Below are 144,179 nucleotides of genomic sequence, written 5' to 3' on the forward strand. Positions count from 1 at the left end.
AAAAATTACTGGTTTGTCATCAAAATTGAACTTGACCTACCATTTATCGGTTAAACATGAGTCGCAAAAATATTTGAATTCATTTCTTTCATGAGAAAGTGTCTGTACACCATATAATTGGCAAATTCCAAGTTGAAATGCGGCATAACTTCACCAAATATTGGTTTGTTTGACCTGTATTTATGGTGTAAAAACGAGTACTAAAAATATTTATATCTGTCCATCCTTTAATGAGTTATTGTCTTGATGAAAGCGACCGACATACCAACAATCTCGATCACTCCTATTTACCCCCTAAGTCCGTTTAGTGGGGGTATAAAAATGCTAAAATATAAAGTATTATGTAATACATCGATTTTTTTTAAACCAAGAGCAAACGGAATTGGCAGAACTCCAGGCATCTCAGTCGCTTATATCCAGAGTAATGGAACTTACTACAGATGTGCATACTATCTATATAAACAAGTATACCAAGTTTCACGGCAATAAACAAGTTTTCGAAATCTGGCCAACATGATTTCGTTATTACATTTATGGCAACAACTCTGTCCATTGCCAATGCCAAGGATATAAAATTACTTGACCGTAAATAAGTTTACTGACCAGGGCCAATATTCAGAGTCTGAGTTTGACATTCAAGACTCAAATCTGTAAGTTATTGTAAATTTGTTGTGAAATTCCTCATACATTAAAGCAACTTGTTGTACAAATAGGCACACATCTTTTGTCAAAAATAATTACATAAAAAGTATTTTGAAACATTGATGAATTCACTTTCCTGAGCCAAGATGCGCTTTTTCAGAACAAATGCGCAAACAATGCAGGAAAATAGGCTTATAAATAAAAGTACAGTAAATATGCAATTTTAAGCGCATTTTGGTAAAAAGAGTAATTTTTAGAAGGGCGAGTCCCAAACTAGGCTCCATTATTACGAACAGTCTCAAGTCATAGTCAAGACTCAGAAAAGCATTTGTATGAAATAACTAAGAATCATATCTTAACCAGACCTGTCACAGAGATAGCGTGCTTGACTATAACCAGTGTGTGTATACCACGTGATAAATTGCGTCATAATTGCTACTTCGGAAGGCAATAGTTTCTAATGAAGACTTTAAACAAAGATTACTTCACTATTTCTCCACCATTTTTAATGAAAATTAGCGCAGTCTATGCCGTTTACGGAGCCCCATCTTCGGTCTTTTTTCCAGAGTTTGATTGGGGGTTTAGGTTGTTAAAACACTTCGACAAACCTTTTCACATTACGGCCGTCTGCCAGAGCACTGTCAAAACATTATTTTGGAAGCAAGTGTGTCGAAGTGTTTGATAAAAATAATTACCTTATCAAACTTCGGTAATAAAACGAAGGTGGGGCTCTTTAAGCGGCATAGACTGCCCTTTGTTTTATTTACAATAGTGTGGTAAAGGAAAAGTTATCTTTGATTTAAGTCTTTATTTTAAGCCTTCCGACGTAGCATATATGACGTAATATATCACGTAGTATACACACACTGATAACGCCGCTTTTGAGTTTAAGGACTGCAAAGTTTTAATGAAACATGCATCGATCACTGCAAAATTAGATTAAATGCAAAAAAATGGGCAATATTTCCATTATATGCCAGATAAAGTTACCATACTTGATTGTTTAAAGTGTCAATGCAATACATCATGTAGTTGCTGAGTTATCGACTTATATGTGCGTACATGTAAAACCTTAACCAGAATTTCTAAGTCAAATAATACATTATATGCATGATGGTGTTTTTTAACTTATGTTTCAATGCAATACATTATGTATTCGCTGAGGTATTGCCTTATCAAAATGTGGTACCATGCAAACCCTTAACCAGAATCTCAAAGTCCAATAATAAAGGGCCATTATTTGCAAAATAGAATTATCTTACTTGGTTATTCAAGTAGGTTGGATAGTTGGGTACCATTGTATAAAGACTCAATGCAATACATCAAGGAGTTGCTGAGATTTCAGCCAATGTGTGCATACTTGCAAAACCTTCACCAGAATTTCTGTGTTCAACGATAAATGGCAATTCTTTGCATTAAATGCATGATAGAGTTATCTAACTTGATTAATTTAGTATGTTGGATAGTTCGGAACACGTGTCTATGTTTCAATGCAATTCATGTATGTATTGACTTAAATGTGGTTAGATGCAAACGTTAACCAATAATAGTGTATTTCGTAAGGAAGAAGGACATAAGTTTTTATATTTAATGTAGTAATGCATAAACTTTTAATTCAGCATTCTCTTCCTGCGATATATGTTAATGCGACAGTTGCTCACGATTTGGATTAATTCGATTTTATTCAAGGTTCGTTCTTTTTAAAGAATTTATATCGATTTAATACTGTTTGTTATGAAGGATGCCCAATGGTGTTGATAAAAAGTATAATTGCTAATATTACGAGTTCTGTGATATAGTTACTATAAACTAATGCGCTGCATCAACAGATTTCAATCATTATTACCGGGAACGTAATAGTTCAATATTACTAACTACGATAAGTCAGATATCCAGGAGTGAAAGTGAAACGTTTTTCTTACGTTAATTTAACCTAAGTATTTTACCCATTTTATAAACCAAGCAATAATGCTGCAGCTGACAATGTATTAATATATACAGAAACATAATCAATAATAGTGTGTCTAGTATAATGTCAAAATACAGATATGATGCCCAAATTGGAGAGTGACTGTATTGTTTGATTGTGAAACCCCTGTTGAATAATGATTTCATCTGTAAATGGAGATAAACAACATACTTTACTGCACCATTTATGCGAGTACATATTTAAAACTCTACAAGATTTATGAGTGCCAATATAACATTATTAGTATAGATAAAAAACCATCAAAAGTATTTTCACATTTCTAGATGAAAATAATGCTAGCGCAGAATAATACAACATACAAGATTAATGGTTATTTGATACCAAAAGTAAATGAACAATTATTTGTAAAAATATCTGCAAAAAAGAGTGAGAATATAGGTTTATAATTATATAGGTATTTATTCGAGATATAACAGTGACACATTATAATGCACACTGCACAGGCATATAAAGCAAGAGCCAGTTTCTTTAACTTTAGTTTCATGTTTAAATGTAACAGCATGAAATAAACAATATAAAGACAAAAGCGATTATAATGATCATATCAAAAGTTTGAGGCTGACTAATAGTAGGAATTTGATAATTGTATGGAATACACCAATTGTCTTTAGATGTACAGTAGATCATATAGCATCAACTGCAATGGAAAATTGATGGTACGAAATTATCTTCTTAGGAGTATTTGCTTTATACTGAAACTACTATAGTATACAGGTTCAACAGCAACTTCATCTCAGTTAAACTGCCGACAAACTGAAAACATATCTAAAATAGAGTATTTGAATTTAACATTAAAATCATGATTTATAAATTTTAACAATGATAATAAACTGATTTCTTATATTAATTTATTTTTTAAACTTTAGTGAATTTATGTTTGTTAATGGAGGATATAACATGATATAAGAAAACTCAATAGTAAATTCATGAAACACGTTTTCTGATATTGATAAAAACGAGCCATGGCGATTTACCTTAGTTACCCTAATTAAGTTAAATGTACTGCTTAGCCTGAAATACTTGCATGTTTATACCGCTGGAACATGGCGACTCATATTAATATATTTTGTTTACACATATTTACATTTAATTGCATTTGGTATAATCTTTTCTATCAAGAGATACATGTTTTACTTACATTTGCTTTATGACTTAGAATTTACACAGACATATATGTACATTCACATTCATATGATTTTAAACCTTCAATTACCAATAATTTATCATGAAACAGACAAGCCATTAATAACTGCATTGATACAGCCTCTGCATATGTCCCTATGTTATTGTAGATGGTTGTGACTAATTTCCTGAAATAAACAAAAAATTGTTGTGAAGTGGTACTTTTGTTTCATAATTAAACTGTCTTGCAGCAAAACCTTCATCATGATTATTTTATTATATTATATAGTATGTATGATGTATCTTAAAGTGACTCGCTCATGGTTTGTAAAATGCACCTTTTTTAATTACGAAATAAAGTGTGGCAAATCATGAAAAATGTTAAAACAAAAATACCAAAAGATGGAACCCTTCAGCAATTGTTGATGTTTGGTGAAATATCGTCTTTGAAGACCACGTAAGCGTTTATAAAGCGATTCAAATTTAATTACGGTTGTGGTGTTGCTTGATAGGTTGATTGACATTATCACGTGATGTTATCCATGTATCCTTAATAAGTCAATATATCCACCCTTTTTTAAAGTCCCGGTGGCCGTGTGGACTTGCCGGCTGTTTTCTTATTTTTTCCTGACTTTACCGGCGTGGGTTCGAACCCCACTAAAATCAAAATACTGCTATAAGCTTTACTGGATTTATTTATGCAATTTCGATATCTTACAGTAAAATTTATAAAATAAGTGTTTTCAGATGCATTACCAGGAAAACTAATTTTTGGTCCAAAACATGAGCGAGTCACTTGAACATAAAATGCATTAGGCATAATTTTAAACCAACACTAGGGTTAGGCACCAACTGCTTTTGATTTGGATTTCGTTTGACGAAAACGGATGTGTCGCCAGTTTTGAGCACCCACCATAATCAGACCATTACAATTCCAATTGTAATGTAAGATGGGAAAAATTTGTTGTTAAAAGGAAACTTCGTCTGATAATTATTACCCTTATCTAAGATTTTATTATTACTTAGAGACCATATATTCCTTTCTCGGAAACCCTTGCCGGATGGCGGTATGGGATTCAGGACAAGGCCATTCTTTTACCAGCACCGATTGCTGTCCTTTAAAGTCCCCACAGAGCTTCAGCAACCAATCTGGTTAAAGAAATAAACAATAAATGTGTGACTGTATCTTTACCAAGAGGTCACGTGGAAAATTCTCGTGGCCCCTCACATGGACACATGGCCAGATATTTTTGCCGCGAAATGGTTTTATTACTATTTATTCTAGTTTTAAAATATGTCTTATAAATACGGCGGAGTCAAAACCTATCTATAGCAGGAACTGTACACACGTATTACTTGAGTGAACCGTTGACATGAAAATTAAGTTATAAAATCAGTTCGGTCTCTAAATGGTGGGTGCCAAATGCGTGTCCCCTTACGTAGGTAACTCTTTTTAAAAAATCAATAAGCAGTCAACCATTTACTAGCAGTCTTAACGCCAACATTCAATAAAGTAACATTTTTGAACTTAATTCATATTGCATGTACCAAATTAAGAGAAGTTCTCAGACACTGAGTGTTTTCAAGATGCCTTTTTAAATTGTTCAGATTAACACTCACTCGCTTTTGATTTTTATTCCTGATTCTGTGGTTCAAGCACTTGCACAAAACGGGTAGCAAAAAAACGTGTATCACCGGGAAATGAATATCGATAGAACATAAGGTCGCTAGTGAGTAATGTTCAAATATCAGAAAGGCGTGATTTGATAAAAAATAAAATTCATACGAATTCATTTCAGTTTAATTCACCGTGAAAAAACTTGTTATTTTTTTGCGACTTACAACCACACTTGTGTTATGGGGTTCAATTGACTTCATCTGTCACAGTGGTGAAATGCGGATCAACATATAAATCTAATTCAATAAATATACATTTAATGTGTCATATATTGATACATATGCAGCTTGTATTAAAAGTATGTATTTTCGTTTCAATTTACTAAAAGTGACGATGCAAAACGATATACGTATATCCGGTATGTCCTAAGTCCCTTATATACATGAACCTTAAAATGACTTCGAGCCCCCATTAAATTTGTCCATTCTGTTGATATATATACTTCAATGTCTAGTCGAACAGTAAATACTTTAACTATAAGTAATATTTGCTTCTGCTTAACGTATTCGATTTATTCGAGATAAAATGTGCAATATGTAAAAAGTTAATTGGTCGTCTGGGCAAGGACTAATCACATTTTAGTGTTAAATATACATTGAAATAGTTTTACGAAACGCTTCAACGAAAGCAAAGAAAACACTTTCGTAAATGATGCAAGTTTGATTAATCTTAATTCAAACCTTCTCTGAACGAGAAAAACAGCGGCATGAGACGCCATTGAGCCACACAATAAGCCGTTTTGAGTTAAATTATTCAAAATACTCAAGTAAAACACATGCAAACTTCGCTTTACTTTAATTTTATCTTGACTTCGTTTCCAACATCTTAGTTCTTTTAAAAGTCAATGTTTTACACAGTATGGCCCCAAAATATAGTATACATGAAATTACATGAACCAGCTTTTCAAACGGTTTGTGGATGTCGTATTTAGCCCACACTGTTTTGCATACTTATCTACCATTGATTCTCCTTGACCTATTCCTCTATTTGTTTCTGTTGCAGTGCGGATAAAGAGTGCGGATACAAACATAATGATATTCCACATATTAGTTTTGTTTTGCATAACTCGATCATATATTTCTGGTATGTACACGTTTTATTTTATTATATAATAATGTTTTTTTTAATGGTATATATTTTTTCATTGAGTGAAAAACGAATGCCAAAGAAACTGATTTTATCATTTCTATTTATTATCGTTCAGTGACTGTAACAATAAACGGGACGGAGGTTGACTGCAGCCTAAGGTGTGCCTGTTGTAAGGGTGGAGAAGCACGGTGCTTCTCTAAGGTGATATATGTAGACGATTTCTGTCATGATGGCTGCGTTGATACCATATTTGGTTACAAGTGCAAAAATAAATGTCCCGTCCAATGCTATACATGCGACCAATATAACGGATCAATATGCACAACGTGTAACGACACGCATTATGAGGTAAATAGTAACTGTAAGAAGACATGCTCAGTCGGTTGTAGTGATGGGACTTGTAATAAAACGGATGGAACTTGTAGTCCATGCGCAGACAATTTCGAAGGGAACAAATGTGAAACATGCATACATGGAAAATATGGTATAACTTGCTCACAAAACTGCACGCATCAAAATTGCCGTTGTACATTGAAAGACGGATGTGATTCTTGTAAGGCAGGATTCTACAAAAAGGGGACTTTCTGTCAAACAGCTTGTTCTACCGGATGTATGAATGGCACGTGTAATGACAATGGAAGTTGCCAGTGTAGTAAACAGTTTACTCCTGGCTCGTCTTGCACGGAATGTATAACTGGATATTATGGAATTGAGTGCAGAACAAAATGCCCAAGCGGATGCAGTGGTGGAGTGTGTATGCGAAATGGTACCTGCAGGAATTGCTTGGCTGGAAATTACGGAGAACAATGCGACAATACGTGCTATTTTGGATGCACTGATCAAGGTTGTATGAGAAATGGAACATGCAATGAATGTGTTACCGGTTACTTTGGGGAATACTGCAACAAAAGTTGTTCTGTTGGATGCAGTAATGGAACATGTATGAGAAATGGAATTTGCAATGCATGTGATACTAAATACTATGGAGAACAATGCAACACTACGTGCTCTGTAGGATGCAGTGGTGGAATTTGCATGAGAGATGGATCGTGTGAATGCACGCAAGGTTTTAACGGTTCAAAATGCGAAATGTGTATAGGAGGAACATACGGGAACTATTGTCAACATAATTGTAGTAGAGGTTGTTTAGCATTGAATTGTGAGAGGTATAACGGGTTCTGTGATTGCCAGTCTAATTTTACCGGAGGTAAATGTGACCAGTGCGAAGAAGGATTTTACGGACATTCTTGTATTCTACGTTGCTCTGATAAGTGTGTAGGCAGGATATGTTCAATGTCCGATGGTAAATGTACTAACGGTTGTAAGGATGGATATTATCCAGACGATTCCGGAAGTTGCATTTCCTGCGAAATAAGATACAAAGATAAAGACTGTAGCTACGAATACACAGGTGAGAATCAACACTACTCATTGAAATAATAGCCCAGGTTTTTATGTTTTGTTTTTGTTATTATGTGTATTATTGAGCTTTTTCATATTTAATTTTATTGAAATTCGTGTTTTCAGCACGTGTTTTGAGATTATTTATATTCTGGTTCTGTTTCATTAACGCAGTGTTTTGCGCTAGTTAATGTTTTACCTGATGTAAAGAAAATTGATATATTTAAAAGATACATATTTATTGATTTAGTTAAAAAGCAGTCCGTAGAAGCTGAGACGCCTGTAGGAGCTATTGCGGGGGGAATAGGTGGTGGTGTTGTAATCATTTGCATTATTTCAATATTACTTCTTCGTCAAAGGTATGCACGTTTTAATTTTGCTCATCATTAAGTTGTTGCTGTGTTTTGTATCGTTTTGTAGTATGGTGTTACATTTTGTATGACTTCCTTATTTCCTGTTTCTACATAATGTGTGCTCGAAACAATTCAATATCATAATGGCCACTTAATAATTTAGCTCTACATGGATTTATGAGCTTTTCAGAAGACTTATCCTCTTAAACCATAACATAATTTCAACCAACCTTGACATGAACAATCGTTGGTTTGACTTCTATAATCGTTATTATTTAATATACAACACTGGTTTTCATGACTACGGAAAGTACACTCGTTTTGTAAAAAAAACAGCGGAACGAAAATCGTAATCATTCGTTCAAAACCATTGCCGGTCAAGTCCAGCTTATTTTTATTAATTGGCGCAGTGAAATTGTCAACTCTTGACGTATTTGTTTATATACATTTGTCATTTAAGCAGACTCAAACTTATATACCTAGCGTTCACAGGAAAAAAAGTTGTCGCAGATGCAATTTTTAAGTTCAAATACTGTCAAGGGTAATTTCCCCTCTATGAATGTTTTGGATACCTTCTTTACTGTCAGTCAACAGGCAGCATAAGGTTATGTATTTTCAATTAACATTTATTTCAACAGTGATTCACATCCACATATATTTAAAGCACTTGCATTATGTCATGTTCAGCTATAACTCAAATTAGCAATATATGCTCATTATGGCCATTTCGTTTACAGAATTATTCGCATGTTTGCCTTGAAAAGACTCGGAAGAAATTCTCAGACCACCTCAGAAGTCATTCGTACCGAAGAATTGAACACAAAATGTAAATTGCCTTGTATTGCATTGCGTGCTTGCGTGCGTACGTGCGTGTTTGAGTGTGTGTGTTTTCTGTGCGTGTGTTTACTGTGCGTGTGTGCGTGTGTGTGTGCATGTGAGTGAGTGTGTATGCTTTTAATATGTGTATGTCAGTTTGTCTGTCGGATTACGTGTAAGGATAGATGGATATTTGGATGAATGTTACAAACTTTGTACAAAACAAGTCTTCTTGGGGTTACCTATTAGTTTATTATTATTATTTGTTATGCCCCCACAAAGTGGCGGCATATAGGGTTGCCCTTGTCCGTAAGTACGTCTGTCTGTCTGTCCGTACGTACGTACGTACGTGCCGAAGATTGTTTCCGATCTAATTCTTGAAAACCGTTTGTCCAATCCTCACCAAACTTTAAACACATGTTTGTGACCATAATATCTTGATCAAGTTCGATAGTCATGGAAATCGCTTTAGTCATTTAGGAGTTACGGCCCTTTTTGCCAAAAATACTTCAAAAATATATGTTTCCAATCTAATTCTTGAAAAGTATGTGTCCAATCCTCACCAAACTTTACATACATGATTGTGACCATAATATCTTGATCAAGTTCGATAGCCATGGAAATCGCTTTTGTCATTTAGGAGTTACGGCCCTTTATTTGCAAAAAAAGACTTGAAAAATACGTCCCGAAGATTGTTTCCGATCTAATTCTTGAAAACTGTTTGTCCAATCCTCACCAAACTTTAAACACATGTTTGTGACCATAATATCTTGATCAAGTTCGATAGTCATGGAAATCGCTTTAGTCATTTAGGAGTTACGGCCCTTTTTTGCCAAAAATACTTCAAAAATCATTATGGCTTATTTTCTGTGACAAAAAAACCGAAGTGGGGGCATCCGTGTCCTATGGACACATTTCTAGTTTTATTATTGAGTTTCCTCAAGTTAATGCATACTCTGATAAAATTTACCATTTACGTTTTTACTTTATTCGGGATTGTTGGGATAAGAGTGTGGTTGTACACACAAACTACACCGGTAAAAAGAAAACCACACCTTACCCGTGTTGTATTCATAGTTCCTTTTCACCGTAACCTTCATTTTTCAAGATCATAGAAGTTCAAGGAATTGGATCTGGCATTTGCCCACTAGCAGTATGTATAGATTATGTATTTACGGTTATTACAGATACAGATGTCATTCACGAAGAAGAAAACACTACGGAATACATCAATAACTCGGTCGCTCTGCAGAAGCCTAAAATTTCTGTTGATTCCCTTGAGCACTATATTGATTCATTGACAGAAGATGGTACAAGAGCCGTATTTGATGTAAGTGTTCTGACACTACATCTATGTTGAAAAATAGCCTAAATGGCACACTAAGACATTTTATCACGGAATATGCTTTCCAAGAGTTTAAGCCCCCAGTAGACTCGTGTTCCAGTGAACAGTCTAACTGACCGCTCAAATCCGATTATTTATCGGTAAAGCCATTTTAAGGAGGGTGTGGTTTGTTTGTGCTGTTTTTATTTGAGTGATGGCGTAAGTTTGTTTTTAGCGTTAGTATATTTTCGACTACTTGCCTTGTCCCTGCAATTTTCATTGTATTATTAAAATATGGTTATCAATTTATTATTATCTCCGTTTAAAAAAGATATTGCCTTAAAAGGGCACACTATTTAATTTCTTGAATGCATTATGATTATAAAATTTTACTCATTTGACTCTTTAGATCAAATCAGAAGTAAAACAACATATGATTTGTATACAGTTTAAAAAATAATATCTTGATAATATTTTGTTCTAATTAATAGCTATGCGGCCTAAATATTCCCACTTAAAAGCGTCAAAATATCGCTAACATTATCTATCTGTAAACAAAACGTATGCGTGTCGTTTTGTTTTGATATTTACAGTCAAATGATTGAAGCATGATAATGCATTAAAATTAAAACAAATATGTTTTGCATAACCTATATTGTTCCACTTTAAAACGAGTTTTGGCAAATTCATTTAAATCCAGAATGCTTTTTCTGATTTGAATCGATCCTTCAATAAACGTAGAAACACACTATCATTAGGCCTTGTATTTGATTTAGGTGGAAGTCATTGGGATTGAAAAATGGATAGTTTATCAGTAGTTCAGCTTGGAAAATAATACGTATGCCTCGATTTCAAAAACATACATACTCAAAAATATATATTTCTCTCTTACTACAATGATTTATTGTATTTGTGACTTTTGATTTATTCTTAGTACTGCTTTAACTATATTTACTAGAGCTTTCAACAAGGACTCATTAAGCCGTATGCTCACTCACAAAGAAGTGATAACGTGCCAAGGAACAGATACAGGGGAATATATCCATGTATGTATAGACTAATTATACACCAGTCAATTGTAACAACGCCTCAGGTCCAGATAATAGCGGGGACTTTGACTTTCGGGTAAAGCCCGGATAAAATCCCCGACCTGCGGGGACACACTGCTGGAAAAATCCCCGCCAAATGCCCCTGAACCACAGGGATCCTAGGTATGACCAATTCCCCGCTATTTTTGCGCGAAGACAAAACCACCGCATTCACACGGCACTGCGGAGGCACCTGGATGGTAAAAACATGGCCCATTTCCCTGGCTTTCCCTGGTATACCCCGGACCTGGGGGCCGTGGTTACAATTGACTGGTGCATTATACACCAACCACTATGTTGATGACTGTAGATATGACATCGTCAGCAAAGTTGGTCCTTTGGAGACGGTATCAAAATAGTTTCGATTTGTGCGCTAGTGTGGCATAATACTTCTTATACAGCACATTTTCCTCCATTTCATGTTCGTTTACAATGGCACAAACCTATTAAAAGTGAATGTGCAATCGTACGACTGCATTTTGTTTGTTTTATTAATAATTTGTTTAAAAAACAATGCATATTATCTAACTCATAGTTTCATTTTGCTTTGTCGCAGATGACGATTGCAGAGTAAAGCTTCGAGATGAAGATTCGGACTATATCAATGCAAGCTTTATCGATGTAAGCATTTGAGGTTTGCTTAATAAAACACATATAACAAAATGGGCCGATTGTTCAGATTGAGAAAAAATGATAATATGTAACAAAGGAAATAGTTTGCAAATTTTAAGGTATTTTGATAGCAAGCGTTGTTATATTCACTATATTTCTTCGGGTTGTTTCAATTTTTTAACAATAATGATCGTCTAAATTGATTTCAAATTACTGAATTTGAATCACCCTCTCCCATTCGTTCAATTTACTTTTTAATTTGCTATTATAAGTATTATACTTATGTTATATTAACATGGTCTTACTTACATGTTGATACATGTTGATGTTATAACTTTAAAATACTTGGTAATTTATCTTTATCATTTTCAAGTTTATTATTGTGATTTTAGTATATTTTTAAGTGATGAAAGAAAAACATATGATTTAAATAATGTATATTTAGAGAGTAAGCTTATTCCCGTTTATGCCTTAACATACTAATAACGAGCCCACACGTGTCACTGAGGCTCAGGCTACATTAACATGCATCAAATGACCGCAAGTCTGTCATTGGGGATGTTTATCCATTTCCATCTGCAATGAAATGCTCAATTACAATTGACATGTGTCTGACAAACATCATTTCTGTCCATACAAGGAATGTCTGTACCTTTTGTTAATAACTGTTTTGTGATTAAATTCCTTCTCGCTGTATGACGTTGTATTCCTTTTCTGCAGGGTTATAAGAAGAGTAAAGAATACATCGCCACCCTTGGTAAAACTATCACACTCTTAGGACTTAATTACATCTTAAAACACATACTTTAATAAATATGTAGTTCACCAGGACTGTACCTGAATCAAGTTTCAAGAAAACATATCTGAATACGAAGTTATTCGAATCTTATCAAATTAAATACCTGATTTGATTTTGCTTCCTCCATTCTTGGACTGAATGCTCTTTGTGAAATCCGGGCTCCAACTGTGAACTTAATAGTATAGACTGTATAGCTTACAATTTGAAATGATGTCTTTAGGACCAATGTCGCAGCAACTGGGAAAAGAATTTGAACCCTTCTGGCAAATGGTGTGGCAACAGAAGGTCGAGAAAATTGTCATGATCACGAACATGATTGAAAATGCGGTAGTATAGTTGAATTAAAATATGAAGGATACTCGGTGTGAATATTACCATCTGAATAAAGAATATGATATTGTCCAATGCAACAAGATGTAAATTTATTAAGGAAATATTCACAGTAATTAATGTTTTGGAATGATACACTTTTATTAAATTATATGCATTAACATGCCTTAACCTTTACATTATTAAAATCATAAAACTATGTTTAAACCATTAGTAAGCTTTATGTGTTGTGTTATAGTCGCTTAAATGTGAACAGTATTGGCCAAACGTTGGCACTAGCATGATGTATGGCGAGTTCAGAATCACATGCCATTCGGAGGACATGTATGCTGAGTTTACAAGGAGAGCTTTAACAATAATACGGGTATAAACATATTTTACATTTTATGTGCTTGACGTGGCTCTAATGTGCTAAAACGATAGACCAATTGCGAAATTCACTATTTACGTAGTACATATCAAAATGATTATTGACATTAAAACAGTAATACAAACGTTATTACAAAGCATACGGAAGTATTCTACATATTTTAACAACTTGCTAAATGCATTTGTTTTCCTCTTGAAGGTAACCGGTGTCAGTGCTCTCTTACTTCAAAAAAGCGATAGAAACTCCTTTTTTTAATTTAGTGTACAAGTCAGTTATGTTAAATTGAATAATGTCATTGCTGCATACTGCACGTACTCAATATGAACACTGAACATTTAAAGACGATGTTTGAGTCAATTATACACAATATCAGAGGTCATGTTCTTATTATTTTAAATTTATTACTTTCAAATAATTTAGAACGAGACCAGTTATTATGCATAACAGTTTTGGTGAAAATCGAATTGAAATAACATTTAAATATTGACTACTGAATATGTTCGTATTTAGGAAAAAAAGTTTTAAATCGTATCTCAAACCGTTTTGGATGTTTCTTATTTAGAAAATAAGATTAGTGACAAATAATAAGTATTACTAACATCGGTATTATTAGTAAAAAATACATGTGTTTGCTTTCTCTAAGTCCTCCAAAGAAAGGTCTTTCTTCCAACTGCACTTCACATGTTGGCCTGACAAAGGCATTCCTGACGATGTCACGGCAATCATTGAGTTCAGACAAAGAGTACTAAATACACCTACATCATTTAAAGGACCTACTTTGATTCACTGCAGGTATAGTTTCGTGATGTTGTTATGCCTACCATTCTCAGTAAATTCGAAAATTGTACACATAAAAGTTAGGTGTTCGATGTTTCTTTTGCCATTGTTTTATTTATTGTAATAAGTACAGGTTATTGTTAGTTGGTGCTCTTCATAAAATCTAAACGCTCAAGCTAAGTTTTGACCAAATATTTAAAATACGCTAAAATTGCTCAAATGATTGTGGCTGAAACATCGTGTTTTCAAGAAACTCTGTAAATTATGTATTTAATAAATCGAACTTTCATTACGATATGACCTTTATACATTTCGCCAATTTGCAATGCTTTTATTTTGAAACACCTCTTAAACATGTACATGTACATACTGTCAAAATAAAAGAATGTCCGTTCTATTTTATGATAAAGAGCAATTTATCAATTATTTTGTTCGCTTTTGTTTATCTTTGATACAACCAATACGTGTTTTTTTTCACTTTACTGATATAAACCGACGGATATTCAAACTTTGATGCCACGTCAGGGGTTCAAAAAAACGTTTGACCGTAATACTTCCAAATTAATACATTACGACCCAACATACGGCAGACCTATCAAAGTGTACATGCACGGTATGAAAGACAAGTACTTTCATGCAACTGACTATCATTTTATTGATATTTATCTACTATCGGTATTTGCAGTACTGGTGTCGGACGAACGGGCACATATATTGCTCTGGACATCCTGACGAAGGAGGGTGAAGCTGAACGAGCGGTTGATATACCCGGATGTGTGGTCAACATGCGGCAGAACAGGCCGAACATGATACAGACTTTTGTATAATACAATTGAATCACCATATCTATGTTTAGTTCATATTTATGTAAAGCACATGTGGCAATGTAAATGATTGCCAGTATTTTTTCAATGGCGTTTTTAAGTGGGCAAAATATTATATTTCACATGGCGTGTTACATTGATTTTCAATATATGTCCTGAATCCTTAAAGAACCCTATGGTATCCAAGTAATGTCCTTCTGTGAATGTTTTCCTGCATCAGCAAATTAGAATGCAATATATTGCATTTTAACCCTTTATTTATAATATCACATTTGAATATTATTGTTTAATTCATATATGACAATTGTTTTGAAGGAGCAGTATCAATATCTCCACAAGGCTGTTGTGTATTCCCTGACATTCAATTGTACACCGATCAAGGCAGAACACTTTCAACAGTACATGAAGACAACAAGAAGAGCTGACTTAAACAGGCAATTCCAGGTTAATTTATATGTATTAGAAGTTTAGGTCCTTACATTTGGTGAAAGTTTGGATATATTGGAACTCGTAGAATTATTCTGTTCTATATTTGAAATGTATTTGTAAATTAATTTAGTCTTTAAAACTCAACAAGCGTTGTTTTATGGTTTTTGAGGTCATACAAGAAAATATTGTGATTCAACAGGAAAGTATCATTTTAAAACTGTCCTTGAAATTCGTTGACAAAACAATGACGAATTCTATACTATACAGCAACTGCTACACACCATTGAACAGCGATCGAAACAGGAAGCAAACGCAGTCAAAAGGAACAAACAGCACTTGGCTAAAATTCGAGCCAATGCAGACATACCTGGTGAATATTTCCTTCTTCCTTTAAGTTCTTAACAAAACATACCTAGATTAATTACGGGATAAAAGCATGAATAACAAAGAAACAAAATGTAAACTGAGTCCGTATCCCGGTAGTTTTACCTAAAAACGGAAATCTTAACAAACATTCTTATTGCTCTTCAATAATAATACAAGTCGAACTAAATGGACAAATTTAAAGGCCACACTTAAGCAGACAAATACTTGTAATTGTAGGTGATGAAAATCGACCAAGACTCTACCTTGGGTTAACAACTGGAGCTTCAGATTACATCAATGCGGTGTACATACATGTGGGTGAATAAGGCTTAGAATAAGTTAGCAATTTTTCAATACATTTTATTGCCATAAACTTGAAAAGCGTTTTAAATAAGACGTTGAGAACAGGAAGATGAATTCTAATTATTTCTCAATTTCGTATTACATACACTGTAGATCTTGGGTTCAGACATAAATGTGTTTGTAATTATTTGTATACCCTTTTACCATACTTAAGATACAGTAAGAACGTGATAGTAATATTTTCCTCCTACAGAGTTTCAAAGAAAAAAATCGCTTTCTGGTTGCACAGACGCCACTGCCAGAGACCGTTACTGACTTTCTGACATTGATCGTTCAAGAAAACTGTTCATGTGTTGTCAGCTTTGAACCAGACATGGACAAACAAAGGGTAAATGCTTCACATGTTGTTTCTTTACTTTATTATTCAAATCAACTTCCGGCCAAATCAAGATTTGGACATTTTTCGTTAAGAGTAAATAATGTTTTCTGACATTGTTTACTAACAGAATGTTGGAATTTACTACCCGGCGGAAAACATGCAGGCAATGACGAAGGGGTCATTTGAAGTCAGCTCTTCACGTGAAACCAAACAACCACATTATGTTATGAGGAGCCTTACGATACGATATAAGAAAGCGTCAGGGGTAATACGATTTATAACATCTTTGGACGTTTGGATGTTTATTCTTTAGTATATGTATCCATCAAATGCTGGAAAATTATTTTGGTTGCGACAAACAATTACTAATTGATATGATTTCCATGACACAACGAATCAAGTCAAGTCAAGTCAACAGTTTATTGAGTAATTAAAGGCCACTGGCCCAAAATACATAACATACAAGAAAGGCATGAGTTGTGTCAGGGTAATTAATCGATACAAGCAAAGTGTAAATAAAAATCATGATTATTTCCCCTTAACCATTAATGTTTAGAAGGAGATGGTATACATAATAAGCTAGTTTTCGTAAATCTTCAGATTGATTTGTGTTTAATAACCTATAAAAATCTTCTAATTCAGTACTATTAGAATACCAATTAAATAGATATTGCGTTCTTATGTCATTATATTTACAACATATAAAGAATGCATGGTATTCACAGTCTAAAACAAAAATGTTAATATTATCTAGACAAAACCGACAAACGCTTTCTTCTCTTGGGATATTATTATGCCTACCAGTTTCAATTAACAATTTATGATTTGAACATCTAAATTTGCTGAAAGCTATTTTGTGTTTGTAAGGTATGTCTAAAGATAAATAACGTTCCACATTAAGCAAAGTTTTGTATTCTTTATAGTGAAAACACCGACTGGAACTGTTAATAGAATCGTGCCAGTTTTGGTTGAAACAATCAATAATTCTCCGTTTAAAAACACTGATAAATATAGATATATCGCCAACATCTTCAGATATCCAGATATAACCGAAGCCATACATAAAAAGCATATTCTTAATATAAGTTGCCCAGCAAGTGCGTCCAACTTCATCCAACGACTTGAGCATTAAGTAACATTGTTTAGGGTATCTATTATTAGAAAGTTGTAATAATTTGCAATAATATCTAATACAATTAGAAAAATAATTTATACATAAAGGCAATCTTCCACATTCACCAAGAATCATACATGTATTAGTGCTTTTATTAACACCAATATGCTTCCTACAGAAATCGTTTTGTACATATTCAATCTTAGGACAGAATGTGTAGCCCCAAATCTGGGACCCATAACATAGAATAGGTTTTATCATTAGTGTCAAACATTTTAAACAGTTCTTTTGTTGGAAAATAACCAAAAGGTTTGTGGTAACGTTTAATAGCAAAAATAGCTTTTTGAGCTTGAGCTGTTAGTTTATCTTGTGCTGGCGTCCATGACAACTGTGGACTAAACAATATACCCATGTATTTATACACAGATGTTGTTTTTATATTTACGCTACGAAAGAACCATTTCTCATTATTTCGTAAAGGGCCACCATTTCTAAAAACAATTATTTCAGTCTTATCAAGATTGACCTCCATACCGGTATTTGAACAGAAACTATCTATTACGTTTAATTGTTGTTGCAATTTAAAAACCGTTTCCGCACAATTATCTACGTCATCTGCAAACATTAGACAAATAATATCTGGCATGTCATTAGTAATGAAAATCCCAGAACCACATTTTCTCGTATAAGGGCTGATAACTCATTAATAAATAGGAGCAAAATTGTCGAACTTGACTTGTATCCTTGTCTTGTACCGACATTACATGGGAACAAGTTTGTTGCACCATCTGGTGTTTTAACACTTGAATTTAAATCGTGATACATAGCTTTAAGAACTCTTAAAACATTACCATGTATACCTATATTTTGGAGTGATTGGAACAGTTTAACGTGGTTTATTTTGTCAAAAGCCTTACGAAAGTCTACGTATAAACAGTAAAAGCGCCCTCCCTTTTTTGATAGATATTTTTGCACCATGGCTTGTAAACAGAATAGGTTATCGACTGTCGAGTAATTACGACGAAACCCAGCTTGACATTCATCAATTTTATAGTTGTCTTCAGCCCAATTATATAGCCTTTTATTTATGGCACCTGAAAATATTTTGTACATTGTATTAGTTATAGATATCCCCCGGTAGTTCCCCGGTACAGTATTGGGTCCAGATTTGTACACAGGACATATTATACTTTGCCCCCAAGACTCAGGAAAAATGCCAGTCGACAGAATGCTATTAAATAAGTGTAACAAAAAAGGTCCTATATCAGAACAAGTGTATTTATAAAACTCGGAAGGGATTCCATCTAGTGCACAGCTTTTATTATTAACAAGATTAGAAGTAGCATGTTCTATCTCATTTAAGGTAAACGGATCGTTAAGTGGGCTAGCACTATGATCAATTGAATTGTGAATATTTTCAGTATTAGGATCAACTAACACAGCGTTATTGTCATATAGTAAACTTTTGAAATAATCAAACCACTCATTTGGAGAGATACTACACACAGTCTTTGGTTTCTTTATACCAAGTTTCAGTTGTTTCCAAAACGAGTTGGAATTAGGACTGTTTACAAGGTTCAATCTGTTTCTACGTTGACAGTCGTACTGTTTCATACAGCAACAGGTTTTTAACGCATTGCGTTTATCTTTATATATTCTTAAGTCAAACATATTATTTGAACGGCAAAATGAGCGTAAAGCAGAATTTTTGTGTTGTATTAAGGTGTAACACTCGTCATCCCACCATGGAGGTTGATCATACACGTATTTTGTTCTAAATTTCATACATTCCCCAGCTTCATAATATAGTGCTGTTAACTTGTTTATATATTGGTTAACGCCCTCATTCAAGGACTGTAATATTTCATGTGCGTGCAATTGTAGTAAATGCCGGACATTGTTAGCAAAAATATCCTTAAACGAACTCCGCCAACAGTATGTTTCTGTTTTCGTTCTACTACTACTTATATTCGTCCTTATTCAAGACTGAAAAATCCGTAACATATTGAAAAAACCCAGAAGAGGCTATCATATAATCAACGGTACTAACTCCGTCGTTTGAAAAGCAAGTATATTCTCCCCGTATATCACCAGGGAATCTTACATTGAATAGATGCACATCATAAATACAGCAAAAGTTCACTAATGTTTTACCAAAATTGTTCCCTCGAATAATATCTTTGTTGTTTCGTGGAATTTCAAAATTACTTCCCTCGTATTCTACGTCACCAAATATAAAGTCAAGATTATCGTTTGGGATAAAATCTAAAAAGTCTCTCGTACGTGAATTTAAATCCCCGGACAAAAACAATTAAGTATCCGGATAATCAAGCTTAATGGTTTCAAAATGGTCAAACAATTGCAAAATACCATTTTCCTCAGTCATTCGATTATAGTATGTGGATCCTTCAGGCGAAATATATGTGAAGTATATAATAACATCTTTACAATCATGCAATAAAGACAAGTTTATATGTAATATAACACAGTCGTTATAATGCGTTTATATACGTTCAATAATATTCAACTTATAAAGAGCACTACTTATAAAAACGCTGATTCCCCCACTGTTTCGTATAGCATTATCGGTCATTGTTCTAATACAATCAAAGTGAAAATATGACTCTATGAAATTATCAAATTCGCCCTGAGTTTTACTACAAATTTCACAAATGCAAATAATGTCAAATGAGCTTAAAAAATTCTTCAATGAAATATTTTCACAGTGTTTGTTTAGCCCAGCAATGTTCCACGTTACAATGTGTATATTCGTGGTTCCATATGAGTAGTCATTTGGTATGCATCGGCCGAATCCCTAGTCGGTTGACGCATCGGAGAGTAAGTCATCTCCGGGGGTTTCCGTCTCATCGCTGATTGGTGCATTCTCACCAACTGGTATACCATGTTCTCCTACGTCACGACCCTCGCGCTGACTTTGGACCAATCGTCTGCTCTCGTCGTCATTGTTTATGTGACCACGTGTTGTTTGAACATGTGGTGGCTGATCACGCGGTCTATATTGAGCGCGTTTACCAATCTGAATAATGCGATCACTACTGTCATCGTAGTTGAAAATAGTGTCATTGACAAATAATTTGTCAAATCTGATCGATGCATAGTTGCCTTGTTGGCGTTCATATATCATTTTTTCACCAAGTATTCGTCTATGCCTCTTGAATAATGTGAACTTTGCATTGCGTGCTGTTATTGATATGCTCATAATCCGAGTTGAACGCTTATTAAATATAATCGAAATAACGGAAATGGAGCATTTCGTAAATATTTGTATACACTTCCAGCACCCTTCTGAGAAAACTCTGTCCCATATGCAGTTTACCGAATGGGATGAACTGAAGAATGTCCCTCTATCTATTGAAACGTTCCTTACCTTTCTGAATGACGTGGAGGAAAACAAAGATGGACCGATTCTTCTTCATTGTTTGTACGAATTGTATTACTATGTTTGCATTGTACAGCTTGACAGCTTGCAGAAATAAGTTTGCCATTCATCAAAATGTCATATTTTAGACATTTCTCTGGTTTCTACATCTAGAAGCATTTCTATCAGATGATAGTCGTCTTCACAATCGGGTTAAAATAACTGCTTTTTATAAGTGTATTTATATTTCATATGAACTCCATATTAAGTAATTAGACACTTTATTCAATTAAATTAGATTGAATCTTATTGTTATATAATAATTGTTGATCATAGTGATGGTGCAAGTAGAACGGGTCTGTTCTGTGTTGTGTCAATGCTGCTGCAGAAAATGGCCATAGAACACGAAGTTAGTATTCTGAATGCTGTTAGGAAAGTCAAGGCCATGCGACGATTGGCGATTCCGAATTTGGTAACTGTCTTTCGTTATAATAATTTTAGCGAGACGTCCTAGTTTATAAGCGTTATTAAACTGCTGATTTTTAGGATTGCGCATGGCTTTTATTTTATACCATACGATTATTTGCATTCGTGTATTATTATACACATAAATACCATTTTGTATCTTTGTTTATGATATGTTGTGTTATTTACTGAAACCAATAGCATTACATTTATTTGTGTGCTTGCAGGACCAATTCATCTTCTGTCATGAGAGCATCCAAGAATATTTGCGAGCCTTTGACAAGGATGTGTATGCAAACTTCGCCGGTTACGACAAATAGAGACAGTGACATAAAATGGGCATGGACAACAAAAAAAAAAGATTTATCTATATGCTAGTTTCGTACAAACAAATACGCATTTGTATTGTTGCATGTTTTGTTATTTCGTCTTCTTACTTCACATCAAAACACTTACTGATCTGTTAACGTTAATAGAACACAAAGTGTGTATATAATTCATGTAGTGTATTGTTTCTATCTTTATTATGATATTGTGAGGAAATGATGACTTCGATACATTACTTCATATTATTTGATAGTACATATGGCATAGATTACCTACTGTGCAACATTTATCCTTATTAATTGTTGAAAAGTGTACTTAGTGACAATTTCTCGCTTGATTGATCATAATGGAAAGGATTGTAGTACATGTAGTTATAATTCGTTCATGATCAGTTTCGTTTTTTATTTGCATTCAATTATCAAGTTATCATACTAAATATACCTGAATTCATAATTCATCAAAATAGCCGTAATTATTTGACATAATTCACATTAAACATTTTTAAGAACAAACATTACAATAGCCAAATAGTAACTGACATATTTTAAGTAAGTCATATATGTAGCATACCATTGTCAATTAATACAATATTTAATTCCACTACATAACTTACCGACTTGTGTGGCACCAACTCATAGAACTCTAGACTTTTCTCCTGGAATTCGCTCACGGTAAATCCCGAGTAAGAGAACACTGGGTACTGAGTTAAACCACCTAAGTATTTTGTCTGAGAATGTCCAACTATTAAAGCCATAATGAAAATGTTTAAAAATTAAAGTCAAAGGTTAAATTCACAAAAAACTAAGCTGTCTATAAATGAACACAAGTACTTGAATAAACTAAACACAAATCCACGTAATATTATAATCAAAATCACATCGATCCAAATCACACAATTTATTAACTATCTAGAGCAATATATGTTTTTTCACTTTTCAGCGAAATCTAAAATAATAATAATATAATACAGGAACCATAAAATATACGATAAGTTATAACAAGGAACAACTTTAATAATATCGTGTGATCTTCTCACACATTCACCAAACCCGTGCAACTGCTACCATGAAAGTCACTTTATTTGAGGGGTTTGTTTCGTTTGTTTCAATTACTCATATTTACAGATCTACACAAAGTTATGCAAAACTGTACATATTTATATCAATTGTTATCTATAAATCGATAATTTAATAAAATAATGAAATAGAATGTATCGCATCGACTTGAATTATTGAATTATTTGATATCAATATAACATCACGATTTCTTAACTCATTTTGTTTTTTTATATATAAAAATACAATACTGTTAATGAATAAATACTTATTAAAACATTTTTTTTTATTAAAAACATCTTTTCAATTCTATTTTATTTTCCTGGTCAGCCTTTTTTGGCCTGGTCAGCCTTTTCCCTCTATATCTATATGGGCAGCCATTTGGTCAGCCTTTTAGTATTGCCCGTATAAAAATGCTAACACAAGGCTATAACAATATACCAATTATTTAAAACCAAGAGCAAGCAATATTTGTCATAGCTCTTAACTACTTGGTCACTGATATCCAGAGTTATTGAACTTGCTATATATGTGCTTACTGTCTAAATAAACAAGTATGCCAAGTTTCATGGCAATATCTAGATTTTCAAAACCTTACCAACATGATTTCTTTTTTTACATTTATGGGAATAACTCTTGTCTTCTGTGCCGTCAAGGATATGAAATAACTTGACTGTTTTCTCTGAAAAACGGACAAGCATATAAACAGGTCCGTGATATAAATAGTTGACTGATCAGGGCCCATTTTCATAAACACACGGCCTCTAAACGCCAGCTCCACCACTTTACGGTGGTGCAAAGAAAAAGAGCTGTCGACACTTCCGTGGTGGAGCTGTGCCCTATGTTTACATGAACAAACGTGAGTATGATTTATATTTTAATTCATAATTTCATTTAACGGACTTATTTCGAAAATCTGAGAATGTGGTACCGTGTAAGAACACTTCTACTGTTGGCTGGTTACTATTTCGTTTCAATATTGTGTAAACTGTGGTGCCAGGAGCTGTTCTCCCGAATTGGACTTGTGCATATTTCGAGATCTGATTGCATAGCAAGTATATTTCGGTCCTTACACACCACGTGCGAACATTCTCACGCATACAATCATAACTGTTATGTATAGTACCTACGCCGGAACACAACACAACTGATAAGAACGTCTTAAAAAGAAATAATGCATATATGTATAAAAGTGGTGGCGCTGTCGAGTAGTGGTGGCGCTATCGAGTATGTTTTGCGCTTGAAGTAATATAAAAAATTAACACTTTTGGAATGAATACAAAAGTTGCTATGTATATTATTCATTGTTATGCTGGGTATGCATACTTTTTGCGGAAACAAAACTCTTTGCGAACTACCTTAACCTTACTGAAAACTATTTTGTAAACAAACGGCTAGGTGCTGTTAATTTTTACCATAAGTATCTATCATGTGTGTCCGGTTATGAGAGAGGTATTCTTGCATACCGGACGTGTGTTTCCGATCATTTGACCAGTGCTGGAAAACCGCATCTTACACCACCATGTAAGATGAGTTACGCGCAACATCACGCTACTTCTTATTTCTTTTATTGTATGGTTTATGAAAAGTACATTATTTCATTTCAATAAAGCGCAAATAAATATATAAGTAGGCAATTAATTAAAATAGATAATGAATAATCGTAAAACGCGAGTTAAATAGTTACTATTTGACATCAATAGTGATTTAAAATAACTGCGCTTTATGACGTCAGTAAACAACGTTTCACGCGCGCTTTGGTAAAATGTACAAAAGTGCGTTTTCAATGTCAATTCTTCCACAAATGATAATTTTAGATATGCAAGAAAAATATCAATCATGTTTTTTCCGGTCCGGATCGAAAAATCCGTCCTTCGGTCACGCTGCATGGCCGGCAAGCCTCGTAACCGGCTTACGCGCGTGCACTTGGGTCGGATTTTTCTATCCGCACCGGACACACATGATAGTTCTATGGTAAAAATTAACAGCACCTAGCCTTTTCTTTTCGAAAAAGTTTTCAGTAAGGTTAAGGTAGTTCGCGAAGTTTTGTTTCCGCAAGAAGTATGCATAACTAGTATAACAATGAATGATAAACATAGCAACTTTTGTATTCATTCCAAAAGCGTTAACTTTTTATATTACTTCAAGCGCAAAACATACTCGATAGCGCCATCACTACTCGAAAGCGCCACCACTAGGGCAACAGCGTCACCACTATTATAAATATGTGCATTTTTCCTTTTTAAGAAGTTCTTATCAGTTTTGTTGTGTTCCGGCGTAGGTACTATACATCGCAGTTATGTTTGTATGCGTGAGAATGTTCGTACGTGGTGTGTAAGGACCGAAATGTACTTGCAGGTAATCAGATTTCAAAATATGCACAAGTCCAATTCGGGAGAAAAGCTCCTGGCACCACAGTTTACACAATATTGAAACGAAATAGTAACCAACCTACAGTAGAAGTGTTCTTACACGGTACCACATTCTCCGATTTTCGAAATAAGTCCGTTAAATGAAATTATCAAATAAAATATAAATCATACTCACGTTTGTTCATGTACACATAGGGCACAGCTCCACCACGGAAGTGTCGGCAGCTCTTTTTCTTTGCACCACCGTTAAGTGGTGGAGCTGGCGTTTAGATGCCGTGAAACAACTCGATTTTGAAACTCAGGATTGAAATTCCATATTTTGAGTTTGTGGTAAAATTGCCCTCACAAAGAGCAAGGCCTGTAAAACATGCTGTTTTTATTACTACTTACTTGTTGTACAATCAGGCACACATCTTTTATAAAAAATAATTACATTAAAAGTAAATTGAAACATTAAAATCCACTTTTCTGAGCCAGAGTCCTAAACTCACAGTCTTGATTATAAACAGTCTCAAGTAACTAAGAACCATTTCAAAATAAATGGTATAAATTCAATAAGTAATGAAATTCAGCAATTCATCTGAAGGAAAGTTACAATGTAATAAAGATTCAGTTTTGCCACATGAGTCTGAACTCAGACTTAAGACTGATTGTAAGAATGACCTTTTGAGTCCGCGTCTCAAGCTCAGACTAAACGTGTAATAGTTAATAAAGGCTCCTGTGCCTGTTTCTCATACTCAGACTCAATGTGTATTAGTGAATATGGGTACCTGAGCCCGCATCTCAATCTCGGACTCAAGGTGAATTGGTGAATATGCACTCCTAAGCCCGCATCTCAGACATAAGATGTATTAGTGAATATGGGCCCCTGAATCTGCGTCTTCAACTGGGATTCAAGGTGTTTGTGTGAAAGTGAGCTCCTGCGCCCATGTATTAAACTCAGACTCAAGGTGTATTAGTGAATATGGGCTCCAGAGCCCATGTCTCAAACTCAGACTCAAGGTGTATTAGTGAATATGGGCTCCAAAGCCCAGGTCTCAAACTCAGACTCAAGGTGTATAAGTTAATATGGGCTCCGGAGCTCGCGTCTCAAACTCAGACACTAGGTGTTAGAGCGAAAATGGGCTCCTGTGCCGTGTCATAAAATCAGATTCAAAATATATGAATGTAAATGGGCTCTGGTGCCCGCGTCTCAAACTCAAGCATAAATATGTATTAGTGTAAATGGGCTCAGACTCAAGGTGTATTAGTGAATCTGGGCTCCAGAGCCCGCGTCTCAAACTCAAGCTCAAGGTGTATTAGTGAATATGGTCTCCAGAGCCTGCATCTCAGACTCCAGGTGTATTAGTGAATATGGGCTCCAGAGCCCCCGTCTTAAAATCAGACTCAATGTGTATTAGTGAATAAGTAAGTGCTCATGTGCCCGTGTCTTAAAATCAGACTCAAGGTGTATTAGTGAATATGGGTTCATGTGCCCCCGTCTCAAACTCAAGCTCAAGGTGTATTAATGAATATATGGGTTCCAGAGCCTGCGTCTCAAACACCAGGTGTATTAATGAATATGGGCTCATGTGCCCGTGTCTTAAACCCAGACTCTAGGTGTATTAGTGAATATGGGCCCCGGAGACCGCGTCCAAACTCACGACTCAAGGTGTTTGAGTGAAAATGGGCTCCTGTACCCGTGTCTTAAAATCAGACTCAAGGTACATTAGTGAATATGGGCCTTTGAGCCCCCGTCTCAAAATTGAGACTCAAGGTGTATGAGTGTAAATGGGATTTCGAGCCCGTGTCTCAAACTCACACTTAAGTTGTTGTAGTGAATATGGGCTCCAGAGCCCACGTCTCAGACTCGAGGTGTATTAGTGAATATGGGCTCCGGAGCCCGCGTCTGAAACTCAGTCGTAAGGTGAATGAGTGAAAATGGGCTCTTGTGCCCGTGTCTTAAAATCAGACTCAAGGTGTACTAGTGAATATGGGCTCTTAAGTCTCCGTCTCAAAATTGAGACTCAAGGTGTATGAGTGTAAATGGGATTCTGTGCCCTTGTTTTCAACTCAGACTAAAGGTGTATCTGTGAATAAGGCCCTTTGAGCCTGTGTCTCAAACTCCCACTTAAGGTGTAGTAGTGAATATGGATGCTGATGCTAATGATAAACAACAAAGACCGACGTATGTTGAGAGTTTGTTTATTTTTATTGGACACTGCATGTACAGAGGCTTACTATAAGCTTAGAAACACTTATGGCCGTAAAAAATATGGAGTATACTAAGACAGAAAATGTACAACATTCATTGTTTTTAACGTGTATTGAAGTGGATGGCAGTTATTATTTCTAGACTAGCTGGCAACCAAAACATTGAACTACTTTAGCAATTTTTTAACAATACTGCTTGAAAACATTAATTTTAGCACTATTTTCATTGAAAAACGATCAGAAACTTTTGTAATTATATTTTTTGTAATAGTAATTTTTATCTATTTCTTTCAGAAAATCTTTGTAAAGAATACATCAAACACCCTTTCTTTTAGGAAATAAATATTCACCCGCTAGGCTATAAGTTTATTTATTTTAAACCCCTAACTTGTGTATAACAATTATTGAGCTAGTGAAACTCTAGGATTACTTATGCTCTGAATAAGTCCTATAATGATTAGAATTTATATACTTACCATATAATGTGACGTAATTTTATACATGAACATGACATAGTTTTAACTGACGGTATACATGGTCAAGACCTACATACATATAGAACATACAATGAAGCCACGATTGTTTACAAATATGACTAAAATTGAGACTCGATAATAATTTGCACTTTGTGCCAATTGTTCATAACTTTGTTTCAAGTTAACAATGTTGTTAACGTCGTTGTTGTTAACTTCAAATTGGTAACGCTCTGGAAGCTTCACAGATACACTTATGATCCACAGAATGATTCTAAACAAGTGTTGAGACAAAAACGGTTTAGCTTTACTTGTTAAATATGAGCACATCACCTTTAAAAGTTAACAAAAATGTCGTTAATCATGTTGTTAACTTAAACAAAGTTCCGAACAATCGGGCCAATACGATGTATGCACATACTTGTTATAATTATAATTGCAATATTATGACAATATACAATATTAACTTTGCTTTAAATCATAAATAATCTGCAGTATATTTCAAAAGCATGTTATCTTTATCAATTATAATTTACAAATTATGGCTAAGTGTATATATAAGTGAATAAATCAAGATTAATACAAATCGGGACATAATTGTACATTTTCATCTTTTAAAAGTATGATGATGCCTTGCATTTTACAATATATTTCCTTCAGTGAAACATGTTTTCTGTAATATAATAAGCTTTCATAAATGCATCTAACATTTTTTTTACCGCTTTTTTACAATAAATTTACCTTAGTAAATTGTGTATTTGTGTTTGTAATAATAAACTTTTACAAATGCAGAATAAAAATCTGTGTTAAATATTCACAGAGAATATATTCCGTAATAAAATGAAAAGCTATATTACACTGTCAGAGGCACTCTCAAAAAAGTTAAGTCTTCCAATTACATCAAATAATGGCAAAGAAACTTTAAATGTATAAAACATCAAAGTATCCCACTAAAAGCTGAAGCCAAGTTAACCAGGTAATTTTTAAATCCATTAGTTTATACATGTAAGTTTTATAAAATTAAGATTTTTTTATTATTTTTTCAATTTTAAGTTTACACCAATGGTGTGTAAATATGTCATTTTATACATGTACTGATAAGCCACAATTTTGTTAAAATTAATGATTAATTTATTTTCCTTTCAAAAAGAATTTTAAGACACTAAGATAACAATACCTATACGATGTGATATTAACATATATGGTAACCAAAATATGACTATGCAAAAACTCTTAAACAAGCATTCTGTCCAAAACCATCTTAGTATGCTTAAAACGCAAATAAGCTCCGATCTCAACATAATTTCTATCATATACATGTATTCCACACTCAGGTAGACGTTAGAGCATCCAAACAAAACAATTGCTCATTTAAACAGATCTTTGAAAAACGAAAAAATACAAAACAAAAATTATCAAAGATTCTGACTGTGGGCGTAACCTTTGGGCGTAATCCAAGATTCTGGCATTATTGCTTTCAAAAAGAAGGAGGCATTTGCTTTTTTTAACAATAAATGCAAAAGATTCTTGTTTAAAACACAGAAAAAAATGTTTTAACAATTTGAAATCTCCAGAACCAAGAAATATTTTTCAGAAAAATTGGTACCATAAATTTTTACAAAGCCCATTTTTGTAACAAAATTAAACAAAATAGGAAATATTGTTCATTTAATGCAACAAATTCCCTAGCAGATGCGATTATTTTTTGCACATACCCCTTTTAACACACAACGAAAATGTGTCAAACTCAATAAACGGACAAACACACATAGCGAGGGCTGTAAGCGCGACAGACGGACTTAACTCCTATTTTTATATGGAATCACATCCATCATACAAGCCCCCTTCTTAAGCCCAATAATATTACATAAAACACTGAAGCCATATGTCTGGATATAAAATATACAAGTAAAATGCAAAATTCTAAAAAGAAATTCCTTCATTGAATTTTCTTTTATTCCTCTTATTCTTCTTTGTCCAATGAACATTCATCCATCGAAAATACATATACCGTACATTGCTTGATATATGCCAAAAAATATGCTTATTCTGCACTGAATGGTATTATTGCAATGGAGATATGAAATGTAACTATAACAACAATTATACCAGTAACCATGGCAATAGAGTGATACAATAATTTAAATATTTCAAATACACAACACTAACCACTAATTTATAATAATGTGTTTGAATATAAGCCATGATAAGCGGAATATGATCATCAGTGGAAGAGCAGCAAATGGGCAGAAAATAAAACAAAAAAAACATTGAAAATGAAGACAATGAATTTACACGTAATGGTCCGATGAAATTGACATTCGGGGTCATTCAATGAAGCTGGCCAATCCAAGCAGTCCTTAAACTTTGTCACCTTAAGAAAATTGAACTTCTTTTTGAAATTCATAAGTCCGTTTCAGGACACACTGATTTTTACACTAGGAAAACAAACATGAAACAATTCCGTGGCATTGCTTTCTCTTTAAAGAAGCCATCCACTACTTACTCACTAATTAAGACACATGACAAACATTATTTATCAACAAATTATCCATCACATTGCCCCCCTAAATGCTTCATATTTTTTTTCAAAATCACAATTCACTTGTTTGAACTTCGAAAACTGACACATTCAACAACAAACAATGTACCAACAATCCATTTACTTTTCATCAAAAAGCTATTGCTTGGAATGTGACCATAGCTGTCCATTGAATGACCTCTGAATGTCAACTAGGCAAGCAGGATTAAAAACAGATAAAAACCTAACAGGCAGCTATTGCATGCACAGGTCCAGTATCCTGATAATTATAATAAAAATTAAATGTCAAACTCCAGTATGCCACTGGCTACATTCAAAGCAAGGTTAACGTTGCTATAAACTTGGGTACATTGTATCCGTTTTGAACACGTACAGTAACAACATCTTGATATAAAGATGGACTTGGTCACATATCTACAGTTTTCTAACGATGTAATTCAAATGACCAATAAATTGTTGACTTTTTACATTTAATTTGCACCTTCGAACTGTAATGGCACATTTACTTTTTTTTTCAAATTTTTGAATTTCGAATTGACCAATGACAGTTCAGTATCTATAGCTTCGCACCTTGACATTTGCAACCATCCAATCAAATGCAAGGTAACAAAATATAAAAAGTAAAACATAAACTATCACTTTAATGTTTAAGTCTGCATTATGCTGAATCTAAAAGTAAGTCAGTTTCAAATTGAACTTTCTTTGCTTTCCTTATTTTTCTTAGTTTTAGAGAAAGATGGCATTCTAAATTTCTTCTTCTTTTTCTTCTCCTTTGTGGGGGATGGGTGTTCCTTTGTTGGGGACCCCTGAAATTGAGGAAATAATAAAAATTAAAATAAAGAAGTAATATAACAAGCATCTAAACATTAGTTTTTCTACATCATCTTAGAAACCATTTTACCTGTTTTTGTCATTTGTTTTATCAAAGTTTATTAATGAACATAATACTGTCTATGTCCTCCATTTTATTTCAATTCATCAGCTTTAGGTATTCAATAATAATTCATGCTTTGTCTCATTTCCTCAAGTGTCTTCCCATTGCTGATGATGTCATTCAGATTTGGCCAAAGAAAGCATTAAAACATTGTTGTTCACTTACAAACCACAAAAGGGAAAAACCTCCTTACTTTTACACTTGAACGCTAGCACTGTTGGTGGACCAAACCATACAAGTCTTAACCAACATAACCAATATCATATTTTTTCTACAAAAGAGCTACAAACCTCCTTGCTGCTACGCCCGGATTCCTCCAGAGTTTCACCACCACTGGCACTGTCCGTGGACCGAAGGGTGTCAGACTTGGCTGGGGATCTCATCTGCTCGTCGTCACCGTTAACAGCTTTCTCTGTAATGATATATAGTTGTGATAGAGTGGGATAAACGTGGGTTTGTAGGTAGTAAGGAGAAGATTGCGGCCATAGGAAATATTTTGGGTGGCAATGGATGGAGCTAAGTGCTGTCAATGCCCAAAGATATCTGACCGCATCTTAAATTCTCTTGATCAAGTGACATGTTCTATTATATATACCATCATTTGCATGCATGACTCGTGTTGATAATGCAACAAAATGGAGTAATTTCATTCATTTCTTAACAAACCGGGTATTTCCATTCAATTCTGACCAAAAATGGAGAATTTCTGTTTAATTCTGACCAAGATGGGGCATTTTGATTCAATTCTGACCAAAATGGGGTATTTCAATTCAAATCCAACCATAATGGTGCATTTCCATTCAATTCTGACCAAAATTTGGCATTACCATTTAATTCTTGTGTGTTTCCATTCAATTCTAAACCAATATTCTTTACAAAATGGGGCATTTTCATTCATCTCTAAACAATGCAGTTGTAGCCTAAAAGGGACATTTCTATCAACTTCTAATGGTTCATGCAGCATCATTCTCTTTAAAGGCTGTAAATACAAAATTCTTGAAAATAAAACAAAACAAACAAAATTTGTTTCAATTTACTTATTGTTGGGATAATCATTAATCTCTTCGTTGGTTTTTTGAGAACTTTAATTATCACATTACCCTGAAAGGTTGTAAGAGTCTGTGTACCTGGTATAAATGTTCATGCAAATCATGCTTTCTAAGTAGGTAACACGATGCATATTTGACGATGCTCCAACCAATATGTTTGAGGACCATGCATTTCAAAAACTCAATTATCTTAAACTTAATTATTATCTCAAAGAATGCAACTACGCTTTTAAGTTTGTATGGTAAAAGTCTTGCCGACTCAAAACAGCACTTATCTTAAGGCTTTCTTCCAAAAGGGAAATGACTAGAAATAAACAAAATCTTAAATCTTGATTTAGGGGCTGTTTGGCCGTTATCAAGGGTTGAAACTATTATCTTACTGCTTACACAACATTGTGTATCCACTACTCTAGCGCTGGCTTGAATGGTATTCTATGTTTAAACAAGAGCGCCATAGAGCGAACACTCGTCTATTGTGTTGTTGTTTCAAAAAGGGGCATGACTCTACAATTATTGAAGTCAGAGTTATATCCCTTGCTAAACATTAATGTATTGTCTCGGGCAACAGGTGTACCAAGTTTTTCTTGAATATTTTTTAAGTTATGGCCAAGGTACAAGTTTTTGCACTACAGCGATGACACCAACATTGACCCCACGGCTATGACCATACTTCGTCTGATCTTTTCTTCGAAAAACCAGACAAGCTAAAAATCATTAAGACATATTCAACAATACCAGTAAATACATGATTCAACTGTGGATGACTTAAAGCTTCGAAAGAAGCCACTACCAAAGTCTTGAAGAACCATGATTACCTTTCTTGCTTTTTCCCTTACGTTCGGATTTAGAGCGATCAAAATTCTTTGCTTTCAGCTCATCAATAACTAAAGGTGAGGAATAAAAAAGAAAGTACACAACAATCACACAACATTCTACTCATAAGCATTAGAGCAAATAAAAACGTGAGACAATACAGGCAAATAAAGGCATCACACTACACTACGTATTTTTTACTTCAACCGTCGGAAAGAAAGAGAAAAAAATGTAAATAAAAAAAAAAAAAAAAAATGCTGTTTGTTAGACCATGAAAGCATAATAAAAACATCTTCAGTCTGTTTGAATGCATTTTTATTTTTTCTTCAAATATTTGTTGAACTATGTTAACAAGGCCTGTGTTAGCTATGGTACTACTTTTCAAATCCTAGCTTAGGTAACTATTCGTTGATTTTCATCTCAGAATTTGATAGTTTTAATAAGCTGTTCCTAATCTCTAAGACATCATATTACACCTCAAGACTTACGTTCAGGGCTTTTTGGGGGGTACCTAGCTGATTCTGATCGCTGGAAGTTTGACGTAGGGGTCGTTGGGGTCACAGGGGAATTTGGGGGTCGATCTGCTCATGCAAAACATACGCAAACATGCACAACACTGAACAACATGCGTAAAGAGTTTGTGCCAGTTCTATCTTACATGCCAAATTAAACGCCATCCCAGGGCAAAGAATACCATCAACCCAATAATACTCAGAATACCAATATTCTATTTTAGTAATACAGCCGAACCCAGTAATGGCTCAAACTTGCTATGCTCAATTTCATCAATGACTCGAACTGGATGTAAAGTACCGATCTACTTATACTATCTGTACCTTATACTATCTGTAAGCATTCCCGCTTGGCTCGAATTCCCTGAGGCTCAAAATGTTTTTGCTAATTCCTGCCAGTTCAAGCTAACCGGGTTTGACTGCATGTCTTTAAAGAATATTAGGATTTATGCTCAAAGCAAGAAAACGGGGCCTAAACCCCTTTTAAAAGTGTTTCCAAAGTCATTCATGTCAAGGTTTCATCATTTCCTACCATTTTTTATGCCAACATCGGAGCAAAAATCAAACATTTCAACTGTACATGAGGTTTAAACCCTCCCAATAGCTGTGTTTGGCATGTAAAATTAACTGCCACTGGATACTTGTCTATGACATAATCACTGAATATGAATTAAATAAATTTATAGCAAATAACATTCTTATAATAACTGTATGCAACAAACACTCTTTACAGTTGTTTTCATAATTATGTCAGAGACTAGAAAATATCAAAGGTCAAAATTCACAGAAATACAAAACAATAAGTTTATAACCATTGTGAATATTAAACATCAAACTTTTTAATATCAATATGCAAATTCTTTTACAGCGGTCAATAATAAACTAACTTTTTTTTATCGCATGACATTCTCTTTTTTTCCATTATTATTATTATTTTTATTATTATTGTTATTATAACAACCATTAAATATTTTCTTACATTATACTATAAAAATAACTTCACATTGACATCATTTCCCCCTTGTAGATTAGCATCAAAATTTTTACCGAAAAATGAATAAATTTTTTGGCAACAAATTTGTCATGTGATAAAAAGAATCTTACATTTGTTGCCATTTAATGCAAAACCTTTATGAACCTTGCTGGATCATTATTAAAGTTTAATAGCTCACCAAAGGCTCGCTTTCAGGCAATTTGTTCCATAAATGTATGTAGTAAATGGAAACTCGTGTTAGATCCTAAACTGAAATGTGTCACAAATTTCTAACTATATTTTTCATCTGTTTATGAAATGTAAACATTCCAGACTATTTGTTTTCTATTTATTACGACAATGCACTGAATTTCATCCGATTAATTAATAAATATGTGCCACATATAATTACCACGTGCATATTCATAAACTCTAAGGCAAACTACAACTAAAGTGTTATGCAAATTCAGCAAAGATAGAGAAAATAGTCAGTTTTAAGTTGAACTTAGAGCAGCTGCACTCTCACAGACTGAACATGTTGACAAGTTTTTGTCTTGGAATTTATGTGAAAATGCATGGAGACCAGTGATATAAGACTGCTGACAAAAAATCAAATCACAGATTTTCATATTTGAGATTAAAATGATGTTTTATGCATTTTTCTTAAACTGTTAGTAACAGTTTTAGCCATAAGACATTAATTTTCAAACGGAAATATGAAAATCTGCAGTCTGATCTTTTGTCAGCATTCTTATCTCTGGTTTGCAGTTATCTATGCAAAAATTGGCTCAAGACAAAAAATAAAAATGTTGTCAAAACGGTAAATCTGTGAGAGTGCAGGTTTAAAGTGCATCAGTAAAATAAGTGTCATTTCAATGACAATTTCACATTAGAAGACACAGTGCAGTTCTCAGAGTGTTCTTATAATTATAAGGGCTGCAATTAACTTCTAATTTAAATCTTCTTTTTTCTAGCTATTCCGATGCAAAAAATTCAGCCTTTTATGTCTCCTTTCACTCTGCAAAACATGAGCTGGGCTTAATTTGTATTAGATTTAGTACTGAAATAGATTAACTAGCATTTTAATCACTACCTGAAGATTTTATTCTGAAAAAAGAAGACTGCTGCAAAGGGAAAACAACATCACTCGCTGGTTAAATGTTACTGCAGTACACCAGAAAAGACACAGTGCTGGCTAAGAAAATGTCACAACTAGAGTATTAGCCAATGAAAATCCACCACACAGTCAGATGATCACTAGCACACAAAGGGAGGCAACTACAAACCAGAAGAAAAGCTAGAGCTAGCTGTCCTGGGCATATAGTCCACCATATCGGCAAATGAAACTTGAGACGCTCGGTGACTGGGCACTAAATCATCGATACTAACACTCCCACTTAATTTTTGTTCAGCAATAATGTCATCAAGATTAGTCTCCCTTGACTTTCTTATTTCTACTCTTCCAAGAATATCATCCACATTTGTCTCCCTTGAAAGTCTGTTTGGCCGAGCACCTGCAGAGTTGCGCTTAACTCTCCTCAACACTAGGGGAAATGGCAAACAAATGATGCTATTAAAGGGGTCAGGGTAAGCATTCATTTTGAGTAAGATGTCACTCAAAGATAAAACAATCAATAAAGCAAATAGCAAGCAAAAATAAGGGGTTGATGCAAGATGATTGTTAGTCCATAAAAAAGAAAAGGAGATACATCACTCTTGCACAAAGCCCTCAAAAGGTACACTCCAACTAAGGGTTCAAATGTTTATCTCTGAACATTGGAAAAAAGCTTTCCCTAATTTTTGCACCTAAATAAACTAAAACCATTCTCTATAGTACAAATGTATATTTGATTACTGCAATATAATTTGAAAGCATACTCAAATCAAGGCACCAAGATGCAAAGTCATGCAGCAAACAGGGTGGCAGCAATAAGTAACACCTTTATTTTAAGATTAGCATCATATAAATCCATCCAAGAGGGAAGTCTCAGTGTCTAAGACATAAACAGTTTAAGCCATGAAAGTACTAAGCCGCGCTTGCTTTATGGGACTCATTCACGTTGACATTGAAAAAATTATAAATCATGTAAAATGTGAATAAAACCGCTGTTTAAATGATGTAACATCTTATAAAGTTCACATTTGAGCTATAATCACACATTTGTAACCCTGATGAAATTTGAAATATTTTAGGTTTGGTATTTACATATTATATCTGTTCAATATGTATCAGCCACTTGCGTTTGTTCATTAAAATATATAATAAAAAATCAATTTCAACGTTTAAAAAAACATATGTTGCCAACATAAAGTCTGTGAGCGAGTCCCTACAAGAATTGTAATATTCATAATATTTACACCGAATATTGCAGTCTACTTTTTGTGTAATGGCAAAAAAGGGTTTGAAGCAGTGCTATGCCATTGAATAAAACATTTACATATATTAGAATAGTTAAGTGTAAAACGTGTGAAGTGTATGAAAGATTCTCTCTGGGTTACATGGTTTTCTTACGCAGGCTACCTACCAGCTGCTCCGCCCGGACTCGCAGGCACCGACGACGAAGAGGAGATGCTGCCAGTTGCCTCTCGGCTAGATGCAACTGGGGTTTGGGTTTCGGTTATCACTATCGGTTCAACGGGGGCTATTTCATGCAACATAACCATTATTAACTCCATGCTTTTGAATACAGATGTGATTATATATGTATTTATGTGACTAAAACTAATATTATATTGATTCTTTTGCAGCATAATTATTAATCATACTTATTTAAAGGATCAAGCCAGATCATGAACATTTTCAGGAATACTTTTTACCCAAAAGAAATTATTTTCATTGGATAAAAAAGTAGATTCCAGATTATAGGCCATTATAAATTAATTGTGAGATTTACGTCCATTTTTTTTTTTTTAAATGGGGGAGCTGTATGACGTGTTATCTTCTATATTTCTTAGATGACTGTTGCATATGGGTTCATGCCCTTTCTTATTGCATAAGAGACCATATACATGTGTTTCTAGGTTCACCAAGAACACCATGATGGCGTTACAGTTCTCTTTTTTCAGGTGAATGTTAAGATCGATATGAGTATGAATAAACGCCATTCCCCGACAGTACAAGACCTATTTACAAGCAAATAGAGAGTCCAGTAAAATATTTTTATTTGAGTAAAAAAAAATTAAGAGGTGAAGGGAAAAAGAGGGGTGGACGTGGCTGCAAACCTAGCAATTAATTTATTGTCGCCTTACTGCCCAAAATTGATTTTTTTCTAGCTTGATCCCTGTTTTGATCAATATGTTGATTGTTAGAAATGGATATGGTGATGAAAAATGAATGATTATGATGCAAATGTTTCTGATAGCAACATTTATAGATACCATGATGGTGGCCAGTACATTCCATGTTTCATAATTTTATTGATTTTTTTGTCTATCAGTATTTTAGCTTGAAGGTTTATGAAATGAATTGTATCATAATTTGTGGGTTTTTTTGTTATTATTTTCATTTGCCCATTTCAGAAAAAAAAAATACAACACCAAAATTTTTTTATTCTAACAACACCCAAAATGTATAACTATACCGAGACCACGTTCTAAATCTGTTTCTAAAAGGTTTCATTCAAACATTCCAATTCAATGACCCAAATACACACATAGACAGGACTACACAGAAACAGGACAAAACACTGACACCGTTCTACAATATATGATTAGTCTATCATGTCATATCACATTTTTCTTTTTCGTTTTGATCGAAAAAAATGATGACATAAGCTATCCATTGTAGTAATTTATTAAAGTTAAGGCCAGAGTTTTTTTATCTTTAGATTTACGGGAGATTTTTCAAAAAGTTGGGTAAGGAGGAGGAAATAAAAATAAAAATAAAATGCATAAAATGTCATGAAGGAGAAATAAATAAAAATAAAACGGATTTTTCTCCGATTTTTTTTATTTTTTAAATCTTCTTATATCATGAAGACAAAACACACCATACTTGTGTCAGCTATTTCATAGGCTGAAAAAAGGGTGATAGATCACCATAAAGTTTCAAAAGCATAATTATAAGATCCTTTTAATGACTGAAAATATTGACCTCAACACTGTTGAGTTCAAGTGCTCATTAAAATTAATTGTATATATTTGTTCGAATGCATCTATGCATATGAGGTGCTTATATTATCAACCCATGGATTTTATGAAACATGTCAGTGTAATAAAGAAGTTTAAATGGCCATTTCTAACCTTTTGCCCACAGTATAAGCATAACCTTTCCATTGTGAAGTAATCAAACATTGAACAAAGTTTCAGACACGGTATAATAAGGAGGTCAAATGTGTTTTTAACGAAATAGTACCGTGACAATTTACCGTGATGTGGTTTTGATATAGAAAAAATAACCAAAAAAAGTTGACGCCCTGATGGAAATTCCTCTTCACTTCAAAGTTTGACAGGGCCTACGGATACACAGACAGTCAAAATCTACATTTATGTACTTCACCAAAGAAAATTTGGGAGCATTATGATAAATTTGACAAGTGTTATATGTTTCAAAAAACCAGGTCTAAGAACTGATTTTAGAAGCAGTCCTGATAAATATCCTAATTCCAGCTATGCCCGTTGGCAATAAGCAACGGATAAGTTTGACTTCTTGCACTGACTGCCAGATATCTTATGTTCAGATTTTTTCTGTTTTATCGGAAACACACACTATGTTATTATTACATCATTTTCAGTATTCTTTAACGATTTAAATTCTAATTCATTATTAAACTAATTAACAACTACGAATATCACGATACCTTGTGTTTTTCTCTTCAAATATGTGATCGTGAAGTAGTGTGTTCAATGCTCCCCAGAGTCAAATTCAGAAAAAAATATCCATTTTGACTATGATGAACACGATATCATTTTGCAGTTTGTGTTTGTCAGAAGCTATACATTTTTGCACTGTAATCCAATTCATCCTTGTTAATATACAACGTGCGCCAACGACTTTTAATAGACAAAACAACCCAAGAATTTCTGTCTCCTTATTTTGACCGGAAGTTTCGCAATCATTCCACGAAACGCCAACAACATACTGAATCTATAAAAAAATTTCACAATAAACACGCTTAAAGTTCTCCACGGTTTGATTTAAATAATGAAAAATAAACATCGGAACGTTTTTGTAGTAAAACATTTCTATATAGCTGCAGAAATTGCGAGAAATAAGGGGTATGACAAAAACTACTTTCACTTTTGACAGGACGTTGTTATGGTAACGGGTACCTGTTCTGTTTCCCAGCGTATTTCCGACTGGTTTACGTGGTTTGTGCAGTAAAAAGACCTATAATTAATGACAATTGGTACACCAGTTGGTTCTGGGATATGGGTTATAGAACACTAATTTTATTTTCTTCTTAACATTGGAGCAACGTTCGTCGGAAAAAATAAAAATAAAACTACGAAAATGAATTTTATTTTTATTTGGGTTTTGCAATATTTAGGTACGGCGCTCCCGTAAATCTAAAGATATAAAAACTCTGGCCTAACAATGTTTTTTTCCACAAATACAGGATAAACTAATCACACTAAAACCAAATGATAGCTCAAAGGAGCAAACACCAACCAGTCTGTTTTTTCTGTGTGTTTCTTTCTTCTTCATTCAGTCCTACAAAGCGCATAACTGAACATTTATTAAAGCCAGACTTGTGGGACTTGCAAATTCTCTTTCGCAACAGGAGTACTATGTTTCAGATGAATATCATAAATGGTTTTTGAGTCGAGTTTTTGCACGACATCGCTGACAATGACGCTGACAAGGCTATGACAATATCTCGACTTATGTTTCTTCGAAAAAAAGACGAGCAAACAATAAAACGTAAACAAGATACATGTGTGTTTATGTGTGATACAATGTACATGTATGAGATATGTTAAAACGTGCAGATGAAAATGAGACTCACTTGCGTTAACTCTATATCCATCCCCACGGCCTGAAAGTCACAGTATGCAGTTCTTGTTAACACAACATCGAAGGCAAATACACATGGAAATATGCAGATTGATAGATGTCTGATCTGTTGCCTTTGTTTTTATGTGTTTCTAGTTCCATAACTGTAAAATTTTACTGATTTCTTTTCTTCATAAAGATAGAAAATGAATTTTTAGACATTATGAAAAGGACACAAATGAGTGAACACATTTTTTACGCTACGAAGCAATATTTTACTCATACATCTTTGTTATATTCTGTTTATGTTTTTTATCATGATATCTCATTCTAAATGTAATATTTTTCCAAATGAACCAAAGGCAACAATTCATCCTTTTAAAGTATGGCGCAGAATTGTGATAAAGCTGAGTGTTATAAGCAGTGTTCAAGTCTGTCCACCAAAACTACACTTACAAGCTCTCAGAATGAGTATAATGTTATGATGGAACTTAATGAATGAAAATGAAAAAATTAGTACAATGCAGCCTGCATATCAACTTTTACAACATCAATGTGCAGGATAATTATAATGACCTTCAATCAAGTTCGAGCTTAACCATAAAAAGTCCATCTTACAACATCACATGTGCAAAAACTGTTCACAAGACCCTCATCAGTGCATGCTTGACAGTATAATCTACTGACAATATTGGGGATTACATCTTATGGTTAAACCAAACCTTTTGGACTTCCATCTATATCTTATTGCTTAACTTAGTCAAGTGCTGGGGACATGCTTTAAGTTTAGTCCAGGGTCAACATGACTTGAAGCAACTTTTACTATCATTGATCATGCTTCTAAAGTCATCCAACCATCTAGCTTACATCCACTGTATACTCACATCTGATTGGTTTAATCTCTTGCAAATTGCCCATTCAAAGTGCGACAAAATTCTATATTTAGTAACATGGGAAGTCACTAACTTACCTCCCAAGAGGGCATGGGCTCAGAGTCCTCTTTCATAGTTCTAAATATACTAACAATGGCCTGATTTTATATATAGTAACAAGGAAGATTACTACTCACCGTCCTCACTGACATCCACTGCAGGCTGGGAGTCATCTGCCCTTAGTTGCTGGACCTGTTGAAGCCTCTCTTCTGTGGAGATCAGTTTACCATCAGGGCCTGGCTCTAGATTCTCCTCTGTAGGAAAATAGAACATTCTTATTTGTTTTTACTGAAATGAGGTATTTTCACTGATGTTTTTCATATTTTCACTAAGTCCCATAGAGAGATATTTGGTTCCTGTGTTGCATAACAAATGTAACGAATCATCACTTAAAGTTAATTTAATGACATTATCATTATCACGAAACAAAATAAGCCTGAAGTGGGAGTTTGCATTGGTTCCAAATGATCCACCTCCCAATCAGAAGGTTTAATCTCCTAACATATATACCCTTTGTGTCCCATACACCATTCTTCCAATAGAAGAGAGATATATGTACAGTCAAACTCTGTTGGCTCAAACTTGTTTGGCTCGAATTCCTCGTTGGCTTGAACTGGATGTTAAGGACTCATTTTATTATACTGAAGGTAAGAATTCCCGCTTGGTTCGAATTTTCCAAGGCTCAAGGTATTTTCGCCGGTCGCTAGGAGTTCGAGCCAATGGGGTTTGACTGTATATAAATCAATCAAATATAATAATACAACTGTTACCCTGTACAGGGGGGAGTTCACCCTGCCCCCAATGTTCAACCTGCCAATCATAAGAGTCCTATTTCATAACATGTACTCTGTGTTCATACCATTCTTCAAATAAGTGAGACATATTTGTAAATAAATCTTGATCTAATATAATAATAGAACTGTTACCCTACACAGGCGGGAGTTTGCCCTACCCCTAATATTCAACATTCCAATCGTAAGGTTCTATCTCCTATCATATACCCTTTGTGTCCCATAAACTAATCCATCAAGAAGAAAGATAGTTACAATTTATATAAATATCAATAAAGAATATAATAATACAACTGTTACCCTGTACAGGCGGGAGTTCACCCTGTCCCCTATGTTCCACCTCCCACTTGTAGCGTTCTATCTCCTCCTCTGACATCTGCTCAAATGGGTTTGCAGCGTACTGGGACTTGTACACCTATAGATAAAAGTAATTGTATGCATGATATTTTATGAATTTATTATCCACAACAAAACGTTCTATGCAAGAATTCAATCACAACCATTTATCTGGGTTTTCATGGTTTAATGACATGTTTATTCTATAGCCATTTTTCGAAAACAAAACAACAAATCAAAGTACAAATGAATGTTTCAAGCTTCTTATCATTTCAGAACATTTTCAGAATAGGCCTGAAGGTTAAACAAGAGCACCCCAATGCCAACCCTCATCTGTCATTGTTCTTGTTTGTTGTTGGTGTTTGTTTTTTCAGACAAATAAAGGGGCATTACTCAACTTTTATTAAAGCCACAGTTATCGGTCTTGATACAAATGTGCATTTTTACATTGGTAATATGTAGAAGTTTCAAAAATTATAATTTTATGAAGCTTAAATTATTTTTTCAGGTATAGCAAATGATGGTTAAAGTTGCTTGTGTCACCAAGGCTAGAAAACAACAAACAAGCTGCTATAAACTGTCACAAACCTGGGGAAATACCCCCACACCTACCTGTACATTGTGCTGCTGGTCTCTCTGGATGATGCCCTTGGAGGCTGCTCCTATAACAATCACACTGTCTCCTGTGGCACTAAGGGAACCATCCTGCAACACATAGATCACAATTCACTGAAAAGAGGGGCCAATTATAAACATATAATATTTAAATGGTACATGTATACTCAGACTTAACTTCATTGGGAAAAAAAGTTTTTCTTCATAGTAAAAGAATTTTAAAATTTGTGTAGAGATCAAACAATAAAATTGAAAACTCTGGGCAAGATTTTTTTAATTTATTGAATGGATATAAGCAAATAATGGCTTTACTATGTCCATATACCTTCAAAATACATCAGCTGCGTACTATTTTCATCAATATAATGTTGTATGCAATTATCAGCATATTACTTTATGTTTTTTACAGTAGATGGAAAAAGTTCAATGATTTTAACTTAATCAAGTAAAATATCAAATCTTAATTCATTAATATCTTGCATTAAACATAATAATAACTATGATTTCTTTATTTTTTTAATTTTTTTTGCATTATTTTCACAGAATGTCTACCCTTTTCTTTCAGTTTACCTATATCAATACCATACAATTGGAATACAAATGTTTATGAGAGAATACTTACTTCATCACATCATAGTTTGACAGAAAGTCATAACAAATTTTGTTAGCGAGCATAAGCAATGATTATACGCATTGAATGCACATTACGGAAAAGTGTTCTGGACAGTTGGATGAGATGGTAACCATGGAAACCCTTACTGAAGCCACTGTGTCAAATATCACATAAATTTTTACATAAAATATCACATAAATTATTACATAAAATATCACATAAATTATCCCATTTTTTTTTTTTAAATAGAATGGAATGTTGGTTAACTTATTACAAATCAGCAATTTATCATCAAATATTATTGTTTATATTTCAGGAAAATTGTGTACATAATTTTATCAATTATTGCAGTTTATTATGATATACCAGACATGACACATTTTTTTTCTTTTGTTTTTAAGAGAACTGTTACAAAATTCTTCATCTTCAAGCAGATTAAATATGTTGTAACAGTTCTTTAAAAAAAATCATTAAAATTTTACAGTCCAATATTGCAATCATCGTAGGTGCAAGGCGGTTGCCAATAACCGAGGGCTTCAGTAAGAGTTCATTTATACAATGGAATGGTAAGATGATAAATGAATGGGCAACTTACATGACCACCGCTCTGTTCCATTTGCTGAAAAGTGGCACAAAAATAACACAGCTACAGTACAGGACAATATCTCGCTACGTGTGCCCACAAAAACACAGGCAAAACAAAAAGGCTACATTGGCAATGAAGCTCGAGATAAATAACTTTTGAAATGAACCTTGAGATAAAAACTCGAAAATGAAGCTCATGATGTTGTGTTGTACAATATGGGATATTTACAAATAGAACTTCTACATTGGAATCCCAATGTAATGTGACTGCAGACTTGTTTTAATGGTCTTAAAGAAATGAAAATGCTTATTCTGTTTTCTTTCCTCTTCAAACAAACACGCCAACTAAGATAGCTTCAACTTTTGAAACCTACCTCAAGAAATGAATCAATAAGTGTTACATACTAAGTTCCTATTTCATCTAAATCCTATTCATGCCAAAAGAAAACCACAAGCCTTTTCTTGATTACAATTTGCTTCAAAGTACCATTGGCAGTATTAATATGTGGTGAACATGTGTATTGACTGAAGCATCAGAGAATTCCCAATTTGATATAATATTTTATTATATGCTGTACAGAGATTTATAAAGATTCATCAGTGAAATAAAAATGATATTTCACTGTTTCAAGAAGTGAAATAACAATTAAATATTTTTCAATGTTTTGAAACTTCAGCCTTCTATGCACTTCCAAATCAAACCTCAGCGAGCATAAACCTCAGAAACACAATTTATCCTCTAAAGGCATATAATAAACTGAAAAATTATTTGTTTAAGTGTCAAATCACAATATATTTCACCTCTTGAACACCAAAAGAAAACATTCACTCATGGCTGTGCCACACCTTAAATATAGCTGGTACTCACTCGGTAAAAAATATTGCGATATAACTCGGAAACAGACAATTATCCTTTATATATGTTTTTGTTAAAACTAGTGCTCTTGCATAGCTTTATACCTATTCATAATTGCTAAATGGTAATACTAGCCAATTAAGTGCTAGAGTTTACAAACCTCAAATTTCTTGAATACAAAAAGAAAAACATATTAATATAAGTCGTTTTTTCTTATAAAAATGCTTATCAATAAATGGACAAAGGGTCAACTGGAAAATGTCTGCATAAACGAGGGGGGACAGTAATAAGAGGCCATGCGCGCTAAAATCACAACATGGCAATGGAAAACAGGTGCTTAATGTTTGAAGCTACGTTTAGTAACTGTGAAAGGATTCTATTTCTGTTTTTACCAAATATCCATTCTGCTAAAACATTCATAAAACAATCAGGTAAATTCATATTTTTCTAAATTCTAAATCGCAACAATGTTATATCTTATCTAGGCATCCTTTCACACAATATATTAAATAAAAACAACATATAACACAAAATCGAAAACAATGGTAAACACAATCAATATCATTGTACAGAATAGTAACATTGATTCCAGGCATTGCTCTGTAAGTAAATAAGAAACCATTCCAACAAATAAGCTTAATTCTAGGATACCTCCATTAACCTCAATGTAAAATTTCAATGTCTGGTTACCCCATACAATTTTGGTATTATTTGAAAGGTGTTTGTGTGCTGATCTCAAATTAATGGCAGATAGTACATCGTAAAAAAATTTATTAGAGTTTGTGTATTTGCTCTCATTTTCATTGAAATTGAACATAAAGGACATATTATGCAATCTTGGAAGGCAAAGCCATTTTTAATAAAAAAAAATCAGTATTTTTTTCTGTTTCTTTTTCTGCACACCCTTTCAAACAATATAATTTGCATATTTGTATATCCGATACTGTAAATACTCCTAATGCTCATATTCAGTAATTTTGTTGGAAATAAATTCAAACCATAGAAACTAAATCTTCTAGTTTCAGGAACAAAGAAAATTAAAAAAAAATGTCTATCAATCTCTAGCACTTGACCTGGTTAGCAATATTGCAATTCTGACAAGACAAGAATTTTCAATGCATCAAGAGTTATGTACCTTGAGTTTTTCAGCCTCCTCCCAACTGAGTCCTTCCAGGTATTTAGACGATGGACCTGCTGAAACCCTCTCTTCATAATAGTCTTTGCGAATCTAAAAATAGATCAAATTGTAATCAATTTATGCTCACAAAAATGTTTTACATCTTAAATAATAAAGGTAAGATTTATCTTATGCTGCAATGATTAACAAGTGGCCTGAGCACTGAAGAGTTAGTTATGAAGTATCACCACCGGTACATTTTGAAATCAGCTATATTATATATGTGGTTAAGAATGTATTCACATTACTTGGGTGTTAACAAGAATTAACCATTAACAAAGTCAAACATTGGGCAAAAAGTTATACATCCTAATTGATATATAAAATAATTTTTGCATAAAATACAAATAAAAATTAGATTCTGAAACAACCAAAAATTATAAATTATTTCTCACTCTCTTCAAATATATATATACAAGATATGAATACTGTTCTCCAACTAAAAATTACATACATATTTTCACTGTATTGAGACCAGGGGCCATATTCACTAAGGTCTTGGGTATGAGTTTCAGACTCAGAAAAAAGAATTCTTAAATATTTCAAAATATCTACAATGTGAAAAATTTTACTAAAGATGTGAGCCTGGTTGTAAAACTCTTTTTTTAGACAGATACCTCAATTTTAAAATCTTTGCTCCTGTAATAACATTTTAACAACAGATCAAAAAAAATTGCTTTTCTGAGTCTGAGTCTTTAACTTTAATGTTAGTGACCCCTAGATTCAGAGTCCAATCATCGCCCCCAATATATTTTCACTCACCATTTTCTGTTTCTGTTTGAACTCCCTGGGGTCGGATCCTTGGGGGGCAAACTGGTTTGGGTGATCTACCTTTATGGCTGTGCTTCTTTTGGGCGAACCATCCTCCACTTCGTCCTTCACCCACTACAAAAATATGATACGGTTACACACAACTCTTAGAGGATTGAAAAGGTTACACACTACTCCTAAAAGCTTTTCACTTTTTTGCACATAAGTGCTTCGGTTATGATGGTATTGAGGTAAAACTAAATTCTAAGAATCATAGCATTTTTCAACAAGCTTTCAGTTTTTTTTAACAAAATGTTGTTATTTACGAAACCATGTAATCATTCATTCTACTTCAAATATATATATCTGAACAGCACTTATTTAATCATAATTTGAACAATGTGGCTTTAATGTATCCACATAAAATTGATTTGACACCATGTTGGTCCATTTTCACATGGTTTGTTTTAAATCATTTAAACAGGAATAAAAAATGAACATCACTACTACTAGCATCTACATGTATAACAAAACACAAACTTCTCAATGTAATATTCTGTTTATAAATGTAAAGTCATTCAGAATTCCTTCAGTTCTCTACTTTTGGCCAATATATCTGGTCACCTACTTCACCCTTTAAGCATATATCATGTCAACAACCTGTTTACATTGACCCTGTTATAGGAAAAATATGGGGTCACTGTGTGACCAGTCCTGGACCAATGGCATTGCGTCATTCATGATAGAGCGTGATGTATACATTATTACTCATAACATCAACATTGGAAATAAACATTGAATTTGACTTCCTTTGAACATGGAGAATATGATAAACATCCAACATTTCAGAGGAATAAACATTTGTGCTTTGAACCAGCATGTATTTTGCTGATATGTTAAACAAAACATTTTTAACTTTAAAGGTTATTTCAAGTGTATTAAAACATTCAAACCAACTCAACCAATATTAGCCTAACCAACTGTGATTCAATAGTTACCTTCGCACCCATCATCTGCAAATTTAACACAAGTAATTGAAACATTTTTTACTAGTTTTTGAGATGAATAATTTCTCTGTACCTGGAATAACTTTACCACATTATTGAGCCCTGAGAGCACAAACAAGACTGTCGTGGAGCAAACGACAATGCTCATCTGATCAGAGGATAACTAAGCAATAGTTTTAGTCTGAGTTATGCACCTTGCTATACATGCGTGTATTGTCACTCGCAACATGTCGACCAAGTCTCATTTGTTTTTGTTTTTTAATAATTTAAGGCCAAGGCTATGACAATAAGTCATTTCTTCATAACCACCTTATAGAAATTAGTATCTATATATGTTTTTAATCACAGAAAAATTACTGAAAATGACTTGGCTTGGACAAGATCATGTAGTGTATAAATATCTATATTTTGTATTGACTACATCAGTTTTAAGGAAGCCTATCTAATCACATAAGCCTGACAGTACAAAATTAACCATCCTAATCTCCATCGCGGTTAAACCTCAGCATTAAGTGTGAAAAACTGTGACACACTGGGCAAGGGCACCGCAAAAAGGGCAAGGCCAAAAGCCAACGCTCACCTATTATTGTTAGTCTTTTTCTCACTTCAACAAATGGCATAACACAAAGGTTATTTAAGCTAAATATACAGGGCCTTCCTTTACATGTGCATTTTGTCTCTGGCAACAAGTGTACTAGAATAGTTTTTAAGTAATGGCCAAGTTTCAAGTTTATTGCACATAGCCGTGACGCTGATCACATGATTCACACCCAGGCAATGGTACAACCTCAACTTTTTTTGTTCAAATTGAAACGTCAAAGTTGTTACATCATGAAGTAATTATGACGTAATAAAGTCATATGATGATGATGGTTGAATAAAAGCGAAATACAACATGGGGTCGAAACACGTTGCCATTGTTGGAGATTGCCCTCCTTTTGGAGATTTGTATATAGCATAAAATTATGCCATAATAATACCTTGGTGTATTTCTTGGGGTTTTGTGTGCCAGTCTCCTCCTCCTCCTTTTTCACGTAAACATTCGGGGAATTCAGCCAGCCAACTTTGTGTTGCTGCTTCTGACGTTCCATGGCAGCCTTGATTGGGGACCTGTTAAATAAAGGACATTTGGTATAAAACATTGCCATACATATATATACCCAGAAAAAGTTCTTGGAATTAAGCCAGCCAACTTTGTGTTTCTTTTTACTACCATTCCTTCAAAGCCTTCATTGGGGACTTCTATTACAGATAAGTTGGTTATGCATCACATAAATGTGCAGAGAAATCAGCCAGATGACTTTATGCTGTTGATTCCTGCAGTGTTGATTGCAGACCTGTAAAACAATGAAAATTTGTCATGAATCATTTGTGTGCATTGATGTAAATGTTTGGGGAATTCAGCCACCCAACTTTTCGTGGTTGCTTCTGACTTTCCAAAGTTTGATAGGGACATATGAAGCATAATTTTACTTAAATAATAGGTAAAATCAGCAAGCTGACTTAATGTTGTCACTTCTGGCGTTCCTTCATAACACTGACTGGCGACCTGTAAATGAATAAACATTCTGGCATTTTATCACGAATTTGCATTCTTGAATTTCTTTTGACATATTAGTGTATTTCAATATAACATGCAGGTTTTTCAGCTGACGGTCTGTCTATAGCCGCCTTGATCCGTAACCTATAAAAAACTGGATGTTTGTTACAAAACGCTGGTGTATATTCACATAAACAAGAGGGCTATTTGTCATTGGCATTGTTTTGCCAATTGTATGTCAATGCTTTTGACTCTTTATAGCTGCCAGAATATTTTATTCATCTAATAGTAAAAATAAACCAATTCAACGGGTTCTTTAATGATTCTTTAATTGGGGCGATGTCATACAGACAAAGTTTATTACATTATTTAACTGGCAAACATAATGTGATGAATAAAAGGATCTAAGATTATCAGCATTTTACTGTTAACAATAAAATGGAAATTAATGGACAATTCTCCTCCTGTTTAATAGTATTTTACAATCACAAACAAGACATAATTCAATTACATATTTATGCTTGAAAAGATATATATATATATATAAACATTCACTCTTACATGTATTTGGAGTGTTCAACGTCACCATCGAAGACATAGGTAAAGGAACTAGAGGAGGGAGGCACTTCCACCTCCGCATTGGACTTGTCTCGTCTCACATCACGTCTAATGTTGGGCTGCTTGTACGAGTAACCTGTTCTGTAACCCTGCAGACAGAAAAATATTGGTATTCTGTTTTATAACTGTTCTATTATTAAGGTAGGTATACTTACATTTCACAGTTTCACAAAGACATGATTGACCTGGCTGCTGAGGGCTATACCAGTAAATCGTAACCCACGGGGGGAAGACAATTATTTAAATAGTAAATGGGTGGGTGTCTTTTTTTTGCTAATTTTGACCCTAAGGGTAAATTTGATTCTGTTGGGGAAGGGTATACTTTAAAAGTGCCTTACCCCGGGGGTATATATGTTTAAATTGAATAGTCCTGTAGGACTTATATCATTTCAGTGATGGGTTTATTTAGCACTAAGGCCACCAATGGGGATCAAAGGGAGTGAAGCACCCTATCCCTTTTTGAGGGCTCTCCCGACTTCAAATTTGGAATCTCAAACATTAAACTAAATAACAACCTCTGGAGCCATTGGATCTGTGGAAATCTGCAGACAAATCCTGTTTTTCAGCTGCTTGTTTGATTTACAATACCAACTCCCCCCCCCCCCCCCTTAATATTTTCCCGATAAATAGCAGCTTATCTGAACTCATTTGTCTTGATGCTAGTATGCTATATATTCATGGGGAAAAAAACAGGCTGGTAGAATATATTATTTTTTGCACTAATTTGATAGAGCAGAAACATGCTTGTTCAGTTAGGACAACAGCATTTCTGTCTTAATCAAAGCAATTACAGCTATTTACTGCATGCTGAATATTTAAGTGCATTCAGGTCTTGTAGCACTAAAATCTTCCTCCAAATTTGAGAGTTGAAGCAGTTCGTTTATAGGGATATCATTGACCAGTGTCAGCTGAAATCATTTCGGCAAGAGGGCAGTTTTTTGAAGCCCTTTGAGGGCTCTTTTAGCTTGAAGTTTTGGGGAGGGGAGAGGGGGGGGGGACTTATCCCTGAATCTGCGAACATATAACATTCCTGGTTTTACAAATGCACATACATAGACATTTCACATATTGGTTAGTGACAGACTTCTTTCCCTTTGATTGATAATCATAGTTCACCCTGTGAGAGCTATCAATTATGCAACACTTCCAAGGGTATTTCACTTCCACTTATTCACCAACAATCATCTACTGATAAATTATTAAGGGCTGTGGCGATGAAAGTAGCATCAAACACAATGGCCAACATCAATACACGACTAACATTAAGTTAAAAGAATTTTAAAAATTAACTTAAAGGCCTTCAAACATGGGCATAATTAGGGCACATTATTTGAATGGATCTAAACATACAAACTAGAAATTGCTTTTTTGAAAAAGGCTTGTCTCCCTCAGCTGAGAAATATTCAATGATGGACATGAAATTTGTAGTTTTAGACCAGACAAAGCTACAGTGAAATTTAGCCTATTCACGTGTACTTAATAATGAACGTCTACTGCATATGATCAGTGATCCTATGAATATTAGAAATTAATGTGATAGATGGATGTAAGAAGTACCATTTCGTTTTATTGATCTCAAAATCAATAGTGGTCATGACCAATACCAGCATAATTCAATTATTTGCTCCCATGGTATAATTTTTTATCTTTTTTTCAAATGATGCTTTTCTTCTTAACGTATCTAAAATCAATCCTCCTCCAGATGAGAATTGATTACGTAATGCATCAGTGCTCACAGCAGACACCTATAAATTCTATCCCCGATGTATTCATTCCCATATTGATTTCCAACATTTTATGACAGTGACGTTTTGAGGTCTGCATCAATATTGTGTTACAGGGATCAGCTGGCTTATTTGTATGCTTGATTAAGTAGGCTAATGACTTTTTTGTTGCTTAATAGAGCAAAATAAAAGCATTGAAAATTATTCTGGTCCCTGTTTAATGTTGATCAACATTTTTCAAATGTTTAAGAAACATTTATTGAAATATGTTTTCTCAGAGATAAATGTCAATTATTTATAGCCTCTGTTTTAAATATATCTTAGATAATAGGGCATTGGATGTTTACTGAAATATATTGGAGATGAATGTCCATTTTTTATAGCTTCTGTTTTAAACCAATTCTAGATAACAGTGCATTGGACCACAGTGTGAAACAAAATCATGAAACATACCAATACTTTGAACTGCAAAAAAACATTAAGATAAAAAAGTATCGAGTTTCGATTACAGACTTAAAAGCTTAACTTTTAAGTTATCAATCAAAACCTCAACACGTTTTTATCCTTTCATTTGGATCTATTTTGAACAAAATTTTGAGAGGGTCCCTTTAACTCATCTCATATCACCTCAACTCACAGAATTATCAAGAATCCTCATCTGAGCCTCGAACTCCATTGCCCCAATTTTCCACTTCTTCCCCGAGGAGTCCACACCCCCACCTCCCTGGTTTGCCATCGCGAACGTCTTCTCTTTGATCTCGTTACTCACAAGTACAAGGTTGTCTAAGCCTGCGGGTATGGCCTGGATCTGGAATAGGGTCATATCATATTTTAAGGTAAACAGTGGAAAAAATTAGTACAAGCTCCCAGGCCCTGCACTGCTAAAATGCTTCCCAGGCTTGCTTAATTTCTGGATTTTATAAACATGTAGCAGGGCTTGTTGAGTTTCTTAATGTCAATCACTGGTGTGAGAATTCTAGCTTGTCATTCCATAATCTGATTTTGAGGACTGGGCATAATCAAGAAACAGTTTTACACTGAACGAAAACCATCAATCTCATTAGGGACATCTCGAGTCCTATACTTATTGTTTTATCTCTCTCCAAGGACCCATCACTCCCAAAGCAATCTGAAATCCTCGGCTATTTTCCATCAAAACAATCTCTGATGTATATGGACAGTTTACAATGTCAGCATTCTTTACATTTAAATACGCTGTAAGTAGATCACATAGTATTTTCAATTAAGCAGTTAAGCATAATGAGGTTACTCATAGGAATTTTAATTATCTATGCAATAATACATTTCAGCGGGAATCAATTTGAACTAAGTAATACAAATTCCACTACAGTTATTTCATATTCATAGTTATTAATTTTACGAACTACTTCTACTGATGCACCGGCATATATCGGACGTTGTTTTTGATGGAAAATGGCCAAGGAGTTCCAATTGCTCTGAAATACGTCAATCCCAGAGATGCAAAATCTTTTAAGTAATATGTGCATCAAGTAATGCATTGAAATCACAGTTGTTTACACACCACCATGAATGTAAAATATAAGAGTCTCAAAGGATGCCCTCAAGCTGATTTGGAGATGAATCACTGAGCCTAAAGCATATAAAATTTGGCTCTGACAATCCTGTTTTCTGTCAGGCTTTTAATGTGCCAAATCAGGATTCCATTATAACTGATATCTATCTAATCCATCAGTATTTCTTTTTTTTAAAGACATTTTGCATTGTTCTGAGAAGTTCCCTCTCTGTGCTGTATTTTTATGTAACAAGACCAAACTCATATCCAATTTTATAGTTCAATCATTCAGAACACCTCGGCCATTTACCATTGATATATTTTATAAGTTTAAATCGATTGTCAGTGTATTATTGTAGAAATAATAAAGATCCCCAAGAGTAAAATCATTAAGTTTAACAGTTTATTTGAAATTACTACGATCTATCTGCAGTGTACCTAATTGTATAGATTTTTGACATTGTAAACCGTCCATATACATCCCAGGTTGTTTTCGATGGAAAATGGCCTAGTAGTGCCGAATGACAGTTTAATATCAATTACTTAACTAATATTTGTGAATTGCATGAAGTGTCCACATTGAAGACAAGCAGGCCTCCTTCATTATTGAGCAACATGCCACAATACCATGGTGACGTAAGATTTTTTCATACAATCAAACCCCATTGGCTCATACCCAATTGGCCTACATTCCTCATTGGCTCAAAATGGATGTAAAGAACTGATTTCTTTATCTTCAAGGTAAGCATTCTCGCATGACTCTAATTTTACAAGGCTCGATGTATTTTTGCCAGTCCAAGGGCGTTTGAGCAAACGAGGTTTGACTGTATTTAATATAACCAACTATAGGTCAAAGAATAATACCTGTGAATTGCACGCAGAGATTACATTGAAGGCATAATGGTAGGCCTCCTCCACCGTTGAGCCACAGGCCACAATACCATGGTTACGTAACAACATCACCTGAAAAACAATGTCATTCTTATGATATTTGCTGTTTGTATTATTTACAAATATAACATGCTGAATATACACACAACATGGCTCTCAAAAGGACTGACAGTGAAGGAAAGCAAAAACTGCTGCGAAATCATCATGGACACTGTGCCCCACCGATTAACAGTGATGAAATTGATCGATTGAAACTCTTGAAAGAGATGCACTGCTGAAAACAACAGGGTGTTAATGAAAACTCTTATTGACAGGTTAGTTTGCAGAGGTTGTGAAACAAGCAAGGTGCCTGTAAAAAAACATTCCGCCCTATTTTTAAGTAGGGAAACTGAGCCGAGACAGTGCGTGAGATGACATAGATTGTTGCGTAGATATATTCTTTAAATCATCTAAAATGTCAGCAAAAAACTAGCTTATTTTGACAAATCTAGGCTTGTTTTGAGGAAATACTGCAATTGCTGATTTGGGGACCATCTGGTGTTCAGTCCCTTTAACTGGTGTGACAGATAAATTGGATTACAACCAACCTTTATAACCTTCTGCATTTGACAAAGAAAATATTGAATCCATTTCAAAATGCAATGGGTTGTCACACCACAATGAAGCGTATGATGACACCGACAACAGGAATAAAACAACAACGCTACTTTTGTTCTTTGAAATCAGGCAAGCTTAAAATTATCAAGCTCTCGATAATCACCAAATGCCCAAAATTAAGACGACCGAGTAATTTGTGATAATCTAAAGTATGTTCCTTATAGTTTTTATCAATTTTAATTATATTCCTCACTTTATTAATTGGTCCAAGGTTTCTCTGCAGATGTTCACGTTCTGACTGGTCGATGAGGATTCCGTTGTACTCGTGGTAACTGATCTCTCCGCAGATCAGCGCTTCCTGGGACAGGGGTAGGAAGCCACATTTCATACCAGATACCTGCAGATCAAAAAAATAATTGTATACGACCTGTTTGACAAATAATTTTACCTAATGCATTGAAAATGATGACATAGGCTAAAACATAAAATACTTGAATGAGTCAGGAATTCATTATCTGTATTGTTTTGCACTTTTTGGGGCCAAATTTTTGCCCAATTTGTCACCTAAAAAAGTACATATATTTTCCCCCATAGAACACAACCTATAGCCACAATTTTGTTTATTTTCTCAACAAGCTTGCGAAACACGTACTACTTGTATGGATATGTGTGGACTACTTTTTGTGCACTATGTCATCCAGATGTCTGTATATTGTACATGTTAAAACTGAAATGCGCAATTGCAAACAACTTTTTACCATGACTGAAACATTTACACATAGTTGTAGCAACAAGTAAAAGTAGGCGTAAACATCATGTATGTTCCTCAACCTCTCGATTATTTCCATACTCACCGCGACTACTGCTGGTGTATGTAGGTGAATGATGCACTTGATGTCTGGCCGAAACTGGTGGATGGCCGAGTGTAGCGTGAACCCGGCCTGGTTAACCCCGAGAGTCGTCGTTCCTGGATCAATTACCTCCCCTCGTATGTCGATCTTCACCAGGGAGGAGGCGGTGATCTCGGAGTAGTTCATGCCGAAGGGATTAATGAGAAAGTGTTCAGTGTCCTGGCTTACACGTGCCTAAAAAAATTGACAACAGGTTTTTTTAAACTGTCAGTGATATAATACTTTGATATAAATTTACATTGTACAGTACAAGTGTGCTTCATTGGAATTGCCAGTTCGCCCAAAGGCATTCAAGATGAATTTCAATCCTAAAATATTAATACAGAGTCATATATTTGTATTCCTATTTAGTGGTCTCCCCTTTCAAAGATTTATTATTCAGAGTTTAATCTTAACTTTCTACAATTCGTGCATCTTCAATTTGGATAACATTAAAATAACCCTGAACAAAATCATGATTAAAATAACCTTGAACAAAAACTTATCTAAAAGCGGACAAGCTGGTAAACTCATTTAGATACACTCATGAAATTTGGGACCGTAAAGTAGGATAGGCATGAGGCAAACTTGTATTTCCTTCTATTCGGATATGGAGTAAGATCTGTCATGTGCTAAGCCCTCAAAAGTTTGCCTTAAGGCCTAAAAAAATACATTTGGTTCAGGTTTACCCGACCCTACTGTTTTGATACTCAGATGTTGAAAAAAAAATCTAAGTAGTTTAAACCTTTTAAGCTTTATACAGAAGCTTACTTTAACACTATTCTCTTATGGTGACAATGACATTTTTACATAGTCTGATAAAAAAAAAGAAAAAAGAAAAAAAGCCTACCTACCCTACATGTTTTGTAACCCTAACCAAACCATTATTTTTAGGCTTTAAAGCCCTCAAAAAGTTGCCTTTGTATACATATTTCACTCAAAAAGCTCTGTTTATGAAACTTGAATAAGATAGAATAAATGATTTATTTCCTTTTTGTGTGTTCATTATTTGAATAAATTTAAAACTTCAAAAGGAAATTATATGTTATAGTCAATCTTTTCACCCAATAAATCAAAATAATACACTTTAACACAAAAGTTCAAACATGACTCCCACAAGAATGAAAATGAAACATTAAAATAAAATCAATTATAATTCAACTTGATCACAATTAATATGTCAAATTTAGTCTGTACATATAATTAATTATGATTGTCATTTTAAGTGCAGTTTCAGAAACAAACATGCAAAACAATATCTAAAATGCTCAATTAACGTCATATTTCTCAGAAATGCATAATTCAATGTATTTGGATGCATTCTTTTTAAAAAGAAATAAATATTATGCAGGACTTTTTGTTGATCCAGTACGACGATCCCCTCATGTTTTTGAGTACAGAATTAAGCCTCGTTTATGATCTGTTTGCAAAAGGATCCTATGGCCATGTTTCAATAAAGGAAGTCGGAGCTTCAAACTATGTGCAACTTCAAACGAAACCCCAGCTGCACAACTTCATCATCTCAACAACATTCCCCTAAGGTTTCAAGACTTTAGGTCAAAAAGGTTCGCACTATTCTTAAGGACGGTCATGCCGACCACAGATAGACACAGGCCGATCCCTATGCTGCCCGTTATAAGTGAGGGGTATATAAATCTGAATCAATGTCACAAATAGTGAAAAAGTGTTGTTTTTTTCGTTCTTTTTCTTGATCTTCAACTTAAATTACTTTGACTTAAAATTAAATACTGACAAATGTTCAATTGAGAGTCATAAAAATAAGACTGTTGGATGAACTAGCCAAAATTATAACACATGTGCTTGGCCCTACCATGTAAATCCTCGGGGCTTTTCCTATAAAGGATTTTCATCTTAAGCTTAAATCTTTATAATGGTTACAAATTGCAACACATTTGATTGCTTTTATTGCCCCAATATTTTGTTGAATGTATGACTAATTTTTTTATTGAAACAGCCCTCAGAATGTTAGCAAGCCCAGAAAGCATCTTACCTTGAGGGCTTGTACAAATGTCAACAACCGTGAAAAAGATTTTTAATAAAACAGGGCTGCTGGGTAAATTACCGTAATGTGGTTGTATATGCTGTGTGACCAGCCGTTAATGTCCACAAGTCTGTAACAGGCGGCCAGTTTACACCGCAAGGCTTTCTCTTGCTTTGTGTAGCCCATCGCTTCCGTACCCTTGATGTCAGCAACTGGAATAACTGGCGGCGCTGGAAAAAAAATATAAATATTTTTTTATCTTAACCTTTTCATTTCATATTTGTTTTTATTTATGCACTGGAAAAGGACAAAAGTTCCAGTGCCAAGTAATAATGCGACTTTAAAAACAAGTGCAGCTTAAGCAAAAAATATTGGCACAACTTTTGGTCTCAGAGGTTGTGGAGAACAAATTCAATATCTGGGCTATAAATCTATCCCATTGGAAGAGTAGTATAGGCCTAGAATTGGAATATATTTATATGCTTATTTAACCCGTAATGATGATCGATTTACCCATCATGCATTTGACTGTTTCTTGAAAAGTCGACTTTTAACTATTAAAGAAGCTTCCAATATTTTTGTACATAATTAGTCTTTATATTTTAGGTATATACATGTTTTATGAACTATCAGAATGACAACGACATCCAAAACAGTCCTAAACTGAGGTCATGAACAGAACCTATACTATAAGTAACAGATTTATTACAAGGTGGTGACATTAAATGTACGGTAATTATAAGTTCCTTTCATTTTTTACTCATGAATAATAACTGATGTATACTTGATTTTTGAAACTTTAACCTGTAAAAAGTATGAAGTCATGGACCAATATATATATGGACTGTCTAGGTACTAAGAATTCCCGGCTTGGGTGCTTGTAAGTTTGGTTAGTGGTAACCAAGCCGGACAATTGGGTTTTTTCCAGGTTTAACAGCTTTCTCCCCAACACAAAACTACACTCGCAGGCTAAATCATGCCAACGGGAGTGACTTTGAATAAATTAACTTTCTTTACAATCGATATAAAATATATAATGCATAACTAATATATGGATTGCCTTGGTTATGTACACCAATAACCAAAGTAGAGTGCATAAAATTGTTAGCTATTAACTGCCTGTTTGAAGCCATGATCTAACGCTTCAACAGCTTTCAAGAAGCAAAACATAATTCGCTATATCTAAGGTAACACATCCTTAGTTTTACCATAAACAATCAAGCAACCTCCCATCAAACCCTAAGATCAGAGACAAGTTTACTGCTGTGTGTATTATTTCTTGGTAAATATTTCTGACACTACAAAGCAAACAGTTTTTTGCATTATCCCAGACATCTATAATGAAAGTCAGGGATAAAACATATTGGATTTCTCAGTCACGCCTGCACCTGGCATAACATTAGTGTTAACTCCCATGTTTCTTCCAATGGGATCGGTGGATGGATTCTGATATCATCATTTAGGAAGCTTCGTCAGAAAACGACTGCCACTTACACGTCTCCTCAATCGGGATCACAGGATGCATTATGATTTATTCATTTAAAACACTTCAGAAGAAAAACGTCCGCCAAAGTTACATCTTGTCATTAACTGGTTGTATTACGCTGATTATTATGTGCTTGCACATTCCTAGTTGGGTAGTATCAAAAAAAAAAAATTGCGCCAACATTAAGAATAGATACTGCTTAATTTTGCTTAACGAAACAAGTCAACTGGTTTAAAGCCAATTGAATGATTTTGTAAAGCAAAAATTAACAATAGCTGTTTCTAAGTAAGGATTCAAAATTTAAAAAAAATCACAATTATACCTGTTAATACCTGAATACACATTGATCGACTGTCGAATATTGAGGGTGAAAAAGCATGAAGTTTGAGAAATGCGTTTCATTCAATACGTTTAAATTTATATTCAATTCCTAAGTGATCTGGGTTCAAACCTAATTTACTAGCAATTTAAGTTTTCAATTTATCAAATCGGATTGTCTTAAAAAAATTCACTTCAGTTTAACATGATTATCAAATGAGAGCTCTGAAAGAAGGAAAATAGAAAAATGGTGAACAATGTTGTGTTTTTTTGGCCTGCATGATCTTCTACCTATAAATGTCTCCTTTCTACCTGTATAATGCTTGTGCTAAATCAGTCAATCATTCATTGCCAGAGAAAAACAGATGTAGCAATGTTGCATAATTCTCCAACATGCATCCATTAACAATACCTAGTATTTGCTGTCTGCAAAACAGTGCTTGCTTGACTTAGGGCGTTTTTGTTGATACCAAACCAGTTTCAGTTTTGGTGTCAACGGTTTCAGCAGTTTCGAACTCGATTTTGATAGTTTGGCTTGAAGTAACAAATGCATGGTTTTGTGTACAGTTTAAACAACATGGCGGAGCTACTGCATATAGCCATTATTTGCAATCATGAATATAACATTTATCATTTAGCTCATTTGCCCATTGTAAGGTATTGTTATCAAAAGGATTGAGTTTCAACAAACGTGGTTGATCACTTGCCGCCATGTTGGTTTCAAAGTAAACTAGTTTTCGGATGGAACGAACCGATGAAACCGCCTCCGGTATGGGTTTCAATAGTTTCGAAAACCGGTTTCGGTTTTCGTTAAAAAAACGATAAAACTGGTTTTGGTTTGATTTGAAACTGTAACAACAAATGCACAGTTTGTGAAACCTAAATAAAACCGAAACCAGTTTATAACCAACAAAAACGCCCTTAAGCATGTAGCCTTGGATAGATATGGATTTCATGGAAATTAAACACGTAACATCGAACAGGGGCCATGCATGATTTGCATAAATTAATTAAAGAGTTAACCAACCAGTAACACCTACGCCTCATGCTGTGTATAATAGCTTTCCTTATTTTTCAAAAAATGAGCTAATGACATTATTCAATTTTTTTCTTCAAAAAAATGTGGTAAAGAAATAATTCATATTTTTTCTTCAAAAAATTGAGCTAAAGAAATAATTCATATTTTTTCTTCAAAAAATTGATCTCAAGACAACATTTATACTTTTTCTTCAAAAAATTAATCTAAAGACATAATTCATATTTATTGTTAAAAAAAATGAGTTATGGACATAATTTATATTTTCTATTATTTTTACCATAAAATGTTGATTTTCAAATCTCAACCCACAACATAAGGATGAGCAATGTGTGACATTTTCTAAGCCTTGATTATTCAAATGTGCACTGATAAACAATATAATATATGCAATTTTATTTAAGGACAAGTGTTTTTTTTGGTTTATGATCACCGAAGTGTGTATGAATATTGAATGTCAAATCTAATACAAGGGGTTTGTCATCGCTTGGTTTATGAATATTGCATGCCATCTAAAATCATGTAAATGTCAGATTATTATTTTCATAGGCAAAAATTCACACAGCTGTATAATATTTGAGATTATGTCTTGTGAATGACCATTTTGGCAATGGGTTTGGGCGGCACTTTAGGCCCCCAATGGAGGTAGAAGGGGGTGAAGCACCTAATGTCACAGAAGCAAAACTGGGTATTAAGAAGCCTTTCTGAGGGCTTTCCTGGCATTGAATTTTAGCAAACTTGAGTGCCAACTAACAACAAATAAAGAAACAACCAAATGCAACTAGCCTTCTTTTATTCAGTTAAAAAAAAAGTGAAAAATTGTTTTCATTTTTTTTTTGGTCCCTGCAGCTATAAGATCTGCAAAAATCCGCAGACAAACCATATCCATGAATAAATCGCCCATTATTAGTTTAAAGGAGAGTGTCGCTGAGGGAATGCCCATGCTTGTCTGTTTTATAGTCAAACAAGGGGGATAACTCAACAATTATTAAAATGAGTACAATGGGCTCATAATACAGGAGTGTGTTATATCTGGCAACATGCCTACCAAGTTTCATTTGAATGTTTATGTACAACAATGCCAACAAAGAAAACACCAAGGCTATAGAAGTTGGTAACCTCGACTTTCTTTATCGAAAAAACAGACAAGCTAAAAAAAATGGGTAAATTATCTCTGTAAAAGTTTGCCTTAAATAAACTTCCTGTTGTTGCTATATATGGGGATAAGTGGCTTTGATGCACTAGAAAGGCGCTTTTCCTTAATTAGCTTACTGTTTAAGGTATTTGAGAAAAAAAAACGCTGAAAATAATTGATAATTTAGTGGATAGAGAATTCGAAACAACAAATTAAGTCACATTTTATCAAGATCATCTGTATTTCTGAAATAATGCATCCTTAAAAAATCCTAATATCACCAAAAACCAACACATTTGGTTAACCTTATAATGAAAGCTCGATTAAATTCAGACAAAAACATGTACTGGATTGGAAAGATTTGCATGATGACATAACGCACAAGTGAAAGAAAATCATTTATCACTGTATGAAACCGCCATTAAAAGATTTTTATCACACAATGTTAAACAATATCAAAAAGCAACTGATAAACATTTTAAAGTTGACAGATTATATCCGAATGAAATGTTTACTCTGGGTTTTATGCACGAGGTGTACATTTAGCAATGAATAAGTTAAAATTAAGAGCAGTTTTACAACAAAAGTACATCTTCCTTTTGCCTGTAGGATATGATATTTGATGTTTTTTAATGAGATGTTTACAGGGTTTTTTTTGCACTGAGGTGTACACTTAGCAATGAGAAAATTAAAATGAAGATCAGTTTTACAACAAAAGTACATTTCATAATTTGCCTGTAGGATATGATATGTGATAAAAAAATTACCAATTTTATACATCCTAAATTGTTTTATGAAGGTTAAATCTTAGTTCTTCAGAGAAATTACTAAACTTGGAGAGGTATAAATACTTAAATATAAAAGCTTGAATTAATTATTGCTAAACAAACACTTGAAGGGATTTTTTATGCTCTTTACACATCAAATTCTCTCAATACAAGACTGTTTAGGCCCAAAAAAAAATACCTATGTTTCCGGTGACCCGACCGACCCTATTTTTTCCTCGCCGACCCTAATCTTTTTTTAGACATAAAAGTAAAAAAAAATATAAAAATTAAATTATATCGTATTTTTTTATATTTCTTTAAATATATCGTTATTATTTTCGTTGTTTGTCTTTCAATGTCCCCGGAGAATATACTTTCATTCCTGATTATGTATTACCGAGACGGGAAAACAAAATGGCGGAGGGCATCGAACCCTGTCCGATATCTTAAAATTGGCAAACGCATGTTTACGGTTCAAACACGTAGTTGATCACCTGAGACACATTTTGCTGTCTTTTTGATGAAAATATTTTGAATTATAGTTTGCAGTGTTATTTATCCATACCCATGTCCAAAATAAAACTTAGTTTTTTTTACGATTAGGCTTTGCGTATATCATGCAGGCTTCTTACGATTAGGCTTTGCGAATTCATGCAGGCTAACTGCCAGGTTCCAATACACATTTCATTAGTTGTTATATTATTTATCTGCAATTTATAATCAATGGTTATTTATTTCGCCTTATGAAAGTCCCATCAACTGAAATCCAAACAAACACCTGTGAAACTTAACAACACATTTATTGGAATGTGTCAGCTGCAGATCAAACGGTACAATTTGTGACGTCAGAGCACAAGCGGTGATAAGATCAAAAGCGCGTGGCTATGGTTTGTATCTAATTCGGTCAGTCGGATACCGTATGATCCCATTTGATTGACAGGAGTTCGCCTAGGCTGGTACGAAAATACCATACGATTGGAAAAACAATAATCAATAATCGTCGTCTGGGAATCTTAAAACAATGACCGAAATGTTTGAATTCACTATAAATATGAATGAAACTTTGATTGTACCAAAATAAGATAAGTAAAATAAATCCATATCCGCGTTTACTTGTTCTATTTTTAACCTCCACTTGAAGGCCTAGTTTAAGGAGCTCACAGTTGACAAGAAAATCGGCGATTTTCCTCAAGCAAATTAACAAATTGGTTGATAATTGACTGTTTGGGTAGAACTTTATCACAGATTTGTAGAAATTGAAGTGCTGTATTTGTTTTCTAAAAAACGATCGCGACTTATAAACAAGTATTGTATACAAAAAACACCAATTTCATGGGCAAAATTGGCGAGAAAATACGGTAGTCGAAGGTATGGAAATGATTTCAGACATTAAAAAATGCTGTTTTTCTCTGACTTTTTGTAAATTATGAAACGCTTAGATATAACATAATTGTTCTGATTCAACTGAAAATTGCATGGTATGGAAACTGTAAAAAAAAAAAAAAAAAAAAATCCCGACCCTATTTTTTTTCGCCATGTCATCGGAAACACATGCCTTACATAGAACTCAAGTTCTAATGTTCTTTTCATGGCAAGAGCTATTTCATGTCAATCGCTTTTTTATTCCTAATAATTAAGTCTATTATTTGACAGATTTTTTTTCATTAATGTTTTGTTAGTCGTGACACGCAAATGTTGACTTTGATCTTGCCAACGCCGGTGTTAGAACATTATTATGCTCTACTTTTTTCAGGGACCTTTCCCTATAAAATCTTGTCATCATGAATAATAAATGAGAGTGTTTCAATAGTACAAAATGGAGACCTCTTTGAAATCCATCCCGATGACATAATGTTGTGTGTTCTTTTCTATATTAGTAACAAAACCCCTATATGGTCATATGACAGTAAACATGTGATTTCTCGAGTATTCTCCCTTTACTCAATAATATTTATGAAAATGAGATAAAGTCAGTCAATTCTCCCAAGGTTATTATGTCCCAGCCCAAATTCTCTGTTTCAAACTTGTTTTTATGTCATCATCTCATGCATATGATATGCCAAAGATGTAAATAAAAACATGAAACTTGAAACTCTAAACTACACAAGTCCCTTATAAAAGAATAAAGCTTAAAAGCTAAGCTCACTAAATTTGTTTTACAATAATTTGGGTAATATCAACTTCTTTAAGAGATAGAAATTATTCTTATGATAACACCAATAAACATTTAATAATCAAAATTAAATTTAAGTATATGTATTAATTGCAATAAGCTACTTAAGCCTGTTAAGCTTAAGAAGTTTGGAGTAATTGGGTCCGGGGGCTTGTAGATGATCACAAAATACCTACCCCCTGCATTAATGGAGCCATGTGGAAACTTGTGGTTCGGGAGCAGTAGGTTGGAGATCTGTTGTAGCGCGAGCAGACTTGCTGGTGCATTGCCCTGTCGGAGCTGTTCATCTACGATCTCCTCTAGCTCTCGACGAAATGCCTCGCTGTTCAGGATCAGCGAGACGCGCGATCGGTCCGACATCTGCTTGATGTCCTCCTTCACCTCAGCTGGTCGTCTCAAGTTCTTCTGGTACTGTTCATCATCTGGATCTAGAGGAGAGGAGTAAGTATGATGATTTATCATTTATCAAAAGTTACCTTAATTATCTATTTTACATACAAAACATACATAAATCCTCAAAATTGACGAAGTGGTGACAGTCTCCAATTACGCTCTTCTAGTGTTCTTGGTCATCATTTGGATCTGTAAAGGAGTTCAAATAGTTTGTGACGATTAAATTATGGTTTATGATGTCTGTATCTTTTATTATATTCTTGAAAACTCTGAAACCCGTGGAAGATTATTTTTTTCATTTCAGTTATCAAAATTTAAGTCATTTGGATGAACAAGCCCGACTTCATATGCTTCACTGCTTGGCATTACATTTTTGAACAAGCCCTACTGTATAAAACTCAGAATGTGAGCAAGCCCGCATTTTACCAGGGCTTGTGGGATTGTGCTTATGTCGACCACTAGAAGTATAAGGCATTGAAGTGACATTTTTAAATGTTTTTTTTATGTAATAGTTATAAATGCATACACAACCTCAATAATATGTACAATAACATGCGGTATAAGTGAAAAGAGTTGTCATTTATTGGCATGCTTAAGTTATTGAATGGTTAACACAAAGCTTCGCCTACTTGATACCGCTAAGATATGGGAGTTGTATAAATGAACAGAAAGGACTCATGACTCTCAGACATTGTCTATATGTACCAATCCTGCAAAACATGTTTTAATAAATGTGTAGGTTGAGTTGGGCAACATCAAACATTATTATAAATCCTGATGAAAATTTCTCCACTGATAAGGTAAAATACCGTAAAAAAGCAATAGCACCATAGATATGAGCAAGATGGACAGGAATTTTCAGCCTTTAAACAGAATTTCTGCCCACTCATTCCAAATGTTTATTTTTTTTACAACTTAGTCGGCTGAAAACCACAAAATGTGATAATAAAAGTTGTTACGCATGCTCAAAGCAGAATTTCCCTATCAAAGCTTGTCAAAGTGGGGAACAGACATTATAATGGCTGTTCATGTTTTATTCATGCAAACTTCACCAAGGTTAAATTTGCCGAGACCAGAGTTAGCTGTTGCATAGGACACACATCTGTCAGAATTGCGCCCAGACATATTCGTTCTTTCATTAATGCAATGCAGTGCAATAACGCAATATCCATAACAATCAGCTTTTCAGGAGTAATTCACGAGAACATTTTATTCGAAAAAGGATCATCATTGCATGCAAGACGTCTGGCATGTCAGATAATAGTATGGAAAGTTCCAAGAAAATTGCTGAAAAATGTCTGTAAAGGGCAGCAAAAAAGACTTAGTCATTTGGATGACTCAGAGATATCAAAAACATTGTTTTAAATATCTGCAGTTTTGTTTTTGAAACTAAACTGCCATCCAAAAGGTTTAGCTGACAGATCTTATCAACAACAAACATTTTACAGAAACAAAAGCAATAGCAGCATTCAGTGGCAACATCAACAGATGATGTCAGCAGAATAACTGACTTCCACATATAACACCAAATCGGATATTATGATTTAACTAGTAGTGTCTGCCAATGAATCCGCCCATCTCTCTACCAATGAGATCACCCATTCCTCTGCCAATGAGCAATTACTCATCCCTCTACTGATGGGATCACCCATCACTCTGCCAATGGGGAATCACTCATCCCTCTACCAATGGGATCACCCATCCCTCTGCCAATGGGGAATCACTCATCCCTCTACCAATGGGATCGCCCATCCCTGTGCCAATGGGGAATCACTCATCCCTTTACCAATGGGATCATCCATGTCTCTGCCAATGGGATCACAAGTCTCTCTGCCAATGGGATCACCCATCTCTCTGCCAATGGGATCACCCATCTCTCAGCCTATGGGATCACCCATCTCTCTGCCAATGGGATCATCCATCTCTTTGCCAATGGGATCACCAATCTCTCTGCCAATGGAATCACCCATCTCTCTGCCAATAGGATCACTCATCTCTCTGCCTATGGGATCATCCATCTCTCTGCCAATGGGATCACCCATCTCTCTGCCAATGGGATCATTCATATCTTTGCCAATGGGATCACCAATCACTCTGCCAATGGAGTCACCCATCTCTCTACCAATAGGATCACCCATCTCTCTGCCAATGGAATCACCCATCTCTCTACCAATGGGATCACCAATCCCTCTGCCAATGGGATCACCCATCTCTGCTGATGGGATCACCCATCTCTGCCAATGGGATCACCTATCTCTGCCAATGGGATCACCTATTGCTCTGCCAATGGGATCATCCATCTCTGCTGATGGGATCACCCATCTCTCTGCCAATGGGATCACCCATCTCTCTGCCAATGGGATCACCCATCTCTGCCAATGGGATCACCTATTGCTCTACCAATGGGATCACCCATCTCTGCCAATGGGATCACACACCCATCATTCTGCCAATGGGATTACCCATCTCTGTGCCATGCCAATGAGATCTCCAATCTCTCTGCCAATGGGATCTCACATATGCGCACTGCTAGTAAAGGCAAATGGCGCTTGATACTTTCATCTATTAGCAACAATTTTTGGATTGCGTCAAGCCTGCTGAGTTGTTTTGAGGACCATGATCATCAGTTGTATTAGTATAACTAAATCTTTTCTTCATACTGCCTTATTTTAACTTTCATCCCAACGATATTTTCTGGAAATGGAACGACCCATCCAATCATTATTGAACACTGTGGATAACTAATATCTCTCTTAATGGCTAGGACAGTGAGTTTATTATCTTGTTTATTTAATCTTATCATCTTTCAACCTTCTTTTCTTCATACTGCCTTATTTTAACTTTCATCCCAACGATATTTTCTGGAAATGGAACGACCCATCCAATCATTATTGAACACTGTGTATAACTAATAACTCTCTTAATGGATAGGACAGTGAGATTACATTGGAGGTCCCATACTATACATTATGTATTACTCACATCACATGGATTGTATTGATTTAGCACAGAGATGAGAAGAAAAAATAATAGGACCGAAAATTGGATGAATGATAAGTGTTTTCATCCTTTGATGTACGATGATAAATCCATAGCTTTATTATACAACGTTGTTTTTTTGAAGCTTGATAATAAATTGTGCTATTCGATATTGTATAGATATATCTTTTATATCTAAGAATTATCTGCTTATTCACAAGCATACAAATGCTACAATGAATGCACACAGTGTAATGTGTTTATAAATCTTTTATTTTACTTTTTCTTTCTAAGTTTCTTTCAACAAAACTCCTGCTAGACTCTCCGTAACCCAAATTCTGTAGAGACTTGTGCTGCTGTTATGGCCAATTAACTTGAAGTGGTTTGGAAACTGTAATTGGCCGTTGCAACTAATTGGAGAAATAAGGAATTTCTGCAATGTGTGTAAGTTAAAGTACAATGTACATGTGTACTGGTGTACTGTACGTCTGCAGCATGTATATTAACAACAGTATGGTGGAAAGAGCAAGCATTGGGCATCTGTTGTTTTTCAGTCAAAAAAGGGTCATAACTCTACAATAAGTATAGCCAAAATTATCGGCAATGCTGTATGTGTGTGTACTGTATTGGGCAACACTTGACCAAGTTTCATTGGCACATCTTGAATGGCCTTTGAGTTATGGTATAAAGTAAAAGATGCTGACAACAACATCGCCGCCTGTTGTGTAGGCTATGACAATACTTCCACTTTTTTTCCCTAAAACAGACAAGCTAATAGTCAACAATTTCATAACACACTGTCTGGCGAATTGACACAATCATTACCAATCTTCTAAAACAATGGCATTGGTAATAGTGCTGGCGTAACTGCTATGGACATTTCAAGGGGTTAGTGTAAGACTGTTGTAATACATTCTACTGTCAATATTGAGATACAACATTCTTGCGCTTGAAGCCCACAATCTTCTATGGGCTACATTTATGCCATGGAAGAGTCTGCTTCCCCATTATATCTGTATGTGAAATCTATCTAATATGTTACAGTACTGTAATTGTAATCCTTGTAACACATACAACATTCCTTAGAGACCTTCATGTCTGGCAATGAGTCTGAAAGTGCTTACTAAGTTACTACTGGGCCAAGATCTGATGATCCAGCAATAAAGCATATTTTCTTTATAGTAAAAAAATTCCTCTATAATAATAACAATCCAGGGTTTCCCATGAAAAATTTCTGCTAGGGCCTCAATCATCTGCAACAATAAACAACGTTTATGAAACAGATAATGTGAACTTGTTTGGTAGAAAACATATTAAAACATTGATAGAAATGACAATGATGACATTTGATAAAGGTTTTTTGATGACTTCGAGAAGTTCCAGAATGCTTCGGTAACGGGCTCAGATCACTCTAAGGTTTCCTAATTGGTATAAAAAGAATGGTGGTCCTAAAGAACCATCAACCTGCCATGCATTCAGTAAACATGTTTGCCGCAAACGTTTGCTGTTTGGTTCCCTGGGACCTACTGGTTGGACATATATACTTAGGAGACAAACTTCGCGCCGATCAATATCATGTTGAATATCCACTGACTCGATTTGCTCCAAAAATATACAGTTGTCATAACTTTTTATAGATTCAAAATATTTTCATAATTTTTCTGCATTTTAAATAAAGGTACAGTAAGAAACTTGCATGTATACGTTGGATAATGTGCCATTAGAAAAGTTTTTGTGTCATATATTTTACTTTGAAATAGTTAATATTTATATTTTGGTTATATTTGTATTGGCACCTGTTTAACTTGCAATAAGTAATTTATTTAAAATAACTTTCTAATAAAAATATCATAAACATGTGCAGATTTTTATTTCCTTTCCAAATGCGTAATCTTCATATGGGGTTATACCAATAATAAAGAAGTTATCGTTGTTAATACAACACAAGGGTCATATACTGCCAGATGGCTTATCGGTTATTGGAAAATGCCCAGATATTCAAGGTATCATATCTAACTGGGTCTCAGAATGAAATGGGTTAAATGCACTTAGTTTATGAAGATTGCTCTTTATACAGGTTTTTCGTAAAGGTGTTCCCTACAGCCTAAAGTGACTAGACACCAGACGATACAATTGAAAGAAATAAGAAAATTGTCTTACACAAACTTACACAAAATTGAAATTGTTGTGAACAACACAATGATTATTACTTAGGCCTAAAAAAAAAAATTGTTTGGTTAGGGTTACATCCTTAAAAAAAATAGGTAGGGTAGGTAGGCTTTTTATTTTTTTTTATTTATTTTTTTTATTAGGTTTTATATAAGAAAATAATTTTCATCATTGGAGAATGGTGTTAAAGCTATCTTCTGTATAAGCATTTAAGGTTTAAACTTAATATTAAAAAGCAATTTAAAAAAAAAACGAGATTTTTTTTTCTTTTTTTTTTTTTTAATTTTTCATTTTTTTTTTTCAAACTGACTATAAAAACGGTAGGGTCGGCGCCTATTCCGTAGGTAGGGTCGGGTAACCCGAACCAAATGTATTTTTTTTTAGGCCTTACTGATGTATCATGCACATTGCTTTCAACACATGCATCTTTTGCAGTTTTGGGGCATTTTTTCAATTCGAAATTTACGGGGTCGTCTAGCACATAAATCCCAGTTAGTTTAAAAATAGAGTCAGTATATTTATCTGTACTCATACATAGTTAAGATTTAAACTGGAAAGACATTACACACTCATTTTTAAACCAGGAAAATTAGGTCAAGACAGCTACAAGATTGTTGCGTTTATTCTTTTAATCATTTAAACTGATGTATTGGGCCTGAGTCATACTAGCTCAGATTGACAGGTCTAGGATTGTTTATTGGAAATACTGTATTTACCAATATTTGGACCATCTGGTGTCTAGTCCCTTTAAAGAAATATGATAATTCTGTTGTTTATACCTGTGAACAGGTGCTCTGTCATTATTATTTTTATGCATATTATTAAATTTATCTAAAACAAATTATCTGTCATATAATGTAAAACAAACACTCTAATGAATAAATAAATACAGAAAAAAATATTTTTTAATTGCATGTTTACATTTCATATATATACATTATCAGGAAATGAGTATAAAATATTGCAGGAGAACTCTTGAATGAACCTTTTTCAACCCAGGTATGACAATAAACGCCCTGGAATTTCTCCAGAACTTGATAAGCTCAGCTGTACATATATACCTGTACATTTTCTGGAATGTGGGTAATTTAAAGATACTCACAATTTGTACTTATGATAGGGCCATGTTATCAATTGAACATACAAAAAAATATTATAAGATTCAGAATTTGTTTGATCATCGTAATATCACTACTGATGTTGAAATTTTGATTTGCCAATTCAAATAATCTTTGTATTAATACTGCGTTTTTAACTTTGATTCAATATATATGGCATATCTCTCCTATGAGCAAATCCTGTGGCATATCTCTCCAAGGAGCAAATCTGAGGCATTATAATCTCTCCTAAGAGCAAATCTATGGCATATCTCTTCAAGGAGCAAATCTGGGGCATATCTCTCCTAGGAGTAAATCTGTGGCAAATTCTTTCCTAGGAGCAAATCTGTGACAAATATGTCCTAGAAGCAAATCTGTGGCAAATCTCTCCTAGGAGCAAATCTGTGGCATTTACTTTCTCCTCGGAGTGCACTCACTCTTAGGTTTCATGATGGCAAGTCGCCTCTTCTTTGAATCAAATTGTTAAATCATAAATGGGAAAGAATGTTGACATTTTTCCCAAATATGTTACGTACAGTTTAAATAGCATTTAAGGGGTACAAAAATCACTTAAAGTGCTTTTAAAATACATTGATAAAAAGAAATCCTTTTGAATGAAAAGTGAAACCAAATAATGATTTATAGCATACATATGAGAAAATACTCAAATATCATAAGAACTTTAAAGATTGTTGACCTAGTTTTAAATCTATACCAATATCAACAGCTCATATTTTATACTCCAATGCACAGAAATATGTTTCATTATTTTGAAACTGGATAAACATGTATAATACAGTCATCTTTACAAAAATGACTTAAGAGATTCATAACTCCATTTGCATATATTGATTCAGGTTAGGTTTTGTTCAGTCACCGGAGGTTATGAATATGGATCAATGTGAAAATCAGATTTTGCTCATGTAACACGCTACAGTTCTTATGTAACACGCTACAATTCTCTGAGGATTGAAAGCAAAAACATTTTAATCGTCATTTAAAGATGAAGATAGAATCTTATTGATTTCATCACTCACATTAAAGGTGCAATGAATGTCATAAAGAAAGAAATCAACAGATGTCAACAAGCTCAAGTATTTTCCTACAATCAGCAGTGATCAAAATTGAGCACATGCCTGCTGAAATTCTGGATTGTACATAGCACAGGCCTTGTTGAGAAAATCTAATAGTACTACTAGCGAAAGAGTTCTTCTGGCTTGTACATAATCAATTTTGATGCCTTAATCACCACATTTAATCATGCTCAGAAATTAAGTCTTAATGTTCCACAAAATCATCAATTGTAAAAAACAAACATTCTCTCTAATCTAATGCATCCAGAAACTCAGCTTATCATTATAAGATGTTAAATCCAGAACGATCCAAAAACTTATGTGTATATTAATGTGGTTTGGTACCCAATATTGCATTATAACACAAAATCAATATCGTTGGAATTTCATGGTTATTTTTAGCCTAAAATACATCTCGCATAATTATAACTAACCCATCATTGTCCTGGCGATTAATATTTTGTCCTCTTTGCCTTAAGCTACAACAGTTTTCACTAAGTAATCTGATTAGCAGGCCTGATCGATGGAACTAATTCAGAAGTCATTGACCAATATGAATCAGGTTTTGCAACCTTATTAATGTTAATGATGTGACATTCATAATATTACCGACCTTATGGAATTGCTAATTCATCTAGGCTGACTCATGCTAGGAGAATGGCAACGTCTGATAGAGCAGCATGTGTTGAATAACATTTACATTTATTTGTTAAAGTGTCAATTAAAGTTTCTTGAGAATTTCTGGAACAATTTTTAAATTATGGCCATATCGATCAACGTTGCTTTTTTTTCATTTGAACCACCACCATGCAATGCCGACTGATATACATGACTGTGATGATAAAATAATCATAAAAAAAATGTTGTTTTAATTCTCTTACACAGACTTTGTAAACAACAAACAATAATTCACCCTACAAGTTTAAAATGCATTAAATGTTACCAGTCCTGCAAAATCATTATAAAGAGGTGGTTCTGCTCTGAGAAAGACAACATTGAGTTGACAACGCCCTGAGATGTGATCTCATGCCGGTTAAGTACCACTTGATTCCAGCAGTGCTCAATAGAAACAGCATAAAAAATAATCATTCATATGTTATCATAAGTCAAGTGCATTAGAAAAGGAATTCAAGATATTATGGGGGCTGATTTGTGCCATTTCGGAAAAGAAGAAAACCGACCACGGAAAAACCACCTATTAAATTGAGGGCAAAGATACCTAATAAAAAAAATGTGCTGGCATTATGAGCTGGAGTTGGCGCCTTTTCATGTTTTTGTCCTGGTAAGGCTATAACACAAAAAAATCCTACATATAAACCTTTCCGCCATAATAAGGACACTCAAAAAGAATGTTTGTACATGTGTTATTTGATATGCTATCGTATAGGCATGCCCACTGGATGACAAACAATAACAATTTAACATGTACAGATTACATTCACTTTTTCTTTACTACAAGTTCAAACTTCATAGTTAGCCGCTATCTAAACAGTATCAATATTTGTTTAACTTTTTTGTATGTGACTCAATGTCTATCAAACGTAAACCAGTCAGTGAGGTCATAAATAATAGAAAGTGGTGGGTTATCATTTCAATTTACAAATTACTCATCAAAATTGTGAAGTTTTACTAACTAAAACTGACACAAACATCAAACCATTGAGATAAAACCTTTCAACAAGGGCAATTAACAGATAATCTCCTAACTAAATTCATCCCAATCTTAAAACAAAGGCATGCAGTTTTCATATCATTCATACAGCTGAACATTAGGAACATTACAAGTAAAGCAAAAACATGTCAGCGTTGTCAAACAAATATCTTCTACAAAGTAACATTGGCTTGAACCATATGAAACAATCATTCAGCACCTCAGTACAGGGAAATTTTGAAGGCGAGCCAAAATATTACAGATATTATATACATGATACACTCACTGGCAGAGAGCAAAGAAAATTTGTTGGGTCTGAGGGAAAATGTCTGATTTTTTGCTGATAGGAAAAGCTATTTTCTGATAACTTATTTTCGGTGAAAAATAAACCCTGAACCAGCTGTAAATCTATATCTAACACAAGCTGCCCGGTTCTGACAAGAATACAACATTAGCAAACCTGAGCATATAAATATGATTTTTATCATATGAAAAGATTTGCAAAGATCACAGGATAAAAATTTACCCTACACCCCCACCGACCCTATTGGTATGCCATATTCAGGAGGTTGTTTAAAGAGTACTTGGGAATCATGGGTTGGGACTCATGGGGGTATATGCAGTACATAGAAACAATCTTTTTTGCAATATTAGGTATGCAGATGATCAAAATAGTTCATTATTTTGAGTTTTGAGCTAGCAAGATGGGAGGAGCTTAAGATCCACACCCTTAGGCTGCGATTATGACTTCAATATGAGGATTCTGCAAATTGGCGGTGCTAAATTATTATACATAATTTTGGGTTATATCATTATTATATGCATTGATTTCAATGATTCTAGTGTATAAAATAAAGTGTCGCAGAGCGCACACAATCATTTGTTCGTTGTTGTTTTTTTTAGTATAAAAAAAGGGCGTAACTCATTAATTAAAAGCAAGAGTTGTGGGTCTTGCTGTACATGTTCATTTTGACTCTAACAACATGTTTAAGCAAGATTTATTTGAATATCCGAAATGGTTTTAGAGCCATTGCATGAAGGTTAAGGTTTCTAACAGCAGATGGCGACACAAATGATGATGGCACCAACACCAACATGGCTAATATCAACTTTTTTCCTTTGATAAACAGACAGGCCTAAAATGCCACTGCAAGCAAAAACTGACATTAACCAATAGATAAAAGACGGGAAAACAATAATTTGAACACTAAGAGTGCTAATAACCATTAGTATCTGATATGTCAAATAAATGACTTTTTATAGCGAACCATAATTAATGTTTCCATTATATATGAAAACAAAATGGTCTGTCTGGCATAACGGTAATTGTCCATCTTGCTATATGGGTGAGAATTTTTCCAATGTTTCTCTTTATTCAATATTAGTACCAATAGAAGATCAATCAAACCTCATAAAAAAATAGTCTCCACCAGTTATTGACATGGTTTTTGCCAATGAAAGTTCTTGTTTTTTTATTGAATAACCCTTAGGGCAGATGCTGGTCAAGATTTGGTGTAAGAGGGGACACAAGTTTGGGGGTAGTAACCTTTGAGACCATAATATACAGGGGCATAGCTAGAGCCAATTTGATGTGTAGGCACAAAAGTTAGGGGGGTAGCTTGCAAATGGTGCATTTTGGCATGTAGCAAGAGGGAAAATAGCCTTAAAAAATTGAAAACAAAGACTTTCAGGTACTTTATCCAAATCAATTGATCAAAATTTTCATTTTTTTTTTTAAAAAGGCAATGAAAGGCTTATGAAAGGTTTTAACGTGGGTAGGAGTTTTGGCAAACAATAATTTTTAGCAAGCAGCCTGACAAACAACATTTGCAAATTGACTGATGACACCAAGATTATGACAACGACATCACAAAAGGTTCAAGTTTGCGATAACAAGGCCAACATCTTGACTAATGTCTTCTTAAGCCTTTTACCTATGGTATCTATGTATTTGCCCGTGGGACTGGAAGGCCCATTCATCTGCGGGACCCCGTTTGACATGTCGTCTGCCCGCTACACGCGCCTACACCCCGCCCTGAAAATACAACATAAACAGCTATGAAAATCAAATTATTACTATAACATTATCATCTTAACTTTTAAGCTTCATAAAATAAATACCATATTCACACATTTTCATAACATCCTTAAAACATAGGTGAAAAAAATAAATAAGCAATAAAATGCTTCTAGGCCTGAAACCCCCCAAAAATGTCAGTCAAGTACCTGAATGGGTTCATGCAGTCATGTAATAGTCGATTTAATATACATTTAAATCTGATCTGCTGTTCTCAGATTTCAAGTCAACACAATTGTAGATAGCAAAAAACCTAAACATCTACAAATATTTGACCAATTATCTCACAAGACAGGTGCAAGCTGTAGATAATTGGTGACTATCATAACTCTTTACAACGACAGCCATAAAATATGACCATAAATGTACCATCACACTTGTACCTTAGAGGTATGTCGGATTTCCCACTGTGAAAATTGTTTTATTGGATTGTTTACCACCCCGCGGTCATGACATTGAATATAATGGGACAGAGATGTATGCCTTTTTACACATGACCAAATAAAAACATCTAATAGTTAACCAGGTCAGTGACACATCAACATGAAACCTTTACATGTGAATTGAAAGACAAGAGCTCAATCGAGCAAACACAAACAATCTTGACTGATGTTGTGGATATATTTCAAACACAAGGCATAACTCAATAATTACTGATGCCAGAGTTAAAGGGACTGGACACCAGATGAAACCATTGCAAGAAAAAATGAAAATTGTACAAAATATTGATATCATTGTGTATAACGCATTGTATCTTACTTATACTGATGTATCACATTGCTTACAACACATCTATCCTACCCAGTTTTTTACGCAGTTTTTGCGTATTTTTCCCATTCGAAATTTATTGAGTTTGATCACCACGTAAATCCCTGTCAATTTAAAATTAGCGGTACAAGTATCTGCACTTATCATATGACTTTCACATGCTAAATATACACACTATAAACTAGGAATCTATTATGCATTATTTTTAAACAGGTAATCTCAGCTAAGACAGCGACAAAATATTCTTTTAATCAGCCTCATACTAGCTCATCTTTATGGTTCTAAGCATGTTTGTGGAAATAATGTGTTAGCTGATTTTGGGACCATCTGGTGTCTAGCCCCTTTAATGACTTTGCTATATACCAGGTTTTATTTGAATATCTTAAATGTTTTTTACAGCTATGCCAAGGTTGAAGATTTCGCATGCCAACACCGAAGCAGACACTGACATTAGCTCGAATTATTTTTCTTCGAAAACAGACATGCTAAGAATTAGTCTAGTGTATTTAAAAGTTTTACGATCTAAAATAATCCTTGAAAGTACACTGCACTCATAATATTTTCAAATGCATCTGCTGCAGAAACCGCACCACACTAAAAGATTGAGAATTTGATAAAGAAAAATGGGGTGCGATGTAACCCTTCACTAGGTTACAATGCACCAATACACATGAAATCGCTTATCATGGTCCTTGGTACACCACTGTCAGAGACTAGGAATCAAACCCACAACCTCATTTACACACAGGTGACTCTGAAGAGGCTGTCCTCTTGTATAATCCTGAAATATCCCCCTAATCTCACAGACTGACACAATTTGACTTAAAGCTAAAACAATATAAGCATTAACCTTGAAATCCAAACAGCAAAGACAAATATATATAGGCAGTTTATGCTAGGCTGCCATCTTTTCCTCAATTAATGTTTTTTATCATCATACCATGCATGTATATACTAGAGTCTAATGCACAACATGCTCTGATAATTATCTACAAATGCATAATGCCTAAGTGTACACATTAGAGTCTGCAATCCATGATGCCCTCAAAATTATCGAAATATGTTACAAGAGCCATTCCAACTGTGAATTGGTTTCTTTTATCTTGGTTATTATGTTCCATTAGCAAATAATACCACAAAACAGATTCTGGCTTATATCACTGTTGGCAAATACTTTGTAGGCATGGTTTATTTAACATGTATTGGCTATTTTTTGGAAATGACCTACAACCTTGGAATTGGGATTTTTGGGCATAGAATCGGAAATTATGTATCTGGAATATATATATTTATATATATACTCAAATACTCTTTTTTACCATTTACTTGTGGGGTTTTAAAACTTCAACACCAGTAGATTAAACTATTTCTGATTGGGAATTTCTATTCAACATTTATATTTTCTAATGTGCCACAGATAAAAATGGCTGGAAAAATAAGTTTAGGCCTGAGCACTGAAGAGTCGCGCAGGATGCCAACACTGGTCTATTGTTTCGCAGAAGGAATTCTCAATAAAAATTTAAGCCACAGTGGAGGGACTGAATGCACTTATATAATTATGCATATTATAGTTTTTGAACATTACTACCATGGTTCAAATGTGAAAAATAATCAGTGAAATTTACCAGTTTTCAAGTATTGACAATCTTGGAATACCAGTGTATTTATGATTACCACTCAAATTTAATGGTTTTCCACTAACATTTTCATTTCTGAAAGAATAAGTGAATTTTTCAAACATAATATCCTGTTACTTTTCATAAATGCTCAATGAAATTAATTTTACAAAAAACATAACATTATACGTTTATCAAAACGTGCAATCTAACATACATGGAAATTCAACACCGTCAGCTACGTTTTTGAGCAACAAATGTATCAATTAGGAATGAATTATCACCCAATAAGAGTCAAGTTTAGCGACTATTAAAGCGATCATTGCCGAACTTTAACTTCATTCTTGCTTCAGTAATTTTTTGTGCAATCGAGGGTAAGGATTAAATGAAAAGTGTCAAAATACTTTAAAATCAAAATACACAGTATTCCAGTTTTCGGAGAGTCTTCGAAACATGTTTTAGTCATCAACAATAGGGCATTTAAAAGGAGCTCTGTTTTTTCTTCCATACATTTTTGTACAATTATAAGTATTTAAATTTAACCACTTCAAAATTCAAGATCATATGAGGATGTTGTTGAATTAATATGACAAGCCATCTTGAAGTTCATGCTATAATTACATCATCACATAGGACATGCTTTTTCAGCACACAATACATAGTAACACTGATTGGCGGAAGTTCATAAGTGAAGTACCAATTGTAAAACAGAAGACTTTTAATAAGTGACGCCCTGTCACATTTGTTCACTTCAGATTTTCAGTCATTTATTGCTGTGGAAAAATATGTGTGAACTCAAAAATATTTCATGCTTCATAATTATCAAAGATAATTGAGGGTATGACCCATATTATAAACAGTAACAAAGTATTATCCTCCTTAATTGGCCCATGTCAGAAAGCGGGCTGGTATTGAATATTGGTCTGGATTAGATCTAAGGATGGTGTAGCTAATTGGATTTAGTAACAGACAATGCGAATGTCCGTCGGACAGTCGGACATGTCCGGTATATTTCCATTTTGACCGACGAAACAAAAGTTTTGGTCGGTCACAATGTCCGGTGAAAAACTAAAGTCAACACCGTTTAATTTTCGGAAAATTAACTTTCAGTTTCTAAATAAATGTTCAGAGTTATTTTCAACTATTATATCATGATTATTCAGCGTGTTAATCCGTGTATCACTATTTGTAAACCCCGTTTCGACATGTTTCCGTAAAAGCCGATAAAACGCGTAAGGTTCCGATTTCAGCTCGTACTCTAATACTTTTATTTTACGGAAATGATCGGAAATTACAAAATTCCGTATGTATTTATTTTCGGCGAAGTGGTTCCCGGCAATCGTGTTAATTTAAATATGATGAATAATATACCGAGCTGACTTTCTTTCCGCTCTGTTTAACATTACCAATAACAAGAACTCTACTTTCGTTTTTGCATAAATGTTGTGCCTGAGTTTGACTTGTAGTCCAATCGTTACATTTTATAACCGTACTGTACTGTATCTTTAATTTAAAGATGAATTAACAGAGTAAGATCTAGCTGTTCCATGGGTAGACAAACCAGATATGAGTTCTTTTTGGGAGGCAAGGGAAGAAAAAAATTATGACATTTATAAGATCCGAATATTGATTTTTTTACAAGATGTTTGGCTTTTTTGTAATTTATTATAGTACTGTAGGACAAATCTAACCAAAAAGATCTAAACCGGTTATAATGGGGAATTACAAAACTTAGTTAAAAAAAGAGGCTTAAAATCAAGGTTTAGGCTGATGTAACTGAATACTGTTTGTACATTGCGACAGGTTAAAATTTGGTGCGACAGGTAAACTTTCAGTGTTTACCTGTCGCTATGTCCTGTGAAGAAGAAAAAGTTTTCGCGTTGTCTGTAGTAACCAAGGTTGTTAATAACTGATCTAATGAGTGAATGAAGTCAATGATGTATGACCATAAGATTAACTTAAGTTTAATATTGAAGACCACCAGCCATGCATGTGAAGTTTGGAACATGTATCAACTGCCATCTTCTGAAGATTTTTTTTTATAAACATTGCAATTAGATTGTTCACACAGATTATTCCACAGCAATAGCTCAAGTCCAGAAGCTGTTTCAAACCTACAATTAGGAGAGGTTTCTCAGAACAATACTGTGTGTTGAACTAAACTACCCTTACAAGCAAATACTGTTGTTGACCTTCAAATTCTGTGAAATTAATATAAATCTCTTTGTTCACATTGGCAGATTAACTGATTCAAAGAATGATTTTGTAGATTAATGACATTACCATTAATCTTGCATGAGATTACTCACACTCAATTGTGCTTTAGATCTATCACAAATTTCACAAATATCCTGGTTACCACCTTAAGCGGTACAAAATACATATACTGAAATTAAGTACCACCTAAAAAATAGTTTACATGTTCACTTACAAGTAGTGTTTCGCAAAGTAAAATCTTTTTTTTCCACTGCGTCCCATCTTATGCATTTAGGGATTTTACCTGTTTTTTTCACCATTTTTTTTGCCTGCATCCTATCTATGCTAGCGTCCTATTTACAGTATAATACGCTAGCAACACTGCGCCAAGTAGTTTAGTTTCCATTGACCAAAACCGGAGAAAAGGAAGAATGGGTTGGTATTAAGTATAGTTGTCATGTTCATGAACAAGTAATGTTTCGCAAACGTGAAATAGTAATACTGCGCCTTATACAGACAAAACTTGATATGGTGAAGTCAATGGGACCTAGAAAGATACTCGAAATAATGAACATTCCGTATAACCGAAATGCAAAAAGTGTATAACTGAAACGACAAAATCGAAGTGTTCGACATTACCAGAACATCAAGATAATAAGAGTTTGAAATAGCAAGTTTCGACTGTATATAGTTCTTATTGACCAAGTGAGTATTAAATACACCACAGAGGTAAGCAAAGGAGGAATGGGATGGTTTAATCACTGGGTATCACATTTAAGTGAAATATATGAGATATGTTATCCCAATACACACATACAGGTATGCCAAGTATCTCTCACCTGGCTGAAATTACAGACCCATCCACTTTATAAATGGCCTAGTGGTAGTAGATATAATAAGTCTGAAACACATCCCAGTGGGTTAAGAGTTTATTTATTGTATGAAAATATCCAAGAAAATGTTGCCTGCACTCTTAAATACTAGATTATTCTGATTTCAAATCTGGGAATTATATCTTACTATTATTTCGTTGTTTAACAATGTAAATGGGAGCATTAATCCCTGAGTTTCTTGCCAGAGGCTGACATGACAAATTTCCTGCAAGCCAAATGATGCAATAAAACTGAATATGCAATAAAACTGAATATGACAAGAGGTTCAGAAGTGAAATCCATTAATAATGCTGCATGACATGCAGTATCTAGGTGTAGAAGTAATGCTTCAAAATATATATTCACTGGGCTGATATTCAAGGCTTAGTTAAAGTTAACAACATTGTTAACACAATCGTTGTTAATTTTTAAATAACCACTAGCTGCTATGGGAGTTAAATGGATACACCTGTGATATGCAGTATTTCTAAAAAGATTTGAGACAACTGTTTCAGCTTTCACCAAATATTTCATGTTTAAAATTAGCAACAATGTCGTTAATCACGTTGTTTACTTTAATAAAGTTCTGAACAATCTGCCCGATGTTCTGCAACAACTTACTAAGTCACATACAACAATACAAGGCTGCAAAGCCAATTTCCTAATATAATCAGACATTTAGTCTGAGAATTTAAGATTATGAATGTCAGACTAAATGGATTAGTTCAATTAATCATGGCCGTGTTCAAATATTTGGATTAAAGACTTGACTTCTAGACATTTAATAGGATTATCCACATAACCATGCATTATTCACCAAATCCATTCAAAGGTTCATTATAAGTGTTAAGTTCATTTTATAAGGAGTGGGGGCGCTACTTTGAATGTGCACCCCCTCTAGAAAAAAACATACATGGTTTATATGTCGGTGGTAAGGTGTTGTTGTTTTAGTTGTTGTTGTTGTTGTTTTTTTGGGGGGGGGGCAATTTTAAGTTTGAAAATGTTCATTCTAGTGTGTTCTATTCATATTTATTCACGAAAAATTGACAAAAAAAATATTTGTGGGAGACACACGCCAGGTGTTCCCCCGACCACCCCCTCCCAATCCGCTAGTGGGTACTTAATTTGTTTCAAGAATTACAAACTTAAAAACAGCACTGTCAGATGAGGAGTATATATAACTGTTGTACATGCTTGATAGATAACAACTCGTAAAACAAACCCCTTCTCAAATGGTACATACATGCCCACCATAAAACATCATAATTCTGCAGAATAAACAAGGTAGGATTGTGTGTCTGAGTATGAGAGAATAACCACATGTCAAGATCTACTTTCTCTATCTACTTCTTCATGTTTAAGGGTGCTTTTTTCTGGTTAAACAGAGTAAGGATTTATAAGCATTTTCTTAAGATAAAATAAATACAGATAAAACCTGAGCTCATGCAGAAATGAATATTTTTATGCATTTTATAGCAAACACATTTATTAACATTTACTTAAAGGTCATCCAAGTACAAAAGAAGCTTCACATGCACTGTAGACAATTCACTGAAAAGAGTTAAGTAAAATTGTTTCATGTCAAAATTGCAAAAAGATAATACTCTTAATCATGAGGTCATGGGTATGATCCTTAAGTCATTGGGCCCAAAAAATGGTTTGGTTAGGGTTACCTCCTTTTCAAAAACAGGTAGGGTACTGTAGGTAAGATTTCTTTCATTAGGCTTTTTGTAAGAACGTTATTGTCATCATTGGAAAATTGTTTAAAAATAATCGTCCTTATATTATGCACCAGTCAATTGTAACCACGCCCCATCGGTCTGGGGGGATACCGGGGTTAGCCAGGGAAATGGGCCCTGTTTTTACCTTTCAGGTGGCCCCTCAGTGCCGGGTGAATGTGGTGGTTTTGTCTTTGCGCCAAAAATACTTAAGAGTCTCTGGGGTGGGGGGGGGGCATTTGACCAGCAGTTTGTACCCGCAGGTTGGGGATCTTACCCGGGCTTGGCTGGACCGAAAGTCAAAGTCCCCGCTATTCCCCTTACCTGGGGAGGGCCATGGTTACAACTGACTGGTGCATAAAGCTTAAAAGGAATTAAAATACATCGCCTATTTTGTAGGTAGGGTCGTTACCCCAAAACCAAATGTACTTTTTTAGGCCTTGCCATTTACACAGACTGGGCAGTACTCTGCAAAGGTTAAAGGCATATTTCATAATTAAGACAGTCTGGATTCTTAAAGCATCTCAGTTTCTCAGAATCATTTCTCAGACATCTAATGCTCATGTTACAGTACTTTTGTCATTATTCCTGGCTCTTATCTCTCATCTGACCAATTTATTTCTGGCAAAGATAAAATCAATGTCCAGAAAAAGTTGGGTGTGTAACATAACAATCTTGCATGAATAAGCAACAGTCTGCAGATAAAATTTCTCAGGAAAAGACTACCTCCCTACACATAAACAAATATCCGTGTTTGACTTTGAATTCATGTCCAAACATCTAAAGATTGATATCTTCCTGTCACATGACAGCCCTTTCTTTACCTCACAAGCATTTTGAATTGTAAAAGCCTTTTCTTTAAGATGTTTAATCATGTTTTGAAATCAGAAGCTTTCATATATCCTTATTCTAAAGGGTTTAACTTAGCAGTTTACAAATGGTGCTGCACCCTGCCCTAAATTAGTTGGAGACAAGTACGAGCCACACCTCGCCTTTATAGAAAGAAATTATTAAGTCTGTCAAATAACAATTTTGTATTTATATTAATCTTGTACAATGTTTATAAATATATATACAAACTTAACATATTTGGCGGGGTTGAAGCCAAATATTACTACAATTAAATAATTCCCAACAGTTTCTGTCAAATTCATAATATAATGTTCAAGTTCTTCAAAGCCCAAAACAATGTTTGCCCTTTTCTCCCTCAAAACCCAGTGTCAAACTTAAAACCCTGCTAAAACACTAGTAAAGTTATAAATACATCATCAATAACTTATTATTCAAGCGACCAAAACTCAAATGATGATAAAGCAAAAAAACCTTTTACATGAATCGAGTTTGCTGCATCATTGATTTAACAAAAGACGTATATAAAAACATTTAAACTCACCTTGATAAAGTTAAACAAGTTAGGAGTTAAATCCTGGTCGTAAAAATCCAAAAACTACGATAATATCCGTTTAATCCAGGAATCTCCTTGTTTTAAACTTTCATACACATGTGCGTTAACCATACACTCGAATATGAATCATCGAAAAAGCAAACAATTTGTATTCCAAATTCAAGGTCATAAGTTTGATAACACACTTCACTTTATTCTAAAAAAAGACATACATCCAGCTTAAAAGTATTTTTTACCTGAACGTTAAGTTAACGTACCTGCTTACTATAATTACAAAATCTTATTTTCGTTTATTATCTGTACTGAAATGTAGTTTAAGCAGATATTAACATAGAGTACAAAACACTTGTTAGCTGATAAACAATGTTTTTAGACATTAAATAACACTTAAAATGAAATATTACTTTACTTTCTGAACAGATATATTGATCCACTCGCTGTGCGTTGTGCAGCAGGAAATAATTCCCATTAACCAATATACATGTAAAAACATCAATTTACGACCACATAAAATTGAGCAAATTAAAAGAAATTATAGCAGCTTTTCCACAGCCGAACAAAACACAGTGTCTGTACTTTAGTTTTTACTTTCAAGCAAAATTTGCTTTTAAGCAGTTTTTGCAACACTTAGACACACCGATCATCCGTTGTTTGAAAAACCACCGAAAAAAATCCAACCACAAAACGAAACTGAATTTAATTCATAAACCTTAGACGAACACTACAACACGTTGACAAGTGCTGTGACAGTGTGAGATAGACTGTGACACACATGGACACTGGTTTCCAGACTGGTTACACATGCAACATTCACCTCACATCTTGCTCACTGATTCCAACATAATCTGCATGTAGTAGCTCTCTCCTCATTAAAGTTGAGCCCAAGCCAGTCAAAAGGGCCATTTTTGAGGCGACATCAGGAGTAAAAAAAAAAAAAAAAAATCAAAAAAATCCACTTACCTGCCCGCCCCTTTTTTCCCTCTGGAATGATAGTGGAAACAAAGAACTTTTTTTAAACCTCACCAAGATTCCCATAGAAAAAGAAGGAGTATTCAATATGCAAGGCAGGAGGGGGATTACACCTTAACATGCACACCGAAAAATTGCAAGCTCAAACCCCAATTGGATTATGTTGTCCAAGTCTCCAATTATTGCTTATGATAGGTGTTCTAGGAATTTCTTCAATATTTCTCTGGTTTGGGCAACATTTGAGCAAAGTATAATACAACCACAATCAAAAGTACTTTGCCCTAACTAACAATAGGATAGCTATGACATCACCATGGCTTTTCTTTCCAGAAAACAACTTCAAAGAAATACATAATTATGTGGCAAGACTGTCTAGTAAAATAAACACCTTACAAAATAAAACCTTATCTTTTGGATGGAGGCAAAATTTAAATCATAAACCGTGTAGCAAAATATAAATTTAGAGCAAAAAAAAGTAGAACACTTTCAGTCTCATTATAGGAGGCGTTTTCCCTCAGCAAGTTCCGAGAAACTGTATCAGCTTCTGTATGGCTGATGACTAACCCAGACATGAAGAGGGAGATGCTGCTATCAATATTTCTCTCTCTCAGGTCTACAAATGTAGCTGTTTCTAATGATTGGAAAAACATGTACACTGTATTGAACCATGTAACTATTATATTGCCTAATGAAGAATTCATTACACAAGGGCTGCTCTTGTGAGAGACTTAGGGTTTCATCCAGGTTGTAGGATTATTTGAATGAGGTTTTAACACTTGTAAATAATTACACCTATGTAAGTTATGCTGCAATGAAATTAAATTATTACATAGACAAATGGCAATAAATTATTTCAGTCTGCACAAAATACACAAGCTTGAAGATCATTAGATTGCTTTTGGCCCGCACAAAGTCTATTGTGTACTTTTATTGTATTATCAGTGTTCTGCCAAGGATTGAAAAAGATGGGGCCGAATGGCCCAGCAGTCATAAAAATTAGGGGCCATTTTCAAAAGTGAAGGGCCATGACCTTCTCCAGGGGAAAAATGAAAACTTTTAAATGAAAGTGTTTTATTTAACCATTATATACATGATGTAACATCCACATGACATCAGTATTCTCAAATATTGGACAGATTGATTTAACATTTAGAAAAAAACTATAAACATGGCACAAATGAGACACAATGATATATGTTAAGAACAGTTTTACATGTCAATGTGTTGTTATGCTTTATCAGGGATGTGATTGACCTGGCAGCTGGAGGGCACTTTTGGGGTCAAAAGCACACTGCCGTAGAAGAAAGACTGGCCCAAAAGCACACTAGTAACTTTTTGAATCAGGTAAAAAAAAAAATCTTTTTATTTACTTTTTTTTGGGGGGGGGGGGAGGGGGGGGGGGGGGTCCTTTGGGCCATTAGATCCGCGGAAAATCACATCCCTAAATTATAACCCTCCCCAGCCAGGAACATTTTCCTCTGTTTTGCATTCCTCTAATGCACCAGGGCCTAATTGAAATTGAATTTGTTTATATCTCCCCCATCTAATTTGAGTTGTTTTCTTTTTCTCAGCCATGATAATAACATTGAATTTGGTAAAAAAAAATATACTACCCCTTGCGGTTGGATAGTTACACGTATAAGGACCAATGAAAATCGTTGTTTTATTGAATGAATGCTGTGCTGTAAAAGTTCTGAAAAAGAAATCGATTAAGTCAAAACGGCTTTTTAAAAATCGATTAAGTCAAAACGGCTTTTCGAAAAACGGGCGCGCCGATCGGCCCGTCTACAGGTATTTCGTTGCGCCATCCCGATTTTTTACGCGCCAATGACGCAAGGGCGCGTCCTTGGCAGAACACTGGTATTATATATCACAAAACTGGCTGGGCAATCCTTTCAGCCCTAGAATTAATTAATTCATAAATATAGGCGAAAATGCCTTGCATCAAAAATCATTTTCTGCAAATTGAATTATTACCGACAAGGCCAATTAACAGGATTTTTTTTTTAAGATTATGGTAGAGAGAGGAATTAACAATAAAAGCCACTTTTATTTTTAACTTTCATTCTGGGAAAATTTCAAGCAAAATAACGAACATCATGATCATTAAAACTAAATATAATAACTTTGTAACTTTTTCATCCCTTATAATAAATACCAAGAGTCAAAACTAGAAAAATACTTTTCTCTGATTAACATAAATGATCAGGCGTAAAAAGAAAGTACAGGTAATGTTCGTGTACACCCTAATCGTCCTGGTACCTTTTGTTCTGTTAAACAATACATCCATGTCAAAATACTATCTAGCTTCTTGAAATCACCTGCATAACTTTTTTTTATCCTGTTGCACGCCCAAATTTCCCCCATTGTTCTTTTTAATTAATGGCAAAATGATCACAGTAATTATGTGCTTGAACTGTATACTGAACAATGACAACAACTTGGTTGCAAGGTTTCTAGGACCAACAATGTCGGGCTTCAGTATTTAATAATTTAATTTCATATATTTAAATCATAACATTATTTTTTTTTTATAATGTTTCCAAAGTTCTGAAAGCACTACTTAAGTTGAAGGGAGAAATTTCCACGGCCAATCATTAAAGGCCTTACAAACAATCACCTTAGGCGCTATTGATTAATTTAATGTAGAAAGTGTCCATATAAGTTTGAAAAAAATATTTGTCATTTAAAACTCTATTTGCCTAGAAACCCTTAAGTCTTTCTTAATAGAAAACAATAAAGGCTTTATATTGGCAGCAGCTTAAAAAAATAAATGAAATATATCACATTTTATGATTTATTTTTATTTTAATTTTCTAACAATCAGACATAATTATGCTCCCATTAAACAAATATTTAAAAACTCTGGCCCGCATTATGCTCATTTTCATTTTGGAAGACTTTATAATTTACAAGTGTATAATCCAGTCTGAGCCAGCCTAAATAAAAAAACAATCCAAACTCAATATTTTAACATTAAAAACAAATTATTAATAACACTTCCTCAGGCAAGCGACTTTTGATTTTCAATTACAAATTTACAAAGCTCCAACCTTCAAAAGAACGAACTGAATGCAATTACATTCCTATGTTTATAATTATACCTGCTTTTGTCAATTAAAAACCAACATGAAAAAAACTCCCCTTGAAATCCATTAAACTCATACAGTCTTCCATCTGGTATGCTCTGTCTATTAAAGTATTGATCACAGGACATGTACATTGTTGACAAAGCCCACTGATTAACGATGATTTATAACCCCCCACCACTTCAACATGGGTGTAAAATCCAGATAAAAATGCTGGTTGCTTGTCAATTCATTATGCTGACAAAGTTTTCATGAAGTGGGTGCAGACTTTGGCAGTCAAATACAAGGACAAACTTTATTGACCTGAAGTAAGGTCGAAAACACTTTAAATACTTCAACTGATGTCAAGTACAAACTTAAACCATTGTTTTCCTCCTTTTCACATTGTTCAATACAATTTCAAAATCTAGAAAGTGGTCTAGTCTTCATTTAATATGTATTGAAGATGCAACGGAAATCACAGGAACAGCCCATGAGCAGCCAATGCATTTACACTGGCCTTGTGCTAAACAAGGCCAAACAAACAAAGAGTAACACACAGCTTCACAAGACAACAAACCTTTGACCTTCACCGTGAGAGAGACACACATCTTCATAAGACAACAAACCTTTGACCTTCACAGTTAGAGAGACACACATCTTCATAAGACAACAAACCCTTGACCTTCACCGTGAGAGAGACACATAGCTTCATAAGACAACAAACCTTTGACCTTCACAGTGAGAGAGACACATAGCTTCATAAGACAAAAAACCTTTGACCTTCACCGTGAGAGAGACACATAGCTTCACAAGACAACAAACCTTTGACCTTCACCGTGAGAGAGACACATAGCTTTATAAGACAACAAACCTTTGACCTTCACCGTGAGAGAGACACACAGCTACATAAGACAACAAACCTTTGACCTTCACCGTGAGAGAGACACACAGCTTCATAAGACAACAAACCTTTGACCTTCACAGTGAGAGACACACAGCTTCATAAGACAATTAACCTTTGACCTTCACAATGAGAGACACACATTGCTTCATAAGACAACAAACCTTTGACCTTCACAGTGAGAGAGACACATAGCTTCATAAGACAACAAACCTTTGACCTTCACAGTGAGAGACACACAGCTTCATAAGACAACAAACATTTGACCTTCACAGTGAGAGAGACACACACCTTCACGAGACAACAAACCTTTGACCTTCATAGTGTGAGACACACAGCTTCACAAGACAACAAACCTTTGACCTTCACAGTGAGAGAGACATACAGCTTCACAAGACAACAAACCTTTGACCTTCACAGTGAGAGACACACAGCTTCATAAGACAACAAACCTTTGACCTTTTCAGTGAGAGAGTCGCACAGCTTCATAAGCCACCAAACCTTTGACCTTCACAGTGAGAGAGACACATAGCTTCATAAGACAACAAACCTTTGACCTTCACAGTGAGAGACACACAGCTTCATAAGACAACAAACATTTGACCTTCACAGTGAGAGAGACACACACCTTCACGAGACAACAAACCTTTGACCTTCATAGTGTGAGACACACAGCTTCACAAGACAACAAACCTTTGACCTTCACAGTGAGAGAGACATACAGCTTCACAAGACAACAAACCTTTGACCTTCACAGTGAGAGACACACAGCTTCATAAGACAACAAACCTTTGACCTTTTCAGTGAGAGAGTCGCACAGCTTCATAAGCCACCAAACCTTTGACCTTCACAGTGAGAGAGACACAATTTCACAAGACAACAAACTGTTTACCAAACTGTTGACTTTCACATTGGCACAGGCACACAACTTCACAAGACAACAAACCTACGACCATCACAGTGACAGGGGCACACAACTTTACAAGACAGTTACCTTTGACCTTCTCATAAGTCAGACACACAACTTCATAAGACAGCAAACTCTTAAACTATCTGTGAGAGAGACACACAACTTTACAAGACAACAAACCTATGACCTTTACAGTAAGCCTATTTCAACTCTCAGTTGATGAATTTTGTCTGAGCAGAATACAAAAAGTAGACAAAAAATAAAAATGTAGAAGATAAGGCACGGTTTCCTGGAAATTGACATGTACCTGCATTCAACATAAAGACATAAGTTACAATTATCCAGAGAAACATAACAATTACTTACATCATAATGAAAAGACAACAGTATTACATCAACACCAGAACTGCTGTTCCTGTAGGTAGGTCATATCACTTACTTCTGAGAGAAATAATTAAAAACAGGGCAAGGTAACTCTGAAAAAGCTGGGAGGTTATTATATAATCCACAATACACCAAAGACTCGAATTCTGTAAATATTTAAAAACAAAATATCGAAGCTGCAAGCCAATATTGAGAGTGGAATGCAGTGTGCGGAAACTAAAAATTTGGCATTATTTTGTTTGCAGGCTTTAAAAATTGTTAAACATTATTTGCCACACAAGACTGGGGTAAAAATTGAAGCAGTCGTCAGTATGCACAGGGGAGAGGCGTTACACCCCCAACCATTAAACTGCCTGGTAAGCAGCCAGCCCCACCCACTTACCTCACAAAAAAGAATTGCAGTGTATACATATACATTATTGTATCAAATATTGATTGGACAAGAGGCCAGTCTATAGCTACCTTTCGCCAGGTGAGGTGATTAAAATGCAATTTGGTAAGACCTCTTGTAAAAATGAAGACCCCCTCCCCTGAAAAATATGTACATTATGATAAATGTTCTGGGTTTTTTGGAAATTTACTGCAATTTATTAATATCCCAAAATATGTAAGCCTTTTCCTGGGAAAATCTTAATAAAATGTACAGGCTTTTTTTCATGCACAACTCTCGACTTTAACAAAGTTCAGCGAAAAACACTTCTTCAAATTTGAAATCTTGAACAACAAGAGGCCAACAAATAATTATGACAAAATGAAAAGATTTTTAAGTTACTTCATATTCCATTACAATTGAGGTAACTCCTTAGACATTTATGGCAATCTGACCTTCATATCTGTTAAACAATATTGTTCAAGTTAAAAATCAGAGCAAACCTGAGGTATACATAGAAAAAATAACAACATTGTTACAATAATTAACAGAGTATATAATACACCCATGAATGCAAGACTTGCCTGCCTGGTATCTTGGAATGTTTTCACCAGCTGGCCCAAGATGCCTACCTTTCCATGTAGAAGATCAATGTTAGGATTAGCATGTGAACTATGCTGATATAAGCAAGATATGGTGTTAGCCAGGCTGATATGCTGATAGTCAATGGCTCCATCAGAAATGCCTGTACTACACATTATTGAGTTATATTGTTCTACCAGTTGGTCAAGCCTCCAGAATCTGGCATTTAATAGTTCAATTCTCACACAAAAATGAAGAGCAGTTTCCCATCATCAGGATTCCTAGAAGTGATTCTTTCACTGATGCAAAAGGTTTTATTTATGAAAAATACCCCAGGTCAAATTAAAGGGTTACAAAGCCTTTCCCTAGAAAATTAATAGCTGGACTTGTTCAAAACTTGAGTATTTACACAGCTGGGCATGGGACAATTTCACTTCAAAGAAGTTATATATTAATACCCCACCTCTTTCAGACTATTTTGACTGGTAACTGTTTTTTTTCATGTGTTTTCTTCTCATGAAGTGCATCGGTCAAAATAAGCACAAGCCCAAAGTATTGCACTGGTAAAATCTTAATACTTTCCACTTTCCATCCCAGGCTTGACCAATTCTTGATTTTAAATAGCCAGGCTTGTTGATTTTCTTATTGCAAGCACTGCTTGTTCATCCAAATGTCTTTTTTAAATGAGTGCAGTGGTCGAAATAAGCACAATCCCAATTTAAGCCCATTTCTGGTAAAATACTTTCAAAACTTGCTTAAATTGAAATGTATTAAGCAGGGCTTTATGTGCCAAGCACTAGAAGAATGAGAATTCAGGCTCGTAGAAATCTGCTCAATGTTTAATTTTGATGACGTTGATGAAGAATCAGACAGTCAAATAAAATAAGCTAGTTGATTAAACACTGGTCTATTATTTTTTAATAAATATCAATCATGCAGTTCAAATCAAATTTAAATGTTTTAGAAACCAAGCAGTGCATGAACAAATGACTTAGAGTATTGTAAACAATTGTATACATGTTGTATTTACAACCTACATCAGGAATTCCGATCAAATTAAAAACTGAATTCAAGATAAAACATCAAGCAATGACCTTAACATACCCGACACATTGCACGATATGTCAAGAGGATTGCTTTAAGAATGTAGAAAAAAATAAGAAAGAGTATTTTAATGGTTAATGTATTAAAACTAACAGTTCATTGTATTTGGTTTATGTATTAAAACCAACAAGTAAAGAAGATAAATTTGAGGTAACCAGCCATAATCTTTAAGCCTAGCATCGTTATAATGTCACCTCACAGTTGGAATTCCTAGCCTTGTGACTCGCCTGTCAAGATTTAATCATAGCTTCAACAGGGGGTACCATTATGTATCAGTTAATGCTGACTGGGTGCGAAATGGTTGTAGCTTTTTTTAAAACTAAAAGTCAGAGAGTTTATAGCTGTTGAATTAAAAAAGGTTGACTTATTGTTTGTGGTTTGTTTATAACAAACATATCCTAGCCAGGTTACTTAACTAACATACACCTAAATCTTAATATCTTTTGGAGAAATTCACAGACAGGAACTTGGTCCTCCTGTACTGGATTCCAGCATCAGGGATGTGATTGACCTGGCAGCTGAAGGGCTGATAGGTATTGGGGGCACCAACTGGGGTCAAAGGGGGTAAAGCACAATGCAGCAGAACAAGCAAAATTGACTTTTTAGAAGCCCTTTTGAGAGCTCTCCTGACGTCAAATTTGAAGCAAATTGGAGTGTCAATGCTTACAACAAATAAAGTAAGAAACAAATGCAGCCAGTTTACTTTTTTCTAATCACTTTTACTCTTCTTTTTTCATTTTGATTTATTTTTTGGTTCCTTACAGGAGCCCTTAGATCGGCTGGAAATCCGCAGACAAATCATATCCCTGTGTCTAATGACAGCCAGACAGGCCAGATTGAACAGCTGGGTCAACTACTTAAAAAACAAGTTATATCCCTGTGGCTATACATCTGGAATAAACTGCCAGCTACAATGATGCCACTTACACTCCAAGGATTCCAAGTTGCACTGAGCTTCAATGTAGAACAGAGAGGCCTTCATCTGACAAACATTGGTGTGAGCATCATGCATGTATGAAAAAGTACATAGTTATTAAATGTATTACACTTTTTAATATCAGTATCATTTGGGGTCCGATGGCTGTCAAATCTCTTCAACATGACTACTGACCTTCATTTGGAAGAAGAAAAGTGTGAGATGGACTACATGGATCCCATTAACCTTTTAAAACTGAAAAGAATTTTCAATTTGTCCCATTCATTTTGAAAAACATCTTGGGACATTAAAATCAACAGACTTAAGCCAATGACAAGAAGAAAACTTCATGCAGCCATCAACTAACACTTGCTTAGCTTCGCAGGCACTGTAAGCCTGTGTCTTAACATCATTTCAAAAAATGAAAATGATTTTTGGTCTAGCTTAAAGCCCTTGGCAAGGGATTATTTTACTGATCAAGATCTAAAGCTTCCTTGCTATTAAATTTTAAGAAAACATTTGTGGTTGACAACTTTATCACCCCAGGATAGATGTTTTATTAAAACATTGTATCATTTACAAATTGTGTACTTTTTGCTTTGACTAAAGATTCAAATTTCCTCATCTTTCTCGTTAACAAAAATATTTCAACACAACAATATCAACTTTTAGAACAGAATGAAATACCATATAAATTTACGCTAGGAATTCAGGTTTGTATCTTTTACATGTGCAATAGAACGTACGAGATGATGTACTATACATATCAATGTTGCACGATGATGTTCGGTTTTATCTCACTGTCATATAATTTGAATCATGCTTTATTCTGACATTAATATCCTTGAAATAAAAAATTGTATGAAGGTTGTCCTGTGGTTGGCTTACTCATCTCTCACCAAGACGACCCCAGTTCGATTCCCAGTATGGGCGCATGTGAGTTTGGTCAGTGGTCACTAAGCAGGACAAGTGGGTTACGTCTCTGGGTACATCGGTTTCCCCCACAACACAAGACCACACCCTCATGCAACATCGTGCCAATGAGAGTGTATTAGTAAAGTTATCATAACTTCCTTCACTATTATGTTAAATAAATAATGTTTCGAGTAAATGAAAAACATAATCAGCTATAAATTTAATAGTCTATATGCATGATAGATGATTCCTTTAAATTGAGTTTTATCAAAGGTGTTACTGACTTACCTGTGTATTGTGACGTTTATCCCACAATTCTTTAACAATAAATCCACAATTTCTCCAAGAATTCAAGAGTACTGTTAGAATTGCACACAGTGAGTGTGTGATAAGGATAAAGATGATTTTTTACAAAAGTTGCAAAAAAAAGCACATTTTAACAACAATGGTTTTGTGTGTTTATATCAGGTATTAAATATTATTATTTTCATAAAACATCCCTTCAATTTAACATACATCAGTTGTTTAATAACAATTCTGTCACAATTAGTCAAAATAGAAAACTTACCAGATGCCTGGCATAAAACTTAAAAGACAAAATAATTTTAATGTTTATTTAAGCTAACTCCTTACTAAAGAAATTCAATAAATTAGTCCAATACAGCTAGACTATTTTTATTTTCCAAACCCATCTATTCACACTGTCACATAAACATTACACAGCAAAGTTTGCCAGATGCATTAAGCGGAAAAATCAAAGAAAAACATCTTCTAAAATGTGACAAAACTAACAATCCAATATTATCATGTCCCGTGCAGTGAACTGAGCTAACCTGATGTTCTATCATTCAGAAGACTGTCAACACAAGCCTAAGGTTACATACTGATTAATCGACTGTATAAATTGTTTCCCAATAAACCGCTACAAAATGCAACAAAGATCTATACTTACTCGCTCATTTAATTCAATTTGAAACACAATAAAATTATATTTAAACGATCTTGACCGTTATGCTTCTTTGACCTGAATTGACAGACATTCTTAAGCAGACATATAAATGGTAGACTCAATGTTTTCTTTGAACAAAATTATGCAATAACAATAGCATAGGACCAAATTAATGGTGACACTATTTACCATAAATATTTTAGGTCTGTTCACAATTATTGAGAGGTCCAGTGACAGTTTTCAGAGGATTTTTTCTTTTTTTTAGCTTAATTTTATATTTTAGATTGATTCTGATGGTGGGGCCAATCATTTACTTTTATTTAAATATAAACACAAACATATATAGTTAACTGAAAAGTTATTGATGATTCTTAAGTGATAATGAGATTGCAGAAAATGAAAATGCTGTATAACAGGACAGGAAAATGTACTATGCAGCTTGATATACATGTTTCACAATGAGATGGGTATAATTATGCTTAATTTAAGATGAAGTGTAAACAGATTGTCTTGAACCTTGGCACCCAGGTTTCAGTCAGTGTGTCAAAGATGTTGTATGATATCAGACTCTAGCTGCAGAAGTGATTGGAAATCAATAAGGATCTATGAGATAATATCTCTATGTCTGGCTCTAGATTGATGGTAGAATTAACATGAATCCAAATCCATTGTAACATGAAACATTTTACCGAATTTTCGATACATAGCATGCAGTTATTCTCCCTAGAATATGATTAAATGTATTATTTATTGCCTGCATACTGTAGATCAAATTAATGGACTTGGCATTTTTCCCCGTGTACATTTTGTACACAACAAAGTAATATTTAACAAGAGTCTTTATCCAAAATTTTCCCTGCGTATTATCTAACCTAGCACATTGCAATATCTACAGTAAGATTTGGTAACTTCTAGGACTGGTCGGCATTCCATGTTCAAGACTTGCTCAGAGTAATTGATTATCAATATATACATAGATTTACACATACATATTTTTTGATTATTTAATTATATATGATACAGCTAAGCATTGCAGCCAGAAATATTCCAATACTGATTGATGAGATCAATACAAGATGCATGCTCTCACATTGCAGATAATTACTATGAGAAAACATTTCATTTTATATGCAAGGAACCTGGCCCGAGGCTGTTACTATTGGTAGCAATTAGTTTACAACAACTTTCATTGATTGTTGACTCCAACATTTTATGCTTACTAAAACTATGTGAGGATTCTTTATATGATTGCATTATTAAAGAGTTAAGATGATAAGGTATTAGAATATTACCAAATTGACATGCTCAGGGTTGTACCCAGGCCATTTTAGCATACTCTTAGTCTTACTGGGCATCCACTTTTCAAAATCTGATATTCCATATACAATCTCTTTGTGTAAATCACTGGTGATGTATTCATTATGAAATTAGAAGTGACTGACTCAAATAAAAAAATCTCTGATTTACAGACCAATCTTGTGAGATCTGTAGTGGACAATCAGCTGCCCAGTAAGCTCAGTACTTATAGCTCTGTGATATCATTTGTGGGTATGACCCCAAACTGCCAGTCTAACTTTCCTTGGGTCATGAGTAAATGAACTAGCTGCAATGGTAGAACAGAGAGAAGTGTCATGTGCATGGATAAGAAGCAGTTGCCAGTAGATAGAACTATGTGCTTGTGAACTGGCAGCTTCGGGTTCAAGCCCTGCACACTTTTCTTCCAAGGCTTACTTTCCTGGTGTCAAGAGCACCTTGATAAACCTTCATGATTAATGAGTTGTATAGTGTTCATGGCTAAAAAATCAGCTGCCCACTTATCTCACTCAAAGAGCTCTGCGCTTATGTTCCAGCAGGAATGGCCCAAGCACTGCCAGGATCATTGTCAGGCATATCAGATACTGTGTTGTCTGATGACAGACAATACATGAACATTGTGTTAAAATGCAGCATTTAAAAAAAGTGAACCATCAAAACAATCGGCAATCTCGTAATGCAACAAATTGTTCGTCAGAGTTCCCAGAATATTACCCCACCCACTAAATACAAACAGAAAAGTCAAAAATTAGTTTACAATACAAGGTAAAATTTTAGGCAAACATAGCTAAGCAGTGGGAAAACACCAATAGTACATGGATAAACTGATCATCCTTAAATAATTCGATCATCAGAAGTAGTAACAACCGTGAAATTGTAGTTGCAAATCGAAAATTAGCCACTTCCTATCAAACTCAGCGCGTGCATAAATTTACACTCGGTGCCTTTCGCCGGTTATCCACTCAACACAGCGTCTAATTAATCACGATTCATGCGTTATTCTCTAATCTGAAAACATTTTTTTATAGTTATTGGAAATAAAATGAAAGTAAATTACCTGGTATTTAAGTAAAAACCTGCAAACTAGTAATCCAAACGAACCGCAAGTTTGACCCAGTTCTCGAGCACAACTCTATGCAAATGAGATGATACACACTTCCAAAAATAGATAGTCTGGCTGTTCCGCTTTGCGAATTTACAATATAAATATTCGATAAGACTCATTTCGATGTTAAAAAACATGATTCTTTTAATAACATTATGTATTCAACTGTTTAAAAATGTTTTAAAATCAAAATGTTAACATTACTTTTGAGTAATTATAATGCATTCGGTGTACATACAACCTTATTGAATGAATTATCAAAAAGGGGCGCAAGTATGTAAAACGCAGAATGCAGATTAACTAAATTGTCTCCCTTGGTATTTCACATATTGTAAAGGTTATTTAACACTAAATCACGTTTGAATAGCCTCCAGTGCTTAAAACTGTTTTGTTGACAGGCTATTTTCACGCTGTCAGAGCGATGATTGACAACCAAAGCCATTCTGCAGTATATAACCTTAACATTTAGCCATATTTACTTCCAAAAGTAATGAGCAGTACAGTACAGTATAGAAAAAAAGAATCTTTGTGTTAAAACAGATACTTCTTTTACCAAAAAGGCTTTTTATACCCCCACCCCTTTGGATGGAGAACGTAATTTGGTGCAAATATTAAGTGAGAAAAATGTTTTCTTTGCTTATAAAGTGAAATGTTTTCTCATGAATTTATCAGAAAAAATACCGACCCAGACCAGGTACAAACTTTTGCCTGGTAAGTGGACTTTTTTGTCCAGTTAGTGGCGAATAGCACATTTTCCAATCGGCATCTTAATAAGTTTGATAGCATAACTGTAAAGGTAAAAGCGTTATTGAACATATTGTGGATTGAGATGCAATGATTACAAATGAGCGTGTTGATTTTATCCACAAGTTCATGTATGTTCTGCGCAAATTTGGCATTCTGTGCATGCTGTAACTGCTTGCATTTATATTCCTATTTTCTAATCACTTGATTGTGCGCGCCAAGTTCTTAGTCGATTTGTTTGTTCCTTAACCATTGGCGTTGCTACAAATAGGCCTTACAGGCCTGGGCCAATAAAATGATAACTTTAAATAACCCTAATATGCAATAAAAATAACTACTAAGCACTTTGAACAACTCTGAAAATTGTTTTATTTTAACCAAAGCAAGTCTGGTGTTTATTTAAACTACGTGCGGGGTGAACTGCTTGATTGTATTGTAATTATTGCAAATATAATTAAGTGTGTGTAATGCACATATAAAAGTCATAACACTCAAATAGAACCCATGACCGGGCTTACAAGTTTTTAAGGCCTAGCAACGCCCCTATTAACCACCCCTTGTTTGTTGGAAGCACATAGCGCGAATTTTGTTTAGACTGCTCACAATCCACTGTCTCCTTTTAAAAGTAAAAGTGTGTTTAACATCCAAATACCAAGCCCCAATGTAAAAAAAAAATACTCCAGTCACATCTCATTCTCAGTCTCAACTCAATTTCCCACATAAAAGCAGAGTATGATTCAAAATCCTACACGTTTTAATTTGTTTTGTTTTTTCATTTCGATACATTGTTTTATTCATTTGAACAAACAACTTTTGAAAAAGTGTAGTTAAAAAAACCGAATTTCTTACAATTGCCCAATTACTTTTAAATTTATCTGAGATATTTGTATTTTTGTAGATGTTCCATGCTAACTGAAGGCTATTTCTGAAACCAATTACTGTTGGAACACACTTTTTTCTTTTACACAGAAAAATAAATTACATATATTCTAATAAAAGTATATCAAATTTAAAGTTATTTTTACCAGAACCTAACAATACAAACATGCTATTTATGACAATACTTGAGTCATTTGTATTCAACTTTTGTAGCATATCCTGCAATGCCGGCTGTAGTTTATTGCAATCCCAAAATAGATGTAAAAGAGTTTCTTTACAGCATTCACAAAAGGAGCAATTATCATTTTCAACCAGCTTCATTTTATATAATAATGAGTTTGTTGGTAATATTCTATGAAGAACTCTTAATTGTAACCATTGAATATAAGAATCATTTGTACACTTAAATACACAACTATAGACATTTTTCCAATTAATACAGACATTTTCATATTGTAACAGCCATTTGTGTTGACTTGTAGGAATTTCATTATTATCAATAAAGATTTTGTAAAGACATTTGTTAACATTTTCTTTTGACAAAATTGGGTTAATAAAAGTGTTCATACATGGGTTACTACATTCTAAAAAGTTAAAGACATCGAGCACAAAATTAGAATGCCTTATATAGACCTTTATTGCAGAAATTAATCCATTATAGTGTAAAAAGTTGATTTTCTTATCAAGTATTGCTTCAATTTCCAATAGGCTATACATATTTCCATTGGCATCAAAAACATCTTTCACACAACGAAATCCCTTATTGAGTATGAAAAAATACATAGTTTCCATTAACAAGACTGTGGTTATAAAATAATGGCATATGCATAAATTGATTAACATTGTCTATGCAAAACCTATCTATATATATAATATATATGCATTTATTACATCTTTCCAGAATATGTTTGACATCTTTTGACAAATGATTTCACAAAATTTCTTACCACATCCTACACGTTTTTATACATTTTGAAAAGGTATGTTCTCCAAGAATGTGTTTATTCAAAGAAAACTAATTCTAAAGCAAAAAATATACTTGAGTAATTGTTAAAAAGTAATGATTTGTACTAAAATACTCTTTTGGCTGTAGAATAGTTCCTCTTGGAATCTTGACAAAAAGCTTTAATCAAAATATTCTATGATAGAACGCGCTTTTAAAAGGTGTAGAAACTTTTGATGCTATGTGGTAAAATGAGTTGAGACTGAGATTGAGTTTTTTCGTGAAACTGGCCCCAAATTGCTGTAACTGTGCAATTGGCTGCTGGTTTCGACCCTTCGAAGCCACAACCTCCTGTGTGAAATAATCGCGGACGTCATACGTTTTCCACCTGATTTTGTCTAACAGTATACAGTATGTAATTTTGCTGCTCAAATAAAGAATAAGGATAAAAAATAGTTCGAAAAAGAGCTGAACAATTGAAACTGTGATATATTAAATCATTTATATTTAATCACAATCATTCAAGCCTGACGGAGAACTCATAAACTCATACTTATTCACGTTCGCTACAAAATGAACTCCAACATTTCCGTTCGATTTTTTTAAATACAGTCATTAAAAGAGCTGGTTTACGTATGATAAAATAGCGAAAAAAAAGAGAAAATTGTCGAAAACTGACATAACTTGGCATCGATGTGTACAATGCATTAAAACTTACTAACTAGGGTACCACATAGTTTACAATTTATTTAAGTTTAGCAGTTATTTCGTATTTTTCCATTAAAAAAGATTACTGGGTATGTATACCAGGTAGAATTCATTCCTTATGCGTGATTGGCTAGTCGGTGTTATCACGTGATATTACCGAGGAAGGTGTATAGCTTAATTATGTCACCCGATTAGAATATGCCTTTGTAGCTCAGTGAGTAAGACACTGGACTACAATTTTGGCGACGCGGATTCGAACCCGGTCTCCGACACATTTATTTTTTTACATTTTGGTACTTTTTTTACAATTATGATATCAAAGCGTAACACATACTATTAAATAATTATCCTGAGATTCGTTACAGAAAAACAAAAATTGGTGCCAATCTGTGACACAGTCCCTTTAAAGCTGCTCTCTCACAGATTGAACGTTTTTACAACTTTTTATTATTTTTTTGTCTTGGAACGAGCAAGTTTTTACGAAAATCCATGGAAACCAGCTATATAATACTGACGACAAAAAATTAGATCGCAGATTTTTATACTTTTGTTCAAAAAGTGATGTTTAATGTATTTTTCTTAAACCGTTAGTAACGGTTTAAACCATAAAACAAGAAATCTCGAACGGAAATATGAAAATCAACGATTTGTTTTTTTTTGTCAGCAACCTCAGTATATCATTGGTTTGAAGATATTTACGCAAATGTTTGCTCTTTCCAAGAAAAAAAAAAAAAAAAAAACAAGTTGTAAAGATCTGTAAGAGTGCAGCTTTAATCCGAAACTGTCACATTTGGATTGTGTGATTCGGCCATAACAACATTATATTTTAATAATGTAATGGCAACATTTGTGGCTTAATTTTTTTACATATTTACGAATTGCAAAATGTAATCATGAAATAAGAAAAGATGAACCGAGGATGTAGACCGATGTAAAACGCGCGTTATACACGAAAAACACTACCCGCGTTAGTGATTTTATTTAAGATATGAAAATTTTAATCTGACATTTACATGATTTAATTTTACCAAGACAAACCCACCCATTTAAAATATTTATTTAAAGTTCTTTCTTTTAATTTCATTGGGTGAAGGCAACATCTTGACTTTAATTCAAGGATTCTGATGGTGCTGATGCTGATGATTATGACGACGACGACGACGGCGGCGACGACGACGACGACAACGACGATAATGATGATGATGATAATGATGATGATAATGGTGGTGGTGGTGGTGGTGGTGCTGTTGCTGCTGCTGCTGCTGCTGCTGCTGCTGCTGCTGATGATGATGATGATGATGATGATGATGATGATGATGATGTACAGAATGCTTAAATATTAAAAAAGGTTTTACACTTTACGCCTGTCTAAACAATATTGTTATCTTTGACTGCAAGAAAACAGTCTAACAAAAGTAATTTCAAAAATTAGAAACTTGGAAAGAAACCTGGCAAAAAGTTTAAATATTGAAACACAATGCGGCGGTCCCTATGCTTTTTTAAATAATTGCTCTTGTCTATTGTAATAAATTAATTGCCTTAACGATTATCAGTTGTATAAGAAAACGGGATATTTTTAAATAAGTTTGAATCAAATTTTTACTGATTTGTGTTTTAGTATTAAGTTTATATTCCAGGGCTTTTTTTAATTTTAAAATCACAAAAGCGTCACTGATATAAACATTATCAATGTGCATGAATCTGTTATATCAATACTTTGCTCTATTCAAAAAGAGTCATGAATTGCAAACAGAAAATGTTCTAGATTTTAACATTTTACTTAAGGTAAATGACTTTCTTCGATCACGATTATTTTTCAAAGGCGTGGTAGTCTTATTAGTTTCGCAAAACGATATATACAAGAAGAATATTCATTTCCAAAGCTATCATTTCCGAGCTGTGTAATATTTTTTGGCTCATCTTGGTTTTGTCAAATATGCCGTAGTTTTGTCATATATTTGGTGTCGTCTTCATGGTCATTGACGTCGTCCCTGTCTTGCAAAAAAGTGTTTATATTGATAATATATATTCAGACTGTACGATGTGATATCAGACTGAAGATGTGATATCAGACTGTTCGATGTGATGTCAGACTGTACGATGTGATGTCTGACTGTACGTTGTGATTTCTGACAGTATGGTGTGATGTCAGACTGTAGGGTATCATGTCAGACTGTTCGATGCGATGTCTGACTGTACGATGTGATATCTGACTGTACGATGTGTAATCGGACTGTACGATGTGATGTCTGGCTGTACTATGTGATATTAGACTGTACGATGTGATGTCTACCGGTACGATGTGATGTCTGACTGTACAATGTGATGTCAGACTGTACGATATAATGTCAGACAGTATGGTGTGATGTCTGACTGTACGATATAATGTCAGACAGTATGGTGTGATGTCAGACTGCACGGTGTGATGTCTGACTGTACGATATAATGTCAGACAGTATGGTGTGATGTGATTTCTGACTGTAAGGTATGATGTCAGACTGTACGGTGTGATGTCAGACTGTAAGATGTGAGGTCAAGCTATACGATGTGATGTCAGACTGTACGGTGTGATGTCAGACTGTACGATATAATGTCAGACTGTACGGTTTGATGTCAGACTGTCGGTGTTTTGCTGACTATACGGTTTGTTTTCTGACTATACGGTGTTCATTCAGACTGTACATATGTCAGCAACTCCATAACTCTAACTACTTGAGTAATGCCACTGGATCAATTGAGAAAAAACAGACTTTGTACTCGTTAACGGTGCTCGAATTATAATGTGAAGAGTCAAAACTGCAACTTTTTTGTCCGATAAAGTAGCGACATTGCATATGAAATATGATGATATCGTGGTCCAAGTCCAGGTCACCTTAAGATATGTCTTGCGCTACTCACGGGGCAGCATCAAGTGGTCTCAAAGATTATTGGACGAACAGGATGGCTGCAAAAATCGTCGCTTCGACTGCAAAATAAAGGGTATACGCATTGTTGCTGATACTGTATTATCTGTAGAATAGTAAAGAAGTGCAACTGCTCTTCGCGTTGCCTCTTCTATTAATCAAAGAGTCATTCCATAAACTATATTGTAGAAGTACCACAAGATTGTGGTAACGCAGACTCGGATGAATTGTCCGCCATAGTTACACCTATATAACCCCTTAAAATTGCACTTGGTTTGGGTGTATTTAACTGATTACTTTTTTATTACTACGATTTAATTTTATCGTATATGGTCATATAGAAATATTATCCCCTAAGAGTTACAGTAAAACAAACCATTGACAGGCGTAGGAGTATTCCATTACCTTAAATCTAATAAAGGACATTTCGTTATTTTTTTCAAGTATTTGTGAATTGAAAACACAAAATAAAATCTTCAAATACCTAATAGGATGATTAAATGAATCACCGGGTCATGTTTGTGGAACGTTTAATATAACCAATAGAATCATGATGTTCTACCTTGTCACGGATGATTAGGTTTTAGACTGTTCAAATAAAGTCAAGAGCTAGAAGTCTTTCACATTGTACTCTTCATATTTAAACAGAATCAAGTATATGGATATAGGGTCATTTTTCTAAGGGGTAGTGTTTTTCACCCATGCCAAGTTTTTGTATTTTATAACATGGACTTGTGACAATGTAACGCCGAAATATACGAAATATGGAACTAAATATTCGGACTAACTTGTTGGTGTTGTGCTTAACAATTCTTGGATTAGGAACTGTTTTTAATACTCAAAATGGTAAGATTGGTGTAAAAAAAATTGATGAAATAATAAAGATAAAAATGTTTGACAAGACACTTAAAAAAACTTCGTTTCAACTTTTGATCAATCTATGCCATCTATCGCTGTTACTGTTACAGCAGAATTTGCTGTTGCTGCTACGGCGGCAGGTTGTTCTCAACTACAATGAATTGAACTGGAGAATAAAATGTCATTTCACCTTAATTTGAAACTATTGCCTTTTTCTGGTATCAAGTAGCAAGCCACTCAAGCATTCGTAATGAAAACAGCAGCGGCAGCAATACTGGTGCCGCTGGAGCAACAACGAATAACTTCGATGGTTTTGCCGATAATTTTCATTAATAATTCTTCTTCTTCTTCTTCTTTTTCTTCTTCTTCTTCTTCTTCTTCTTCTTCTTCTTCTTCTTCTTCTTCTTCTCCTTCTTCTTTTTCTTCTTCTTCTTCTTCTTTCGTCTTCTTCTTCTTCATCTTCTTCTTCTTCTTCTTCTTCTTCTTCTTGTCTGCTATATAACTCGTGTTTAGAGTGGTTAAAGCCTTAATTCAAACAAACTGGAAATAAATTTTCTTTATAGTGTTCAATTTCACATAGGTCGTGAAACTCCTTAATTATTTGTATAACCCTAATTTCAAGAGCATACGAATAAAGCAATTAGCACATCACGGAATTTCAAAATGTTTTATATTTTTTTTTGTGATTTTTTTTTAAGAATAACACCAACAACTCCCAACGCCGTCTTTTAAAACTCTTCTACCAAATTCATTAATGCATTTAATGAATAATCATACAACTACTACCCTTAGTCCATGAATATTCTTATTTTATTAATACATATATCAATAATAGTTTAATATATTGTAAATGACAAATTTCCATAAATTTAATGAACATTAAATTTTCCATTTCAGTTGAAGCAAATGTGTGCAATCAAAAACACGCTCAAACTTTACTTCAAAATGTATCAGGCAGTGTATTTTCATCGTTGATGTCACGTGGTTCATCTTGCGGGTAAGTGTTTTGGTGACATATTGGTCGTCCGCTGGCAAGAAGACAACCACTCTTGTTGTTTTTTTCGTTTTCATTTCGCGTATTATAGGAGACGACGTTGTTATCCAGATGATTCCAATAACTACTATTAGTTGGCCTGATAAATATAATTATAAACGGTTGTACTTGCTTAAAAAATATTTATTTATTGTACTCAAGATAATGCTATATATCGGATATCGCATAGTGTATGTAATATGTTTTGTTTTCATAGTTTAATACCATCATTTAACTGGTCCCTTTGTAAAAAAAAAATACATATAATATAGCAGCACAGATTAGATTGGCCAAGCTTGGAATTAGAAAATACAGTTCACTGACACCAAGAAGATATTGGATACGTATATACATGCACATTGTCGACGTATTTTTAATATTAATTGAAAGACCTCTAAATTGATACACATGCACAGTTATTCCAGCGACATTTATGTTAAGCATCAACTTATTCTTGTGTTTTAATTAAGTCCCTTGAGAGCAACCCTACATTCTTATACCCATTCGGAGCTCCTCGGCCATTTTATCGAAAACAACCTCGGATGTATTTGGACGGTTTACATACTCAAAAAGTGGTACGTTTAAGTCCGCTGCAAGTAGATCGCGTAGTAATTTTATTTAGCAGTTAAACTTTGTGACTTAACCTTTGGGATTCTTAATTATGTTTGCAATAATACAATTTAATGACAATCAATTTAAACTTACATCAATAAATACAACTCTAAAACACTACATTTAATAAATGATATAATTCAAAATTTTACGAACTACTTCAACTGATGTCCCTGCATACATCCGAGGTTGTTTTTGAAAAAAATGGCCGAGGAGTTCCGAATGTCTTATACCCTCGATTTCCGATACTCTAAGTACTCAGTCCTCTCGAAGAATCCTTTATCAATTTTAACAGGATAAAGCTAAGCTCATTTTTGTTTGGTAAAAACTTTTTTAATTTTTTTTAAAGGATTACGAGACCTTCAAAGAAAATTGTTTTATACGAAATTATAATAAACTATGTTTTGTACTGTAAACTTAAGTTCAAGTTAGTAATTTGGCCAGTATATATGGTATTGTTTTGTACTGTAAACTTAAGTTCAAGTTAGTAATTTGGCCAGTATATATGGTATTGTTTTGTACTGTAAACTTAGGTTCAAGTTAGTAATTTGGCCAGTATATATGGTATTGTTTTGTACTGTAAACTTAAGTTCAAGTTAGTAATTTGGCCAGTATATATGGTATTGTTTTGTACTGTAAACTTAAGTTCAAGTTAGTAATTTGGCCAGTATATATGGTATACATAAAGGCGAGCAAAATAGGTTAATGCATTTTTTTCTAATTTTAATGCATTATCGTATTTCACTCATTTGACTTTAATGATCAAAAATCAGTTTATAATTTAGGTAGACCTATAAATGCGTTACTCGTATTCCTATTTCGAGCTATTGAATTCCAAACGGCAATTTACTGATTAAGTACACTGTTCACACATGACCCCAGACCCGGGTGAGTGAGAATAGGTCCCATAAAATAATATTAACTAATGTCTTGAGTCATCGGAGGTTGAGATTCGTGACTCAAAACGTCCAGTTTTAATTGCAGTGTAAAGCTGCTAGTTATAAAGCAATGCTGGTGAAAATTGCTGTACCAGTATATGTTTTAAATCACACATTGCGCAATAATTTATTCATATTTTATCAAACATGATAATGTTCAAGACACTTTTTATCATTTGATTATCCGTTTTTCTGAGTCTGAGTCTCCAGCTTAAATGGGCCATGATGGGCACAGACCGTCCACATTTTTTTACAATCCGACTTTCTATAACCGCAGTAAGGATGAGTTAGGTGTTCGACGACTCCAATCAAGGGGGAACGCCCAAAGACACCTTTCGTATATAGTCACTTAGCTACAATTACCAAACACATGCAAAATCAATGCTTCCTTTCAACTTAAAGAAATATTCACTCGTTGAACTACCTTAATGATAAAATTGTGGTTTTTCATAAATAAAAATAAAATGTTTTTTTTTTCAGCTTATCAGCTGGAATCGGATACTGTAGAATACTTTACCTTTATTTTTTGTCTAATTAGTTTATATGATTAGCAAAACAAAATATATGCCTTTCAGAAATACGTCATTTCCGGAAATATATTTGAACCTCACAGATGAACTCAATCGGTGCAGACAATATTCAGGCGAGGCTTTTTCAGATATAGTGATATCTCATGCAGCCGCCTTAAATAATGTCAAAAAGAAACTGTGTGGTAAGTATTACAGAATTGCATGATTTCTGCGATATTCGAAAATACTTTTCAAAAAATTATAAGGCGTCAGGGCTACTATGTTGAAGCATACATGTATATTCAATTGCCAGCGTCTTTTTTGTCTCCTGTAAGATAGTTTTATATGATAGGAATATATCTTGAATAAGCCAAATACCCACCAGTGTTTGCTCAAATATAGGAAATAAAGCGAGTATATTTGTAATTAGCTTATATATTATTGATGTCAATTAGTAGTACAATTAAATGTCCGATGGTTAGTTACAATCAAAATGTCGTTATAGATTCTGATTCTGAACAGCCAGAGTCAACAGACTGCAACATATACAGGGCCGAGTTTTGTCTCAAAGAGTACTCCAATGTACTCAGTCATGGTCGCCTGTCATCTCTGTGCAGGTTGGTGTAATACCATTCTATCCCATATGATACCCTAGCGTGTTCATCCAATTCTCTTTTCACGTTTAAACTGTACTTGTGTTGTTAATAAAGAGTCAGATCTTCTCAATCAAACCGAGACTGTTGCAAATGAATAGTATGAAATTCCCAGTTTAACAGATATGGCTGATTTACTTGCTTTGTATGTATGTTTTGTTTCCAAATTATATCTCCTTCTAAATGTATTTATATTTTACAGACAAGCGAAACTGACCCTCGAATGCACAAAGCCGCTATTAAAGGCCTGTTCCGGAGTGAACAGATATGCAGTTGCTAGGTTAACAGATGAAATTCAGTTGACTTATGACTTAGCATGTCAGCAGAGCTCATGCAGAGTAGATATTGCAACCAAATGTTTGATGGACATGAGAAATATGCTGGACTATCCAGTCACTATTGTGATGAATTCGCAGCTTATTTGCAGGTAAAACTCGTAAACTGTTGTTAATTTCACCAACAAACAGTAGAACCAAATATTTGGTGATACCCTTTTTATTATATATCCAATCGTTATCAATTTTGGCTTGAAAGTCGAATAAGATAGCTAAGGAAAATAAGCTAAATATTGTAATCTGCTGCCAATTGTATAAAACCGGTTAAGTATTTGGTCTGGTCAAAGTTATCCAAAATAAATCATGTTGACAATTTAACAACATTTTATACAAATGGCTACATATTACAGTATTTAATGCTTGTTCAACATAATGTATAACAAAAGTTGATTTAAGAAAACAGGCGAATATACATAAACCAAAGATGCAATAAGGTTAAGTTGTTTTGTTGTTGTAGATTGGTTTTGTTTAAATGTTTTCATCACACAGATATGATTCAAACTTTCATTTTAAATTTTACCTACGACTAACTGTTATAACATTTAAATAATATTTCAGAAAGTTACAATACATTTGCACCCTTTCAATAGTGAATAATCACTGATTATATCATATGGTTATTTTACTAAACGAAACAAAACTGTTTCAGTGAAATCCGCGACACTCTTGGTTGCATCAACAACCATACCGATATGTGCCCGACAGAAATCATCCCTCAGTTCCTGTCACAAGGCTTTGTTCAGCTCTACGAAGTTGGCAGAAGGCTTTGCCCCTCTGTTGACAGTACAGTCTCTGTACCTGAAGACTTTGTGCTGCCGATGTATTTGGCACTTGTATCAGAATCTAGATGGACTTCGAAGAAAGATATTTGTGGGCAAGTATATATTTCTTCTTTTGCATTATTGTTTTATACCCCGAAATTATGATGTAAAGAAACATAGTTAACTTATATGATGTAGTACTTTAATTAAGTTAAAGCTACAGTTCTCTCTTATCCTTATCTACGTTGTTTATGGCATCTGTAAAAGGCTATCCATTCAAATGTGTCCTTTGCAGCAGACTTGAAATGCGTTGATATATTCAATTGCCGTACTTTCAGGCTCTATCAGACAACAATTGAATCATTGGCAAAGGACTCCGTTGTCAAAAGAACCAGCAGCACTGTAGAATTTTATACTTGGCAGCAACATGTTGCATTTTTCTTGAGCAAGTACACTGGTTACTGTGGTTCTGTCGAAGATGTAGCATGTGATTGGGTTATTCGTGCCGCTAATGAAAACCCATCTTGTAACAAGGACCGTGCAAGAGAATGTATCAATATAGGACTAGTTGCCGAACATGTTTTGAAAGTTCTAACAGATCAAACTACTTGGCAAGGTGTTTGTCAGTAAGTATTACGAAATAATAATGTTTTAATATATGTATCACGGGGTTATTTTAAGCTTTAGTTACTAGTATAAAACTGTTCGTTATGTTTTCTGTAAATTATAAATGTGTTTACTATCAAAAACATTGAACATCCACACAAACAGACTTTGACCGTGCAATGCTTATTTAGTTTTGTCATGATTAAAGCCATTGCAGCATACACGGAGTTGTTGTATGTTTTCAGATTGAGTTATAATATGCTCACTTGTGTTCAAATGAACACAGGTGGTTGCGCTGGTTACACTGACCTTTCGGATGTGGCCACACTAACTAACCAATTAGAGGAACTTGTGGGATTTGAGTGCGGCCAACTAGGCCCCTTGATCCCAACAGACAGATGTATTGCCAATGAAAACCCTTGTAGCAACGTGCAAGCCATTGATAACTGTTACCAGACATGGTCCATGGAAGATGTTTGCATGTGAGTGTTTTGTAAATCATTAACGTGATTTAACTAAACACGATTTAATATCAGCATCACCCTGTGTCGAAAAGTGCACTGCAACTGCAATGATATTTGTCATTGAACAGTCTCAATATAATCGATATGGTTATATGCGTATTTTATATTAAATGTCTGCTTCCGAAGGATCTTTTTTACCGGAATGCATTTGACAGTTTCAATACCATCTTATCACATTATGATATCCGTGAAGAGTTTCTCTGTTATTTCAGGAATACGCTTGAAATATTTTCTTGTGTCCAAGGTTACACCTCAGCCTGCAGTTCCGCTCAACTTGTTCCGATGCAATTCCTCCTAGACTGGAGACTAAATGACTGTCCAAAGAACACCACAAATAACTTGATGCCGGAGGACGCCGTGGCAGGCCTTGCCGGATGCCAGCTTCAATTTGGCTATGCAATATTCACTGAATTACTTACCGGCTCTAGTAAGATATCTGATTATAAACGTAGAAAGTCTATGTTACAGATCTTAGATTTATCTACACGTCACTAAATGTTTGTCAATGATGCTTCGTGTGAAACACTATTTCATATGCAATGTTTATAAAACATGTACGCATTCGTATCTCGTATATTTTCAGGTTTTCAATCCATTCTATGTAGCAACCTTATCACATACAACCAGTGTTTATCAATACAAACGGTGCCAACACTTATGACATTGTATGGTGGTGATATGAACGCATTTCTAACCAACAAATGCATGAACACACAGAACGGATATACACTGGATCTCCAAGGTGAGATAGTAGGCAGTAACCTATATACTTTTTTAGTTCAAATATGTTTGTCGTAGTGTATGTCCCTTGTTGAATGTCCGTTTGGTTTTATCATTAAATCCGCGTGCTATTGAAAACTATCGCAGTGTGTGTTTAGATGATTGGCTTTCCCTCGTGATTTTCACATTATTCCTGGAGGATTATACAACTGCTTGTGTTTTTACATTTCTTCCATTTTTCTCAGAATCACCAAGCTGCCTCTTTGATACGACTGTTGGCGAAATAACGCTTGTCGTTGAAATGTTTGTGAATTTTCCATTTGCAAGTATGAAAGAACAAGAACAGGTCTGCAGGTAACCAAATAGAAAACATAATATGAGAAAACCATTGGATGTATAGGAGTTTTTTTTGTTGTCTTACTAACAATGCTTTATTGTATGCCATTAAAACCGACAATATAATTATAGTAAGAAATCCTAAAAAATGAAATTTAAATTGTACCTTTTCTAATATTAAATTTGCTATGGACATTTTCACTTATTTTTTTAATTTTATTGTTCTCGAATGGAGGGGCAAAATCTTCAAACGCATTCACCTCTGTCAGCACCAGTTTGGGATTTCATACATGAATTGCTTATCTTCCAGGAGTTACTCTTACCTGACTATTAATTGGGCTGAAAGTGTTTCAACTTGCTCCAATGTGCGGAAGTCAGTGGTTGACGACGCCGAGAAACTACTGAATGAACTTTATAGTTCATATTGTCCACGGACTGATATGTCGTGCAATGCGGAAAAGGCATTTGAATGTCTGAACAATTTTGGAGCATTTTTGTATTTCGCAAATGCAGGATCCGATATTTGCAGGTAGTGTTCTTATTCTTGTTCAAGTTTGATTTACTTTATGACTTAGTATTCACACATTAATCTACTTTGAATGTGAAGAAATTTAATGTCATCGTATTTATTAACAATTTTGTTTGAGGCGGTATGTGCAAATTTAATTGAATATTTATGCGAAATTTAATTATGCAACTTTTTCGCATCAAATTACCTATCTATATATATATATATATATATATATATATATATATATATATTACAGATATAACATACAACCATTATAATATTCAGAGTTAAAATCACTTTAAAATTCCAAACACATGCATAAATATTTGTTGTAGAGAGTTGAACAACATCTATGACTGTTTATCAAAGACTACAGCTGACTGTGACCAAACCGTCCAGAATTTGCTTCAACAGGAGTTGCAAACTCTCCACAGTATTATGGGCAATGTTTCATGTCCCAAACCGGATTGGTGTTTGACTCATAATGTTACAATTTTGAATGGATGGCAGCGAGAAATGTGTTCTGATTGGGGAAAGTGTCAGATCTATGAATGGCTACCATGCGTTCTTGAATACGGATTACATACCAGTTGCAGGTATATGCGTATGACTTATACAATGAAAACTAATGGTACAAATGTTTATAGCTGATTCCTTCCTGGGTATTTATTTTACCTTCCATTATAGAAAATATTATAATTTTCATACTGAAATGTTTCCTTTCCTTTATATTTTTAAATAACAAATTGTTTGGAGCTTATCCGCAACTGATATTGACTACATTTTGTCTTTGTATTTCAGCAACGTATCCGTTGGAATAACATGTATTCGCGATTCATTGTCGAGTTGTGATCCGCTGCATGTCCTTCAAGCTGAAAGTGAAATGAAGTCCTGGGTGCTGCAGAATTATGGGCAGCTTTATTCGGGCTGCGATTTTAGACCTGGGACGCCTCCGAGTACTGCTCAATTTCATAGAGATATCATTGGTTGCAGTAACTACATATCAACGGATGTTTCAAAGGTATCTTCACGGTTCCCAAGGGTTCTGTCAGGGGGCAATTGAAACCATTGCAGTTATCATATCTTGCAATGAATTTTCCCATTCAAACCGAGATGTTATGACCCTATATTGTACACCAAGTTGTTAACCGTATCTTGCCTAAAGGACATATCTATCCAATTGTTTTCAATTTTGAATGAAAGAAAACTTCTGCATATAAATGCGCATACCACTTTATGTTTTTTTTTGTTTAATTAATTTCAGCAAGGTATTTGTAGCTCCATCCAGCAATACATTAACTGTATCACCGCGATTGACGTGTCAGATGTTCCTTCCGTTTGGAAAGGTCTCATAGGACGCAGCCTTTTAATTTGGCAGAAAAAAATGTTTGTGGATTGCCAGTCATCAGATTCAACGGAATTCCTTGTGAATCCTGCGTTCAATACGTCAGGTAGGCTTAACGGAAAACTGTTTGTTATTGTAGCTGTGTTGATATTCTGCCTCTTCAATTAAGTCCTATAAAGTTAGCAAAAATAGTCTGAACGGCTGGCATTATTCAAGTGTATTTATGACGCCCTAATGTTAATTCGTTTCGAAATGACTCTCAATCGTTAACATTGTTAAATGCTGAATGAAATTTTCCTTTGATTTCAGGTTTGGTAGGAAACTGCGCGCCTGTGTCTCAGACATGCCTTGCCGGATATACTGACGTTATTGTGACTCGATTTCCCCTTACACCAGTCACAGATAGGGCAGATGTTCTTTGCGAGATGTAATGTTTTATTGATTATGCTTCTACATTTACCAGTTATATTGTCAAACATTACTCCTTATTCCTACAAGCAACATCATCGTTAAAGTCTAAGTACTGAGCTTGTACCTGTAGGTTTAGTGTATTATTAATACTATTCCCAATTGAGATATTGGTTATAACAATTTGTATTATATGACCCTTATACCATTAGGGCAAATGAGCTACGACGGTGCGTTTTGGAAAATGTGGCAGGATGCACCGACGCTCAATATCGAACCATGCTGACTAGTTCACAGTGGTTGTTCGAGTCACTGGAAAGCCAGGGTGCATGTGGCAACCAGTCAGATGTAGAAACGATCACTGAACGTGTATGCAAGCCTGAGGATGCTTTGAAATGTATTTCCGATTTAGCCTCGTGGTTTGACGTTTCCGAATTTCAGACCATCGAACCCATTTGCTTGTGAGTTTGTGTTATCTCTAATTTATTTTGTTCATGGAAATTCGTTTTGATTAGAGTCAAAATTTACTTGTCAAATATGTGAGCTTAATTTGTAAAATCACTCATGTTTTACTTTCGTATCAAGTATTGCATTCAACAATATCTTCATATATCAATCAATATTAACGTAAGTAGTAATATTTCAACATGACACATACACAAAACACTCGGCATTTCACATTTAATTCTGTATCATTCAGAAAAATGAATGAAGCGTCCGAATGCGTGAACAGAATGACCAGTAGCTGTGATTTTGAGACGAAATCGACGATAGTTTCAACTTACAACGGGATTTCCTTGCTCGTAAGAAGTGTGTGCCTAGGCGAATCTCCACCACCCTCAAGAAGCCAGTGTCCAGGGGAAGACGGTTCCATGTATTGCAATGTTGAGGAAGCACTTATGTGTATTGTCCCAGTGCAAGCTAAGATGTTGCAGCAAAACTCTACTGTTCCTGAAGTTTGTGGGTATGAATCTATTTGAACTGTTTTGAATGTCAGATACAGAAGACGTGTGAAATTGTTTGAAATTGTTATTTATTCCAACTATCAGAACAAAATTATTATGTGTATGTTCAAACTGTTGAAACAACAAAATAAATCTTGTTAAACCAAATGCATATATTTGGTTTAAGGTTGATTCCGGAGATGAAATATTGTTTTCAACACGCCACCAGTGGATGTGATGAGGCAACAAATTCAGCACTTAATGTTCGAATTGTCAGACTCACCAACCGACTTAATGACCAGTGCCCTCAAATATACTGCGACGAATGTGCTGCTCAAAATTGCATAGTCATGTTAAGAAGGATACTGCAGTATGGGACAAACGATATCTGCAGGTAAGATTTGCAGTCCACTGTGTGTGTATTTTAATTAAACAATCGTGGACACTGGTGAAGATAAATAATGAGTAAGTTTCAAAAAAGAAACGGCCTGAAGGCGGACACTGACAAAGACCATCCACCACGTTCAGCAATTAAACGTAAAACAAACAAAATAAGAAAATGCAATGTATAATTTAAAAGTTAATGTTCATATTGTGGGTAGTGTAAATTGATATTCAACTAACCCTTTTCAGAACCATTTTGGAAGCAGAACACTGTATATATGAGCAAAGCCACCACTGCGAACCTGCTGTATATGAGGTTTTAATGCAACAAATAGTTGCCATAACTGGAGAAGACGCAGGGCTTTGTGAAACGTCATTGGTGTCATGTGTAGACAATTTTTACCAAGCTGGTACGTTATTGTGATTATAAATACAGGTTTTTCGTGTGTGTGTTTTTTAAATAATTCCTTTTGTTATAATGGGGAGGACTAATGCTCAGTACAAGTAAAGCGCGTTTATTAATCAATAAGATGGTGTTCCACTATACCATTATTCATATTTAAAATTATTTAGCAAGTATCTCAACCCAATTGTCTGGGTATGGCCTTGGCTATTTATGCAATTTGAATAGTATGAGTTCGAGACAGTTTAATATACTATATTATTTTTTTTGTTAGCCTTTCAGATAATCGATTACCAGCTAAAGGTTTCGAACGCATCGCTTGGTGGTGATTATTTCTTTTCTCAACTATGTAACGAGGCTGGGACAAGGTTTCAGTGTATCTCTAACCAACTGGGATCTTTAAATGACAGCTTCATTGATGTTCTGAACAAGACGTTACAAGGAATCGGGGAATATGTGTATGAAAAATGTCAAGGTAAAGTCAAAGTAAAGTCCAAAAATTATAATGTATGAATTACAATCTTCATTTGCATGTAAACAATGTATTGTTTTACTGTGTTTTAATTCAGTGGGTCCGAAGTTTCTCCAGACTGAGAAATATTATAAGACGCATCGAAAAGAGGCATACCTAATTAATCCATTAAAATGTCTTGCTCCTATGTCATATCAGAGTATATGATATTAGCAACTGTTCGAAAGTATGTATACACATTGATATTGTTGTTTGGTCAGAACGAATGATTGAACTATTATTATTGTAGGAATACCGCTTGAGTGCTACAGATGCAGAAATGCAACCTCCAACGATGACTGCAATTCACAAATTACTGAAATGTGCTCAGCAGACAAAATGGTGAATAATCGTCAGAGATTAGAGTGTTGAAATTGTTTGACTAGCTGTTTCCGTCAAATAACAACTCAATTAAACCGAGTCTGCAATTGGCCTACCTTAATTGTATTTATGTTTCCAAAGGAAATCGTTGTATTAAAACATTTTTCGTGGATTAAAAATCAGGCTTTAGTGGTCATTCAATATACAGTATTTCTTTTGTTTTTCCCCTTCATTAGAATGTTAAGAGAAAATAGTTCAATACATATGTCTCTGAAAGAAATATAATATCAAAATAACTGTTTGCAAATTTAATTTCGGTTGTATATATAGCAATTTGTCTTCTACGAAGACTGAAGTTATTAAACATTTCTGTCCGTTTTCAATACACATATTAAAAGTCAAAGTTATGGCTCTTATTTCTCGAAACTTCTTAAGCTTAATAAGCTTAAGTACATACTTTAATGGAATTTCGACAAATGAAAAATGGTTTAATGTAATTAACATATAGAATTTCCTATCTAAAGTATAAGAACTTAAAGAAGTATATATTATCCAAATTATTGAAAAACAAAAATAGTGAATTTAGCTTAATCCTGTTATAAGGGACTTAAGAAGTTTCGAGAAATTAGGGCCTGAAGTCTATTTATAGTTCTTATTATTTTAATATTAAAATTGAAGTGTTAACATATGTTATTTCCTATGTGATCTTTCATATATAAGAGTTGCTTTTCAGATATGTGGATCATTCTTTGACGGAGAAACTATAAGCAAAGGTTGCGTCAGTCCCTCGTCTTGTCAGCCTGGCTGTACCGAACAGGGCTGTATGAGCTGTTGTGATTCACCATTATGTAACATGGCGTTAAATGAAGTTATTTACGAGTCTCAAAGTTGTCAGCCACAAGTTGTTGCGTGGTGTTCGATGCAATTGGTGATGTCTGTGATAAGTAAAAACAGCACTGTCACCTGTGGGTAGGTAAATATTGATTGCATATACGCAGTGAGCGCTAAAGCATGTCGCGTCATTAAATGTTGGTGGGAAAAGTTCAAAAGTGGTATAACTAGGCGGATCGATTTCCATTTATTTTTCAATTTATTAATATTATAATATATCTAGATTAAAAACAACATTCTTTCAACATGGCAAATGTATGCCACTGTGCTATATATAGCACTTGTATTTGATACATATTTGTTTATTATTATATACTTTCAATTTTCTACAGAATACTTAGTGATACTGTCGACTGCATAACGGAGTCCACGAGGAGTTGCATAAGTCCTACTACAATCCATCTTACGACACTGTCAAGCCAAATAGCTTCTAGTGATGCATATACTAATTGTTTCGCTCAAAACCCCATCTGCGAATGTGGCCAATGTTCTTCCGCCCTGTTGTTGTCGGTGTTATTTTCTACACCTACTACGGTGGATATGTTGGCACACTGCAGGTAGGTTATTAACAACCTACATAAAAGGGGTATGAGCCGCCATAATACGGTCTCATAATTGGTTAGTTGAATGCTTGCTCTGACGGTATGCTTGGAAAAGTTTATGGAGAGATGTATTTCCACTTTTTAGACGGATTGTTCTGAAGCGTGCATGTGTTCACTGTGTAGAAGTACATTAGTGCCTCACTTATTTTTTCTTGAGCCACCCGTGAACTTAATGTTTACTCTTTAGCTTAACGTGGTTGATGGAGCAGACTTCTGCCATAGTTTCGTTTATTCCACAATGTGTATTACGACCTTACGCTGTAAATTAAAGTGTAACTGATAAATTAGCATCGTTATTTTCCCACGTCCATATATCATACTAAATTATACAGTTTATGCATTTTGCTATTTCGAAACTCAATTGTTGTCAAGAGATGAAGTCATATGTCATTCATGTTTTATTGTTTTTCATTGCTCTACCTCGCAAACTGGTAGGGACACTTTTTGTTATACCTCTGCTATTTTTAATGTTCTGGAACTATTCTGTTTTTCAGAAATTTAAACCAACTTCTTAATAACAGTTGGAGTGAAGTAGACTTTGAGACCTGCAGTCTACAAACCGTTACCACGACAACAAACAATCTTAATATGGCAGCATATTACATCAATGGGATGTGTAGTGGTTTCTCGAACATTACATGTAAGTTTGAATAAGTTGTATTAACTAATCAACTAATACTTTATGCACAACTGGATGCATACTGGAATCTCCATACAGTGTTTATTATTGTGATAACGACTATGATATTCCATGTATTATTGCGCAAAATATGTTTTTTCATATTTTTTTTTGCATATAGCAAACTGGTCAAGGAGCTATTAATTTGGAGTGTTTTCACCTGAATATAAAATTATAATCGTATAAGAGTTGTCCATAGTATGCAATGTTGCGAAGTCAAAATAGTATTCAACGTCGTTTTGTTATTTTTCTTTTTAGCATATTCTGTGTGAAAAATGACTTTATATTGAGGTATGCTAATGGAGGTATAATTCACCGTGTAGCTTAAACTAGGAAACATTTTCTCAGTTGTTTCATGACGTTTGTGTTTTGATTTTAGCATCTACTGTGTGTGAAATGGATGGAGTATTATATGCCAACGGAAATTACTTTTGGGATAAAGATGGCTGTAATATGTGTATGTGCAGTCAGGGACAAACCGTTTGTACTCTGATGTCGTGTAGCAATCAAAGTGAGCTTCTTATTTTTTGTATTTCCTTTAATTTTGAAGGTATGTCCCTTAACCTTCCAACTGGTGGTTAAATTCATTTGGATGGTATATTCATGACTTCATTTAGGAAGTGAGTTTTTAGAAATAAATATTACGATGATACTGCATTTCATCCTCTTAATGACGTAGTTTGAACGTTGTCGTAGACACTTCCCGGAGCAAACTAACTCGACCTAGAATTTATAAAATTAGGAACTCTACATATATCCAGGAAAAATCACACTTACTCGGGAAAGCAATACATATACACGAGATACAAAAATAACTACACAACGCCGTATTTAGTCAGTATGATGAAAACCCATAATTAATTAAGCATTTCAATTTAGAAACTTTTTTAATTTCCTGATTTTGCAGCTGTTTCCCCGACTACGTGTCCGTATTCGGGCGCGTCTCTTGCATCTGGCGACTACACTATGTCTGAGGATGGATGTAATGTGTGCGCATGCTTCAAAGGCAATCTGGAATGTACATCGATACCATGTCTGCAAACAGGTAGTGCGTTTTTTCGATTTTCTTTTATAGACAAACTTTTATTTATGTATAGTAGATTGCCTTTATGTCGCGATTTTGTTTTTGCGCTTCCTCTAATTGAACATTTTATTGGAGGTTTAAACTCAGCGACGTCAATTAGCGGAAAACTATACTAAATTGAATGTGTTTTTAAACTCGCGATTTTATGAAACACGCGTATATAATCCGTGTGATATTAATAAGTGTACTGTATATTGTGATTTGTGGATATCTGATGACCCTATAATGTTTGAGTATCATTTGAAAACGTGTTGTGTGAAGTAAAAGAATAAGTAAAACTTTATGCTACAAACAAGCGTGTTGACTTTCCATATTGCAAAGCAAGTCAATTCACGCCCAATTTTATTTAAGTAAAAATACAATTTCATATATTTTAATGTAAGATATGAAGGTGTACAACGGATGCATAATACATAAACAAGCATTTAACCTTCTGTTCTAGGTGGACAAACCTGTAAAAACGGCGAAGACACCATCCGCGAAGGGAGTATTTTTCTAGCAAATGATGGATGTAACTATTGCATGTGTATGCAGGGAAAAGTTGGTTGCACTCGACTGGCCTGCGGTAATATTAGTAAGTGGCAGAATATAACGTTGAACTATGTATGCATTTTTCAATGCTAAAACACGTATGGAATGTATCTGTTTAATACAAATATAGATGCGGTGATTGTACAACGGTGAAACCAGTTTTAAAATCATGCTCACATTGATGGATGTTATTGATAACCAAATATTTTTATTTTTTGTTGTTGTTTTATTTTTATTTTAAATGAGTACATATTACCAAACTCGTCGTAGCATTTGTATACTTTCAGCCTCAGCACCGCCGAATTGCCAATACGGAAGCAGATTTTTATCGTCTGGTAGTTTCGTTGCGGCGGAAGACGGATGTAATGTCTGCATGTGTTTTAACGGTCAAGTTGCGTGTACAGATACAGCATGTCGGCCAACAGGTATTGATAACCTTTATACAATTTGTTTGTGATTGTTTTTGCCTAGTGTTAATTTGATGGAGTTTTATATATATAGAGGTCGTAGGTTCGAATCCCAACAAAAGACACCAGTAATAGTTTATTCCCAGGAAGCGAAATTGAGTTTGATTCATGTCAGCCTACATGTGTTTCTCACAATCGAGATAATTTAATTTTGTATGAAGTTTCATGTTAAGTATAAGCGAACTGTAATGATAAATAATTTCGTTTAGAACAAGGAAAATGCACCTTTAACGACGAACTATACTATGAGGGAATGTATTTCCCGGCAAACGATGGATGCAATCAGTGCATATGTTTTCAAGGGACAGTCGCTTGCACACAGGCATTATGCAGTGTCACAAGTAAGTTATTAAACACAGTATTGAAACCCAATTATCAAGGAACGACACGCCCCAATCTGGATCAAAATAGCACAATCTGAAATAAATAGTTTAAAGCATTGTTTATTAATGGATACGTGCGAACCCCCATTTTCCAATATGGCCGCCATTCCATTTTTGACGGATACAAATGGGCCTACGTGAATACATGTTAAGAAAAGCCAGTATTACCAGTATCAAGTCAGTAGACTTTCACTATATTTTGAGTCCCCTAAGGGATGAATAGAACTAGTTTGCCAAACATTTTTGAATGCAACTGGCCAGCTTTTGCTTTTGTAATGCCTAGTTAAAACAAAAATTTGTTCATGATATATTATGATAAATCAGGCACCACATGATGTTGGTTTCTTGTGTATCTGTGAAGTCAATGTTATTTTATAAAATACTGAATTTAAGTGTTTGTTCTTTATAAAAATAAATAATTAATTATAGAATAAATAATAAATACGAGGTATACATTTCGAGATCGTACATAGATGTGTAGATATAAGAGAAAATGAATGTTTTTGTCTTTGAAGCAATTCCTCCTTTTCCAAACCAATGTTCTTATTTGGGGAAGAAATATAGCAATCGCGATGTTTTCTGGTCTGAAGATGGCTGCAATGTTTGTGCATGTGTCGGTGGCAATGTCTTTTGTACGGAACTCAATTGCAAACCGAAAGGTAAGTGTAGGCTATCATCATATCGTTTGTTTATGGTATTTGAATTTATAATATTTCTTATATATATAATGATTCGGGTCAATCTTGTTTCGTTTCTGATTCCTTATTCTGCTTGTGAAGTGTGTTGAATGCTGCCATTTAAAGTTTGCAGTTTATTTGCATTTTCACTGAATGTGATAAAAAAGACTATTGTTTTACAATATATGTATGATATCATCTTGATATGTTATTTGAGGCTTAGTTTTTCGCATAAATATTTAGAAACTTAACGCGGTAAATTTTGGTTTTTACCGGCTGAAAAGCATGCTCATGAGTTGGATATTACTATAGGACGCTTCTCTGACCTTCTGTGTCATATTATATTCGCTGTGTAAGCATGCAAATGTGTCAGAACTCGTCAAATCATAACTTGTTATAATTATCTCAAAATCTGCACCGTTAACTGTACTCATTTGTCTCAATATTTTAGTCATCTGATATTTGAAAAATAGAAATTAGAATTTTTTGAAACGTTTTCGTTGTGGTTTTTATTAATACTATAATAATGGCATTGAACCTTATATAAGTAAAGACATATCGACATGCACGTGAGTGCGGTCATTGTACACTATATATCTGAAAATATTATAATTGAAACATTTTTCGTAACTGAATTTCAGGTCATAAAATGTGTAACTATGGTACGCGTTCATACCAAGAGGGCGACACTTTTGTGGCAATAGACGGTTGTAACCGCTGTGTTTGCAGTGCAGGCAACGTTGCCTGCACTCTGATGTTGTGCACTAACGCCAGTAAGTAGAACAAGTTATTTTCCTTTATATCGCATATCAACATTATAAAATTCTCCGTGCCCTTTTCTGAAGTAAGTACTGGAGAAATACCAAGATGTCTGAGTGCGTGTAAATACTCTATTAGCTTTGAAAACAAAACTTCAAATAATAAAGCTATACCATTTTTTAACATGTCTGCTTAGCGAGGAAAAACTTCGAGCTATTGTCACAACGATAGTGTCATCGGAATAGATGTGCAATAATGTCGACCGTTCATAAAAAAATATCTGCATATATTCATATGAAGCATATCGTACATGCCATCAATAGAAGACCCTAAATCCTGACTGTTCATTATTTGCTTCTTGGATTTAAATTACACTTAACAACATATATTTGACATGTGCCAACTATTTTGTTTTAAAGCCCAGCAACAACAAAGATGTTTTCACTCTGGTGAAACATTATTGTCCGGACATTATGACATTTCGAAAGATGGATGTGAAGTCTGTGCATGCTTTGATGGATTTCTGTCATGCATATCTATTCCCTGCCGCATTAAAGGTAACGTTTTCGTGTACTCAGTATGTATTCCTCCTCTATGTTATTTTCCTGCAAAATAAAAGAAAGTTGTTTCAATCAAGAGTTGCACTACTCTAATGTTCTGAATGTTTTTCTGTAAACAGATCACTGCGACATGAATGGTATAGAGACTTGTATCAATGCCGCAAACATTCCGTACCTAGCGTCATATGCACCACCAGGAATGGCTCAGTATGTTTGCAGGTAAATAATGTTTCAGAAATTATTGGTAAATTACTTACATTGCATTTTCTGTTGGTGTTAGATATTCACAGACAGTCTCCTATTACTAAAATAGAAATTTTTACATGTTTCGTGATTATCGCTAACGTTGCACACTGCCGTCGTGGTGACTGACCATATACTTGTTTTTGACAAAAACTTGACAGGCGTAAAATATTTTCATGAAATTGGCAAATGGGCGTATTAACACAATAACAGTATACATATGTGCAGCAATCTGGGTGTTCAATTGACTTTTTTAACTGTCAGCAATGGATAAGCGTCGTAATTAGTTTGTGTTGGTTTGTTCAGAAATAATTTTTTCTTGTTTTTAATTTTAGATCAGCTCTATCAATGTTGCAGTGCATTTACCCAAAACTACACAGTTGTTCGGCATCAGAGGTTGAAATGTTAAACAGCTTTGTATGGAAGCAAATTTTGTTAGTTTCGCCAGTGTGTGATGCGGTGGTGATGAACTATTTTGAAAGCATTTGGCGGACAAACTATACAGATGTTGCAGAAAACCAATGCTCATTCAAAAACGTTGAAACGTGTTTTAATACACATGATCTGACTGTTTGCGAGTAAGTATGGTTCCAACACTTATTTGAAGCAACCTGAGATCTATGCGTGTTATATGGCTATAGTGTTTCCCTTTTCCAAAAAGTTTAATATTTATAACTTATTTACATTGAGATTATCGTTTGTGTTTTGTGTGTTTTTACAGGGATAAAGAACATATTAGACTGCAGTTTAAAAGTCGTAAAATGTTTGCCCTTATCATACAATACTGAATATCATTATACTTATATTTGACCAGTCAATAAGTGTAAGGGACACATATAGTAATTGAATTTAATACTAATTGAGTTTGCCTTTTTCCATTGTTTATGTCATCATTGAATTTTACAGAAGTTCAGCAAGTCTGTTGAGATGCCTGGAAGGTGCTACAATCAAATGTTCAAGTGTGGAAATGGTCACAATAATGAACGTTATATTTCCGCACCTTCAGTCGTACATGCAAACCTGCCAGATCTCTTTTGAGTGGCAACGAAATGATAACCTGTTTCCAATAGGTAAGTCAGTAGTGACTACTAGATACAAAACATGTTCCTGCATCATTCTTTGTCGTTATGTGACATCCCATATTGAGCGAAATTAACGATGCTTTGTAATCTGTTTTAAGTATTGGAAAAGTTAATTTGATATTTGATTGTATTCTTTCCTTTTACAGCAAAATGCTTCGCAGACTTTTCAACATTAGCTGCAGATGTAAACGACGTTCAGGACATATGTCATGTGATTCCGAATCTAGATGCATGCCTCAGGAACATAACATATGCAATACAGATTCAAAGACTATTTGTACAAGATGTTCTGAGTCAGCTCTCACATGTCATGCAGTTTTGTTCCACACCAGCAGGTAAATGGCCTCAAAACTTACAGATATTTTCACAATCTTTATGCAAATTTGTTTTTAACTCGTTGTGCTCGTCTAAAAATATTGCATATCATTGGCGCATTCCAACTTTGTTTCAGATGTTGTAGAATGTTTGGCATGTAACAACGAAGAAGAAATGAGCGAATGTAGTAACCCTTCTACAATTACTTGCAAAATGAACGAGGTAAGACCGCAGTAATATTGTTGCATTGAATTTAAATATTCGCCAATTAATCCGTCGAATAATAAACATTACATGTTCTAGAAATGTTGTTTAATAAATTATACGTTGTATATATATTTTTTTGCTTTTGGCGCAGAATTAAATATAGCGTTATTAATAAATTCCTTAACAAATAAAGCTAAGATTGGAACAGAAAGTGTCGTGCGTTGGTAAGACTCAAGCTTTAGGCTCGAGGAGTTATGTTTATTTCATAAACCGCACAACTACAAGTTTATACGCGATATATAATACACATTACAAGTTTCTACTAAGATACTGGTGCCTCTATTTGGTCGGACAGTGAAAATTAAGCTACGATCACGAATGGAATATTAACGATTATCAGACAGTCTATAAGTGCATGCTCAGATATAACTACATTTATATACTTTTCATTATAGATATGTTCCTCAATCTACCATGCTAATGCCATTTCGGGAGATGTGCATGTTTTGAAAAGCTGCGCTCCTGAACGATGGTGTAGGAATATGTATGGTTGTGACGTTATGTCTATGACCTGTATTTCTTGTTGCTACGGAAGCATGTGCAATGCCGAAGGAAATATGACATTGACCACAGTTAAACCCACAATCCAAACAACTCCGAAAATGACTGGTAATATTGTTATATATTTATGAGTGTGTTAAGTTGTGATATGCGGGATATTTAACAGAAGTGCGGATATCGGAACGCAAATTAATATGAAATTATGTGTAGGTTTTGTTTAAAAACAGTATAGCATTATTTATTCCGCTTATTCACTTATTCAAAAGTCTCAAATATAACGATATGTAAATTAGTGGCGAAACAACTTTCTCCGTTTCGATTCCTGGACCGTGAGTTTCGTTGTTTACTAAGTTGATTTTCTTCGGACAATCCGGATCACACAACTGCAACAGTCAACCCTCCCGCGTAGCTTCGTGCTACAAGATGCTGCAACACCATCTCTAACAATGTTGTAAGCATAAATGGATACAAACAAAGCAGAGTTATCATTTATGTTATATTTTTATGATTAATTTTTACAGGAAGGATGAAGGATGCAGCAATATTCATTTTGAGACGTGTCGTTCTTTTGTTAAACTACCAATTCATGTCTCCGTCCAACAAGGAAAACTTATGCAGGTACATTCTAAACGAGATACAAAATAGTAGTAATAGTTTTCCGTGGGTAATTTTGCCTGTTATTCGTTCGCCACTAAACGCGATTATAGAATGTTTTGGCTACTGAACCTAAAATAGTAACGTCAAGACAGTAAGTGTGAGACTCAGACATAGAACAGCAAAATTATGCCCCCTCCGAAGATGCGCGGTTATATTGCTTTGTGCGTGCGGGTCCGTTGGTCCGTTGGTCCGTTGGTCTGTCGGTCAGTACACCAAAACTTGGTCCGCTTGATAACTGAAATAAATTGGGCCTACATATACTAGTATCATTCTTGGTAGGTAGGTTAGTCATCAATATCAAATGACCCCTATTGATTTTAGGTCAGAAGGTCAAAGGTCATCGCGTAGCGATCTTGGACACAAAAAGCTTGTCTGATTGATAACTAGAGTAAGCTTGGTCTTACGGTCATTAAAACAGCAGGCATATTGGTTATGACCAGCACATGGCCCCTAAATATTTTGAGTTATGTAGGTCAAAGGTCACGTCCGCAGTGAGCATGGTGCTTGTCCGATTTATAACAAGAGTATACGGTCATAAAACATAGTAGAGAGGTTTGACTTAGCCAGCAGATGACTCCTATTGATTTTGAGGTCAATAGATCGAAGTGCACGGTCATGTAGACCTTGAACACTAACACCATCTCAAATTAATATAAAGAGAAGACATGGGGCTACGGTCCTCAAGCGTGGTTAAGAGGTTGGTCATGGCCTTAAATTACCCCACAGATATTTAATGCGAAATGACTAAATGGCTGCCATTAGGGGGATACAGGTGTTTAACAATCACCTTTTGTCCTATCATAATGACTATCCCAATCGGGGGCATTTGTCACGTGTTTGTTTCAGCTCTTGTTCCATTGTGAAAATGCTATGAGAAGAGCATTGATTGTGAATATTGTTTATTATCTTATAAAGCACATTATTGGCATTGGTTAACACATAGTGTGTCAATATCAACGATATTAAAGATACCTTTAACATATTTGAATGTGAGTTTCAATGTCGCTCCCCAAGGGAATATGAGCTTAGAGCTTGTCTCGGTAGTTTTATTTGCATGGTATTGAACATGGTCATGTGTATAACATGAATGATATTTTAAGGGTATCCGATGTACATTTACATTTAATCAAAACATCGGCAATAGTGTTAAATTTAGATTCCTGGTGACCACTTATAATTTGGGAATTATGTATTGCTTGCTAAGCTCACCAGTCATCAAACTACACACAGTTGTTCATTGGATATTTAATTGAGCAACAATACCTTAAGTGGAAATGAAATGATTGCCAGGATTGCGACTGTAAATTCATAATGATGCATAACGTGGCGAGAAAGCTCTTTTTATGTCATATTTTGATAACATGCATACTAATGTATTTAAAGAAAATTCGAGGTCGATATGGATTCATTCTTTGATCGAATGAACGAAGAGGAGTTACAAGAATTGTCATCGTTGTCAAAATGGATATTATCCTGGTCTGAAGAAGTTTGTTCAAAGCATATGGTAGACGAGCAAAAATGCCTTGAAGCTACATACTGTGTTGGTAATATCAGACAGTTTGAACACAAGGACGAAGCGTGCAGGTGATTATGATTCAGGTTATATTAGGTATCATGGAGATATCTTATCAATGAAAATATCATATAAATAATTTCCAAACAAGCATTTCAAAGTACATTTAAGGACTGGCCACTTTCGCTAACGATATCTTTGAACTTGGAAGTAACAAAAATAAAGTTAATATGTAAAACAAAAATTATTCAACTGCTATTCCGGATCATTCGCATGGTGGCATATTATTGCTGTAAGATTCGTATATCGTGAGTTATTATGTTACCTATTAAGTGGAATTTATATATCGTGAGTTATTATGTTACCTGTTGAGTGGAATTTGTAGACCATGACTAGATAACCTGTAAGTCTTGTACAGCATTAAAAAGGAACAGGAGGCAGTTCCGGGCACGTTCACGTCTTATGTCAAAATACATACAAGTGGTACATAGGAGATAAGTACTTTATATGTTGATAGCAAAATGAATTTGTAAAAGGGAGAAATTAAAATGTATTATTTTCATTTGTTTAAGTGCCATAACAAAGTCGATTAAATGTCTACAAGAACACTACAACAGCTGTGGATATGATGGTAAATTTGCAATTAATAGAACAATGGAACTAATAAATAACATGGAATTTGTTGCTTGCGAAGAAAACAAATTAGCATCAGTTATTGCACCTAAGTGTGTTGATGCGTCAAACACGGAAAACGCAACATGCAATTGGACAATTCTTGAAATGTGCATTTTGGCAGTCAACAAAGCGTCCTATAATCCCTTCTTGAAGCCGTCAGAACGTTGCCAGTAAGTATCTTGTTTTAAATCTTCATTAAATGATCATGCATGAACTGAATGTTAAAATTTTGACTTAAAAGTTAAATTATTAAAGTGACATTCTTATTCAAAATCAATAAATTCACATGTAAAACAAACATCTATTTTGACTCATAAACCTTTAACTACCTACTAAATAATGCATTTATGAAAGTGATTAATTACTGATATCAATATTGTAAACGTGTGTTTGATAGCAAAAAGCGCAAAAATATTAAAAATGATTGGTGAATGCTGAAAGATTTTCTGTGATCTACTATAGTCTCTTTAGGTAGAAATTCCTTGTGTTATGCTCATTTCTTTCAAATTTAACTCTGTAGCCTTTGTAAGAACCGTTGTTTTCGACATTTATTCATCCTTTTTGCAATAATAAAACAATATTATTACTTGTGGTTATATCATATTTGGGAGTAAGAGTGCATGTTTAAGTCTTACCGTTATTTGATCAATGCCAATTTACGTCACTATACATACGCAAAATTGTTGTCGTCTGCTGAGCGTTTCTGTTTATTTTATCAGCTCTTTTTAAGACCATGGCTTTGCCGTATAAAAGTGAGCCTTATAATCATACATGTACATTTGCACACTTTTAATTCGAAATGAGTGTCAGAAGTATTTAAAAACTTTGCTGAATCTGTTAATTTTCATTACATTAAATAAGCATCACCATTAGGTTTTAATAATTTCAATTATTTGATATGCATTTTGGTTGTGCAATGACCAGTACGCTATTCATTTGCATATTTATTTATTTATTTATTTATTTATTTATTTATTTATTTATTTATATTATAGTTATTAATAAATTAATTAAATTTAATTAATTAATTAGTTAGTTAGTTAATTTATTTATTTATGTGAAAATATCAAAAAGTTGAATTTTGTATTACTTTGTCATTACTTACAGCATTTTGAAGTCTGGACTAGCCTGCTTGAGGGACAATTCTTACAACTGTCCTTTGCAAGTGCGGGCCACTTTTGGACAGGAAATAATGGATATAATGCATTTCATAACCCATGCTTGTCCAGGTACCAGTTTAAAATACCACAGCGTTTTATGATATAATAAATAGAAATACATTCTATTTAAACGGTACGTTGACAAACTGATCGTGTATTGCAATGTATGTAACCAAAATGTTATTAATGAACTATTTAAATATGTCCATTTATATTTCAGACGCATTTTGCAATCCGCTGTGTGATACAGACTCAGCAAATATGTGTTTGAGGACACTAGAAAACACACTTCACACACTAAAGAACGATTCAGATGTTTGCGGCAATATTTCAAGTTTATACCACTGTATAATAAGTTATACTTCACAATGTGTACATGACGAAAGGACAATGATTTTAAAAATGTTTAAAAACCTGACAGTCCCTTTCAGAAAAACGTGTCTAGAACAACCAAAAGACAATTTTGTGTGTACACAAAATTTCTTGTATGGAATTGATGACCTGCAATCATTTGATGAACGTTTTATTTTAAGTATTTTAAGGAAAGCGATAATAGAAAGCTCTTTAAATTCGTATTTCAACAGCCTGTTAGAAGAGGTAAACAAAGATGCTATGCTTGCAAAGAAGGAGATTGTGGATTATTTAACAACCTTTCTAGAAGAATCAAGTATTGATATTTCTTTGTTTAACACAACTGAGGAACAGTTGATTAGTATGTTTAATGCCTCGAATGGTATGGGTACCACCTATGGAATTGGACTACCATGGTCAAATCCTGAAGAGAAGAATGAAGACGACCACACACCAACTTCTAACGAAGTAAGAACAACTTTACGCGGTGTCGGACTACCAGCCGTACACTCGGATGTGACAATGCCCAGGAAAAATGAGTTCGGCGTTCTGCAAAATTTTCTATTGAAGTTATTGCAACAGTGGACACTTATGAAATCTTCAAATGAAAAACCTCCAGAGGAATTGTTTTACACCGAAACATTCTTACGGCATTATCTTGGCGATGATGTCTTTGATATCGTATCAAATTCGTTCTTAACACAGTCAACGGATATAGAAACTCAAGAGATAGAAACAAGCACACGCGAACTTCTTTCAGCCTTTTTGAAAATTTCTACTAAAGATATCGAGTATTTGGTTGGTCCACCAGATAAAGTCGCCTATAAAAAGAAGTCGATGTATCTTTGTTACAGTATCTTCAGTGCGAGGCAGTGTATGTCAAATGAATTGATGAAAAGGTCGTTTTCAGAAAGTGAATACCTTCTTTTAGAGAGTACCCTCATAATGCTAAATGCCTATGCGGAGAAATCTTGCCACGGTTAGTATTTCTTAGTTATGTTACTGTTTTAACATTGATACGTCCATGTTTATTTTGATATGTCGATGCTAACTGAATTTTGAGTCAGTATTTTACATTTTATTTTTGTTTTGGATTTAAATTACGTGTATTATTTTGAACTGTTTTATAGAACAACAGTGTCATAGCTGCGTTGGTCTGCATGACAACATGGAGTGCAACATACAGCCTTTAATGACATGTGGATCCTTACAGGTTACCCTATAATTATATCCTTTAGAAATGTCTAACATTAAATTTTTTACCTTCCTTATAACAATAACAGGATTTTAGCCTCTCATCGTCTTGTCAATATTTCCGAGGTGGTCAAAATAATCAACTAGATGAGACAACCATGTGCTATTATGTATTGACGAAATATAATCCCTTTATTGGCAAGCTGAACGTTTACATGAAAACCAGCATCATGCTAATTAGACTTTAAAACTCGGAATGCATACATTACGTGATTATATTGTGCGAACGGGCCCCAAATTATCTCCTTTTATTTCGTATCAGGTTTGCCAATCCAAAATTGTAAATGGTCACATTTACAAGGGTTGCCAATCTACATTTACATGCCAAGCTGAGTGTGGCAACGACACATCTTGTTACTGTTGTAGTGGAAGTAAATGTAACGCGATGGAGAGCAAATGTATGTACTTTTAACTGTTATTATGTTTGTTTGTATTATCCATTGTCGCTGTGCGTCCCTCTTTGCATGTATGCCAGGTATCCGTGCCGAGGCGGTTTACCCAACAATTCCATTTACTATATTTTGATAATTATGTAATAACGTTGTGTCTCTCGTTAAGTGTTTGTGTTGCTTTAAAATTTGTGCCAAAAAGATGCACTCTTACTTCCAAATAAGTTATACCACAAGAAATAAAAAAACAAAAAGGATGAAAAGACATAAAAAACCCCAATGGTTCTTAAGAAGGATAGCGTGTTGAATTTAAAAGAAAAGTGCAGAAACCACATTTCTACCTCGTGAGAGGATAGTTGATCGCTGTAAATCTTCAGTATTCACCAATCATTTAATATTAGTGCGTATACAGCTATTAAATACACGGTTACAACATTGTAATCAGTAATCAATATTTTGCATAAATGCTTTATTTACTAAGTAGTTAAAGGTTTATTACTCAAAATATATGTTTGTTATATATATGTATGTATTGATTTTAAATACGAGTGTCACTTTAAGATATTGGTTAAAGTTTTGTCGAGTTGGATTGTCCCGATAGTTTCCATTGTTTTTATCGATAGGAAAAAAATGCAAGGACATTTTTGTACAGGAAACGTTTGAAACAAACATGTACTGATAGTGATATTATTCTATATTTGTATTGATGAGTTTATATTAGGCTTTGAACACTGTACCTTTTTAACAATACTCAACGTGAATTTGCTTCTGGGCTTGTTTATATAGTTTTCATTAGATAATTCAATAAAAATAGTTCTGTCATTAGCAGATAGACCTGTTCATGGTTCATTATATGTGTTGCTTTACACACATTCCTTAAGCCGAGTTTCATACTATACTAATGCTGAATACAAAATTTTAAGAGTAAAATTCAAAAACAAACGCAAATGCATTATTCAGAAACGCAATAAAACAGATATCAAGCAAAATTTATTTTAACCTTAATTCATTTTAATGACGATATACTTTTGGTACTTCCGCTTGAACGGCATCTCAGAAACATTACTAGGTTTTTGTCGTTCTTTCTTGTCCCCAGTCGAACGTTCGTTGGATGATTGCAGCCACAAGAAAATGGTTGACGCTACACAGAACCTTTTCTGGAATGTTGCAAACGGTGGCAGTAGCAAGTAAGCCGTTGCTATATGTTAGCAAATTAAATTATTTAGATATCACTTTTAACGTTTCATACATATTTACTTTCATATCGTTGTAAGTAATGTTTCTCAGTATGCAATTTTGATTTTATGCAGCTATACAACGTTACTTGGTATCGTGCAAGATGTAGTCGGAAATTCCTACTGTCACACTGACCTGAGCAAACTATTTTATCAAGAAGGAAAGAGGATGGAAAATTTGTTAGACGCAAAAGCATGCAGCAAAGAAAATAAAGCTCTGTTTTGTGAAATGGATAGTTTGGTCACGTTGGAAGCCTTACTGTCTTCACAATACAGATCTGATGAATATACTCTACAAGTGTGCAGGTTTGTGAATGAAACTTTCATTTGGTTGGATTTAACTCCTTAAATGTTTGTTTAACCTTGGTTCTTTGGCCTTGATTCTAGTTATTAAACGTTATGCTACTGGATTTATCCCTTTTCATCGAACCTGCTTTACGTGTATATTGTATTTTTTATGAATACTGAACATAATATAACATGTTCTTGAACAATGTTAATACTGCTTCATTACTAACCGCTTCATAAATAACAAACGTGTAATACATTGATGGCAGCCGTTGAAACAGTTATGTTTCTGTTTCAGACATTTTAATACAACAATTACCGAGTTGATAGGAAAGGCTCAAAACGGACAATGCTGCGATGAAAACGTGTTTGTGCATGTCCTTCAATCATTTAGCCGCATTAGACCGTACTGTCAAAATATATCCATGGGACTGTTGTGTGAACCATGGGTAAATGGAAATTGCAAGCTCATTGAATCAAGGGAGTCAAGCCTCAACAACCAAAAGGCAGGAATTATTCTTGAAGAAGTGTGTAATGTAAATACATCCGCTGTGAATGCCTCGTTCGACATTCTTCGATGTGAAGTGACCAATGCTTTAGAAGCTTGTTTCCCGGACTCAGGAAATGACTGCTCGTATGTACATGCGCTATACTTTTATTGGATTTCTCTTCGAACTATTGCGTTTTTTCTTTTTCTTTAACTGACGTTAGTGATGAAGATGGTTTGATTTAGGATAAAATGATTAAATTTATATACATTTTCAGAATTTATAACGAAACCGTGGCGTGCATTGAAGACTACAGTAAGATTTGCACACATATTCAGAAGCTTCCACTTTTATTGAAACAAAGACAATACTTTGGATCTTGTTTCGACGGTGATAAACGGTAAATTCATATCATTAAATTCGTTTGTAAAAACATGCGCTTAGTAACTTTCATTTACTGTTTTTAGGTTCTTATTATCATAAATGTTTGAGTTTTTTTGTACTTAATAATACCATAACATATTGGTCTATTGACTATTATGGAAAATATATATAACTAATGTTTCCAGAAACACGTCTGATCAAGTTTCAACCTGCTTAATGCCTCTTATGTATATTGGCGACCATCAATATAATGCTACAAACGTTTCGATATGCGAATATTTGAAAGAGGCAGTAGAGTGCTTCAACAACAGTCTGAACCAGTCGCCCAAAGGTTTGAACGTTGGACATACACAGGTGTTTCATAACTTGCAAGACATATTTCAAGATATATGCCAAGGTAGTTTTTTTCATTATATTTATATAAATGCAGATTATAGTTTAGAAAGAAAAACATGAACAGTAAGTGAAAATTTAACTAGTATAAAAAATACAGACATGTTTATAGTAGTAGATGATAATCAATTTTCTCCTTGTAGTGGACATTGTAGCGACTGCTACAAATGTTGATACCGTAAATAGAAATGTATCCTCGATTAGATATACAATTAAACACCGTTTAATAGCGATATTTCGGATGATTCTTTTATAAAATGAAAGCGTTCGCGATTCATAGATGTCGTAAATTATAAGGTCGTGAAGATTGCAATGTCGCCTTCACGTATAAATGTATTTGAGATAAATACATATTTATGGCCATCAAGCCGGTAATTTAAAATTGAATTTTGTATCGTTTAATATAAAATATATATTTCTAAATTGGTAGATATCGGATCTGGGTTTTCTTCAGACCAACCAGCTTGCAAAGCCAGTCTCGCTGTTCCATTAGCTCTTGCGTTAGTACAACCAGTATTGCCTTGGAAGGACCAAGACTACATTTGCAGGTAATGGAGCCAGTTTATTTTTTGTATCAATTGCAATCTGCAAAATCGGTTCAGCAGTCGGGACATAAGAATATGACTTTGTGAAAATTATTTTAAAAATGGTATGGTGACAGATATTTTGTAAAAATAAAAACAACAACTTCTTTTTACGCAATGTTTGATTAAGTATACAGTTTCGCACGCAGATATGTAAAAAACATTGGTAGATTTTGATAAGAAATCATATTACGATTTTCCTTTAATATTACATATATAATATTGTAATTTTTAACTTTTAACAAATGAGCAATATAGTGTTTTGTTGAGGTCCCACAGATGGACGTTCTTGGTCCTCGAATGCAAATGAAAAGTGATTTGTATTAACATATTCATGCGTGTTAAACTATTTTATTGCAGTGGAATTGTGATGGATACTCTGCTTAATTCAAGCACTAATTGTGACTGGACATTGTCGAACAAAATACAACAAAGTATTCGAAATACATGTCAACACTACAAACCAGTGTGTCAAAGGCAACGATGTGATCATTCTAGTGTTATGCTTATACTTGAAAACTTTGAGTTTTTACTAGCGACGCCAAAGATGGCGGATCAGCTGCTTTGTAGGTATGTTGGATTGATTCTTTACTGAAAAATGTAACTTATTACAGTTCAAAATATAATGTGTATTAAATTGGAGAATGCATAGCTTATGGTGCTAGACACATTTAATTAAAATGTCATATATGCTCTACTTACCTAAGACGAACATTTGTAAAACAAGCTAAGGAAAATTTATAAAGTGAACGTGTTTCATAAAATGTTGTTTTAAATGGTATCGATTGTAGGGTTCTTTATATCACATGATATATTGGTCGCCTAAAATGGAGATGTTTTTCATTTTCGGAAAAGAGATTACTGCTAAAATCGTAGGGCAAATGAGGTCAAAGTCAATATATTACAATAGTGATGTATAGAAAATACTTGATGTTTGTATTACACTCGTTAAAAACGAACGTCATGTGATAAATTGTTTTTCATATTCATAGTCAACATGCATTTGTACTCTTATAACCTTTGTGCTGCTCTTGGATATTCTAGAATCGTGGCTGATATGACTGAAGACCTGTCGTGTGCCACACATAACTGTTCACTGGAAGAAACCGCGACTTATCGCCAGAACCTCGAATACATAGACAGCATCCGTGGATCAAAATGTCCCAGTATTGGGTGTTTGGTCAAAAGTGAAACGAACACCAGCGAAAATGGTTTGAATCCTTTCAATGTCTTTGTTTGAATTAGTTGTTTGCTAAACAATAATATTGATCTACTGGTCCCTTCTTAAACACTGGATACGGGATACGTTGACAGTGTTACAACTACCGTTGGTGTGAATAAATTATTGATAGCACAACACTGTATATTCAGATACTTATTTCAGGGCTTTGCGATGTATCGTCGGCTCAGATGTGTGCAATGGAGTTACAGCTTGCTCCACAGAATGCCTCATCTAACTGCAGGTATAATTCATTGAATGTGTCCCGTATGTAATGGTTTTGTCCTATTTCAGCAGTGATTTGAGAATCGTAATAAGCAGATCATTTTGCTACAGGCGTTGTCAGAATTTATTCTATTCAAGGTGATCATGACATGGTGATCTTTTTAGATGATTATAATGTCAACACTCATAAACTTCTCATAAAGAGTTGCATTCTGTTTCAGCTATTTATTTGGAACAATAGAAAACATATCTACGTGCGTTGAACCAAGGATCGCGTCTTGCAATACGCAAGAAATTACAGAAGTAAAGAATTTCTATTCTCGACTGCTTTCCAGCACAACGTGTCCTATTAACTTCATGGAGGTTTTGTTTAGAAGAAACGCAACTCAGTGCCAGCAACAAGTTTGTTCATTGGAGTTTACCCTTCAATGTATAGATGACCATTTTCAAAGAGATAACAATACATGCAGGTACGACCAAAACTTTGACGTTTTCCAATCGGGTTATTATCGGGTGATTGATATATATATATGTGTTTTGTGCATTTCTTGTATGTGTCAGTTGTGTATTTAAACTGCTTGCCGTTTAAATGATGATGGTCGTGCCTCTCATCAGTACCATTTAGGTTGTAGACTGCTAGTTTTGTCATTGCATTATTATATACACGTTAAAGCGGTTTTATTTGCAATTTGCACTGTTTGAACAGTCGTGTCTTAACATTTCAGAACTATTTCCGAGTCTATACAGTGTTTGCAGATGTTTGCACAGGATTGCTCGGATATCCACAAAGGGATAGCATTGAGCTATCTGAAAGCAGATATTCTATCACGAACCTTTTCTGAAGAGTGCGATACGTCATTGATTCAAGAGGAGATTAATAATCTTAAAGACAACGAAGTAGATAACTGTATTGCAAACATGACGGAAATGGTCAACATCAACGGTTCTAGAGGTGGGATGTTATGTTATACCTTCTGAATCTCTATAAATATCAAAATAGAAACGTAGCATTCTTTAATTATTAACTATAGTATAGTTTATATTAGCCCTAAATATTTTTTTAAAGGCATGGGTATTTGTCATACTAGTATAAACTATAATTTCCAGCATTTTCTAACTTTTATAAACAGTGTTGAAAATAATTATTCACAAATACTTAAGTCATGTTCAATATTGCTTAATGTTTAAATATAGGGTACATTCTATTTTTTTTTTATTTCATTGTGTTTTTTTTTCAGGAATAAATCAATGCGCATTGATGAACACTTTATTGAATTGTGTACAGAACCAAATGACCAACCAAGACGAGCCATCACTGTATGTACAAAACGCTAGTATGTTCAACGCAGTCTCATTGGCAGTTAACACACTGAAAACAATTTGTTACGACAAAGGTTTGCTCATTAATAGCAATTCATGTTAACCTTATCTTTAAAAAAGATCACCCTCACACACGATTAGTTTAACTATGTATTCAATAAATTATATTATACTTGGTGTTAAATATGCAAATGATATTTCTCTTATGGATTACGACTGATGGTATATATTCAGGTTTTGCTGCAATTAATTTGTTGGAAATGAATAATGTTGTCTGGATTAACAATTTATTTGTCTTTTTAATAATTATCTTGATATATACTATATTTAATCCGTTGCAGAAGGGACGCAAAACACAGTTGCTATAGGTATGGCACATTACATTGTATATCGCAAATAAAACAAACTGATTCTTGTTTATAAAACACATTATTTAGAGTTAATAAAAACTTCCACTACGTACGATGAATAGTTATACAAGGTATACAAACCTCAATTGCATAAACTTTGTAAATATAGCACAATTTAATCACAGATACTACTACGTATGTTGAATATTAAAAAACTATTAATACTTCCATATCATATACTTTGTGAGAATAGCAACATGGCTGTTTATTTTATTTCCTACAGGTGGTTGTGATATAAAGCCGTCTTTTGATTGCATCGAATATGCATTGAAATCTAGTCTCCTCTCCGGAACGTTTCCCCTCGATACAAGAAACCGTCTATGTAGGGAGTAAGTATAGTGGGCTGTTTGTAAATATTCGGTTCGTGCTGTAGAAGTCGTTAGCGAATTAAGACGTGATGTGTGTGGATATCGCTTTCAGTTAAATAACAAGAAAAAGAGGAATTATTTAAAATAAAAATCGACACCGACACAGCAAGAAGTGTAGACTTTGATCTTTTGGCAATATTTATTTGCTATTTTAGTGCATCTATAACATTTTTTTTCTTTTTGAGTCCTCGAGGATTTTCATTTACCCCGTAATATGGACCTAGAAACGTTTTCAAGTTTTAATTAATTTCCTGGCTTTAGTTAGTTAAGTTTCTCGTTGGTCATATTAAATAATTAAGTGATTCTTTATATTACTTTATTTCAATGACTTTATTTTATCTTGACATTTTTTACTTAAAAATATATAACACCCTTCTTAATTTTACATTGAAGCGATATAAACGAATACAGATAGAACATGACTGAGCGCATGATTCCATTGGTGAATTATATATGTCAAGTTTTTCGTTATAAAATTATCTGCATGGGACTCCAAAATATCCAGGGATATGTGTTGTCTCACAGTTTAGATGCATCGATTTATTAGCTCTATATTCTGTTCGGTCGGTCGAAACATTCAAAATTTACAGTTTTGGAGTATTGGAAGGCAATCATTAGACAATATATCATGTAACACCATTAAAATTTGCATTATCAATTTTACTGTTATCGTTGTGAAGTAAATCAATAAGCTTTAAAACATTTATTGTGAAATAACTTTTACAATTTATATTTTTACATAAGCACTATTTTTCTTCAGAAATGATGTAGCGAGACAATGTTTAAGCAAAACATTGACAAGAAGTAACTGTTCGAGTGGTACGTCCACCATGCTGACATCAACTATTAGTCTACTCGAGACTTTGGGACAAATGTCAGCTACATGTTCACTAAGACCAGCTTTCTGCAAGCCCGTACAAGCCGTTATTTGTATATCCGATCTAGGACGAGCGCTGACAGATCATAGCTCGCATCCGTTTGGTAGATCGCACAAGATCTGCAGGTTTGTTTGATTAATTATCTTAATGACATTAATCATCATTGATTATGTTTTAAAGAAACTTGATATACTTCTAATATCTCCTTTACATAAGGTGGTGGTGGCGATGGTGGTCGGGAAGTATTCAACTAATCAAACATAGTTTCTGTTTCCATATATGCCAATTCTATGGCAACGTCAGAGAACATTGTTGAAAGATGTATATTAGGGACCACTCATACATAGAAGTTTATTTTATATACATATCATAAATCCAAAGCAATACATATGGCCAAAAATGTACGTCCGTAGTGAATTCCAGTGTAATATGGCCGTATTCAACCCTGCTGTCGTAACATCATAACGTCGTAAAAAAAATGTGCGCCATAAAAAATTACCTTTATTATGATATTATGTGTATATTTAGTGATATAATCCAGTAATGTATATAACAAAAGGGTTATTACTAGCGCCTCGTTGTATCCGAATTTGAAAAATGTACTCGAGTCGAATACAAACTCCCGGATCAAAAGCGCAGTAGTTATAACTCTTTTTTTGTGCGTCCGAATGACCACTCTTGCATAATTTATTAATTACAATGTTGATTGAAACCCGATTTCTTTTCAATTACAAGACTATATCTGATGATATTTTTGCTTACTTTTGTTGTGGCGTTGATAATGACAGTTTTTATGTATGAATATTAATGTGTCGTTTATAGCTCATATTCACAGACAGTGGAATGTTTGACACAGTCCCTTAGTGTGTGTGATACCACTACCCAACAACGTGTACTGCAGATGTACGAACCACTGAAGTGTCAGGCAGAAAGTGTGTGTCCACAACATTACATTGATTACCCGGCGTATGAAAACAAGGAAAGCTGCATCAGTCCTAGAGGTTTGTAAAGTTAACATAAGTAAGCAATTAAGTATGTGTTTTTTAGGCTACTCTTGATTTACCTGATAGTTTGATTATATGCAGAGAAAACTGAAATTCAGAAATATAGTCATATAGTTTTGATTTTGATTACAGGATCAGTATTTGAACAATACGGTGGGTGTCAGCCACTTAAGTCTATTAACTGTCTTAATGAAGTTATACAGACTCCTTTCCACATGGACAATACAACGCACTGCAGGTGAGTACTGATAAATGAGAGATAAATGTGAGATTTCAACGCATTGGAGTTGTGGTTAACATATAACGTCCTTTTTTATTCCTAGTCAAACTTATGCCATATCTATGTATTTTAGTATAAATAAATTGATGTATAACCTCAAGTATGAAACATCAAATAGATTAAACATTTTAAAATTTAAACCCACCTGATCTATAATAATGAAATTTACGTTTGTAGGTCATATAAGGAAGCCATCCAGTGTTTCTTCCACAACATGGCTGGCTGCACGGACGAATTGTCAGTAACTGCGGCAATGTCGGGATTGCTTTCCGTTTCTCAACGTTTGGAAGAATCATGTTCTGTTGAGATTAATACGTGTTGTGAACACGGACAAGGCACTGAATGCAAATGTGACGAAAACATTTTTCAAAACTGCGTTGACCAACTACAAGACGATGTTACATTTCGATATGGAAGCCAAAGCTGCTTGTATGTTGAATAAAACGATCTTGCATTGCAAAAATAAATTTGTATTTATTTACCAAGCTTAAACAAAAATTGCGTTATTAACCTTCGAATCCATTAACATATACATTTATATTGATAAAATGTTATAGCTTAAACATTCATGAGTTATCAATTGTATTATAAATTACCAGCATTCTGATTAATTCACTATGGTTTGTTTGATTTGGTACATGTCTTTGTAACATTTCAGAACCAATCAGATTGCGGAATATTGCCTAACAAAGACAACAGCCTCTTGTTCAACTGTCTCGAGGATTTATATACACTCGATGTATAGATACAAAGCTGAACGCCATCTGGCAGACAGTGAACAATGTGGAAACAATTTACACTGCTTGGCCGATTACATGACTCTGTTTGACAGTGCTGTGGGTCTAACAAGATCATCTTCAAACAACAAATTGCTGAACTCACGTGAAGAGCACTATAATTCTGCCCAATTTGTTTGTACAACACGAACTCACACTTTCAATTGCTTAAAGTCACGTGTATTAGGTTTGTCTGAGGACGTTGCCGACGTATCACATTTTGTTATGCGATATATCGAGAACGTGTTCTCGGATGTTTGTTCAGGTAAAATGTGTGTATTTCTATTCAAAACATAATACTTAGCTTTACTTGTACCCTTTTTTAAATTTCTACACAGTAAGTTATTCACGGTTTGATAATTAACGTTGAACGTTTATTATACTATATTTTGCAGTACTCTATGGCCTGAGAGAAGGCATCGATGACTGTAACTCTACCTGCATGGATTGTTTTAGAGAACAAGGACCTATCTTAATGTCGGCATTGCTATCACTTGACGAAGCTTTAAAAAACAAATCTTCATCCGTAGAAGTCTTCTGCAGGTATCATCATTCGAATTTAATTTCGTCATCTAATATGGACAATAATGTTGCAATTATTTAAATTGGCGCTTCCTTGTGTCATAATTATATAACATATAATATTATGCTATGCCTTGGTAGATTTTATTACTGAGTGACATTTGATAAGACGAAATGATAGTTAACTGAAAACATTTTATGTTGTAGTAACCCTGTTTTGATGAATATTACCGATACTCGCAGCGCAAACAACACCTGTGAACATCATGAAATAAACTTAAGGATGAAAGAACTGCACACTAACCATTGTGCGTCCCCATGCAATACGTCGTTAGCAGAAGACTGCTTACAGGAATTAAGAACTTACATCGACAACTCTACTGAAGATATATGCCGGTATGACTTTTTATATTAACAAAATAACAGGATGAGAGTACCTGTTTTCTGGTGTTAAAGAAGTCCGCCTTTCGCTTACAGAAGTAGGTTTGGTCCCAACAATAAAATTTTCTCACGTCATCTCAAAATGGACACAGGTTCTTGTAACTACCTAGCTTTATGTCTGATGGACGTCTTTGAATGACGTTATCGCACTTCTTATGAGCTTACTCTGCTGCTCGAACTTGATACATTCGTTAACTGATAATGTTGGTAATCGGTCGTTGAGGACTTAAAAGTAATTTATCATTTGATATGTTATTTTTTATTTCATTTTTCTTCATTGATTAAAGTTAATGCTTGCTCTGATGAGACTTATATTCTTTGATTTGGTAACTATTTATGAGTGTTGGGACAAGTGTGAGTTTATTTCCATGTTAACTAGTTTAAGCCTCCAATAGACTCGGGTTTCAGTGAATACTTGTTTCACAATCGGTTCCAGGGCGGTAATCCCATCATTTATCAGTAAATCAAATGTTTATGAGAGTCTGGCTGTTTATGGTGCGTATATTTGTGTTTGTAGATTATATATGTTTCTTTCTCTAGTTCATTGTTGTTTGGGCCCTTGCATTGTGACCCTAAACTGTGTTGTTTTGTTTTTGTTGCTACTACTACTGTCGTCACAATCAAGATAAATGACGTATAAATATATAGCACTATACTGATATTAACAACGTTTCCTTTTCGATTGATTGATAAGTGCATGCAACTTGCCAATCGGATAAAATAAACATTT

At 34.3% G+C, this 144,179-nt stretch overlaps 2 protein-coding genes across 25 annotated transcripts; one reads left to right on the forward strand and one right to left on the reverse strand.

Annotated features, from left to right (window-relative positions):
• Positions 1–2,209: 2,209 nt before the first annotated feature.
• On the forward strand, positions 2,210–23,190 carry LOC128212240 (multiple epidermal growth factor-like domains protein 10). 9 transcript variants are annotated; one of them, XM_052917591.1, is made up of 21 exons: positions 2,210–2,331; positions 6,435–6,515; positions 6,637–7,932; positions 8,173–8,281; positions 9,013–9,101; positions 10,279–10,421; positions 11,374–11,461; positions 12,060–12,124; positions 12,836–12,872; positions 13,135–13,241; positions 13,483–13,608; positions 14,258–14,406; positions 15,077–15,212; positions 15,531–15,659; positions 15,912–16,014; positions 16,248–16,324; positions 16,567–16,701; positions 16,820–16,957; positions 21,106–21,248; positions 21,522–21,657; positions 21,878–23,190. In XM_052917591.1, the coding sequence occupies exons 2-21, from the start codon at positions 6,464–6,466 to the stop codon at positions 21,968–21,970; spliced, it is 3,351 nt and encodes a 1,116-aa protein (XP_052773551.1). In that variant the 5' UTR covers positions 2,210–2,331; positions 6,435–6,463; the 3' UTR covers positions 21,971–23,190. The 9 variants fall into 9 exon arrangements, 8 of the variants coding, with proteins under 8 accessions (XP_052773551.1, XP_052773553.1, XP_052773554.1 ...); XM_052917593.1 differs by having other exon boundaries at positions 13,135–13,199; XM_052917594.1 differs by lacking the exon at positions 16,820–16,957.
• A 4,382-nt stretch (positions 23,191–27,572) lies between these two features.
• LOC128210286 (alpha-adducin-like) lies at positions 27,573–98,765 on the reverse strand. 16 transcript variants are annotated; one of them, XM_052914528.1, is made up of 23 exons: positions 85,625–86,043; positions 85,204–85,411; positions 76,498–76,598; positions 65,378–65,629; positions 58,368–58,516; positions 56,249–56,479; positions 55,648–55,791; positions 54,771–54,869; positions 53,010–53,180; positions 50,592–50,737; positions 49,471–49,600; positions 47,496–47,618; positions 46,692–46,784; positions 44,711–44,734; positions 43,500–43,592; positions 42,852–42,966; positions 41,898–42,014; positions 40,842–40,871; positions 37,419–37,535; positions 33,897–33,989; positions 33,411–33,479; positions 31,837–31,958; positions 27,573–31,418 (listed from the first exon to the last, which is right to left on the reverse strand). In XM_052914528.1, the coding sequence occupies exons 3-23, from the start codon at positions 76,562–76,564 to the stop codon at positions 31,299–31,301; spliced, it is 2,505 nt and encodes an 834-aa protein (XP_052770488.1). In that variant the 5' UTR covers positions 76,565–76,598; positions 85,204–85,411; positions 85,625–86,043; the 3' UTR covers positions 27,573–31,298. The 16 variants fall into 16 exon arrangements, with proteins under 16 accessions (XP_052770488.1, XP_052770487.1, XP_052770489.1 ...); XM_052914527.1 differs by lacking the exons at positions 85,204–85,411; positions 85,625–86,043 and adding an exon at positions 98,658–98,765; XM_052914529.1 differs by lacking the exons at positions 85,204–85,411; positions 85,625–86,043 and adding an exon at positions 98,468–98,551.
• Between the last annotated feature and the right edge of the window lie 45,414 nt (positions 98,766–144,179).

The sequence above is a fragment of the Mya arenaria genome, chromosome 12 (genome assembly GCF_026914265.1).
Source record: "Mya arenaria isolate MELC-2E11 chromosome 12, ASM2691426v1".
NCBI classification, from domain to species: Eukaryota; Metazoa; Mollusca; class Bivalvia; order Myida; family Myidae; genus Mya; species Mya arenaria.

Bases quoted from the DNA above. Each gene is read 5' to 3' on its own strand.
- LOC128212240 (XM_052917591.1), top strand. From the start codon at position 6,464: ATGATATTCCACATATTAGTTTTGTTTTGCATAACTCGATCATATATT. The intron at 14,407-15,076 runs GTATAGTTTCGT...CGGTATTTGCAG, and splicing joins CCTACTTTGATTCACTGCAG to TACTGGTGTCGGACGAACGG. The intron at 16,702-16,819 runs GTAAATGCTTCA...GTTTACTAACAG, and splicing joins CAGACATGGACAAACAAAGG to AATGTTGGAATTTACTACCC.
- LOC128210286 (XM_052914527.1), bottom strand. From the start codon at position 76,564: ATGTCAAACGGGGTCCCGCAGATGAATGGGCCTTCCAGTCCCACGGGC. The intron at 56,480-58,367 runs GTAATTTACCCA...CAATTTTTTTAG, and splicing joins GCATATACAACCACATTACG to GCACGTGTAAGCCAGGACAC. The intron at 43,593-44,710 runs GTAAGTTGCCCA...TATGTGTTGCAG, and splicing joins TGGAACAGAGCGGTGGTCAT to GATGGTTCCCTTAGTGCCAC.